This window comes from Ascaphus truei, unplaced genomic scaffold, assembly GCF_040206685.1.
Source record: "Ascaphus truei isolate aAscTru1 unplaced genomic scaffold, aAscTru1.hap1 HAP1_SCAFFOLD_472, whole genome shotgun sequence".
NCBI classification, from domain to species: Eukaryota; Metazoa; Chordata; class Amphibia; order Anura; family Ascaphidae; genus Ascaphus; species Ascaphus truei.
Genome location: NW_027456803.1, coordinates 147742 through 291920, shown reverse-complemented (window position 1 = coordinate 291920; position 144179 = coordinate 147742). Strand labels below are relative to the sequence as shown.

The following is a 144179-nucleotide window of genomic DNA, read 5'->3' as shown; positions in this document are numbered from 1 at the left end:
GAAATGCTGCTTCATTAGCATAGCACATAGCCGCTAAGGTAAGGAATGAGTTTTTATTTATATATGTTTTTTATTCACAGTGTAGATGTGCAGAGGGTCTCCGGAGATGAACAGCGTTGGTTTCAGGTCCGGGGACCCCCTGCTCCCCGAGATACAGGCCCCTTTTGAGGGTGCCGGTATTCCTCTGCTTGCTTTACAGGCCGCGGTCACGTGATCGGGACCTTGAAACGCAGAGGGATACCGGCACCTCATAAAGGGGGCTGTATCTCGGGGAGCAGGGGGACCCCGGACCTGAAACCAACGAGGTTCAGCTCCCGAGACCCCCTGCACATCTACACTGTATTTTAAATGTATTTATTTATATTGATTTATTTATTTATTTATTTAGATTTATTTATTTATTTTTTGGGCGGCTGCTGTGTGTGAGTTTTTTTATTGTGGGTAGTGGGGGTGGGTGAAGGGGGTATTAGCCCCAACGGTGGCTGTTTAGGGCTTGCGGGGGGTAGCGGGAGGGCTTAACCCCTTCATGACCGTAGCGGTATTAACTGCTACGGTCGTGAAGGGGTTAAGTGCCCCCGCAACCCCCCCGCAAGTCCTAAACTCACACCAAGGGCCAAATACCCCCTTCACCCACCCCCGCTACCAACAATAAAGCGGGCACGGTGGGTTAACCCCTTCATTGCTTTAGCGGCTATACGCTAAGGTAATGAAGCAGCATTTCTGTATTTTAATAATATTGTGCAGGAGCAGGGGTTTCCCTGAGCATTAATTTCTGGCTCAGGGAACCCCCTGCTCACTGTACAATATTATTAAAATACAGAAATGCTGCTTCGTTACCATAGCACATAGCCGCTAAGGAAAGGAACGAGTGTTTATTTATATATGTTTTTTATTCATACTGTACATGTGCAGAGGGTCTCCGGAGCTGAACAGCGTTGGTTTCAGGTCCGGGGACCCCCTGCTCCCCGACATACAGGCCCCTTTTGGGGGTGCCGGTATCCCTCTGCTTGCTGTACAGGCCAAATACCCCCCTCACCCACCCCCGCTACCGACAATAAAGCGGGCATGGTGAGTTAACCCCTTCATTGCCTTAGCGGCTATACGCTATGGTAATGAAGCAGCATTTCTGTATTTTTAATAGTATTGTGCAGGAGCAGGGGGTCCCCTGAGCATTCATTTCTGGCTCAGGGAACAGCCTGCTCACTGTACAATATTATTAAAATACAGAAATGCTGCTTCGTTACCATAGCACATAGCTGCTAAGGTAAGGAACGAGTGTTTATTTATATATGTTTTTTATTCATACTGTAGATTTTCAGAGGGTCTCCGGAGCAGAACCGCTGTGGTTTCAGGTCCGGGGACCCCCTGCCCCCCGAGATACAGGCCCCTTTTGCGGGTGCCGGTATCCCTCTGCTTGGTTTAACAGGCCGCGGTCAGGAATCGGGACTCTAACGCAGAGGGATACCGGCACCTCATAAAGGGGTCTTTATCTCGGGGAGCAGGGGGTCCCCGGACCTGAAACCAACGCGGTTCAGCTCCCGAGACCCCCTGCACATCTACACTAGGAATAAAAATGTATTTCAAATGTATTTATTTGTATTTTTTTTTTTATTTATTTTTTTATTTATTAATTGCGGGGATACTGTGTGTGATTATTTTTTATTGTGGGTAGTGGGGGTGGGTGAAGGGGGTATTAGCCCCAACGGTGGTTGTTTTGGTCTTGCGGGGGGGGGTCGCGGGAGTGGTTAACCCCTTCATGACCGTAGCGGTATTAACTGCTACGGTCGGGAAGGGGTTAAGTGCACCCGCAACCCCCCCACAAGTCCTAAACTCACACCAAGGGCCAAATACCCCCTTCACCCACCCCCGCTACCCACAATAAAGCGGGCACGGTGGGTTAACCCCTTCATTGCCTTAGCGGCAATACGCTATGATAATGAAGCAGCATTTCTGTACTTTTAATAAAATTGTGCAGGAGCAGGGGGCCCCTGAGTTTACATTTCTGGCTCAGGGAACCCCCTGCTCACTGTACAATATTATTAAAAATACAGAAATGCTGCTTCGTTACCATAGCACATAGCCGCTAAGGTAAAGAACAAGTGTTTATTTATATATGTGTTTTATTTATACTGTACATGTGCAGAGGGTCTCCGGAGCAGAACCGCTTTGGTTTCAGGTCCGGGGACCCCCTGCCCCCCGAGATACAGGCCCCTTTTTTGGGGTGCAGGTATCCCTCTGCTTGGTTTACAGGTCGCGGTCACGTGATCGGGACCTTTAAACGCAGAGGGATACCGGCACCACATAAAGGGGTCTGTATCTCGGGGAGCAGGGCGTCCCCCGACCTGAAACCAACGCGGTTCAGCTCCCGAGACCCACTACACATCTACACTATAAATAAAAATGTATTGAAAATAAGTTTTAATGTGCCACTGTTTGCGCTGAGAGAGAGCAGCAGATCTCTCTCTGCTGCAAACACATCTCGCCCCCACTGGCCCATAGTATCATTTACTGTATGTACTGTACAGTATGTGCATATACAGTACTGTATACAGAACATGTAGAATAAATGCATAGTTTTATTATTTTTTCGGGTTTATTACACAGTATACTGTAAGGCCGGAAAACATCAGCATACTGTACAGCAAAATATTATCCATCGAAATCACCCCATTAGCCGTTTTCTTTTCTGAGGAAAAACAAAATGAAAAGTTTTAATGTACAGTAATGGTCAGCCCCCTAAAGAAGTACCCAGCCAGCCCCACCAAAATAATACGGCAACAATACAGTACTCACCATACTATTTCCCATTCAGCTGGCACCGGCACCGATCCACTGCCAGTACAGCTTTCTTCATCATCCACGTCGATAGTTTGCAGCGGGACTAGCCCACCTGTAGTCAGCAGGTGAGGCTGGAAATCGCTTAGGTACATGCAAGCTTCATCAAAACTGGCCGTGAAATCCGACTCTGCCTCAGGATCAGGCTCGGGCTCAGGGTTGTCACTGATGGTGGGTCTGTTATCGGAAGCCGGTGCCGCTGCCGGTGCTGGTGCTGGTGCATTGCTTGGCAGGGACTGTCGTTTCTTAGTTGATTTTAACACGACCCTTCGCCTTTTGCCGCCACCATGATCATAGATACGGGAAAAACCCTATGACACACACCAATACCCTCCAACAAATTGGGGCCCAATACGGTGAAAACAGGGGTCGCTACATAACCTTTTCCTTATTGCACGCTTCCACAAATGAGGAGTTGGCAAAAATTTGTAAAAGTCATAGTTTTCGATAAAATATTGAAAAATTTGAACAACTGTTGCCATCTTATCCTCTGTTGCATTAATCACGGCCCATATCAAATAAGCATAACTTCTGTCATATTTTTGGAAAACGGGCTGCACTTGAACACTCATGCCGGGCGGGTCTCTGGGGAATACTGTACTGTAAGCGAAACTGGTCTTTGTATTTCTTTAATATGAAAAGCCTAAATTGATACTTTTTTGCAACTCAGTCTCAAGGCCAAGGCCAAGTTACAATGGCACACTGTGGTACAGTATCTTTTTTAAACGAAACACCTGCAAGCCCACACATTACTGATTCAGCGCTTTACAAGTCAGGAATTTATGCCATCTGGCGGACACGCGAAGCATTGCAGCCTATTAAATCCTGATCATTATCATTTAACACATCAGCCGCCCGTCAGCCAGGCATGACCCGTGGCTGGGAAGGCAAACGCAACGCGGCATGCCAGAGGTGAGCAGCGGTGCATTCCAGGTATCTGCCAGGTACAAACTGGTCATTTGCTCGAATAAAGTGTGTCGCAGCAGTATAATCCATCGTGCACAAATATGAAATAATTTGTGTTAACATTATTACATACAACATTTCCTAGAAAACCAAGATTTGTTTTTTAATACATCATAATATGTACTCATCCACCAGTCAACCAGGTCCAAAATAGCCTTGTTCGAAAGCATGGAAGACTGATGAGTTTCTCAGGATAGAGGAATCGTGACTGGAACCAGGGAATTTGGCTACCACATGCATAATCTTCATCGTGGCATTGCATACCACCTGTACATTCAGGGAATGGTAGTGCTTACGTTTGCGGTAAGCATGCTCACTCTGACTAGGCGGGATCAAAGCAACATGGGTGCAATCTGTTGCACCCATCACACATGGTATCCCGGCTATGGCATAAAAGCCATTCCTCACTTCCAGCCACTCTGTGTGCTCTGTAGGAAAATGAATATAATTCCTAGCGTGTCTATTCAATGCACATAGAAACTGGGTAAAGGCCCGCGAGAATGTAGATTGCGAGACCCCGCCCACTATGCCCACAGTTGTCTGGAATGACGCGGAAGCAAGATAATGGAATGAGCACAGCATTTTAACAAGCCCAGGGACTGCACGACCTCTGGCTGTCACAAAATCTAAATCAACCCGTATCTCTTCATAAAGAGATAAGATTGCAGCTGAACTCAAATGATACCGACTTATGATCTCCTCCTCACTCATCCCATCTAACATGGTTCTCTCCCTTTACAAAAGTGGATGAGGCACAACTTCTCTCCTCTCTCTTCTCCTCTCATCTCCTTGCCCTCTCCCTATCCCTCTCCCTCTCCTCTCTGCGTCCCTGTCCCTTCTTTGGCCTGTGACATCCTGTCCCTCAGCTAGCCTCTCCTCCAATAGAATCTTCCTCCGTCTCATAAACATTTGCATAATTTTCAGGTCTGTAGCTGTCAATGCGCAGGTAATTGCCCTCATTTAAATACCTATGTGATGATGTCACGTGACTTGATGAAGTGCAAGTTGTTACATTAACATATCCAAGTTGTTAACTCCAAACAGGTATCCAGTACGAATTAAACGGATTATTTATGTGTCAATCATGATATTTGACAATGATGTAACGTTAAGCTTTGTACAACAATTTTTTCGCAAGTATTTATGGAATGTGTAATGCATGTACCACTTCTGAACGCAACACTCAGTCATCTCATTAGGATACAACCCTGACATTGACGTTGTAAAACTACCTTCCTACATGTCTAATTTCGCATGTTATTGTCACATGTTCACATGAACTAATTCTAATGTGCATATGCATAATTTAATGCCATCATGATACTTGCTATTGATTATGTTTCAATTGTGTAAAAATGAGTAACTATTATAGATCTGTGTATAACTTAGCATGAAGTGATTATAATGCATCGTGTACAATGTAAACATGCAATGTTATTGAGTGTCCAATTGCGGACGTCATAAAAAGAGGGAGGTCACAAACTACATGTAAACATGAAAACAAACAGCTACATTTACAATTGATCCTGCGTTACACATTAAAAGCATTCTCTAATGTATACCAACATTACTATATGCTAGATCTGTTAGACGTGTGAAATCTGTAACATCATATAATAATTTGAAGCACACTTAAGTAACATGTTTCATATTATGTGACCTCTTCCTTTAAAAGTTTACTATAGGAGTTTCCCTTGACACATCATAACATTAAGACTAATGTGACACGCAAAACATCATAACATAGAAAAGTACAATGTTCTGCCAATAATAAACGTAAGCGGTGACACGATGATGTGAATCACATCGACACTGTAATGCCAAGCACATTTTTATTAGGAGCAATAGAACGTGATTATTATTAAGTATTAATAAGTTTTATTAATAATTAAGTATTAATAATTATTATTACTAATTGGGTATTAATAATTATTAGGTATTAGTAATACTTATTAATTAGTCAAAATTATTAATTGTTAATGATAATTAATAATCATACTTATTAATCATAATATAATTAATAATAATAGTATTATTAATTAATAATTATTAAAAAATAATTATTAATACTTAATACATAATTATTAATTAATTATTAATTAGTTAATTAACGGCTAATAATAATTAATTATCATACTTATTAATAATACATAATTAATCATAAAGAATGATTAATAATGAATTATTATTAATACATCTATATTGATTAATTAATAATTATTACTTAATAAAGAATAATAAAGAATTATATATTTATAAATTATACAACATAATTAAAATAATAATTTATTAAAAAAGTTAATTATACCATTTCATACAGGAATTGAACCCAGGACCCTTGCATATGTTGGTAAGAAGTTCTTCCACTAGACCACAGAACTGTGTGATGTCATAGACAGCTCTAAATAGACTTAAGATTTCACATTGACATGTACCTTGTGTTGTAGAGGATAAATATATTTATAGGTTCTGTCTTGTCACACCAAACCTATGGTGTAGAGGTAAGAAGCAAGGCATTGGTATCAGAAGGTCCCGAGTTCAATCCCTGCATGTGTTTTGTACAAAATGAACAAAATGAACAAAATGAACAAAATGAACAAAATGAACAAAATGAACAAAATGTGTCTGTGTCTGGTAGTCAATAAAGCATTGAATTGAATGTTTGAAAAAAACAATGGCATACGATGGCAAGAGAGCAGAGAGATATGAGCACGTGGACAGCAGGAAGAGGAGAGCACTGGTAAGGTGGCAAAATGGAGGAGATTTAAATCTGTAATGAGGAAGCTCCAGAGCTGATGCCGGTGAAATTTTAACGCGACCCCGGTTGTAACGCGGTCTTTGGGTTGTGGACCCCAAGGACCGCGTTATAACGGGGTTTAGCTATATATATATATATATATATATATATATATATATATATATATCTACTATATATTTGTGAAATCACTATATGTCTGCGTCCCAAGGGTCAATCGCATTGGACCTTGGCCCTGTCACTCCGGCTCAGGCCATGCCCGCCCCCGCACACCTCTCATTGGCCTACGTCCAACACCAATGCCACACTGTCCCACCCCTCACTGACTCTCATTGGCCTGCGTCCAATGGCCGCCCCCGCACACCTCTCATTGGCCTGCGTCCCACCCCTCACTGACTCTCATTGGCCTGCGTCCAATGCCCGCCCCCGCACACCTCTCATTGGCCTGCGTCCAACACCAATGCCCTAATACAGTGTTTCCCAAACTGTGCGCCGCGGCGCCCTGGTGCGCCGCGGCTTGGCTAGAGGGGCGCCGCGATCAGGGCCGCCAGCAGCGGGAAACAAGGGCTGCTAGCTCATTTAAAAAAAAAAAAAAAAAAAAAACCTCTGAGGGGAAGCAGAGGAGCGGTCACGTGACCGCTCCCATCCAATGGGACTGCAGCCTGCCCGGCATTGCAACTTCAGTGCCCGGCATTGCAACTACAAAGCCACCAGACAGCAGTGTGTGTGTGTGTGTGTGTGTGTGTGTGTGTGTGTGTGTGTGTGTGTGTGTGTGTGTGTGTGTGTGTGTGTGTGTGTGTGAAAAACGGGCTGCAGGGTGTGTGTGTGTATATATGTATATATGTGTGGTGTGTGTGTGTATATATGTATATATGTGTGGTGTGTGTGTGTGTGGTGTATATATATATATATATATATATATATATATATGTATGTATGTGGTGAGTGTGTGTGTGTGTGTGTGTGTGTGTGTGTGTGTGTGTGTGTGGTGTATGTGTGGTGTATATATATATATATATATGTATATATGTGTGGTGTGTGTGTATATATGTGTGGTGTGTGTGTATATATATATATATATATATATATATATATATATATATATATATATATATGTGTGATGTGTGTGTGTGTGTGTGAATATATTTATCAAAGTTGCACAATGTTAATAATTTATTCTCACATGTCTTTTTTTTTTTAAATGTTTAAAATATTATATAATATACACACACACACACACACACACACACAGCTACCAAGTGACAAACACACATAGTGATACCCGCCTCCCAAGCGCGCTTGCTGTCTCCTCTGCCAGGACAGCAAAAAGCTCCTGGTAGAGTGAGCGGCAGCAAGCAAGAGCGAGCAGCAGCACCTAAGCGCTTACTATGTCCCAGGCCGGAGGAACTATAGCCGCGTTGATTACAGATGCAGGGGCTTTGTGCATCTGTTCAGCCCGGCTCAGCGACGCTGAGCTGCCTACGCTGAGAGAGGGAGGCCCGGCGCTCACGCTGGAGGAGCAGCACCGGGAGACAGATGTCTCCCAGCAGCACTGCAGCGTCACCCCCCCCTCCCTCCCCGCAGCACACTGGCCCTCCCCCCACGTGGCACAGGCCCCCGCAGCACTGACCTCCCCCGTGCAGGGACCGGGCCGTTCAGCCATACCCTCCCCCACCCCCCCGTATCTGTGTGTATTTATTTGTGTGTGTGTGTGTATCTGCATCAGTGTGTGTGTATCTGTGTGTATTTATTTGTGTGTGTGTGTGTATTTATTTGTGTGTGTGTGTGTATTTGTGTGTGTGTGTGTTTGTGTGTATTTATGTGTGTATTTATTTGTGTGTGTCTGAGAGAGAGAGTGAGGTCAGAGAGAGAGAGAGAGAGAGAGAGAGAGTGAGGTCAGAGAGAGAGAGAGAGAGAGGTCAGAGAGAGAGAGAGAGAGTGAGGTCATAGAGAGAGAGTGAGGTCATAGAGAGTGAGGTCAGAGAGAGAGAGAGAGAGGGGGGTCAGAGAGAGAGTGAGGTCAGAGAGAGAGAGAGAGTGAGGTCAGAGAGAGAGAGAGAGTGAGGTCAGAGAGAGAGAGTGAGGTCAGAGAGAGAGAGAGAGAGTGAGGTCAGAGAGAGAGAGAGTGAGGTCAGAGAGAGAGAGAGTGAGGTCAGAGAGAGAGAGAGTGAGGTCAGGGAGAGAGAGAGTGAGGTCAGAGAGAGAGTGAGGTCAGAGAGAGAGAGAGAGAGAGTGAGGTCAGAGAGAGAGAGAGAGAGAGAGTGAGGTCAGAGAGAGAGAGAGAGTGAGGTCAGAGAGAGAGAGTGAGGTCAGAGAGAGAGAGAGTGAGGTCAGAGAGAGAGAGAGTGAGGTCAGGGAGAGAGAGAGTGAGGTCAGAGAGAGAGTGAGGTCAGAGAGAGAGAGAGAGAGAGTGAGGTCAGAGAGAGAGAGAGAGAGAGAGAGAGAGAGTGAGGTCAGAGAGAGAGAGAGAGTGAGGTCAGAGAGAGAGAGAGTGAGGTCAGAGAGAGAGAGTGAGGTCAGAGAGAGAGAGAGAGAGAGAGTGAGGTCAGAGAGAGAGAGTGAGGTCAGAGAGAGAGAGAGAGAGAGAGAGAGAGAGTGAGGTCAGAGAGAGAGAGTGAGGTCAGAGAGAGAGAGAGTGAGGTCAGAGAGAGAGAGAGTGAGGTCAGAGAGAGAGAGAGTGAGGTCAGAGAGAGAGAGTGTGAGGTCAGAGAGAGAGGTAGGTCAGAGAGAATGTGAGGTCAGAGAGAGAGAGAGTGTGAGGTCAGAGAGAGAGTGAGGTCAGAGAGAGAGAGAGAGAGAGAGTGAGGTCAGAGAGAGAGAGAGAGAGAGAGAGAGAGAGAGAGAGTGAGGTCAGAGAGAGAGAGAGAGTGAGGTCAGAGAGAGAGAGAGTGAGGTCAGAGAGAGAGAGAGAGTGAGGTCAGAGAGAGAGAGAGAGAGAGTGAGGTCAGAGAGAGAGAGTGAGGTCAGAGAGAGAGAGAGAGAGAGAGAGAGAGAGAGAGAGAGTGAGGTCAGAGAGAGAGAGAATGAGGTCAGAGAGAGAGAGAGTGAGGTCAGAGAGAGAGAGAGAGTGAGGTCAGAGAGAGAGAGTGTGAGGTCAGAGAGAGAGGTAGGTCAGAGAGAATGTGAGGTCAGAGAGAGAGAGAGTGTGAGGTCAGAGAGAGTGTGAGGTCAGAGAGAGAGAGAGAGTGTGAGGTCAGAGAGAGTGTGAGGTCAGAGAGAGAGAGAGAGAGAGAGAGGGAGGTCAGAGAGAATGTGAGGTCAGAGGTCAGAGAGAGAGAGAGTGTGAGGTCAGAGAGAGAGAGTGTGAGGTCAGAGATAGAGAGTGTGAGGTCAGAGAAAGAGAGTTCTGAGAGAGAGAGTGAGGAGAGAGAGTGAGGTCAGAGAGAGAGAGTGCGGTCAGAGAGAGGTCAGAGAGAGAGAGAGTGAGGTCAGAGAGAGTTAGAGTGTGTGAGAGAGAGTGAGAGTGTCTGAGAGAGACACCAACTGCGCACTGCAACTGTTAGGTATGTTTGTACACCTATGTATGTATGTACACCTTTGTTTTTACTTTGGGCGCCGCGTAAAAATCCTGATCGCCTTGGGGAGCCTTGAAAAAATTCTGATTGCCTTGGGGAGCCTTGAACCGAAAAAGTTTGGGAACCACTGCCCTAATACTTCCACACTGTCCCACCCCTCACTGAGTTTTGGGAACGCTTTGCTTTTGCAACACCTAATCCTCTAATCCTCAACCTGCTCTGGGGCCACGCTTCACAGCTATCAAAACCTTCACGTCTGCTACCACAGACTGCCGAATCAGGTACAGAATCTACACACAACGCACAAACACAGCACACACACACATTCACACAACACCAAACACTGCAGACTGCCTCTTCAAACCCCCCCTCCACGCCACACATCTCCCTCCCGCAACCAGACCGCGAGGCCGCGGCCTCCACTCACACACCATGGCAACGATGTCCCTCCCCCTATCCCGCCACCTCACACAGTGTAGCTCCCGCGAACCGCACAGCACGCCTCATCTCCTGCACCTCACACAGCTCCCTACCGCAACCAGACCGCGAGGCCCCCTACCCCGCTACACCATGCCACCAATGTCCCTCCCCCTATCCCGCTACCTCACACAGTGTAGCTCCCGCTACACACCACTCCCTCCCGCTACACACCACTCCCTCCCGCTCCATTCCCTCCCCGGCGGGGGAACAGGCAGGCTGCCACGCGGCGCCTAAGATGGCGGACCCCCTTCCTCCCTCGCGCTCCATTCCCTCCCGCTCCACTCCCTCCTGCTCCACTCACCACCCTCCCGCTCCATTCCCTCGCGCTCCACTCACCACTCCCTCCCGCTACACACCACTCCCTCCCGCTACACACCACTCCCTCCCACTACACTCACCTCCCTCCCCGGCGGGGGAACAGGCTGCCACGCGGCGCGTAAGATGGCGGACCCCCTTCCTCCCTCGCGCTACATTCCCTCCCGCTCCACTCACCTCCCTCCCGCTCCATTCCCTCCCGCTCCATTCCCTCCCGCTCCATTCCCTCCCGCTCCACTCAGCTCCCTCCCCGGCGTGGGAACAGGCTGCCACGCGGCGCGTAAGATGGCGGACCCCCTTCCTCCCTCGCGGCGCCAAGTGAGAAGATGGCGGCGGCCGGAAGTACAGGTAGGTGTCGCGCGTGTGTGTGTGTGTGTGTGTGTGTGTGTGTGTGACACTGCCCCCCCTCCTGTCCACTGCCCCCTCTCCTGTCCACTGCCCCCCCTCCTGTCCACTGCCCCCCCTCCTGTCCACTGCCCCCCCTCCTCCTGTCCACTGCCCCCCCCTTCCTGTCCACAGCTCCCCCCCTCCTGTCCACAGCCCCCCCCCTCCTGTCCACAGCCCCACCCCTCCTGTCCACTGCCCCCCCTCTCCTGTCCACTGCCCCCCCTCTCCTGTCCACTGCCCCCCTCTCCTGTCCACAGCCCCCCCCTCCTGTCCACTGCCCCCCCTCTCCTGTCCACTGCCCCCCCTCTCCTGTCCACTGCCCCCCTCTCCTGTCCACTGCCCCCCCTCTCCTGTCCACTGCCCCCCCTCTCCTGTCCACTGCCCCCCCTCCTGTCCACTGTCCACCCCTTCCTGTCCACTGTCCACCCCCTCCTGTCCACTGTCCACTGCCCCCCCCTCCTGTCCACTGTCCACCCCCTCCTGTCCACTGTCCACTGCCCCCCCCTCCTGTCCACTGCCCCCCTCCTGTCCACTGCCCCCTACTGTCCACTGCCCCCCCTACTGTCCACTGCCCCCCCCTCCTGTCCACTGCCCCCCCCTCCTGTCCACTGCCCCCCCCTCCTGTCCACTGACCCCCTCCTGTCCACTGCCCCCCCTCCTGTCAACTGCCCCCCCTCCTGTCCACTGCCCCCCCCCTGTCCACTGCCCCCCCTCCTGTCCACTGCCCCCCCTTCCTGTCCACTGCCCCCCCTTCCTGTCCACTGCCCCCCCTCCCCCCTTCCCACCGCCTCCCCTCCCCCTTCCCAACGCCTCCCCTCCCCCTTCCCACCGCCTCCCCTCCCCCCTTCCCACCGCCTCCCCCCCCCTTCCCACCGCCTCCCCCCCCCCTTCCCACCGCCTCCCCCCCCCTTCCCACCGCCTCCCCCCCCTTCCCACCACCCCCCCCCCACCGCCCCCCCACTTCCCACTGCCCCCCCCCTTCCCACCGCCCCCCCCTTCCCACCGCCCGTTCCCACCACCCCCCCCCTTCCCACCGCCCTCCCCCTTCCCACCACCCCTTCCCACCACCTCCCTTCCCACCGCCTCCCTTCCCACCGCCTCCCCACCCCCTTCCCACCGCCTCCCCACCCCCTTCCCACCGCCTCCCACCCCCTTCCTACCGCCTCCCCCCTCCTTCCCACCGCCCCCCCCCTTCCCACCGCCTCCCCCCCCTTCCCACCGCCTCCCCCCCCCTTCCCCCTCCGCTCCCCTTTCCCCCCCTCCGCTCCCCTTTCCCCCCCCTCCGCTCCCCTTTCCCCCCCCTCCGCTCCCCTTTCCCCCCCCTCCGCTCCCCTTTCCCCCCCTCCTCTCCCCTTTCCCCCCCTCCACTCCCCTATCCCCCCCTCTTCTCCCCTTTCCCCCCCTCCGCTCCCCTTTCCCCTCCTCCGCTCCCTTTCCCCCCCCCCTCCGCTCCCCTTTCCCCCCCCTCCGCTCCCCTCCACCCCCCCTCCGCTCCCCTACACCCCCCCCTCCCCTCCACCCCTGCACCCCCCTCCCCTCCACCCCCCTCCCCTCCCACCCCTTCCCCCCCTCCTCTAACCCTTCCCCCCCCTCCTCTAACCCTTCCCCCCCTCCTCTAACCCTTCCCCCCCCCGCTCCTCTAACCCTTCCCCCCCCCGCTCCTCTAACCCTTCCCCCCCGCTCCTCTAACCCTTCCCCCCTCCTCTAACCCTTCCCCCCTCCTCCACCCCTTGCCCCCCTCCTCCACCCCTTGCCCCCCTCCTCCACCCCTTGCCCCCCTCCACCACCCCCTCCTCCCCTTCCCGCCGCCCTTCGCCTTCCTGCCCGCCTTACCGCCTCCCCACCCCGCCTCTGCCTTTCACCCGCCCTTACTCCGGCCGCCTCTGCCTTTCACCCACCGCCTCACAGCCGCTGCACGCACTCAACAGACACCTGCCACACTCGACACATACCTGCCGCCACACACACCTGCTGCCTCCCGCCCCTACGCACCGTTATCACTGTCCCACCGCCTCACACCCTAGCAGGACCCCCACGCACAGACAGCACTCACAACCCACGCGCCACCCGCCGCCTCACACCCTAGCAGGACCCCCACTCACAGACAGCACTCACAACCCACGCGCCACCCGCTGCCTCACACCCTAGCAGGACCCCCACTCACAGACAGCACTCACAACCCACGCGCCACCCGCCGCCTCACACCCTAGCAGGACCCACACTCACAGACAGCACTCACAACCCACGCACCACCCGCCGCCTCACACCCTAGCAGGACCCCCACTCGCAGACAGCACTCACAACCCACGCGCCACCCGCCGCCTCACAACCTAGCAGGACCCCCACGCACAGACAGCACTCACAACCCACGCGCCACCCGCCGCCTCACACCCTAGCAGGACCCCCACTCACAGACAGCACTCACAACCCACGCGCCACCCGCTGCCTCACACCCTAGCAGGACCCCCACTCACAGACAGCACTCACAACCCACGCGCCACCACCGCCTCACACCCTAGCAGGACCCACACTCACAGACAGCACTCACAACCCACGCACCACCCGCCGCCTCACACCCTAGCAGGACCCCCACTCGCAGACAGCACTCACAACCCACGCGCCACCCGCCGCCTCACACCCTAGCAGGACCCCCACTCACAGACAGCACTCACAACCCACGCACCACCCGCCGCCTCACACCCTAGCAGGACCCCCACTCGCAGACAGCACTCACAACCCACGCGCCACCCGCCGCCTCACACCCTAGCAGGACACACGCCTCACATTTTTACATCACTTATGGCACCAAAATATACATTGTACTGTGGTGTGGTTACAATAAACCATTTTTATACAACATCGTATTACATTTTCTTCCATCTTTCTTTTCAATATTATTATCCAACCTTTACAACAAATACTCACCTATTGTTCCACAATTTATAAATAATACTACCTATTACGCATTTACATCCCGGGCAACGCCGGGTCTCTCAGCTAGTATAAATATAAATGTAAATATACTGTTGTAATATAAATATACAAAATATATATACTGTTCTAATTTAAATATAAATTTACAAAACATATACTGTTGTAATATCAATATAAATATAAATATAAATATAAAAATATATATACTGTTGTAATATAAATCTACAGAAATAACAAAAATATTAGATACAGTACTGTAGATCTACAGTACATTATTTGATATAAAAAAATGTTTAAGTTGTATAAATATACTTACGCGTTAGTTACCCTTGGTGCCCTTTTGCGTTCTCTGTTTTTTCCGTGTGCATGATAGCTCACGGTGGTTGCTGGCACAACGAGGCCAGAAGTAGCTAACCAGCGTTGAATAGCGGCAATTCAGTGTCCGCTCGTGTACATCTCCTTAATTCACATGCTGAGGTCCTTGGAAATCTTTTTAACAGGCATTGCTGCGAGTAGAAAGAAATACAAACACAAGAATGTATATTCGATGTTTAGTCGATGTGTATTCAATGTGCAGTGAATCCACAAATTGGATGGTGTATTTATATGGTAATGAATCACATTAGAGTACGCCCACTTTCAACACCTGTACCTCGCCGCCATGCATAAAAGGTTACACACTTTGCAAAGCCCTCCACTCGATGATCTTTATCTGAACTTTCCCTTGTCCAGATACTGCATTATGCCATCTGCTTCCATGGATCGACCCCGATTCTACGGACGCAGGAACCCACTCGCCTCTGCCGTGCCTGTCATGCAGAAAAAGCGAAAGGCGGTTGCCGTTTCCACGCCAAGGCAAAAGCGACAGGCTAAGGCTAATAAAGAAAACCTTCTGCTGACCCCAAAGGCCAAGGGTTTTCAGAGACGTAAGCCTTATTATGTCAAGAAGAAATACGGTAATGTACTCTCGACGCAAAACGAATGGGAGCCAACCCATCGAACCCGCAGACCACTTCCTCCCATACGCATCGACGACTCTGCCGCCGCTGTCCTGGAAATTTTCCGCCGTCTTCTCCACCCCTCGTCCTCGATGCTGCCGCCGCCCTCCCAGAGACCCACAGGCCATCTTCTCCAGTTCTATCCCACGATGCTGCCGCTGGTGCCTCTGAAATCCACGGGTCACTTTCTCCTTTGCTCTTAGACGACTCTGCTTCTCGCCCGGAAATCCAAAGGTCACTTTCTCCATCCCACTTTGACGACACTGCCGCTTCTCCTCTACCGGATATCCACAGGTCACCTCCTCCTCCCTTCTTCGATGATGCTGCTGCTTCACTCCATGGAATCCCCATCTCATCCTCTGTTGCACCCATCCACCCAGATGTCCACACGTCATGCACAAGAAGCAGCTCGTTAGACCGGATGCTGAATGGGATGTGTGGATATCCCCGGGAACTCCATTGTGCTGGCAAAGATAGATTTGCTTCTGGAGACCATGCTAAATGTTTAGCAACGGATGCTACATATTTATTTATTTATTTATTTATTTATAAAATATTTTACCAGGAAGTAATACATTGAGAGTTGCCTCTCGTATTCAAGTATGTCCTGGGCACAGAGTAAAACAAATAATACATGGTTACAAATACAGTTACATAAATGAACAGGGTTTACATTATATACAAGACATTGCGTGCACAGTTAAAGAAAATATATATTATGGGCGTATGAAACAGTTACAGACCAGATTAAAATGTGAGACAGCCTTAAATATGAAAGAACTTACACTGGTGGTAGGTTGTTCCAGTTTTGGGGTGCACGGTAGGAGAAGGAGGAACGTCCGGATACTTTGTTGAGCCTTGGGACCATGAACAGTCTTTTGGAGTCTGATCTCAGGTGATAAGTGCTGCATATGGTGGGGTGAGGAGCTTGTTCAGATAGCTGGTAGCTTGCCCATGAAGAATATAAAGGCAAGACAGGAAAGGTGAACTTTGCGCCTAGACTCTAGTGATGACCAATCTAGTTCTTTGAGCATATCGCAGGGATGTGTGTTGTAGTTGCATTGGAGAACAAAATGACAAATTGAATTATAGAGGGTGTCAAGTTTGCTAAGGTGGGTTTGAGGTGCCGAGCCATATACTATGTCTCCATAGTCAATAATTGGAATTAGCATCTGCTGTGCGAAACGCTTTCTGCCAAGGAGATTATTGAGATTTGTTCCTGTAAAGTACCCCTAGTTTGGCATAGGTCTTGGTTGTCAGGGTATCAATGTGCATCACTGGAAGCTTTAAAAATGTAGTCTTGGTCCCAAATACCATTGTTACAGTCTTGTCTGTGTTTAAAAACAGTTTGTTTTGGGAAATCCAGTTTTCGAGTTTCAAAAAGTCAGACTGAAGTATGTGTTGAAGGTCAGAGAGGCTATGGTTGTGTGCATATAGGATTGTGTCATCTGCATACATGTGTATTGAGGCTTCCTTACAAGCTGTGGGAAGATCATTAATGAACACTGAGAAGAGTAGGGGCCCCAGAACAGAGCCTTGCGGGACACCACAGGTGATATCCATTGGGTTGGAGTTAGAGCCTGAGATGGACACATGTTGGGATCTTACTTATAGGTAGGACTGAAACCAGTTTAAAGCATGCTTCCCTATTCCAGAGCTCTGGAGTTTGTTAAGCAGGATAGCATGATCAACTGTGTCAAAAGCCTTTGCAAAATATAGGAATACTGCACCAGTGAATTGTCCCCGTTCCATTCCACACTGGATTTCATTGCAAACTTTTAGCAGGGTAGTTACGGTGGAGTGTTTGGGACGAAACGCAGATTGGAATTGGCTAGGGAATTTTGTCTCGGTATATAAATCGCTTAATTGGGAGTGGACACATTTTTCCATAACTTTGGATAGAATTGGGAGAAGTGAGATTGGCCTGTAGTTTGAGACAGTGTTTTTATCCCCACTTTTGAAAATTAGGACAACTCTGGCAGTTTTCCAGGTCTTAGGGATATGGCCTGCAGACAGGATAGAGTTGACTATGGACGCAATTGGTTTGGCAATGGCTGGGGCACCAAGTCGTAGGAACCTAGATTGTAGTAAGTCAGGTCCACATTGGCTGCTTAGTTTTAGTTTGAGGAGCGCTTGTATAATCTCCTCTTCCAATACTGGGCCAAATTGAAAATTGTGGGCAGTGTTGGGAGGGGGTGGGACTATAGGGGTACTCCCAGGATGAGATTCAGGTTTGTGGTTTGGGCTGCGTTTTGCTAATAAGTTAGTGGCACACCCCACAAAGTAATCATTGAATGCATTTGCAATGTCAGTGGGGTTTGTCAGAGTAATATCCCCCTTAGTGATATTACTTGGTTGTTGATGGTTAGGAGGCTGGAATATATTGTTGATAACCTTCCAGAAGTTAGCTGGGTTTTTTGTATTTTCTTGGAGATTGTCAGAGTAATATTGTGCTTTTGCATGCCTTGTTTGCCTTGTGCCCATGTTCCACATGCATCTGTAGTGATTGAGATCCTTGGTAGTGCCAGTTACTTTGTAGCTTTTCCACAAGGTATCCCTGAGCTGGTAGAGTGCAATAAGGTCAGTTGTAACCCATGGAAGGTGGGCCCCCCGTACCCTTATTTTGCGTAGTGGAGCATGGGTATCGCAGAGTTTTAAGAACTCGTATTGGAAATAGTCAAGCACAGAATCAGGGTCGGGAATTAAATCGATTCTGTGCCATGGGCAGTTGGTAAGGTCATCCAGAAACTGTTGTGGGTTAAAGTTTTTAAATGTTCTAATGAGGAGAACTTTAGGGCTTGATTGGGGCAGTTTCATTTTCCTTACACAGTACACTATTGCATGGTCACTGAAAATGTCAGGAAGGATGCCAGAGGATTGGATTCTGCTGGGATTTGAGGAGAGAATCCAGTCTAGCAAGGAATGGTTATGCAATTTCAGGTTTATCCGTGTGGCTTGGGAAATGAGTTGCGATAGGTTAAATGACTTGAGTTGTATCTGGATTTTGTGGTTTTTAGGGTCAAGCCAATTGAAGTTGAAATCTCCAAGAACTAGCAGCTCACTCTTCTCATTCAGAGAGGAAATGGAGCCAAGAAATTGGGTGATATCAGTCAGGGATTGTAGAGGGGCTTTAGGGGGGCGGTAGATGCCAGCAAGCAAGATTGGCTTAGAAAAGGGGAGGCAGATTTTGCCAACTAGAATTTCAAAAGAGGATGGGCTTGGTGGGCAATTTAACAGTGTAAATTGTAAGGTGTCTGCAATATAAAATAACACCCCTCCTACTCTCTTTGACCTATCTCTCCTAAAAATGGAGTATCCCTGAATGACGATATTTGCATCAGGGGTTTTAGGGGATAGCCATGTTTCTGTAAGAATGATGGCTTTGGGTTTATGCATAAGGCACCATGCCCTTAGTTCGTCCAGTTTGGGCAGCAGGCTCCGGATATTTATATGGGTGACAGATAGCCCTTTTTGGAATTTAAAGGTTGAATTCTCAGGGGCATGGGACAGAGCTGAAATGAGAGGACCTGGGTTAGGTTCAATTTCACCTGCTAAAGAGAGTAACAGTACGAGTAGGAATTTGGGTAGTTGTTTGCAGGTTGTAAATTTGTGGTGTTTGCTATTAGAGTGAGCAGTGGTTGGTGTGCTGCTTTTTAGAGTTCTCCACCAACATTCAGTAGATAGTGCAAGGCTTTTGATAAGTCCATGGTGTATGGTGATGTTGGGTGTGTGCCAGGATGGAGGAGTTTGTAGTGGATAGAGGGAGTAACATCTCCATGAGGCCAGGAGAAAGAAAAAAGTTAAGATACATAGCAGGTTCATGATGCCAGAGGTAGGCAGTGCTGCAAGGAGCTGTTGTGAACGAAGTGACTGTGTGCAGAATAAACAGCAGGGGTGTGCCTGTTCCTTGTCAAATGTTTTGGTGCATTGCAATGCTAGAGTCAGTTCAGGGTTTCAGTGTATTGTGCAGTCAGTTTTGGGAGAGGCTGCAGTGAAATAAGTTGTAAAGGGGTGGGGGTTAAAATATGCAGGTTAGAAAGAATGGGATCATAGTGTGATCTGAATAGCTTACCGTTTGTTGTCGTGAGTAAAAGAGTTTGCAGAAAGATGCAGTCCCCAGTCACCTCTAGTCAAACTATAGTCTTACTATAACTTGTCTCTTAAAAGCTCACTTTAAATGGCTCACTATATCATGGCAATGCAGTTCCTGCAAATGCAGGAGGGGTATTAGTTTTATACAGCTAAAGCAGTCACATGACCCTCCCCAATAAATCAGCTTGTTCCAGTTAGTCAATTAACAGCACAGAGTTAAGAGGGAAGGGGGGTGGACACCTTTTGATATTCAAACATACTAACTTATATCAATGCTAGAGGCCAGAGTCAATCTTTTTCACAGGTCTTGCACATCAGGAACATACTTATATCAATGCTAGAGGCCAGAGTCAATCTTTTACACAGGTCTTGCACATCAGGAAAATACTTATATCAATGCTAGAGGCCAGAGTCAATCTTTTACACAGGTCTTGTACATCAGGAACATACTTATATCAATGCTAGAGGCCAGAGTCAATCTTTTACACAGGTCTTGCACATCAGGAACATACCTATGATCATACAATATGGATCAACGGATGCTAGATATGGATCAACGGATGCAACATATGGATCAACGGATGGATCGACGGATGGAGAAGATAGAGGCTGACATAGCGGGTATACATCATTTGCTCGGTGTTAATGCCCCTGTTTCCCCGACGCCAGAGTAGGAGGGTGGCATGGATGTGATGAATGGGAGCATTGACCCCCTTCCATCACCAAGAGCACCCACTCAACAAGAAGATTTAGTGTACATGTATGCCATTGAGGAGGACATTACAACCCCGTCAAGACCACACCAGTAGACAACACAGTGACCAAGACAGGAGGAAAGCTTCCTTCCAAGACAACCTACCCTTGCCTGTCACCTCAAGCACACCCGCTCGCAGAAGACCTACATTCGCTCGCATCGATACGGTGCCCGACATCAGCCTGTGCGATCGTCACTGGCGCTCAGGGAGACGTATAGGGTGATGAGTGCTGGTGCACCCCACAAGTATGCCTTGTTACTTTTAAAGCACCATGTGCCTTCTCGTTGTACTAAGACTGGGCCTTCAGAGTGAACTCCGAAGGAAATCGCGTAAAAAAGGAGCTTCCTGCCAATTTAAGAAAGACCATTCTGGAGGAAATGCAGCGCTTTTATACAATTACAGATCCTGTAATGAAAGGCGTTCGAGACTGCATTAATGGCGTTTTGCGCCATGCAAGGAATCGGTCATGGACGGACAATCTGGTGGACTTTCTGGTTTAATCACGTGTACTGTAAGACCATACTGTTGTGCTGAACTGTGCTGTACATGTTTTGACCTGCTGTACTTAAATAAAGGAGATGTTGTTGTGTGTTTTTACTTGTATTTATACAGAAATGTTTTAACTTGCTGTACACACACACACAGGACCTGCACAATTCCAGTCCCGAAGGTCCGCAAACAGACCCGGTTTTCAAGGTTGTCCTGAAAACTGGGCCTGTTTGCTGCCCTGGAGGACTGTAGTGGTGCAGGCCTGACTGACTGTTTTGCATAACATCCCACTGTACTGTATATGTTTCTTTAATAAAGGAGATGTTGCGTTTTGTAAACTGCATTTTATGAATAAAGATTTTTTTTAATCACAGGAAAGACCATACGGTTGTGCTGTACTGTACATGTTTTGACCTGCTGTATTTAAATAAAGGAGATGTTGTGTGTTTTAACTTTTATTAATAAATTTTTTTTGTATGTTTTAACTTGCATTTATACAGAAATGTTTAACTTGCTGTACACACTCACAGGACCTGCACAATTCCAGTCCCTGAGGGCCGCAAACAGGCACGGTTTTCAAAGGTTACCCTTAAAACTGGGCCTGTTTGCTGCCCTCGCGGACTTTACTGGTGCAGACTGTTTTGCACACCATCCCAATGTATATGTTTTGCCTTGCCGTTCTTTAATAAAAGAGATGTTGCGTTTTGTATATTTTATGAATAAAGAATTTGTTTTTTATAACATGTGACTGTAAAACATACTGACTCACTGTAAAGGTTTTTACTTTCTGTACACTACCGACACACTTTATTGAAGTGTTGTCGGTACCGCAAGCCGGGAAATCTCCCGGCTTGCTAGTGGCCGCCCCTCGGCGTGCCGCGCGTCATAGACGCGCGGTCACGCGTCATCGGGAGCGTGCGCCCCCTGCACGCGTGTCCAGGGGCTCCCCGAGGGAGCCCTGGTGTCCCGCGATCGCGGGACAGCGGCAGGGGGTTCCGGGGGACCCGGCGGACCCGGCAGCGGTAGGGAGAGCGCCCCGATCGGAGGGCGCTCTTCCGCTGCTTCGGCGCGCGCCCGTCACACTCGGGCGCGCGCCAGGCTACTGCTGCGGCACAGAACGGGCAAATGCTCGAATAAACTGTGCCGCAGCAGTACATAAATGTTTTTACTAGCAGTAAACAATACATCTGTGGATGTTTTGAATTGCTGTGCGCTTAAAATGTTTCTACATTGTACAGTATTTGTAAATAAATGTTTTTGTATTTACTCCACCAATAAAAGAACATGTTGATTTGCTTCACATTGTTCCTTTGGCTCCTTTGCTACTATAACAAAATACAGTGTTTCTAGAATGTACACTACTGTCCAGGCATACTGTACTGTATACTGTAGGCATGCTCAGTACAAGAGTATTAAAAAAATAGAAGACACATACTGTACTGTACTGTATGTACTGGCACTGTATAGAAGACACATACTGTATGTACAGTACTGTAATACATGTAGAATAAATGCATAGTTTTTATTTTTTCGGGTTTATTACACAGTATACTGTATATAAAAAAGTATTGTATACTGTACGGCCGGAAAACATCAGCATACTGTTTCAGGTACAGTATTCTATCCTAATCAATAACAATGGCCACTAAACTGTACACTCCGGTACGTGGGTTTTTAAATCCGATTCAGCAATATGCAGGCATTGTTACACAAAGCGATATTATGCATCGAAATCCCTCCAATAGCGTTTTCTTTTCTGAGGAAAAACAAAAAGAAATGTTTTACTGTAATGGTCAGTCTCCTAAAGAAGTTCCCAGCCAGTCCCACCAATAAGTTTCTCGGGGGGCGTCTGCTGTTCACATGCGCATGCGCCTATCGTCGATGTAATGACACGCATATGCGTTTTAAGAAGGTTCCAATGCGCATGCGCCTAGCGTTCCACCAATTGTTCAGTATCTGCAGCACAGTACTGTAGAAGCCGCTCAGCCAATAATATTGCTTACAGGAGAATCGCTCGACTTGTGAATCGCACCGATATTGATACTGTATTGTCAAAATTAAAAAAACACAGAAAATAATACGGCAACAATACTCACCATAGAATTTCCCATTCAGCTGGCGCCGGCGCAGGGCCACTGCCAGTCCAGTGTTCTTGATCATCCACGTCGATAGTTTGCAGCAGGACTAGTCCACCTGTCGTCAGCTGATGAGGCTGGAAATTGCTTAAGTACATGCAAGCTTGATAGAAACTGCACGCGAAATCCGTCTCAGGCTTGCTGGATAGACAGCAAGGGTTGTCACTGACGGTGGGACCGTTATTGGAAGCCAGTGCTGGTGCATCGCTTGGCAGCGACTATCATTTCTTAGTTGGTTTTAACACAACCTTTCGCCTTTTGCCGTCTGCATGATCATAGATACAGCAAAAATCCGGTGATACACACCAATACCCTCCAACAAATTGTGGCTCAATACGATAAAAACAGGGATCGCTACATAACCTTTTCCTTATTGCACGCTTCCACGTACAGTGGCGACAACCTTTATTCTCATGCGGCTGCGACCGCACTGTGCAGGCAGCCGCCGGGCAGACACAGTAGTTTTTTTTTTTACGGAGCATGCCGCTCGTCACTGGAGCGCCGGTCACGTGGTCACGCGTGCTGCGTGCTAGGGTTCCGCCGGCATTCCCGCCCGTTGGATGGGGTAAGGGGGGTTTGCATCAGGGGAGCATCGGGAAGGGGGGGATGTATGAGGAGAGCATCGGGAGATCGGCGTTGTGCCAGGGGGTCACGAGGCGAGGGGAAGGGGGAGGGGGAGATGTGGGCAAGATGCGGGGAAGATGCGGAGAAGATGCTTTTCCCGGCTGGCGTCGAACTTGGCCGTGCGCCAGCCGGGAAAAGCCATGGGTGACACTGGGCATTTGTTAGAATAAATCTGGTCGCAACAGTATGAGGAGCTGGCGAAAATTTGTAAAAGTCATAGTTTTCGATAAAATACTAATAAATTTGAACAACCGTTGCCATCTTATCATCTGTTGCATTAATCGCGGCCCATATCAAATACGCGTAACTTCTGTCTGGTTTTGGAAAACGGGCTGCACTTGAACACTCATGGCGACGGCTCTCTGGAGAATACTGTAACAGAAACTGGTCTTAGTCTTTCTTTAATATGGAAAGCCTAAATTGATACATTTTTGCAACCTCTTCCTTCTGTCTCAAGGCCAATTTACAATAGCACACTGTGGTATCTTTTTTAAACGAAACACCTGCAAGTCGACACATTACTGAAGCGCTTGCGCATTACCATTCATGAATATCTGCCATCTGGCGTACACGCGAAGAATTGCAACCTATTAAATCCGAACAATTCTCAATAAACGCATCAACCGTGCGTCAACCGCGCATGACCCACGCATGACCTGTGGCTGAGAACGCAAAATGAATGCGGCATGCTCCCGGTGAAGTGCGTCGCATTCCAGGAAAAAGCCAGGGAAAAAACCGGCGATGTGTTAGAATAAAATGAGCTGCAACAGTATATACGAAACGCGTTGGACTGAAGAGGGCGCATTCCTAATATTACCCACCGAGTTTTTTTTTGTATATTGCCATTATTCTTTGTTATATGGGACATCCTCCAGTTGCATTTCTGGCTATCTTTGCTGGTGACCTGCTAAAGACGCGACTTGTGTCACTCTGTTGGTGCCGCTTGATGACGTCACTGGCGTGCGTTTGCTGACTCAACGCAGAGGAACTGGCAGGAGAGTCCTTCTCTCCGTGGTGGCGGTGACCACGCTTACACCCTACGGCTAAGGGTCTCGATCCATTTGAGCGGAGGACACTTAAAGATTACCATACGGAAGTGCAGGAGGAGAATTGATCCGGTGACCGATACCATCATATCCACGGTTTCAGAGCACAGAGTGGTAACATGTCCATATACATGTCATGCTAATTTTACAGATAATTGATGTACGTGCAATACTCACCTGTTTCACTAATACAAAAATATTTTATTATACTACACCATGAGGTTTCTTGCGCTGTTTCTCTTTTGTTTTTCTACTGTACACAGAATAAGGAAGAAGATAAAGACGGAAAAAATTATATTACTATATATATATATGTATATATATATATGTATATATTATATATTACTAATTCATATTATTATCAATGTGCATTATTCATGATTATCCACCGGCCCTCAATTTCCATCTGACAGAAGAACTTAATAAACACTGCATTTTGTAATATTCATGATTATTTTTATATTTGTTTTTTTTTGTTCCTGATAAAATAAAATAAATATTTATTAATATTCATGATAATCATAATCATTGACAAAAAGTGGTCATTTACTGCATCAATAACATGAGTCAGATAATGTTTTTTTTAACTCTCAATTTCACAGTGCTGTGCAAATCAGATTTACATATCAAATTCGAGAAGGGATTATCAAAAGTGTTACCGTAAACAAAGCCTGAAAGGGTTGGGGGGGTGGATGGGTGAGTCATGCGCAGTAATCATCAGCTAGCTCCCTTCCCAAAGAGGATTACAGAGAGGTGACTCTAAGACAACAATAGGAAAATTAGGCATGCAGGCGCAGAGAGGTGATGCTCGGCTAGGGACGGATTAAAAACACAATGGCAAGCTTCAGAAACTGAATGACTCTGTAGTGGTGTCTGTCGATAAGAGTTTCAAATCATTGAGTGAGCCTTGTGTGTGTGCGTGGGTGAGGGGAGTACAGGGTACAGCTGCATGAAGGATTAGCTGTACTGCAGTTCAAAGAAATTGCATATTTTCAAAAGGCAAGTCATCATAATAATTTGATCCCTACACCCTCAAATACAGTACATAAAAAGCACACAAATATCAAGATGGTTTAGGCAGGCTTGTGGAGAAAATAAAAAATGAGGAAATTTTTTTTTTTCTTTCTTTGGTCACTCATTCTTGAACTTCGCAAGCAAGCAGTGGTGAATTTACAGACGCATGCGCAGTAATAATCAGCTATGTACTGTAGCTCCCATCCCAAAGAGGATTTCACGCAGGCGCAGAGAGGTGATGCTCAGCTAGGGACGGATTAAAAACAAAATGGCAAGCCTCAGAAACTGAATGACTTTGTAGAGGTGTCTGTCGATAAGAGTTTCAAATCCTTGAGCGAGCCTTGTGTGTGTGCGTGGGGGGGGGGGTACAGGGTACAGCTGCATGAAGGATTAGCTGTACTGCAGAAATGGCATATTTTCAAAAGGCAGGTCATAATAATAATTTGATCCCTACACCCCCAAATACAGTACATAAAAAGCACACAAATCAACATTGTGCAGTCAAATGCACAGTATTGCAGTCAAAAGCTACAGAACAGATTGAATATCGTAAAATCAAGATGGTTTAGGCAGGCTTGTGGAGAAAATAAAAATAAAAAATGAGGAAAAATTATTATTATTTTTTTTTTTGGTCACTCACTTTTGAACTTCGCAAGCAAGCAGTGGTGAATTTACAGACGCATGCGCGTGGAGAAAATAAAAATAAAATATCACTTTTGAACTTCGCAAGCAAGCAGGAATGTTATTGAAACCAGAATGACAGACATTCAACGGAATGGTGTGGGAGAGGTGTACTGCACTGTAGAGAAGATAAGAAGTTGAAATACCCTGCAGTGCAGTAAATTATCCTGTGTGTGTGCGGGGGCGAGCGAGTGGAGAGTAATGTATATGCCGAAATGTGATACTGTTACAGTACTGTACACGCCTAGGTGTTTCAAAAATTTTCAAATGAGACATACTGTACAGCACTGCAAATGCATGTATAAATGTGCAAATTTACAATTACTGCGCACGCACACGCAGACTGTGTACTGACGTAGGTTGAACTGCTAAAGTATTAGACTTCGAAGACAACAGCTCGCAAATGCCCCCTGAGATTTTAGACGGTATTGCAGTATTGCAGACAGCGATAATAAAATGCTAATATTACGAGTGCTAAAATACCGCAATACACTCCGGAAAAAAAAAAAAATGCATCTGTTCACGGTTATCAGAGTTGTGCCGCTACGGCCGCATGAGACTAAAGGCGGCCACCACTGTATTATTAAAATATGCTGCAGATAAAGAAATACACAGAAGGCAGCTTGTTGTTTAAAAAATAAATGAATTCTCTTTTGCTCAGGATTCTGACATCTTTTTTTCCGATATTGTATAAAAACACCACTGAGAGGGACTATACTGCAGAATAATGTAAAGAAGGATCCTAATTCAGCAAAGGGTTAAAATGTAGTCTGATAATAAATGTTTTATAATGCATGGCTATTGACTAGTAATCTTCCTGTTTAAGTAAAAATAGAAACATATTCTTTAACCATCATATTATACAGAATGTCCTCAGTGAGGGTGCCTAATTATACCAAGTAATGTTTGTTATGTGTTATAAATACAGAGGCAGAGACTAAGAATCACCCAGTTGCTGTGTGACAGGAGAGAGAGGAGCGTATGTCTATTATTTTCTATTGATGCTTCCAGTGTACACAGTTATGTCTGTATATGAGTGATATTCATAGAGATTATCTTTATTAGCAGTAATTACTTCTATGGTTTCAGTATTTAAAGAGATCACATTTCCACAGAAACTCACTGACCTTACAGTTAATTACTCATTATCAAAATGCATTCAACACTGTATGAATATTATTCTTTTTTACAATCCTTGCATAGGATCCTTTATTGAAGTAAAATAGTATATCTGTCTCTATGCTTTTATCAGACATATGTATTTTTATTTTATTCTCTGCTTTAAGCATCTGCGCATTTCCCAATATGAAGTTTGCAGCAAGTCTCACATCCTGGGCTCTGCTGCTGATCAGCGGACACAGACTCTTCTCTCTGGCTCTGGTTTTGCTGTTCTGTTCTGCAGCTGGAGGAGATGTGAGTCTCAGTTCTAACTGCAAGTTAGTGGCGAAATTCAGAGAAAGATACACCTACTACAGCAGTGGGGACATTATGTTAGCAGGGCTGCTACAGTTTGGAGATGGAGAAAAAGATAATGTCCCCACTTTTGAAGACGAACCCATGAATTCTTACAGACACAGGTTGGTGTTATTTACCTTTGTGCTATATACGTGTCTTGAGAATGTAATGATACAAGAAAAAGGTATATTTATGGTAAGCAAGTAACATTTGAATATCCCTCCTTGGTACAGTAGCTTTCCATTCTTATTAAGTCAACCAGTACAGTTAAATGAAAGTATTCTCTTTATATAAATGTATGCAGGAGGGAGCAGATACTGTACTGGTTGTTGATATGAGAATTATATACAGATAAATATAATTTATATGAAGAATGTTTTTGTATCCTTTTAATTTCTAGATTGTACAGAGATGTCCCCAGTTATGCTGACACATTAATAGATTAGTGCATGTGAGGGGCTTTAAAGGTAATTTTCCTTCATAGAACCACTGCAGTATATAATATAATATATCCATTATAGAGATGGGGTATTGTGGAGAAATAGGAAAGTGTGTGTAGGTATGAGACAGAGAGAGGGAAGACAGAAAATATTACAAGACAGGTGTAAAGGGAAAAGCGGAAACAGAAATAATTGTAATTGTATTCGTCCCTTATTCATGTAAAAAAAAGGAATAGAAAACATTAGGTAATGTGATAGTTTGTATTAACAAAAGATTACAGTGTTCAAGCTTTCAAACCTCACAGGGTTGTTTTTGCGATGTGGCAGTTGTACAACAGGTCAGATTATTTACAATATTGTAGTATGAGGATTTACTGTGTGAATAGGGAAATAATATATAATATAGGAACCTATATTCTGCATGTGATAGCTGAGCTCTGTATTGTGTGGGCAGTGACTTGCAAGTTGTATAGAATATACCTAGGAGCCCCTGCAAAGGCTGATGGCTGGAAAGTGACAAGTTACAGTAATGATGGGAAAGGATAAGGGAGAAGAAAAGACAAGAAATATAACCTGCACTTCAGCATATACTAATCATTGTATCTGGTGCTCAGTCCCAGTACCTCCATCACCAGGTACATAGAACATACATAAAACAGGTAAATCAGACCCGCACACAGAATACAATACAATACTAACTCACTGAGTGATTATAAAAGAAAATACGTTTAATGAGTAATTACAGAAATAGTAAATATGCACAAACCTGTGAATCTAACATCATACAAAATGGATAATATAATCCACATAGAATATAATAACAAGTACAATGGAAGAGGTGCATACAATAATCCCCACACAGATGTCCAAAGCAATGCCAGAGTTTCAGCTCTTTCCTGCAGGCTTGAGCCTGAGGAGAGGGCAGGGAAGCCCTGAAATGTTAGCTAGTTTTTATTGTGACAAGAGAAGGATAGGGAGTGATCACAGGACCATACTAATTGAATAAAGTGATTATGTACATAAATAAGGTAATCAAATGATGGGTGCAAACTGTGAACTGAAAAGTGAATCAGAAAAGGTGAAGGGGAAACACAAATTGGATGTGCCCCCTAAAAGAATTCACTTAAATGCACACCACCAGGTATAAAAGTTAACTTTAAATAAATTTACTTAAAACATATATTTCCAAAGTAATGTGTAATGTGAATTAAAATTATATTAAATCAACGCTATCAGGCATCCGTGTCGTCAATTATAAAGTCATACTATCCCAGTTGACCACTTAATGTTGGTGGGATATAGAGGACAGAGGATGCTAAGAGTCAGGGTATTAACCCCTCTGGAGCAACGGTGAGACCAAGTAGTAGGAGTATATAAATGTTCACAAGTGGGTGGCCAACGGATTAAATATCCAGCTTCCAGGAAGCTTGAGCCTGAGGAGAGGGCAGGGAAGCCCTGAAATGTTAGCTAGTTTTTACTGTATTCTGTGTGCTGGTCTGGTTTAAGTTTTTTAGTGGAGAAGAAATGCATGTTCCTGGCACTTGTCACTGAATTCCCCTCAGGGTGTCAGGCAGCACAGCACAGTTGAATAGAGAGACAGAAAGGGAGAAATAAGAGATTAAGAGATTATACAGAATAATAAGAGATGATACAAATAAAAAATCGTAGAAGAACATAGAAAAAGCAGCAGTGAGAGCTCAGGCTATAGATAGCTGAAGAACTGCTGACCCTGTAAGGCATGTACTGTTTCCTTGTGCCCTTATCTCCTGTATAGCAGCAGTAACAGAAACAGTACAGTATGTTATCACTGACATCACAAGTCTCAGGCTAAGTCTCAGGAGCTATAACTATGTAAGTTATTCTGTGTCAGGTATGTCCATTCTCTGACTGTAAAAGCTCCAGCCCCGTGCCTGAAGTCTGCTGTATGAGCTGATGCTGCTCACCTATTGTACTGTACCTGCTCCTGGAACTGTAACAGCTCCAGGGCTCTGGTTACAGGGGCTGGCACTGACACTAAGGATGATGGCATTTGGTAAAGCCTCCTCTGTCTGACTCCCTGCCCTTTCTCTAGCACTTTCCAATACCTCACTGCAGAATTATTAATCATTAATGTCTAGCACCAACAGCAGGGGTATAACAATGCTCTTATATGTATTGTACATGCATAATCAGCATTGCACAACATGCAAGGCTTCAAACACTGTGTATTCCATATATGTGTTTTGTCTGCAACTATGTTACTATGTGCTGTACTATCATTATGTGATACAATATACTGTATGTTACTATGTGCTGAACTATCATTATGTGATACAATAGATTTTCCAGTGTTGAAAAAGAAATACAGTAAACTCTGGATATATGGGCACTGTGACTAGCGGCAATGTCTATCTGCACATATTTAAAGTTCTTTTAAGCATTTATTTAGATCTGTCAATGTTCCAAAATATAACCCTCGGTCCGGATCCTCAATCCCTTGGAGTCTCACTCACTCCTTATCCATTCGCAGTTGTTTTTTCCCTCTCTTGGCAAACATTTATTTGTTTTTGGACCACATCAGGAGGGTATTGTTGTACAAAGGAGATTTCTGTTTGTTCTTCATATATATCTTCTTGGAGGGGCATGGAGAGAATAACATTAACGGTTAGATTGGTTATCAATCCTTTAACGCAAAATATTAAAATGATTATGACAACAAACACACATACAATCAGCACCACACACAAATTTCACTTCTAGTAATTTAAACCATGTGCCAAATCCCAAATTCCTGCTATAGAATACTTTTCAACGAGTCTTCCAATTTAACACTATTCTTTTTATACCTACTATATCATATATACTTTTAGCCATATTGTCAGATTCTTAGGTACAACATTCTTCTCCACCACTACACAAACACTTCTGCTCTTATAATTAAATTCGTTTTTAACTGTACCAAACGAAAAATAAAATCTTCTGCACAATACATAGTATAATTACACTTGATATACCTACATATATCATAATCAAATTTGAATACCTAGACTTGGGTAATCTGAACAAACAAAATATTCCCACATTTTTTCTCTCTGATCTTTCATTTGATATAAATATATATATATATATATATATATATATATATATATATATATATATATATATATATATGCATCTTCTGAATTGATATACCGTACTATACTGAAAACTCTATCTAACTAACTACTATATATTTGTGAAATCACTGTATGTCTGCGTCCCAAGGGTCAATCGCATTGGACTTTGGGCCTGTCACTCCTGCTCAGGCCATGCCCGCCCCCGCACACCTCTCATTGGCCTACGTCCAACACCAATGCCACACTGTCCCACCCCTCACTGACTCTCATTGGCCTGCGTCCAATGCCCGCCCCCGCACACCTCTCATTGGCCTGCGTCCCACCCCTCACTGACTCTCATTGCCCTGCGTCCAATGCCCGCCCCCGCACACCTCTCATTGGCCTGCGTCCCACCCCTCACTGGCTCTCATTGGCCTGCGTCCAATGCCCGCCCCCGCACACCTCTCATTGGCCTGCGTCCAACACCAATGCCCTAATACTTCCACACTGTCCCACCCCTCACTGAGTTTTGGGAACGCTTTGCTTTTGCAACACCTAATCCTCTAATCCTCAACCTGCTCTGGGGCCACGCTTCACAGCTATCAAAACCTTCACGTCTGCTACCACAGACTGCCGAATCAGGTACAGCAGTGTTTCCCAAACTGTGCGCCGCGGCGCCCTGGTGCGCCGCGGCTTGGCTAGAGGGGCGCCGCGATCAGGGCCGCCAGCAGCGGGAAACAAGGGCTGCTAGCTCATTTAAAAAAAAAAAAAAACCTCTGAGGGGAAGCAGAGGAGCGGTCACATGACCGCTCCCATCCAATGGGGCTGCAGCCTGCCCGCATTGCAACTGCAGAGCCACCAGACAGCACCAAGGTGTGTGTGTGTGTGTGTGTGTGTGTGTGTGTGTGTGTGTGTGTGTGTGTGTGTGTGTGTGAAAAACGGGCTGCAGGGTGTGTGTGAAAAACGGGCTGCAGGGTGTGTGTGTGTTGTGTGTGTGTGTGTGTGTGTGTGTGTGTGTGTGTGTGTGTGTGTGAAAAACGGGCTGCAGGGTGTGTGTGTGTGTGTGTGTGTGTGTGTGTGTGTGTGTGTGTGTGTGTGTGTGTGTGTGTGTGTGTGTGTGTGTGTGTGAGAAAAACGGGCTGCAGGGTGTGTGTGTGTGTGTGTGTGTATATATGTGTGGTGTGTGTGTATATATGTGTGGTGTGTGTGTGTGTGTGTATATATGTATATATGTGTGTGTATGTGTGGTGTGTGTATATATATATATATATATAATGTGTGGTGTGTATATATGTATGTGTGGTGTATATATATATATATATATATATATATATATATATAATGTGTATGTGTGGTGTATATATATGTGAGGTGTGTGTGTATGTATGTATATATAGATATATATATATATATATATATATATATATATATATGTGTATGTGTGATATATATATATATATATATATGTGTGTGTGTGTGTGTGTATATGTATGTGTGGTGTATATGGATGTGTGTGATGTGTGTGTGGTGTGTGCGTGTGAATATATTTATCAAAGTTGCACAATGTTAATAAATAATTTATTCTCACATGTCTTTTTTTTTTTTCATTTTTAAATATTATATAATGTACACACACACACACACACACACACACACACACACACACACACACACACACACACACACACACACACACACACACACACACACACACACACACACACACACACACTGACAGCTACCAAGTGACAAACACACACAGTGATACCCGCCTACCAAGCGTGCTTGCTGTCTCCTCTGCCAGGACAGCGAAAAGCTCCTGGTAGAGCGAGCGGCAGCAAGCAAGAGCGAGCAGCACCACCTAAGCGCTTACTATGTCCCAGGCCAGAGGAACTATAGCAGCGCTGATTACAGATGCAGGGGCTTTGTGCATCTGTTCAGCCCGGCTCAGCGACGCTGAGAGAGGGAGGCCCGGCGCGCACGCTGGAGGAGCAGCACCGGGAGACTGAGAGAGAGAGTGAGGTCAGAGAGAGAGTGATGTCAGAGAGAGAGAGAGAGTGAGGTCAGAGAGAGAGAGAGTGAGGTCAGAGAGAGAGAGTGAGGTCAGAGAGAGAGAGAGAGAGGTCAGAGAGAGAGAGTGAGGTCAGAGAGAGAGAGAGAGAGAGTGAGGTCAGAGAGAGAGTGAGGTCAGAGAGAGAGAGTGAGGTCAGAGAGAGAGAGTGAGGTCAGAGAGAGAGAGTGAGGTCAGAGAGAGAGAGTGAGGTCAGAGAGAGAGTGAGGTCAGAGAGAGAGAGGGAGGTCAGAGAGAGTGTGAGGTCAGAGAGAGAGAGAGAGGTCTGAGAGAGAGAGAGAGAGAGAGTGAGAGAGAGAGTGAGGTCAGAGAGAGAGAGAGTGAGGTCAGAGAGAGAGAGAGTGAGGTCAGAGAGAGAGAGAGTGAGGTCAGAGAGAGAGTGAGGTCAGAGAGAGTGAGGTCAGAGAGAGAGAGTGAGGTCAGAGAGAGTGAGAGTGTGTGAGAGAGACACCAACTGCGCACTGCAACTGTTAGGTATGTATATACACCTTTGTTTTTACTTTGGGCGCCGCGTAAAAATCCTGATCGCCTTGGGGAGCCTTGAAAAAATTCTGATTGCCTTGGGGAGCCTTGAACCGAAAAAGTTTGGGAACCACTGAGGTACAGAATCTACACACAACGCACAAACACAGCACACACACACATTCACACAACACCAAACACTGCAGACTGCCTCTTCAAACCCCCCCCTCCCCTCCACGCCACACATCTCCCTCCCGCAACCGGACCGCGAGGCCGCGGCCTCCACTCACACACCATGGCAACGATGTCCCTCCCCCTATCCCGCTACCTCACACAGTGTAGCTCCCGCGGACCGCACAGCACGCCTCACATCTCCTGCACCTCACACATCTCCCTCCGCAACCGGACCGCGAGGCCCCCTACCCCGCTACACCATGCCACCAATGTCCCTCCCCCTATCCCGCTACCTCACACAGTGTAGCTCCCGCGAACCGCACAGCACGCCTCACATCTCCTGCACCTCACACATCTCCCTACCGCAACCGGACCGCGAGGCCCCCTACCCCGCTACACCATGCCACCAATGTCCCTCCCCCTATACCGCTACCTCACACAGTGTAGCTCCCGCGGACCGCACAGCACGCCTCACATCTCCTGCACCTCACACATCTCCCTCCCGCAACCGGACCGCGAGGCCCCCTACCCCGCTACACCATGCCACCAATGTCCCTCCCCCTATCCCTCTACCTCACACAGTGTAGCTCCCGCGGACCGCACAGCACGCCTCACATCTCCTGCACCTCACACATCTCCCTACCGCAACCGGACCGCGAGGCCCCCTACCCCGCTACACCATGCCACCAATGTCCCTCCCCTATCCCGCTACCTCACACAGTGTAGCTCCCGCGGACCACACAGCACGCCTCACATCTCCTGCACCTCACACATCTTCCTCCGCAACCGGACCGCGAGGCCCCCTACCCCGCTACACCATGCCACCAATGTCCCTCCCCCTATCCCGCTACCTCACACAGTGTAGCTCCCGCGAACCGCACAGCACGCCTCACATCTCCTGCACCTCACACATCTCCCTACCGCAACCGGACCGCGAGGCCCCCTACCCCGCTACACCATGCCACCAATGTCCCTCCCCCTATCCCGCTACCTCACACAGTGTAGCTCCCGCGGACCGCACAGCACGCCTCACATCTCCTGCACCTCACACATCTCCCTCCGCAACCGGACCGCGAGGCCCCCTACCCCGCTACACCATGCCACCAATGTCCCTCCCCCTATCCCGCTACCTCACACAGTGTAGCTCCCGCGAACCGCACAGCACGCCTCATCTCCTGCACCTCACACAGCTCCCTACCGCAACCAGACCGCGAGGCCCCCTACCCCGCTACACCATGCCACCAATGTCCCTCCCCCTATCCCGCTAGCTCACACAGTGTAGCTCCCGCGAACCGCACAGCACGCCTCACATCTCCTGCACCTCACACATCTCCCTACCGCAACCGGACCGCGAGGCCCCCTACCCCGCTACACCATGCCACCAATGTCCCTCCCCCTATCCCGCTACCTCACACAGTGTAGCTCCCGCGGACCGCACAGCACGCCTCACATCTCCTGCACCTCACACATCTCCCTACCGCAACCGGACCGCGAGGCCGCGGCCTACACTCACACACCATGGCAACGATGTCCCTCCCCCTATCCCGCTACCTCACACAGTGTAGCTCCCGCGGACCGCACAGCACGCCACATCTCCTGCACCTCACACAGCTCCCTACCGCAACCGGACCGCGAGGCCGCGGCCTACACTCACACACCATGGCAACGATGTCCCTCCCCCTATCCCGCTACCTCACACAGTGTAGCTCCCGCGGACCGCACAGCACGCCTCATCTCCTGCACCTCACACAGCTCCCTACCGCAACCGGACCGCGAGGCCGCGGCCTACACTCACACACCATGCCACCAATGTTCCTCCCCCTATCCCGCTACCTCACACAGTGTATGACAACACCTACCACTGGAAATCAGATGTTCGTTGAAATAAAATATGTTTTCCTAACTATTTTACTGTCTGTATAATGTACACAACACTCACCCACACAAAACCCCCTCATACACACACACACACACACGCAAACATCCTGTCATTCTATGCCACACACTACACTCAAAAACATGCCATTTTTAACATGTGTATGACCAACAACACGCACTCACACACGTCACACACACAACATGCCTCATACACACACACACGCCATCACACACCAGCAACACACACACATGCTCTCACACACACCACACACCATGCCACCGATGTCACTCCCGCTATCCCGCTACCTCACACAATCTACCTCCCGCGGAACAACCAGCACGCCTGACATCTCCTGCACCTCACACATCTCCCTCCGCAACCGGACCGCGACGCCGCGGACTACAGTCAAACAGCATGCCACCAATGTCACTCCCGCTACCTCACACACTGTATGACAACACCTACCACTGAAACTCAGCTGTTCCTTACAATAAAATATGTTTTCCTAACAATTTCACTGTCTGTATAATTTATTCTAAAACACTTCTCACACCACCACTCACACACAACACTCACCCACACAAAACCCCCTCATACACACACACACACACACGCAAACATCCTGTCATTCTATGCCACACATAACAACAAATCACACCTCACCTTCACCCTCATAATACACACACTACACTCAAAAACATGCAATTTACAACATGTCTATGACCAACAACACGCACTCACACATGTCACACACACAACATGCGTCATACACACACACATGCCATCACACATGCCACATACACACATGCTCTCACACACACCACACACCATCACACACAACACACACACAAATACACAAACACATGCACACACACACGCACTCAGCAACGCCACACGCCCTCAACCACGCAACACACGTACTCACACACACACACCAACCTCCTCTGCTGATACAACACACAAAACAACACTTCAACATAACCTTAACTACCACACACAACACAACCACCACTAAACAAACACACACACCCAACCCACTGTTCCAATTACCTACCCTTCACCATACACACTACACTGAATACAATGCACATTTACACGTCTCACCACCCACTCCCATTGCACATCAACATCCCACCACACACAAACATATACAACAACACAACACCTCCGCTACTAACACACCTAGCACAATAAATCACCTCTTCCTTTCAATAACATATTTTACACAAAACATTACTATTTACACATCTGTCTAATTTATTGCACACAAACACTCAACTAACCAACACTGACACACACACTCACACACCACACACTCACTATCACATCACACACTCACTCATCCACACACACACCCCACACAATCAACAATCACACACAATAATTACATACACACACTATTCTGCCACACACACAGCCAACATTAACACAAAACAAAAACACACACAACATTTCAACACCTACACAAACGCACACCAAACACAAATAAATACCCCTCAATACTGTCACACTTTATCAATTTACAAACTTTTCACAGACCACAACCGGATGCCTTCAACACCTCGACGCTTCAACGCTGTGCCAAAACACACAATACAATCATTGGATCGAACTGCGCCTTGACACAACAACATCAGGAAGTATTGTAAACACAATCGCACTGAAACACTTCACTAACATCACACACAACACCTACCTCAACACACACATCAACAACTTTTAACAACACATCACAACTTACACACACAACACCTCTACAACACCTACAATAACGCACATCACAACAACAACACCAAACACACATCTTCACAACACAAAACATGCCACCCAAAAAACACCTTCGCAAAACAAAACATACACACCCTGACAATGAACGTGACACGCACACACACACACAAATTATATGTACTGCACCACACAATGCACACACCCATTTCACACACATTGAAATCCACGCACACAATGCTAACAAACAACTCACAACGGAATACACAATAGGTCAACAACAAATCCTCACAACCACAACATCAACACCAACACATTACACACAACAACATCACACACTAATTCCATTTAATACACACACAGCAGGTATATCAAACGCACAAATACACACACAGCATCCTAACACAACTACTCAACAACACACACACACACACACAACATCACCTGCTAATGAAACACTACAGCGCCAAACACGCCTTGCACAACAAAGAGACAGAGCCAGAATCAGAAGAGCAACACAACGAGAACAACAACAACAAAAACACAGAGACACACCCACTACATCAACAGACGCTCACACTACAGAACACCAACAACGTACTACAACATCCAGACCCTCAGAGACTACAGAACAGCATGAGGCACGCCTTGCAAAAGACCAACAACGTGCTACAACATCACGAGACGCAGAGACTACAGAACAACATGAAATACGTCTGCAGAAAATGCGACTACGAGCTACAACAAGAAGAGCCACCGAGACTCCACAACAACATGAAACACGCCTTGCTAAAGACAGAACAATACGGCGCACATCAAAACAACACCAAGACACACCAACACACACAGTACAACAAGCACTACAAGACACACATACTACATGTACGCATTCAACTAATTACACTTTGCTACGTGCCGCTTTCATATATAATCCACACATACTATACCAGCAACATCCAAAGGTCAACATTGGACACATGGACACTATATGTCGCTACTGTCAAGCAAAAAAATTCCAACATGAATCAGCTGGAATGTGCTGCAGCAATGGCAAAGTTCAGCTACCACCTCTACACTCACCCCCAAATCCACTTCTTTCATACATGTCAGGGACAACTTCAGAATCTAAACATTTCCTACAAAACATACGCAAATACAACTCCTGTTTCCAAATGACATCCTTTGGTGCTACATCCATAGTTGAACAAATTGGATTTAAAAGTACTTTTAAAGTACAAGGTCAAGTTTACCACAGGGCCGGCTCTCTTCTCCCATTACCAGACCAAGATCCACAATTCTTGCAAATTTACTTCATGGGCGATGAACAACAAGAAGCTGATCAACGATGCCATTGGATACCCAATACAAGACGTGACATTGTCATCTCCTTACAAAGGATGTTACATCAACACAACCATCTCATTAACACACTCAAAACATCACTTGAACGCATGGCAACTGATGACTATCAAGTCATTATCCGAGCCGACAAAACACCAGTGGGTCAACATGAACGTCGCTTTAATGCACCTCAAATCAACGAAGTCGCTATTGTTATAGCGGGGGAACAATTTAATACACGGGACATAATTCTTCAGCGGCGCGCTCATTCACTCACACGCATTTCTGAAACACATCGCTCATATGATGCTCTTCAATACCCTCTCATACTTTAGAACGGTGACGATGGCTATCACTTCAACATCATGCAAGTACACCCAACTTCAAAGGCAAACACTAACAAAACTGTATCCGCTATGGACTTCTACGCTTACAGATTAATGATACGAGATGCATCGCAAAACCACATTTTACATTGTCGACAACTATTTCATCAGTTTATTGTTGACATGTATGCTAAAATTTAAAGTGAGCGTCTTCTATACATACGCTTACATCAAAAAAAACTACGCGTTGATCAATACATACATCTCAGGGATGCTGTTGGCAACGATGGTAACGTTGAGAACATTGGAAAAATGTTCATTCTACCAGCAACATTCACGGGAAGTCCTCGACACATGCACGAATATGCTCAGGACGCTATGGCATATGTTCGCGCATATGGACGACCAGACTTTTTTATTACATTTACATGTAATCCAGCTTGGCCAGAAATAAAACAAGAACTTCAGGATGGACAGGCTCACAGTGATCGACACGACTTAATCGCAAGAGTATTTCGCCAAAAACTCATCACATTAATTCACATCATCACTAAGACTTATATATTTGGACAAACACGATGCTGGATGTACTCAATAGAATGGCAGAAAAGAGGTCTTCCACATGCTCATATTCTTATATGGCTCAAAGAAAAACTACATTCCATTGACATCGATAACGTTATCTCTGCTGAGTTGCCTAATCCTCAAGAAGACCCAATACTATTTGCAATAGTCACTAAAAATATGATTCATGGACCATGTGGAAACATCAATATTCATGCACCATGTATGAAAGACGGTAAATGCACCAAACAATTCCCTAAAACATTCATTGCAGACACACAAAGTGGAGATGATGGATATCCTCAATATCGAAGACGCGCTCCCACAGACGGCGGATACACAGCAACAATTACTATTCGCAACAACAAACACATCCAAGTCGACAACAAATGGGTTGTTCCATATTGTCCACTTCTATCAAAAATTTATAACGCACACATTAATGTGGAATACTGTAATTCTGTTAAATCAATTAAATACATTTGCAAGTATGTCAACAAAGGAAGCGACATGGCCATTTTTGGAATCACAAATGAACACATCCATGACGAAGTTACACTCTACCAGCTAGGAAGATATATAAGTAGTAATGAAGCCGTTTGGAGGATTTTCGCTTTTCCCATTCACGAACGACACCCAACCGTTGTTCACCTGACTATTCATTTAGAAAATGGACAGAGAGTATATTTCACACCTGCCAACGCAGAGGCACTTGCTGCTCAACCACCAAACACTACTTTAACTGCCTTCTTTCAATTATGTCAACACGACTCTTTTGCACGCACATTGCTTTATCCACAAACTCCACGATATTACACTTTGAATGCATCCACAAAACAGTTCAAGAAAAGAAAGCAGGGCACACCTGTTCCCGGAACTGATGCCCTTGCAAGTGAAGCCTTAGGGCGTGTCTACACAGTTCACCCAAACAACGCTGAATGCTTCTTTCTCAGAATTCTACTTCATACCGTTCCAGGCCCAACATCTTTTGACGCTATAAAAACTGTCAACGGTCAAGTGTGTGAGACTTATCGAGAAGCTTGCCAAAAACTTGGATTACTAGAGGATGATCAACACTGGAATACTACATTAGCCGAAGCTGCATTACAGTCATTGCCAACCAAAATTCGAAATCTTTTTGCCATTATCCTTACCACGTGCAACTCATCAAACCCCAACACTCTATGGAACACATATCGAGAAAGCATGAGTGAAGATATACTTCACAAAGCACAGAGACACAACCCATCACTCAATGTTACCTTTTCACCTGACATTTTCAACGAGGTACTCATATTGTTAGAAGATACATGTCTCTCTATCAATAACAAAACACTACTTCAATTAGGTCTAGAAGCTCCCCAACGTCATCATCACGATGTACTCAATACAGACCTTATGCGAGAGAAACAATACAATATTTCCATACTACAAGAATATGTTGCCACAAGAAAACCAATGTTAATTCCACAACAACTTAACACCTATGACAACATCATGCAGCACATAAACAACGAACAAGGTGCAATCCTGTTTCTTGATGCTCCAGGTGGAACAGGCAAAACATTTCTCATAAATTTACTCCTTGCAGAAATAAGAATGCACAATCATGTTGCACTTGCACTTGCATCATCTGGCATTGCAGCCACTCTTATGGATGGAGGAAGAACTGTGCACTCAGCTCTTAAATTACCACTAAACATTGCTCATGAAGAAAACCCAACATGTAATATTACCAAGACATCTGGCCAAGCCCATGTTCTTCAAATTTGCAAACTTATTGTTTGGGATGAGTGTACCATGGCGCATAAAAAAGCACTTGAAGCCCTTAATAGAACCTTGCAAGACTTGCGTAACAATAAACAAATAATCGGTGGTGCTGTCATTCTTTTAGCTGGTGATTTCAGACAAACACTTCCAGTCATACCACGATCCACACCAGCAGACGAACTTCATGCATGCCTTAAATCCTCTATTTTATGGCGACATGTCAAACATTTTCCATTAACAACCAATATGCGAGTCCAACATCTCGGCCACTCAAATGAACAACTTTTTGCACACACACTTCTTCAAATAGGTGAAGGCACTTTACCTACTGACTTAACATCAGGTGAAATTGCTTTTCCCACACATTTTTGTCACATGATGACATCACTTGAAGATCTCATACATCACGTCTATCCAAATCTCTTACACAATTACACAAACCACCAGTGGCTCTGTGAAAGAGCCACCCTTGCTGCCAAAAATACTTCTGTCAATGACATCAATCATCAAATTCAAGACATTATTCCAAACACAATTACTCAATACAACTCAATCGATACAGTTGTGGATTGCGATGAAGCCGTTAACTATCCACCTGAATTCCTACACTCCCTCGAACCATCAGGGATGCCACCACATCATCTTCGCCTCAAAGTTGGAGCACCCATCATGCTACTTCGCAACCTACACACACCTAACCTTTGTAATGGAACCAGACTGTGCATAAAAACATTGATGCCCAACCTAATTGAAGCTACTATCTTAACTGGCAACGCCAAAGGCCAAGATGTCTTCATCCCCCGCATTCCACTCATTCCTACAGACATGCCTTTTACTTTCAAACGGCTACAGTTCCCCATCAAACTAGCTTTTGCTATCACCATTAACAAAGCACAAGGACAATCTATAAAGTGCACTGGTATCAACTTAGAATCACCATGTTTCTCCCACGGCCAGTTATATGTTGCGTGCTCTAGAGTTGGATCCCCCCAACAATTGTACATCTTTGCTCCAACTGGAACTACCAAAAATGTCGTTTACAAACAAGCATTACAATGAACATTGACTTTCCTCAATTTCCATGAACTCTACATATTGCCATAAGAAATTACAAAAAAATGAAAGACACTCAATACACTACTGTCATCTTTTATTACTACATTATTTTACAACACACACTTTAACATTACATCAAATACACTCCTCTCAACAATGGACATTCACATCTTTCAAGAAGCATTTCCAACAATAACATTTTCAAAAATAACTACCGTAACAACTAACATACACTTCAAACATTTGCCCTCATATACATGTGCTTTCTACTACTGTTGATTTACAAACACAATTCTAACTAATATTACATAACATTGGCATCACATTACAACTTTCACATACAACATTTACACATACTTATTCACACTTCACATCCCGGGCAACGCCGGGTTTCTCAGCTAGTAACATATAAAACCAATACTAGTACAGCTCTTATCTCTTCTATATAAATGGTTATAAACACATTGGATCTTAATATATCCCTTAATATAGATATTAGTATATAGCTCACTCCTCCCCCTACAACACTTAAAAATATATATATATCAATATAACTAACTAAAATATTGATACTAAAGCCATCCTGTATACTAAATCTAATAACACATTTCTCTCCTCTGCTATCTTCCAATATCCTAACACACATAGATATAATAGAATATGGAACCCTTTTCATCTTTGTACCACTTACATTTAGTTACCAGATAAAAAATAAAATAAAAGAAATAACCCTAATAATAACCTAACCAGGATCCACTGATCTATTTAGTAGTTTCAAGTCAGAATCCTAAACTATATGTTAGTATCTAAAATATAAAACATAAAAAAATAATTCAGCTATAAATAATATATAAAAATGTAAAGTTCTTATTCTTTTGATTCTTCAACCATAAAAAAAACTGGTATAAATATATTTTTTAGTTCTTTTAAAAAACGTGTATAAATGTCTTTTGATCTTTAAAAAACTTCTGTAAATATCATTTGGTTCTTTAAAACTTGTTTAAATGTCTTTGATGTCTTTGATAGAGGAAACCACTTTACAATGAGTCACATGGAAGATAAGCTTTGCCTCTGTTGTAACAATACCCGTCACAGACTTTCATTTGGGCTGTAATGCGTGTTTTCTTTTAAAAATTTAACCATCATCCAATCTCCAAGCTCGAATAGATACACTTTCAAATTCTTGTATGGAAACTGTACAACTTTGACCTGCAACTTAAACCTGTATATAGAGAAACTGCAAAAAATGTATTAGTTGCACACAATACTTGTCAATTGTTTAATTACAAATAACATAGTCTTTAATAATTAATTCATTTGCACTACTGATACTTCCCACAAGTGTCTCATAGGGAGATCATTTATATCTGAGTAGATAATATCTTATCTATACCTAGGAATACATTTCTGTAACATTTTTTTACCATTTGTCTTTGCATCCGCATATAGACAGAGACAGAGCTTAACTCATCCTAAAAATACCTATCATAAACAATACAGATCAAAAAATACAAACTCCTGGGTAACACAATACAATTGATCTATAGATTACTGTCATGGAACAGGAATACCCATGTCTGCACTTCTGTCTCACCCCCCTCTGTCCTTGCAGCCCTGCTTGTCAGCCTGCTTAGTGGCAGCTGTATGTGTTTGGTTCTGCACACAAAAAACACAGTGCCATTTCTCCTCTCCCAGCAGCTTGTTGCATTAAAGATGCTACATTTTTGCTACATGTTGTAGCTTCCCCAGGCACTCCTGTGAGTTGCCATGGCAGCCCCAGCCTTTCTCTCAAATGGGTTAGTCTGCTGTCTCCCCCTCTGTTCTGCCCACAGATGGTCTGTCCCCAGACTATCTTACCACCCAGCATACACTGCTTCTTCCTTTCCACCATTTTCCCTGGACTCGTGAGTACCTCTCTGTAACCCCTGTAATGGTGCTGAAGGAGAATCTTTTCACCTCCCTTGAATACTGAGCACACATAGAGACACCTACACCTCTACACAAGAGACTGTACCTTATCCTGTTTTCCCTCAATAAAACTAAGAAAAGAAACAGATCTTGTCGTGCTTAGGAAAGAGGGCGAGTTGGCACTATCTGAGCTAAGTCATAACCACGTGATCCTCTGGCTTCCAGAATAGTGAAACGATAATCGTGTGCCTTACAGACACTTACAAGAGCTGCTACTCCAGACTCCATGACAATATAGAGCAGCCTCTACAGCAGTACATGCAAGTAGCATACACAGCTAACACGGAGCAGCCCCTACAGCAGTACAAGCAAGCAGCTTACACAGCTAACACAGAGCAGCCTCTGCTACTGCACACAGCCTGCAGCTTTCACAGACAACCAGTAGCTCAAACTGCACAGCAGCCTTGCAACAAACAGTGCTTCTCTCACAATACCTAACTGCCTTTTTCTCTGTCTGAGTCCACCGCTGCTCAGCCAAACAGTGAGGAGCCACCTTCCGACCTACCCCTGCGCACGTTCCCACGGCCAGCGCCATCAAGGGCCACGCCACCGGACACCCGCCAGGACACGGATCAGAGCCAATGGACACCTGTAAGTACAGCTACCCCAACGCTGCACGCTGCAGGACACCGCTCGGCATCATCTGAGACAGACGCCCATCGCTGACAAGGTAAAAGACCGCACGCCACACGCACTGGCAAAAGGCCTACACACACCTACAGCATGGCAGAACTCAGAGCCTCACCAGACATCATGCAAGAAAGCGATCTCTCAGACACAGAGACCGCTGCGCATCTGCAACAGGCGCAGGCAGGCGCAAGGCCTAAACGGACAGTCACACTGACACAAAAGGGCTGCGAAAAATATGAGACTGACATTGAAGCGCACCGCGCTAAATTAGAGTTGGCCTGGGAAACAACCGCACTTGGGGCACGCAATGTCGCCGGCGCTGGCAATAATGTGCAACAGCTCGAGCAGGGGATAACTCAATTGAAGGTAGACCGCTCCGGCTACCAAGCGCTGTCACAGGCATACTTCACCTATCTAACAAGAACTAACACGGAAGATAGCATACGAGAGCGCGACCTACAAAAGGCAATTGACCTAGAACATGATGGCATCGTGCAGGCCGCCATCGCGGATGCCCAAAACGAGAAAAAAAGGGCTCCTCATGGAGACCGCGTAACAACGCTCAAGCATATCCAGACACTCATCTAGATCAGCAAGATCAGTGCAGTCTAACGCGTCCAGCGCAAGCACAAACGCTACCAAGGCGCGAGCCGCCGCAGAGGCCGCACGTGCCAGGGCCGAATAAAGTCGCAGAGAGGCAGCCGTCAGGACAGAAAGAGCGCGCATAGAAGAGGAGGAGCACAATGCCGCTGCCAATGCCGCCGCCGCTGCCACCGCCGCCACTGCCAATGCCGCCGCTGCTACCGCCGCCGCTGCAAATGCCGCCGCTGCCGCTGCGCGTAAAAAGGCCGAATTGAATGCGGATCTAGAGGCACTTAATCAAGAGAAGGAAGCCGCCGCCGCCATAGCCCAAGCTGAAGTCCTAGAAGCAGCCGCACAACAGGACGGCGGGGAGCTACCGTACAGACGGATAGCCTCAGAGGACCCAGCCCGACGCACTGAAGATTACGTAAGGAGCCTCTCCAGCGCAAACACCAGCGTGCCATCTCTACACGGAGGCAGCGACTCCACAGACACCGAAGACTTGCTAAGCCCACAAGGAGAAGACGCTGTTCCTGCAATGGTACATGCTGCCTGGGATAGCCACAGCCACAATAGTGATCCACACGCCAGCGCGCACACGGATGCACCACGACAGGCTCGCAATCCAGGTACGCCCACGCGGGAGAAAACAGACCCTCACACTGGCCAGCAGCCATCACGCGTTCACGCCAAGGAAGAGGCGACCGCACAGGCGTCCCAGCAACTACCTCAGAATGGGACAAACACGCCGATGCCTTAGGCCTGACAGATATAGCCAAGTACATGATCCGGCGCGACTTGGTGCACGCAGGACTCATCAGCTTCGACGACCGCCCTGAGAACTACCAGACGTGAAAGTTCACGTTCAAAGACGCGATCAATACCTTGGACTTCTCAGCAAGGGAAGAGCTCAACCTGTTAGTCAAGTTCCTGGGGAACGTATCCAGGGAGCAAGCGCAGAGACTTCGGGCGGCAAACGTGCACCAACCCCAAGTAGGTCTTGACCTAGTGTGGGAAAGGCTGGAAGAGTCCTACGGCAGCCCCGAAGCGGTCGAGGATTCGCTCTTCAAAAGAATCGACAGCTTCCCCAGGATCACAACTAAAGACTACTTGAAGTTACGAGAGCTCGGGGACCTGCTGCAAAAGATGGAGTTCGTGAGGAAAGACCATTCCTTAATGGGTCTCAATGCCCTAGACTCAGCTCGTGGAGTGAGACCCATCCTGGAGAAGCTACCCTACAACATTCAAGAAAAATGGATCTCACAAGGCTCCAAATACAAAAGGGAGAAGCAAGTCGCCTTCCCCCCATTCTCATTCTTCGTGAGCTTCATCCGCGAAGCGGCAAGGACAAGGAACGATCCCAGTTTCATCTTAGATGCGCAAACCACACACAGTGCAAGCAGCCTGAGGAATAAGAGACCAGCGATGAGATATGGTAACCCCAAAACACTCATCTCGGCCCGCAGGACGGACGTGCCCCCCACGACCCAAACTACTCCCGACCAGTCGGTCGCCGGAGACAAGGAACCAAGGGACCCAAACAGGGAATGTCCCATACACAAGAAGCCACACCCACTCAACAAGTGTTTTGGGTTCAGGATGACGTCCCTAGAGGAACGCAAGAGGCTACTTGGAGAATTCGGAGTTTGCTTCAAGTGCTGCGGTTCTACGTCTCACCTAGCCAGGGACTGTAAGGAAGAGATCAAATGCACAGTGTGCGAAAGTGACAAGCACGTGACAGCGTTACACCCAGAGGCGATGACACTCCACCAACTCAAGAACCCATCCTCCATAGCGGAGCATGGCGGGGAGAAAGAAGAAGGAGAGTCAACATCCGTCACATCTCAGCGCACTGAGGTATGCGGAAAAGAAGGTGACAAAATGTCCTGCTCCAAAATATGCCTCGTCGCAGTGCACCCCCAGGGACAACCTGAGAAGGCTATTCGGATGTACGCAATCCTCGACGACCAGAGCAACCGATCGCTGGTCAGGTCAGAGTTCTTCGACATGTTTAACATACAAGACGGTGCTTCTCCTTACACTCTCAGAACGTGCGCAGGGTGAATGGAGACCACAGGGAGAAGAGTGAATGGCTACACCATATGCTCTATAGACGGCAAAGTGAACATGCCCCTTCCCACACTCATCGAGTGCAACCACATGGCCACAAACAGGGTCGAGATTCCCACACCAGACGTGGCACTCCATTACCCCCACCTCAAAGGAATAGCCGACCACATCGGCCGATAGAACAAGGCGCCAATATCCTGCTGCTGCTCGGTAGGGACATCATGAGGGTACATAAAGTCCGTAAACAACATAACGGACCCCACAATGCACCATACGCCCAAAGACTCGACCTAGGATGGGTGATAGTGGGCAACTTGTGCACCAACAAAGAGCACGGGCAAGACTACGTTGATGCCCGCAGAACGGTGGTGACAGAATGTGGACACACATCTCTCTCTGAACCATGTCTTGGCCATCTCCAAGTGACCGAAGGGCCAAGTGAAGAGGAAAGACAAGATCATACTCCTGAGACCAACAAAGACATCCTCACGTCGATGGGATGCGACAATGGCTTAGGATGCTCAGCAGTCCAGACAGCTAAGGATGAGGAGTCGATTCCACCGAAGGAAGAAAGTAACCTCCCAATGGTGACCGACAAAGGGATCATCCAAAGGGCAATGAACAATCAGACAATACTCCCACGAGCAAGGGCACAACTAAGACGTACAGTTGTTCCTCTCCACAGAGTATCAAGCAACAGAGCAACCAACTGCCACGGCTGGCATAGTCGCAAAAGATTGCGTTCCACAGGTGAAGCCACAGTGTCCAAAGGACTGTCCTATCACACATCCAAAAAGAGACAGCCACAGAGACATTTCATAAAGGGTTTAACTAAGGCAAATGAGACTGTTCTTCGTTACGTCCGGGGAGACAATAACCTCCCGATGGCAGTCAACAAAGAAACACAAAAGCGTTTCACCAAGCCGCGTGGAGATGTTCTCATGCAAGAGAAATGTAACGATGAACTACGGTGCACAGCGTTCCAGACAACAAGGGACGATGACAAGCAAACACCATCAAGGGAAGATAGAGGATTCCCGAAGTTAACAGTCAAGGAGCTCTCTAAAGACGGACTAAGCAGTTGGGTGACTCCGCTACCAGTCCGTTCACCAAAAAGACGCCTACTGAACAATAGAGAACCTGTCATCTCTAGGCTCACTTCGCTCCGCCGCAACCCAAAAAGGGAGCCGGAGATCAAAAGCAACTTTGTGGCCTTCATCCAAAAGATATTCCTTACCGGCCACGCAAAGCCAGCACTTCTAATGAAGGAAGGTGAAGAATGTCGGTACCTCCAATCACCTGGGGCCAACCACCCCCAGGAACCCGATCAAATCCGGGTAATGTTCAACCCTAGCGCTCCGCTCCAAGGAGTCTCCCTGAACGACGCCCTCCTCACTGAACCAGACTTAATGATCAGTCCTCCAGGGACATTAATCCGCTTCCGCAAGGAACCAAAAGCCATCTCTTCCCGCCAAATGCCAGGTGAAAGGATGACAAACTACCATGACTGGCACATCCACGAGGTGATGCACTCTGTAGAGAAAACTACAGAATCAAAGGGACTGTTCTCTCACAAAGTTGAAAGGAAACAGTGCCAGAGACTCTTACAAAAGACACTGTGTTGCAACAAGCTAACCAAGAGCTGTGCAACCATCCGGCTTCCTTTATTGGAAGGTTGGCCAAAGAACTTTAACGCCAGTGGTACCGGCCGGTATCACCTTGCTATGGGAATATGGACTCTTGCATTGTTATATTATGTCTGCATTGCACATATGTTCCACATAGCCTGTTATATCGTGGTATCTACTGATACCAGACGGGGAGTGTCATGGAACAGGAATACCCCTGTCTGCACTTCTGTCTCACCCCCCCCCCCTGTCCTTGCAGCCCTGCTTGTCAGCCTGCTTAGTGGCAGCTGTATGTGTTTGGTTCTGCACACAAAACACAGTGCCATTTCTCCTCTCCCAGCAGCTTGTTGCATTAAAGATGCTACATTTTTGCTACATGTTGTAGCTTCCCCTGGCACTCCTGTGAGTTGCCATGGCAGCCCCAGCCTTTCTCTCAAATGGGTTAGTCTGCTGTCTCCCCCTCTGTTCTGCCCACAGATGGTCTGTCCCCAGACTATCTTACCACCCAGCATACACTGCTTCTTCCTTTCCACCATTTTCCCTGGACTCGTGAGTACCTCTCTGTAACCCCTGTAATGGTGCTGAAGGAGAATCTTTTCACCTCCCTTGAATACTGAGCACACACAGAGACACCTACACCTCTACACAAGAGACTGTACCTTATCCTGTTTTCCCTCAATAAAACAAAGAAAAGAAACAGATCTTGTCGTGCTTAGGAAAGAGGGCGAGTTGGCACTATCTGAGCTAAGTCATAACCACGTGATCCTCTGGCTTCCAGAATAATTACCAAAAGGGCCTCATGGGCAAAAAATTATTTCTCTACAAATGCTTGATAGCCTCACCCAAAATTATATTGTCTGTAGATATCTCCCTTCTCTTGTTCACATATAACCCAATTACTATGTGAACAGTATATAACATTCAAAACAATAGCCAGACCGGGAGACTATTGAGTCCTGTCCAAACATATATCATTATAAATAGCCCTCCTTGCTAATTGGCTTTACACTACAAAAAATTCTGGTAAATAGGGTCTTTGAGATTTATATATGCAGTAATTTCAACAAAGCTTATGCCTATGGTAAAAATAAAACCTATAGTAAATCTTTATATAGCATAGACAATAGAAAAACCTTTAGATTTAAAAATCCCAAAACTTTAGATATAAAATTTGCGTTTAAAACCTCATGCTGGAAACATATAATTTGTCATCGATTTATGCTGCTGTATATTACTCCGCCAGTAAACATCAATATACCAGATGAAGTCTGGATTTCTCAAAAATATATTCTTTAAAATCAGGTATTATACTGTAGGTATAGATCTCAAAATGGGACACCTCCGGAGAGAAAACAGTAAAACATTATAAAATACATAACATATTCAATTAAGCTTACAGTAGAAAAATTATGTTGTATAGGACTCCACACTAATTTTCTGTACTGCATTCTTTGCGAAGCACTGAGTATACTTCTGACAGTATACAAATAAAATACTCAGTATTACTCATTTTTATAACATACATTTTATTTATACATGGTGACACACTCTTTGTATCACTGCAACACTCTTAAAACATTACTCTTGTGTATATTACATTATACTACATATTAATCCTAAACATTATATACTAAAAAACATTTTATACGATAAAATAACATATCAAACATTATACTCCATAACATACAAAACCTCTATAAACAGTCTGCTCAGAACAGAAAAAAAAAAAACCTTTAACCTACTGTCTTGAGAAACTTAGAATTTAAAAAATTGAGCTCCTCTCTCAGCCCGTTGCAAGCTAAAATTTTCATAGCAAATACACAACCAACTTTACAAAAAAAACCAAAAAACACATATTTCTCACTTATTCTAATAATAATAGTTTGATCCTATAAACTAAATTAATAAACAATTCCTTCTCTTCTTCTGGAATGCCGCTGCACATTCTTTAAACTGTAGAAGGTGTGGTTATCTAGATATGAGCAGAGGGAAAAAGAAAAAAAATCTCCTGGATTTAAAAAGCCTCACTCGTCTGCAGAACGAATGAACTTTTCAAATTCTACCAGTAACTGGGCTAATTATAAAAATAGTAAAGATCAAATATTTCCTGCTTATGCCCATTTTTTTTCCTCCTGCTCCTTTCCACAGATTCCCAAACTCTCCTTTATCCGTATTGTAATGAATGGATGTTCACCTTTTTTTTCTTTTCTTTTCATTTTTCTTTTCATTTAAACTTCGTCGCGAGCTATTAATAACATTCTTATTTCTATGAGCACTTGCAAGTTTCTGGATAGTCATTTTTATATGCATATAATAAACCGGTATCCCCATTATTTAACTTTCACACAAAACTCACACACAGATAGGATTCACCCAGATACAATTAAATAGCATATTTCAGGTTTGTTTTTTACAGGTCTTACAGTATGAAGGGCAAAAAATAAATTGTCAACTCCTAGACTGCTCCTGTATCAAAAACCCGAATCAGCCACTTATTGCAGTGGGGAAAAGAAAAAAACCATTACCACAGACACACAAGATTCATTCAAACAAACAATCAACCATTCAACCTGTTATCATATTTATACTTGAGAATGTAATAAAACTTTTTAAGGAAAAACTGATTTTCCAAACTTTTGAACCTGTTCCGTAGGCGTGTTCACTGATCAGCATATCTTAACTTTAAATTGGGAAAATTGTAATTCTTACTTTTTTGCTTTATACCTTTTTCTAGCCAATGCCTGCATCTCTTTTAGAGGCTTTGCAATTTCTGATAAAATATACTGACTTTCTAACTTAAAACTTTGCATGACACCAAAAGACAACATTAAACAGTATTGCATTGTTTACCTACATTCTTGCTGAGAAAAAAACAAATACCATTTGATTCTTATCCCTACAAAAATTAATTTAATAAGAATATACTCTTTTTATTCTTATTCTTCTAACTAATCTGACAACTTTTATAATCTACATGTAATGGATTTTCTGGCCAGCCTGACCCACCCAATCTCACATTGGCCCCTGTGGTCTAACAATCCCTCATTACATGGTCGTGTCTGGTGGTGCACCTGTTGGCAACCGGACTCCTGATTCTCCCGCATGATGGTGGTTGGGGATTGTCAACCCAGACAGGCAGCTGAGGTAGTGTGTGTGCGAGTCTTACCTATATCAAGTGCAGCGCCTCCACCTCATCAGGATCCCTGCGTCCGCATGGGGATGGTTCTGATGAGGAACTCCTCTGTGGTGCATTCCTCTGTGTAATCACTCCACACTTACACATGAGGGTTGTTGTGAAACAGGGCATCTTTATTGATGGATAGGCAGACTGCCCCTCTCAGCAGACAGCTCAGCCGCTCATTCCTTTGCTGCACTCCATTAGGAAGGTTCCTTCTCCTCTAATAGAGTAGTTCTCCACCTCTCCCCTCAAGGAGATTCACCAGCTTGTCTGTCTCTTCTTTGAGCTGCCAAACTCACAGCTCTTGCATTAGCCTCTGCAACACTGTTGCAGACCTCCACATGACTCTCCTGAACAGAGTCAGAACACCAACAGGACTGAACTGCTAATTTTAGGCAGTTCTGTGTCTTATATCACCTAGGAACAGGCACATCTCTGATGTCACTAACCATGGACACAAAGCATGTTGTCACTTCCTTTGGGACATATGACACCTCACCAGGGTTTGAGGGCAAACCTCCATTATTGTTGCTGGCAATCCTGCATACTTACCAGGTTTACTGCCAGCATGAGAAAGAGATATGTACACCAATCTTCCACATGGCTACATACATTAATTACTTTAAAACTAATTTAAAACAATTGCACACACACACTGACACACACACAGCACACAGCACACAGCACACTGACAGCACACTGCATACACTCACAGCACACTGCATACACTCACAGCACATTGCATACACTCACAGCACACTGCACACACACAAACTGACACGCTGACACACACACCGTCTCACACAGTCAAATACACAGAAAAACACACACAGAGACACACTGTCTCTTTAAGGGAGCTTGCCTCGCAAGACGGAAGCAGAGACAGGGAGAAGAGCTGCAAGATGCCGGGTAAGTGCTGCGTGCTGTTGCCGCTTCCACACCAGGCCTGGGAACGCTGGGAGAGTTCTCAGCTTTCCCCCTCTGGCAGACGCAATACCACCACAAAAAAAAAAAAAACTTTAAAAAAATTGTTTTCAACATTTCGGCGGCCATTTTTTTTTGCGACCCCGTTTATAACGCGGTGGTCGCAGGTGGCCCCCGAGGACCATGCTATTATGGGGTTAAGCTGTACTTGAAAATCTATTTACAAAAGACATTAAAAAATGGTGGGACTATACCTTTTTGGAACAATATAAAGTTTGTGATAGAATACCAAGAGGTCTTAGATTAAAGAAAAACCCATCAATTGATCTTGAAGATAAAGAATTTTTAGACAAATGGTATCAAGTATTGGAAAAAGGCTCTCAAGATCTTATTGAACAAAAAAAACCACCTATTAAAAATAGATCAAGAGATCAATGAAAGCAAAGAAAGGATAGGTGACTTAGACCAAACAGCCTTGTTTAAAGAAAAAGATAAAGCACTCCAACTAAAATTAGAAAAACTAGAAAAGGAAACTATCTCTCTCAAAGTGAATTTTTTTTATAGAGATGAGCAAGATTATAAAAATGGTCCACCTCAAAAGCTAGTACCGAAAAATAGGAAAGTTTTATCACTAATAAAAAAGAGATTAGTGTCAATACACAAGAGGTAAAAACTCAGAAAACTTCCTCTAATGGGGAAATAAACCATAAGGGGGGGAAAAGGGGGAAAAGACAATTTTTACAAATCAAATAATAATAAAAAAAGTTATTCTGTCCCTGAGAGGGGAAATTGGAGGTCCGAACGTAAAAGGTCTCCCCCAAGACCTACGGAAAGACCTCCAAGATCCAATCCTCCCAGTGAAAAAACAAGGAGGAAAAGTGACAGTGAAGATTCTGATGATGAGAGAACTAATACACATAGTGTCACAACAAGAGAGGAAAAGAGAGAACAAATTTTCTTCAAATATTCAACTAAAAAGAATGATAATTTTTTTAGGGTAAGGGGGTCCTCCAATCGGTTTTATCCACTGCGGGAGAAGGAACCCCCATCAGGCAAAAAATACACCAAAAAGAGAGAAAGAAATGAGGAAAACGAGGAAAGAGAAGAAAAAGAAAAAAAGAAAATCCCTGGAAAATAGGGGAAGCACATAATATTTTTAATTTAAGCTCAAGGATTTTAACATCGTCAGAGAAGGATAGAATATCTAAAGGATTACAATTTGCACCCAATAAAGGTCCAAAGAGTTTTGGCCTGTTTGTAGATGCTCAAAAATTTCTGCGAAAGTTGACACTAAAGCGGATTTTTAAATCTAAAGAGGTGGAAATTAGGACCAATGAAAATGTAAAAAATGATACTAATATGTGTATTCCTATTCCAGAGATGAATAAACAGGTGATTCATTCTGGCTTGAAGATGAAATAATGGGGAGTGAGAGGGGAGGGGATGGTGAGATCTAGCTACTGTCAACGAGATGGTGCCAGGGGTGAAGGAATCATGGAACACAGAATTACACTTGCCTAGACAAGTTGAAGAACCCCTTTGAACAAGCACTCATATGAGTGGGCGCTCCTCTGTGACGTCAGCACGCGTGTTGGTGCAGCGACGTCTGCTGTCTTGTAATAGAGCGGAGAATAGCCGCTGTTCTATTTAGAATTCCACCCGGCAGTTTAATATTTGGCGGTGTTCATCAATACACCATGCCGGGTAGAGCTTTCACAGACGCCGTTACTTGGGAGCTGTGACCGAACGCTCCGAGATAGCAGCCACTCAGGTACCCCTTCATTAGTGTGGGTATACCAACGAGCGGCTGCAGGGCACCATATATTACTACCGCTAATACTCAGCGAACAGGGCTTACCAGCCCTAGATGATATGTGGCAACAGAGATTGATTTCTCCACGCTAATATAGTCAGCTCATTTACAACTACTGTATGGAGTGACACATTTGGGCGGCTATCTATTACCATCAATATACCCACATTATCTATCCAGGTTCGCAGATATAGAGTGACTTTTTCAAAGGCAGCTGTACACTAATGATAAGCACAAATCTCTAACGGCTTTATTAGCATTGACATACCAGCTAGCCTGTTTACAATCACACATGCTATCCTCATAGGGGATATGAGCAGCAATTTATTATTCATCTACTGCTTAGTGCTATGCTGTGCTCATTCTAGGCTAAAGGCATTCTGAAGTGTGCACTCACCACTGTCAGTTCACCTAGTGGGAAATAACTAAACAATATACCCAGAGTTCCCACTGAATAGCCTGATTTCCCCAGCTACACAGTAGCCTCCCTTCCTGATATTTTTTTATTGTATCCAGCGTTGTATTGAAGGACAATTTTAAACCCCTTGCCTTTCCTGACAATAGAGTCCAATTAGGCTGCACTCAGTACGTGGGTCTGGCCTAACGTGTACCAGCAACAAACTTGAGTCACTCCATGTATACTGTCAGAGAATTACATATCTATCAGATGTGGCATGAAAGTGGTGTGATTGTCATAACACATCAGTGACAAACACCAGACTCTTTCAACCAAAATATATATACCACACTGAGGCACCATGTATGTTTTACATCTTATTTTTATTTTTTGACCTTTTTTCCTTGGTGCCAGTCAAACTTAGTTCCTTCAAGCACTACCTCTATTAGTCTATAAGCCAGACTAAGAGGCATTCAGTTTAATACGTGTTTTAAGTGTGTTGAGTGTTACGTATTCCACTAACTATACCAATATACTCTAATAAAGGTACTTTTTAAATATTTGTATTCATCATCATATGAGTGCTTGTTCAAAGGGGTTCTTCAACTTGTCTAGGCAAGTGTACTTCTGTGGCTTGAAGATGCCATCAAAATTTTATCCTGGTTATTGTAAAGGAAGAAATTTGGAAGTTTTTTCTGAGCTTGTTACAAAAGATTTTGAAAAGTTGATATCTAATGATTCCAAATGCACTAATAATCTCACAAAACCAGAATGGGAAGCTTTAAAAGTATTAACCGAAGATAAGGAAATAGTTTTAAAACAAGCTGATAGGGGGAGGATGGGGGGCTTTATATTAAATAGAGAAGACTACATTAAAGAGTCTGAGAGAATCTTGGGAGATACAATTACATATTGCAAACTCCCTAGAGATCCTACAGCTCAATTTCAAAAGAATTACAATAGAGGAAGGAGAGATGGAATACTTGATGATAAGGAATTTGGGGCCTTATGCAGAGAGGAACGTTATTTAATGTGAAAACGGCAAGAAAATAGCCACAGAATTGGAGTAAGTTATGGGCGTATGCAGAAAGCTGCGTTACCTAATTTTCCTGATGAGATTCAAAATTGCCAAGTTTTTCTGGCTAGATTGAACTCACTATAATATAGGGCAGAATGGCGAGTTGCAGTGCATCTATGCTACCTGCATACCACCCTATTTTAACATGGCAAATTTACCAATCTCTCCACGTGTTTGGCAATTTTTAAAGTAAAGAAACCTGCTGTGGAGAATTTTATGAATCTCTCCATGTTCTCTGCAGGAGAAGCTTCTCTGGGAAGTATTTTCTCCAAAATATGGTGCTATTTCCCTTCTCTATCCTCTCTGCATAAGCCCCTTGATTTCTTGAAGGAATACTTGATGATAAGGAATTTGATTTCTTGAATAAGGTAAATCCTAAATTGCCTATCTTCTATTACCTGCCTAAATTACATAAATGACCCATCAACCCCCATGGAAGACCTATCATAACAGGTATAAATTCCCTTACCTCGAATTTATTGACCTATGTAGATATTTATCTCCAAAAATATGTAAAGATTCAATAATCATACATCAAAGACACGACAGATATTTTAAGAACTCTTAAAGGACAAAGATGGGAGGATGATTTTTATTTACTTACAGGTGATGTTACATCCTTGTATACATCCATCAGCCATCAGCAGGAGCAGGGGTTCAAAGCAAAAGATAAAATACTTTCACAAGACCCTAATATGACTCATGAACAAGCCAATTTTATCTTAGATAGCATACATTTTATTCATAAAAAAATAGGACACATACTGTACTGTATACAGGATACTAAAGGGAAAAGAAATACAGTATTACATTAATATAACGTTGGGTCTTCTTCCGAATATAAAATATTTTTCCCGCTCATGCGGATTGGAACCTTGTCGAAACGCATATTGTATGCGTGTCATCACATTTCTGTATGTATTATTTATTAATCAATACTTTTGCTAGGCTTGCTCTTCTTTTCATTCTGTTTTTTTGTTATGTGCATGCGTGTATGTCTCATTGGAACCTTGTTTAAACGCATATGCGTATCATCACATTTAGGCACATGCGTGTATGTATGACTTCTCATTCAATTTGAATTTCAAGTCTGAATTTTTTTTTTCGTTTCTCAACATTGGCCTGCATAACAATTCTTGATATTCTGAGAATCAATCACTACTGAATCTATTTAATTCTACACTAGTTATGTAAGTACTTTATGAGGTGGTTGGCATACTGTGATTTTTATTTGGGGGGTGGGGATCAATACATTATGATGAACTGTTGAAAATATTTCATTGAACTAATAATCCAGCATACATCGCTCTCCCCCTCCTCTACACACCCCCCCTCCCGCACACACAAAGGCTAAAGTATTTCTACTTCTTATCGACACCTCTCCGAAACCATTCATTTGTAATGGGTGGCTTTGTGGCTTTAATCTTCCCGGGCGTGTTCTCACATTTCTGCGCATGCGTATACTGTATGTGGACAAGAGCGTTCCCCAGCCTCAACCCGCCACGCACGTACGCATGCACGCAAACTCTTACTAACAAGACTATGGTCATGCAACCGCTTATCAACACCCCCCTCCCCTTTGTGTGTGACTGATTGGTTTTAAGCAACCATTATGTGAAATGTTATACTTATGTTTAATAAAAGGTGACACAATGAAACAATAAAAAACATTATTTTTTTTTTGTCATCAAGTGGAGAAAGGCAAAAGGAGGGATTTACTGTAGATACACCTACAGTGTACCGTAATATCGCTTTTTGAAACGTTGCTTGCGCATTGATGAATCTGATTTAAAAATCCAAGTACTGAGTCTTCTTGAGGCCGGCGGTCTCACACACATATTCGCACAGGTGTGGTGAGAATGAATCCTCCATCCACCCCCCAACCCCGAAAAAAACTTTGCTGGACATTAAGGGACAAGCAGGGACAAGCAGGTGCAGCGCTGAGTATTGCAGCTTGGTGTGGAGGGACAGAGGAGTGAGGATCGCCGCTTCTTTCGGCTCCGTTGGAAGGCTCTGCCAGGCCTTGACGCCACGTCCGGTGACGTCACTCCCCGTCCTGCCACGCATCGGAGACGTCACTTCCGGTTTTATGAAACAGGATACACGGAGGAGCACACGGCATACTCGGCGCTCTGAGGAATCTCTACACATGGAGCTAATACTTCACCATCTCATGCCAGTAACCATTCGCCGTCCTGTGAGTGTCACTCAGGTTTTACCCAACCGGATTGGCGTTCCTGTTATTGTCCAGCATTTTATTCAATCTAGTTATATTAAACTAATCTCTTATTACTAGCTTTGCTTCTGTGTTTGTCTGTCTTGTTAGTATTGTTAGTAAGTCTGTGAGTTCATGTCTGTGTGATTATTCTTAGCAATGTTGCACGAAATATCTCTTTTTTCATTTCATGTTCCAATCCCATGAACGAAGTCACATCAGGTCACCTCAAGATTAAGAGACAGCTGCTTACTTTGGGACTAGAATTACTTCTACTGGACATCCAGGATTCCACCTAATAGGACTTATTAGGCGCCGGTATCTCTTATTGCCTTATCTTCTTTATACTGTAGTTCTTCTGTCAGTTATAAATTAAGGGCCGGTGGTAACGGTAGCACCTTTCATCACTTCAGCATCACTTGACATTGACATCATGAAAATGGATAATCATGGAAGAATAAAAAATACAAATAATCATGAATAAAACAAATTTATAATAATAAAAACAGTAATAAAATGTTTCAGTCTTTATCTTCTTCGTCATGGCCGATTTGCATTCTGTAGTTCATTGAGAGAGGGGGGTTTGTGTAAATTATGACTACTGTAGATAAACTATACACACATTTCACACAATTTACACATGCCCCCCTCCACCCACCCTTCCTTTTGTAGTTCAGCAGGCTCTGAAAAGAAAAGAAAAAATGAGGGCAGTAAAGTGCATTTATTGGCAGTTACTACAGTCAAACTATAATGTATACTGTACAGTACACAATAACAAGATTTGTAGTGCAGCAGGCACTGAAAAGAAAAGAAAAAAAATCAGTGCAGTAAAGTGCATTAATTGGCATTGCTTACACTATAACTACAGCATATTGAACTATGCAGTTACTACTGTCAAACTATACTGTATACTGTACAGTACACAGTAACTGTCTAACTACAGTATACTGTATACTGGAACTCTATACTACATTATAACTACTGTATAACTACTTTATAACAAGATTTGTAGTGCAGCAGGATCTGAAAAGAAAAGAATAAAATCAGTGCAGTAAAGGGCATATTAAAGACAATCTGTGCCATACTTACCTGTATCATACTTGCTGCACCTGTACTTACCATACTACAGTACTGCACTGTAACTTACTACTTTCCTGATGCCTGCCCATTGCGCTCTATCACAATGGGCAACACGGTCGCAATATGATCTATATATTTATTAGATCTTTCTACGGTGAGTACGTTATTCCAAAAACTCAGTATGCCATCCGCCAATTCATCCTTTTTTGAGTGTTTCACTACTTTTCAGATATGATCCATCAGCTGATGCCATACAATTTCGATAGGATTGAAATCTGGCGATCTGTCATTGGAGGGGGAAAGAAGGAGAAGGAGTTAAAGAGACACACAGTAAACAGTCTAAAAAAATGTGAAACGGTAACCATACTTACTCCGCTGGCGTCTTCACCCAGTTGATACCGCAGGCAAAAATATGCGCACTAGACACAGTGTGTTTGGGATCATTGTCCTGGAATAGCCGGTGACCATCTGGGAATTCACGTGTGATGTATTCCACAATCTCGGGCACTATTTTCTCTTGAAAAAATTCTTTATTCATGATTCCTGTAACAAGAAAAGAAAAGTGCACACTACTAGTACAGTACAGTGCATAAGGCTACAGCATGTGACTTTGTGCATTATTTTACCGTCAAAGATGATGATGCATCCTGGTCCACTCCTAGAGATGGCACCCCACACATGCATCGTCACTGGGTGTTTTGGACGCGGCTTCATAGATATGCGACCTTTTTTGTGGAATGCAAAGGTGGCAAATCTTTCAAGCGATACAGTAGACTCGTCAGTAAAGATGCAATCCTGAAAAGATTCGTCACTTTCGATCCATGCTCGTGCCTGGACCACTCTTTTGATCTTGTTGGCATCCCTTATCATAGGATATGCTCTTTAATGACAAGGAATAATTTTAGAGGTACTGTACAATAAAACAACCCTTTTAACCTACAGTACTGTACTGTCCAATACTAACCTTACACGTCCATATTTCCATCCCAATCGGTTTCTCATCACTTTGATGCTGCTATGAGATGTGATGATATTGTGTTGTTGCTCAAGAGCGTTCTTGACCATTGTGGCACACCTCTCATCATTCTCTTCACTTAATTGGTCAACCAGAAGAGTTGTCGCCCTACCGTGTACAGGAAAAACAACAATTTGTTACAGTAGGGCACCAACATTCCGTGTATATACCCTATTTCCTCGATTCTAAGACGCCATCGATTCTAAGACGCACCCTTGATTTAATAAAAAAAATTGGGGAAAAAAAACCCCACTAAATTAAATGTGCAGAATAAATATTTTTACTAGCAGACAATAATAATTTATCCATACAATTACATATCATTTTCTTCTTCAGTATCACATTCAAAGTTAGAGTTTAAGTCTAAAGATTCTTCTGAATCACTTTGGGAGTTGTTGAGGTCAGCGTTTTCCCACAGAAGGTCGTCCTCTGTACCATCAAGTGAATTTGTGATGCAGCATTTCTTAAATGAGTGCTCTACTATTGTTTCTGGTATTTTCTTCCAAGCAGCGGACACCCATTCTGCAAGTTTTGATGCAGATGCCCTCTTAATTTTACCAGAAGGTGTCAAAGGAAGGTTTTGAGATAGCAACCATCCCTCATACTCTTTCCTTAGATGATCTTTAAACGGTTTGTTCACAGAAACATCGAGGGGTTGAAGTTGGCTAGTCATGCCTCCAGGAACAACCACCAAGTCACAGCGCATTCTGGCGAGCTTATTCTTTATCTGTTCAGATAAATGTCCACGAAATGCATCAAGAACCAACATACTGGGTGTGTTACGTAGGGCGCCTGGACGTCTACTCCAGACGATTTTTACCCAGTCTTCCATCAGCTCAGCTGTCATCCATTCATTTTTTTGTGCGCACACAATTACATCTGTGGGAAAGATCTCATTCTTGGGTATGGTTTTGCGGTTTAAAATGATATAAGGTGGCAACTTTCGGCCATCGGCAGTAATGCATAGCATCACAGTGACACGCTGCTTTTCATAACCCGTGGTCATGATCTTGACCTCTTTAGCCCCTTTAGGATTGACAGTGTAATTTCTGGGCATATCGAAGTATACCGGGGTTTCGTCTGCATTTCCAATTTGGTTAAAATCATAGTTTTTTTTCTTTCTTAAGTCAATGACATATCGCTGGAAGTTAAGCAGCTTCTCTTGAAAGTCAGCTGGAATCTTTTGACAGATAGATGTTCTGCGCCTGAGTGATAGTCCTTCACGACGCATGAATCGGTCACACCAACCTCTCCTTGCTTTGAAAATTGTGTAATCTATTCCGAGAGATTTGGCAATTTCTATTGCCTTTACTTGCATTGCCTGACGTGTGACAGCCAATCCTCTTGCACGTGTCTCAATGACAAAACGAAGCATAGCTTCATCTACTTGTGGGTATCTTCCCTTCTTAGGTCCTGTAAAGCACTTGGTTGTTGTTTTGCAAGCAAATATAGTAGTGCGGTCCTTCCTCCAGCGACGAATATTTGCTTCATTTATAGTAAATTTACGTTCCGCAGCTCTATTTCCGTGCTCTTCTGCGTACGCAATAACTTTGCGTTTCAATGCTGCATCATAGTGAAGTCTTTTTGATGACATTTTACGGTAAGTCACAGTGCACTACACTGCACTTCACTATACAGTACACTGCGCAACTCTGCACACTGCGCAACAGTAAACTGCGCAACACTGCACACTGCGCAACAGTACACACTGCGCAACACTACACTGCGCAACAGTACACTGCGCAACACTGCACACTGCGCAACAGCACACTGCGTCACACTGCCCACTGCGCAACAGCACACTGCGCAACACTGCACAACACTGCACACCAGTAAACTGCGCAACACTGCACACTGCGCAACAGCACACTGCGTCACACTGCACACTGCGCAACAGCACACTGCGTCACACTGCACACTGCGCAACAGCACACTGCGTCACACTGCACACTGCGCAACAGCACACTGCGTCACACTGCACACTGCGCAACAGCACACTGCGTCACACTGCGTAACAGCACACTGCGTCACACTGCCCACTGCGCAACAGCACACTGCGTCACACTGCCCACTGCGCAACAGTACACTGCGTCACACTGCACACTGCGCAACAATAAACTGCGCAACACAGCACACTGCGCAACAGCACACTGCGTCACACTGCCCACTGCGCAACAGTAAACTGCGCAACACTGCACAACACTGCACACCAGTAAACTGCGCAACAATGCACACTGCGCAACAGCACACTGCGTCACACTGCACACTGCGCAACAGCACACTGCGTCACACTGCACACTGCGCAACAGCACACTGCGTCACACTGCACACTGCGCAACAGCACACTGCGTCACACTGCACACTGCGCAACAGCACACTGCGTCACACTGCGCAACAGCACACTGCGTCACACTGCCCACTGCGCAACAGCACACTGCGTCACACTGCCCACTGCGCAACAGTACACTGCGTCACACTGCACACTGCGCAACAGTAAACTGCGCAACACGGCACACTGCGCAACAGCACACTGCGTCACACTGCCCACTGCGCAACAGTAAACTGCGCAACACTGCGCAACAGTAAACTGCGCAACACTGCACACTGCGCAACAGTAAACTGCGCAACACTGCACACTGCGCAACAGCACACTGCGTAACACTGCGCAATAGCACACTGCGTCACACTGCACACTGCGCTACGGTACACTGTGTCACACTGCACACTGCCCAACAGTAAACTGTGTCACTGCACACTGCACAATAGTACACTGCGTAACACTGCACAATAGTACACTACACTATACTACAGTACAACTTTTCTCCTCAGCACTACAAACAGGATACTGCTAAGCATTATGGGAGCTGCGCTGGGGATGCTGTACTTACTGTATGTTGAGTGACAGGTGCTCCTCAGCTCATCTTCCCCTCTGGCTGCATTCACACGTTCCGGCCAGGGGGAGGGGTAGAAGCATTGACAGCAGCCTTATGCGCGGAGGAGGGTGAGAGGAGGAATGGGAGAGGCAGCCTGCACCTCTACAGCAGCACAGCCCAGCTGATCGTGGGACGCGCCGAGGGAGAGATGTCTCCTGCACACAGGGGGGGGGGGGGGGGGGGGGGTATGGGAGAGGTGACCGGCAGCAGCACAGCCCCACGCCGAGGGAGAGATGTCTCCTGCACACAGGGGGGGGGGGGGAGATGGGAGAGGTGACCGGCAGCAGCACAGCCCCACGCCGAGGGAAGATGTCTCCTGCACACAGGGGGGGGGGGGGGAGATGGGAGAGGTGACCGGCAGCAGCACAGCCCCACGCCGAGGGAGAGATGTCTCCTGCACACAGGGGGGGGGGGGGGGGATGGGAGAGGTGACCGGCAGCAGCACAGCCCCACGCCGAGGGAGAGATGTCTCCTGCACACAGGGGGGGGGGGGTGGGGGGGGGGGTATGGGAGAGGTGACCGGCAGCAGCACAGCCCCACGCCGAGGGAGAGATGTCTCCTGCACACAGGGGGGGGGGGGGGGATGGGAGAGGTGACCGGCAGCAGCACAGCCCCACGCCGAGGGAAGATGTCTCCTGCACACAGGGGGGGGGGGGGAGATGGGAGAGGTGACCGGCAGCAGCACAGCCCAGCTGATCGCGGGCCGCGCAGAGGGAGATAGAGAGGGGGGGGGGGAATGGGGGATGCAGCTGGCGGTAGAAAGGCACTTCTACCGCCAGACAGCTGATAGTTGCGAGGGAGGGGGTACAATGGGAGAGGCAGCCGGACAGCTGACAGTCGTGAGGGTGGTAATAGGAGAGGCAGCTAGCATCTCCTTATGTGGGGGGGCTGGCACTTCATAAAGGGTCGCTAGCGCGCACGTGGGGGGGGGGGGGCGCACGTGATGCAAGCACCAGGGGATGGTAGAACGCGGAAAGCTGCTGTGGCTTTTTCTGCAGCGCCCCCTGGCTGTTTTTTTTTTTTTTTTTTTCACAGTACATCGATTGTAACACGCAGGCCTATTTCAGCAACGTGAAAAAGGGAAAAAACCTGCGTCTTACAATCGAGGAAATACGGTATATGTATATATATATATATATACATGTGTGTGTGTGTGTATATATATATATATATATATATATATATATATATATATATATATATATATATATATATATATATATATATATATATATATATATATATATATATATATATATATATATATATATATATATATATATATATATATAAATAAATAAATTAATAAACAAAAATTTTCTGATAGATATATATATATATATATATAAATACTGGCATGGGGAAAAAGAGGGGAGTAACATGTAAGCAGCAAAAAACCTGAAAAGGCTAAAGTTCCATCTTTTTCCCCATGCCAGTATTTATCCTTATTTGATCTTTTCATGTGTTTATTAGGTAGCATTTAGTTAATCATTTCTATTTGCTTCACATGTAGGTTTTGATTTATTTTGTTTTTCCCTGTAACTTTGAGTCCATTTATATCTGTGATCGGCCGATAAGTTTACACTTCTAGGGGAATTATCTTTCCCCTAGATTTGTTTGTGTCTCATTAGGACTTTTTTTTTTTTTGCTTATTAGATCATGTATACAGTAATTATTCATATGTGGTATGTGTTGAGGTGTGTCTCATTTGTTTTTATTTTTCGTTGCTAATTAAATCCATTTTTCTATTATTCATCACATACGTTTTGAGTGCTCCCTTTTTGACCTTCTTTTCTCTTTTTTTTATTATTTAATTCTTAGGTCGGTAGCACCGCCAGAGGTTATTATTTACTCTTATTTCTGGTTTTGTGTATTACATTATCTATCTTGAGTTAATTTGACAGCTGCACCCATTCTGTGTGTTCTTCATATATACTGGGTATATATATATATATTACTTATATCAATAGTTGCAGTTAATGTATGTTTATAATCCTTGTTTATTTATACTTGCAATGAGGGTTAATACAATTTAATAGTAAGTGGTTCCTGTTAGGTTTGTACTTTACCTGCTTAGCAATGTATTAGTATTTCTTTATGTTTGCTGTAACAAATACTTATATTTTGCTGTTATACATCATCCTCTTTTCTTTTAAGTACTTATGGATTTGCATTAGGATCTGACATTGTGACAAATAGCTTTTAATTAAGCGTTATGGGGTATAGTTTGCCTTTATGTACCACTTCCTGGCTCGTGTATGCCCCCTAGTATTTTTTGTGTGTGGTAGCTATGAAAACCGCACGTCATGACGTATTTTACGGGATGACGTCACACGCATTTCCCCTAGATCTGGCCATAGGACAGTACAAGCAGTATACTGTGAACTTCAGTCCTCTCCTTCCATGATTTGCGTCCGCCCTATATTTATGTGTACGGTCGCCATGCCAACCGCGCGCTATGACGCGGTCAACGTGATGACGTCACGAGCGTCATTTCACAATTTACATACGTGATGACGCTGGTGATACCACATGACTGTACCAAACCAATGAGGTTGTTCATTTTTGCACAATAGACCCCATGACGCCGTTTTGCTTGTAGATCCATCTAAATTCTCACAGCTGTTTACAATTTTCAATCTGTTTGGCGCCAATTTTGCTGCTATATTTCCCCTATATATGCTAGCTCATTTCTCCCCTCACCACTCCCCGAAGAAGACAGTTTCTGGTCGAAACGCGTTGGAGTGGGAGTCTGCTGAGGGGGGCCCCTACCCTCATTTACCTGATATGGAGCTTTGACTTACTCTTCTGCCCGTGACACTCCTACACTGAGTGGTGATGTATACCTCACATTGCTACTTGCATTTTTATTGTATCCACTCCACGCAATTACCCAAGATGTTTGTATGGTGATTCTATTAATGTGGATATATTTTTTCAGTGTGGGTTTCAATTTACAGGTGTGCTTTTACAGAGCCCCCTGTGTCCTGTGCATGTCAGTATTGGTTCTATGTTTAGACCCTTGCCTCCAGGTTCACATTGTATGGTACAGTTGAGCCCCCCTCTCCTTTTAAATTTCATCCCCTGTTTTAACTCACTTTAATAAATTCTCTGTTTACACTTTATATCTATGTCCGTGTGCTTTTTATAAGGTTGCTTTTTCTGTTGTCTCTCTCTCTCTATATTATTTATTATTTATTTATAAAAATATATATATATACGCACACACACAGGGTGTGGAAAAGAAAGTACACCCTCTTTGAATTCCATGGTTTTACATATTAGGACATACTGTAATAGCAATCATCTGTTCCTTAGCAGGTCTTATAATTAGGTAAATCCAACCTCAGATGAAAAACAACACATGACATATTACAGTGTGTCATGATTTATTTAACAAAAATAAAGCAAAATGGAGAAGCCATGTGTGAAAAACTAAGAACACCTTAAGATTCAAAAGCTTGTTGAACCACCTTTAGCAGATATAACTTGAAGTAATCGTTTTCTGTATGACTTTATCAGTCTCTTACATCGTTGTGAAGGAATTTTGTCCCTCTCTTCTTTACAACATTGCTTCAGTTCATTGAGGTTTGTGGACATTTGTTTATACACAGCTCTCTTAAGGTCCCTCCCCAGCATTTCAATCCGGTTGAGGTCTGGACTTTGACTGGGCCATTGCAACACCTTGTTTCTTTTCTTTTTCAGCCATTCTGTTGTAGATTTGCTGGTGTGCTTCGGATCATTGTCCTCTTTCATAACCCAATTTCGGCCAAGCTTTAGCTGTCGGACAGATGGCCTCACCTTTGACTTTACAATACCTTGGTATACAGAGGAGTTCATGGTCGACTCAATGACTGCAAGGTTCCAAGGTCCTGTGGCTGAAAAACCATCACAAATCCTCACCCCCTCCACCACCGTGCTTGACAGTTGGTATGAGGTGTTTGTGCTGATATGCTGTGTTTGGTTTTCTCCAAACGTGGCGCTGTGCATTATGGTCAAACATCTCCACTTTGGTCTCATCTGTCCAAAGGACATTGTTGCAGAAGTCTTGTGGTTTGTTCAGATGTAATTTTGCAAACATAAGCCGTGCTGCCATGTTCTTTTTTTGTGTGAAGAGGCTTTCTCCTGGCAACCCTTTCAAACAAGCCAGACTTGTTCAGTCTTTTTCTAATTGTACTGTCATGAATTTTAATATTTAACATGCTAACTGAGGTATGTTGAGTCTGAGATGTAACTCTTGTTTTTTTTGCAATTTTTTCTGAATATTGTACGGTCTGACCTTGGGGTGAATTTGCTGGGACATCCACTCCTGTGAAGATTGGCAACTGTCTTGAATGTTTTCCACTTTTGAATAATCTTTCTCACTGTAGAATGATGGACTTAAATTGTTTGGAAATGGCCTTATAACATTTCCCAGATTGATGGGCAGCAACAATTGCTTCTCTAAGATCATTGCTGATGTCTTTCCTCCTTGGGAATGTGTTAACAAACACCTGAATACTCCAGACCAGCAAACTGCTAAAACTTTGGCATTTATAGAGGTAGTCACACTTGATCAATTAATCAAGGGCATTTGATAAGCAGCACATGTATGCTACTTAGCATCTTAATTCCTATGGAAGCAGTAAAGATGTACTTAGTTTTTCACACATGGCAACTCCATTTTGTCTTTATTTTTGTTAAATAAATCATGACACAGTGTAATATGGCATGTGTTGCTGTTCATCTAAGGTTGTAGTTACCTAATTTTTAGACCTGCTAAGGAACAGATGATTGTTATTATGTCCTGATATGTAAAACCATGGAATTCAAAGAGGGTGTACTTTCTTTTTCACATGACTGTATATATATATATATATATATATATATATACTGTACTCTACCAGCCGCTAAATAAATATACTGTAACATTATAGATTCATTAATTCTCTGTCTTGATTTTTTCATCACAAATAAATGCTAGGAAAAAGTTACTGTTAAAAACAATATATATAAAATAGTTATATAAATATACAGTTATATAAATTATAATATACCGTATATATAATATTGTTATATAAATATACAGCTATATAAATATAATATTAAATTATAATATGTTATGTGTACTTTATGTGTGTGTCATACTTTATACAGTAAACAGTATACTGTACTGTATACTGCATTGGGGGTTGTGAGTGAGTGTCATAATGAGTCATAATGAAGTGAGTGATAATTAAGGAAAGAGGTGCAACTCACTTGGAAATACAATGGGTGTCTATAAATGTATTGATTATAAGAATATAAGAATGTAAAAACATGCATTTAATCTGTACTGTACGGTAAAGATACGGGGATACAGTATACTGCATTGGGGGGAGGTGACATACAATTTTTTTTATCTCAAATAATTGCTAGGAAAAAGGTACTGTTAAAAACAATAAGCCATTTAACAAGTAAGCGTGCTATTACAGAACTGTACAGTAAAGAAAACATATTAAAAATACTTTACTTACGCGGTAGTGACTGTTGGTGTCCGCTTGACATTTCTGGCATTACTGTGGGCATGATAGCTCACGGTGGCTGCTGGTACAACGAGGCCCGAAATACTTAACCAGCGTTGAATCTGTGAAATTCGTTGTCCTCTCGTGTACATATTCTGTATTCTCATTCTGAGATCCCTAGACATCTTTTTAACTGGCATCGCTGCGTTTAAAAAGAAATACAAGCACAAGCTTATCCACCACCAGCTTAAGTTCTTTCAAATCTAAGGCTGTCTCACACTTTAACCTGGTCTGTAACTGTTTCATACGCTCATAATATTTATTTTCTATAACTGTGCACGCAATGTCTTGTATATAATGTATACCTTGTTCATTATGTAACTGTATTTGTAACCATGTATTATTTGTTTTACTCTGTGCCCAGGACATACTTGAAAACGAGAGGTAACTCTCAATGTATTACTTCCTGGTAAAATATTTTATAAATAAAATAAATAAATAAATATTCAATGTTCAGTGAATCAACAAAATGGATGGTGTATTTATACTTTAATTTGTCTCAACCTCACTCAACAGGTTTAATACACAGTACGCCCACTTTTAACACCTTCCCCTCAATTAAAATAAGGACACTGTGTATAAAAGGTCACTCAAATTGAATAGCCTACCACACGCTGGATCATCCCGGATTCTACGGACGCAAGAACCCGCTTGCTTCTGCCGTGCCGACCACCATGAAAAAGAGAAAGGCGGAAGTCTTTTCCAACCCAAAGCCAAAGCAAAAGGCCAAGAGAAATAAAGAAAACCTTCAGACGACCCCAAAGGCTAAGAAGCCTGGGCCTTATTATGGAAAATAGAAGTTCGCTGGTGTACAAAGAATGCAAAACAAATGGGAGCCATCCATCCACGATGCCGCTCTCCTGGGAACCCCCAGGTCACCTGCTCCTGCACCCATCCACGACACCGCTCTCCTGGGAACCCCCAGGTCACCTGCTCCTGCACCCATCCACAACGCTGCTCTCCTGGGAACCCCGAGTTCACCTGCTCCTGCACCCATCCACAACGCTGCTCTCCCAGGAACCCCCAGGTCACCTGCTCCTGCACCCATCCACAACGCTGCTCTCCCGGGAACCCCCAGGTCACCTGCTGCTGCACCCATCCACGACACCGCTCTCCTGGGAACCCCCGGGTCACCTGTTCCTGCACCCATCCACAATGCTGCTCTCCTGGGAACCCCCAGGTCACCTGCTCCTGCACCCATCCACAACGCTGCTCTCCCAGGCACCCCCAGGTCACCTGCTCCTGCACCCATCCACAACGCTGCTCTCCCAGGAACCCCCAGGTCACCTGCTCCTGCACCCATCCACGACACCGCTCTCCCGGGAACCCCCAGGTCACCTGCTCCTGCACCCATCCACAACGCTGCTCTCGCAGGACCCCCTTGGTCACCTGCTCCTGCACCCATCCACAACGCTGCTCTCCCAGGAACCCCTAGGTCACCTGCTCCTGCACCCATCCACAACGCTGCTCTCCCAGGAACCCCTAGGTCACCTGCTCCTGCACCCATCCACAACGCTGCTCTCCCAGGAACCCCTAGGTCATCTGCTCCTGCACCCATCCACGATACTGGTCTCCCAGGAACTCCAAGGCCACCTGCTTCTGCACCCATCCACGATGCTGCTCTCCCAGGAACCCCAAGGCCACCTGCTCCTGCACCCATCCACAACGCTGCTCTCCTGGGAACCCCCAGGCCACCTGCTCTGGCACCCATCAACGACGCTGCTCTCCAGGGACCTCATATCTCATCTGCTCCAGCACCCATCCCCTATGATGCTCTGCTGCTGGTTTCCCCTATCTCATCCGCACCAGCACCCATTCACTCAGATGTCCACAGCACCCCATGCACAAGATCCAGCTTGTTCGCCCGCATGTTGAATGGGTTAAGTTGTATTGAGATCCCTGACAATTCTATGGTGCAAAAGATAGATCTTCCTTTAGAGACCATGTTAAATATGGATAGGCGGATGGAGAAGATGGATGGGCGTATGGAGAAGATGGATGGGTGTATGGAGAAGATGGATATTGACATAGCGGGGATACATTCTTAGCTTGGAGTTCCTGCCCCTGTATGTCGGACGCAGGAGCAGGAGTGTGGCATGATTCCATCACCAAGCACACCCCCTCCGTCTGAAGAATATATGTACATGTATGATGAGGATGACATGACAACCCCGTTAAGACCACGACAGAAGATGTCAACACCGATAAGGCGACTTCGACAGGAGGAAAGCATCCTCCCAGACCACCTACCCTCGCCCGCTACCAGGATCACACCCGCTCCCATAAGCACACCCGCTCCCAGAAGCACACCCGTTCAAATAAGCACATCCGCTCCCAGAGTCACGCCCACACACGTGTGCATTGAAACGGTGCCCGACATCAGCTTGCGCGTCCTGCCCCAGCCAGTCAGGGAGAAGTACAAGGTTGCAAGTGCTGGTATAGCCCATAGATATGCCCTGTCCATCTTCAAACACCACGTCAGTTATGAGGAGTACTGCGGGTGGACCCACAACGTGAACTACAAAGGGAATCGAATAAAAAAGGCTCTGCCAGAAAATTTAAGGAGAATAATTGTGGAGGTATTTCAAAATTACCGATCATTTAATGAGTATCGTGAGAGACTCAATAGATACATATACTGTAGAATAAATACATACTGTATAGAATAAAAGTTTATAATTTTTTATTTTGGGGTTTCTTATACAGTACAGTATGTAAAAAAGTATTGAATATGAAAACAGTATTTAAGGTTTTCTATAAAGCTCACAGTTATACTATCCTAATCAATAAAAATTGCACTGTCACTAAATTGTTGCCTCCAGTACTTGGGTTTTTACATCAAATTCATCAATGCGCAAGCAACGTTTCAAAAAAGCGATATTATCCATCGAAATCCCTCCATTTGCCGTTCTCCGCTTGATGACAAAGTTTATTTTCTGAGGAAAAATAAAATATTACTGGTACTGTATATTACAGTATATGTTTCCGTTATTGCTGTTCTGTTGTTCAAAATTTATAACATAATGTTTTTAACTCCAAAAAAATAAAAAAAGTTGAATATTTTTAAAATTGTTTCATTGTTGCATTATGCAACCTTTTATACAAATTTCAGTGTCTCAAAAACATACAGTAAGTATTGTATAATATTTCACATACTGGTTGGTTAAAATTAATCAGTGCCCTCAAGAAGCCCACAATAATTTTCTCGGGAGGGGGGGGGGGTCGTCTCTTGTTCACATACACGCATGCGACTAAATGTGATGACACGGATATGCGTTTCAACAAGGTTCCAATGAGGCATTCAGTACACGCATGCACCTAGCTGTCCACCAATTGTTCAGTATCTACTGTAGAAGCTGCTCAGCCAATCATAGTGCTGGACTACATTTTCTAGAATTGTGAATAAAATAATAGAACTAAATAACCATAAGCAAAGCGATTGATTACAGGAGAACCAACCCATCTGCAGTAACTAATCGCTTATCTGTGTGCATAATGTATTGATATTTAAAAAAAGGAATAAAATATGGCAGCTTGAACTGCAGGTTTTTACCTTCATTATAGACTTTGCCAACGGTTGGCGCCGAGCCACTGCCAGTGCTTTATTCTTGATTATACACGTAGTTGACAGGTGACAGCGGGCCTGCTACACTTGTAGTTGAGAGCTGATGAAGCTGGAAATTTTTTTGGTTCATGCAAGCTTGCTGGTGTCTGTACGTGAAATCTTGCTCAGGCCGCAGGTATCCTGGCGGGGATAGATAGCAAGGGTTGCCTGCCACCAGGTTTCCACTGACGGTCGGACCGTTATTGTAAGCCAGTGCTGGCGCCGGCACAGGCGATGTTCCATTGCTGGCCTTGGACTGACGAATCTTAGTTGGTTTTATCATGACTTTTGCCTTTTGAAGTCTCCATGATCAAAGATATTGGAAAAATCTGGCACCAGACACCAATACCCTCCTCGTACTTCGTTTGCAGGAGCAATACGAAAAAAACACGGATCGCTGCCTAACTTTTTCCTTATTGCACGCTTCCACACATGAGCATCTGGTGAAAATTTGTAAAAGTCATAATTTTAGACAAAATATTGATACATTTGACCAACTGTGGCAATCTTATAATCTGCAGCATTAATTGCGGACCATATTAAATAAGCGTACGTTATGTCAGGCTTTTTTCCAAACGTACTGCGGTGTACTCATTGTACTCATTGCAGGAGACATACATTACAGAAATGTATAAAAGACACAGCGCCTTGAGTTTTTATTATGAAACGCCTAAATTGATACAGTAACTTCTTCAGTACCAAGGTCAATTCACAATGGACCACTGTGGTTTTTTCTAAACACCTGCAAGTCGATACATTACTGTAGCACATTAGGATTCATTACAATTCATGAATATCTACCACCTGGAGGATGCGCAAATAATTTCCCCCAATTAAATCCGAACCATTATAATTAAACAAATCAACCGCGGATGAGCCGCGGGTGCTGGGCGGCGTGAATGCGTCATGAATGCGGGGATGCCCAATTTATTGTGCGTGGAATTCAGAAGATGCACCCGCTACGCCCCCGAGAAGTTTTAAAACAAAGGCTGGCGCAGCAGTATGTATGGACAGCTTTTTATTCCAGCAGCATACACTACCGACACACTTTATTGAAGTGTGGTCGGTACCGCAAGCCGGGAAATCTCCCGGCTTGCTAGTGGCCGCCCCTCGGCGTGCCGCGCGTCATAGACGCGCGGTCACACGTCATCGGGAGCGTGCGCCCCCTGCACGCGTGTCCAGGGGCTCCCCGAGGGAGCCCTGGTGTCCCGCGATCGCGGGACAGCGGCAGGGGGTTCCGGGGGACCCGGCGGACCCGGCAGCGGTAGGGAGAGCGCCCCGATCGGAGGGCGCTCTTCCGCTGCTTCGGCGCGCGCCCGTCACACTCGGGCGCGCGCCAGGCTACTGCTGCGGCACAGAACGGGCAAATGCTCGAATAAACTGTGCCGCAGCAGTAGTTATCTAGTTACAGTTTTTTTTCTAGCAGCCTATTTTTATAGTGACAAAATATTTTTACAGCAGCATAGTTATATAGGGACAGATTTTTATTCCAACATAATAGTTATATTGGACAGCCTTTTATTCCAGCAGCATAGTTATATAGGGACAGCCTTTTATTCCAGCAGCATAGTTATATAGGGGCAGCCTTTTATTCCAGCAGCATAGTTATATAGGACAGCCTTTTATTCCAGCAGCATAGTTATATAGGGACAGCCTTTTATTCCAGCAGCATAGTTATATAGGGGCAGCCTTTTATTCCAGCAGCATAGTTATATAGGGACAGATTTTTATTCCAACATCATAGTTATATAGGACAGCCTTTTATTCCAGCAGCATAGTTATATAGAACAGCCTTTTATTCCAGCAGCATAGTTATATAGGACAGCCTTATATTCCAGCAGCATAGTTATATAGAACAGCCTTTTATTCCAGCAGCATAGTTATATAGGACAGCCTTATATTCCAGCAGCATAGTTATATAGAACAGCCTTTTATTCCAGCAGCATAGTTATATAGGACAGCCTTATATTCCAGCAGCATAGTTATATAGAACAGCCTTTTATTCCAGCAGCATAGTTATATAGGGGCTGCCTTATATTCCAGCAGCATAGTTATATAGAACAGCCTTTTATTCCAGCAGCATAGTTATATAGGGACAGCCTTTTATTCCAACATAATAGTTATATAGAACAGCCTTTTATTCCAGCAGCATAGTTATATAGGACAGCCTTTTATTCCAGCAGCATAGTTATATAGAACAGCCTTTTATTCCAGCAGCATAGTTATATAGGGACAGTCTTTTATTCCAGCAGCATAGTTATATAGGACAGCCTTTTATTCCAGCAGCATAGTTATATAGGGACAGCCTTTTATTCCAGCAGCATAGTTATTAAGGATAGCTTTTTATTCCAGCAGCATAGTTATATAGGGACAGCCTTTTATTCCAGCTGCATAGTTATATAGGGGCAGCCTTTTATTCCAGCAGCATAGTTATTTAGGTAAAGCTTTTTATTCTAGCAGCATAGTTATATCGGGGAATCTTTTTGATCACACTTTCTCTCCAGTGTTTAATGTCATGTTAAATGTATATTTGTTTGTAATGAGTCTAAAGTAAACTATTTTACTCCAAAAAGTTTAAATGTACAAACTTACATATGTTGTTAATCACAAACACTATTTCAAATGTTATATTAAAGAATACACAGAACTAAAATAATAATACTTTAATAACAATACAGGGGTATAAACAGAAGAGACACCCGTTCTGTCGCCGTAGAAGGTAGTCTGGGTGCACTAGAGTAATATGAGTACTATAAAGAAGAGGCGCCTCTCCCACAGACAAGGAGAGTATAGAAAAATCAAGAACATTTTTTTACACGGCTTTAACATTTTCTTGCTCCAATTATTTTTAGATTTTTGTTAGACTTAAAATGAATTTAATCATTTCACTTACACTACACATCACCCTAGGGGTTATTCATATGATTCTCTACTACACTGTCCATGATAGTGTCTCATGTGTATTTCTGAGTCATAATACTGGCATGTCACTTGTACTAGTTAGATCTGAGAGTTATTAGATATGTTATGCTCTCCTTGTCTTTGGGGAGAGGCACTTCTTCCTTATGTTAATAATAATACAACCTGTCTCTATTCCCCACAGCTATTATCCACGTCTGTATCGTCACTATTTGGGCTTTCTTTTTGCAATAAATGAGATCAACCAAAGGAAGGATCTTTTACCCAACATTACTCTGGGTTATGTCGTGTATGACTCAGAGAACAATGAACGTGAAGCCTTACAGAAAACTATTTTATTATTATCAGGAGGAGGGGACATGATTCCAAATTATGTCTGTCACAGGAGAGGTGTCCTGGCTGCGTATATTGGGGACCTGAATTCTGCCACAACCTATACAATGTCCCTAATTACAAAACTGTATCACTACCCCCAGGTACTGTACTGTAATGTCTGCTGATAGACTTGTAATAAACCACAGCGATTATATTAATAACACAAATACCACCACTAATAATAATAATAATAATAATAATAATAATAATAATATCCTACTTAAAGAAAAGAGATAATAAATTAACTTTCAATCATCTTTGATTTGTCATGTAATTAATGACACTGGTTAGATACAGTAACGAGCTTTGAGATTCATTGCTTAACGCTCAGGCTTCTGCTCCATCAAGACAAGTACAACTTGTCCAATATGCCATTTCTTCAATAGAAATTTTAAATATTCTCTTTCCTTGGAACAAAAACAAAGAGGAGGAAAATTGAAAAATGCATTATTTATTCCATTTATCACATACATACAGTATCCTCACTTACATAGCAGTAAGATAAAATCAGTTCTGCTTTAGTCTATGATCCCCATCACTGGCGAGCCTTCACATCCTGACTGGTCAGTTTAGCTCTCCCCCCTACATCCTCAACGTGTTTCACTTCAGTCAGGAGAGAGATGTTGGACCCATGTTGATCATTTCCATACCATATTACCCAATGCTGATATTATGTGTTAAAGAAGGCAAAGAAGGGTGGGAAGCCGTGTTTGGCCCTCATGTAGTAACATAATAAAGGAGCGGGAGGGTGTAGGGGGTATGATACCTTTTATTGGACCAACAAGTAGTTGATATGATACAAGCTTTGAACCTCTCAGGGTTCTTCATCGGGTACGGCAGAAATACAGAAACAGAAATATTATATACAGAGCTGTAAGAGGGATATCTGTTTGCAATGAATGTTAAGAGGAAGTGGGATAATAAGATAAGGCAGAAGCAGAAGCATAGTGTGAAAAGTAACAGTGGGGACATTAAAGGCTTCTCTCTATTGAAATGCAATATCAGCTTAGACAATAAGGGGGGGAGTGGAATGGGACACTCAGTGTATGTGCAAAATATATCTATATTAAAAATGTTATATATATATACTATGAAAGGAACAGTGGTGAAGTTGTAGATGGGAGGTACATAAAACCTGCATTTGCAAATTATACCTATCCCCACTAAGGGTTAAAGGCAAGGGCAGGTTCTGAAAAGAAAGCAGGTGCAGATCACCTGGCCTTAATTAACAGAGTGTAAGAAAGGGCAAGCTGGATGATTTCTCCCCTCTCTCCTCATTCCAGCTAAGAGAGCAGGATGCTACAGACAGGACTGGCCTGCAACAGGTTTGATTTATGATATTTGTTTTATTATTTGGCAAGTGGGAAAGCCACCCAAAGATAGCTAGGGAATTGCTGTCTAGTTAATGCTCTGATAGAGCTAGTATTTATTTTGATTCTTTTTTGTTTGCCTTTATTTTGTCTGCTGGAGTGACAAGGAAAATAAAGCCTTTAAACCAGAGCTGGATGGTCCTGGGACAGTGCTTTACCCTAAAAGATAGTGAGTTTTAAGGTTCCGAGACAAGAACCCTTGGACAAAAAGGGTACTGTGTCACATTAGGTGGAGAATTATTTATTTTATTTAATATTTATAAAATATTTTACCAGGAAGTAATACATTGAGAGTTACCTCTCGTTTTCAAGTATGTCCTGGGCACAGAGTAAAACAAATAATACATGGTTACAAGTACAGTTACATAAATGAATAGGGTATACATTATATACAAGACATTGCGTGCACAGTTAAAGAAAATATATATTATGGGCGTATGAAACAGTTACAGACCAGATTAAAATGTGAGACAGCCTTAGATTTGAAAGAACTTAAACTGGTGGTGGATGTGAGAGTCTCTGGTAGGTTGTTCCAGTTTTGGGGTGCACGGTAGGAGAAGGAGGAACGTCCGGATACTTTGTTGAGCCTTGGGACCATGAACAGTCTTTTGGAGTCTGATCTCAGGTGATAAGTGCTGCAAGTGGTAGGGGTGAGGAGTTTGTTCAGGTAGCTGGGTAGCTTGCCCATGAAGAATTTAAAGGCAAGACAGGAAAGGTGAACTTTGCGCCTAGACTCTAGTGATGACCAATCTAGTTTGAGCATTTAGCAGTGATGTGTGTTGTAGTTGCATTGGAGAACAAAATGACAAATTGAATTGTAGAGGGTGTTAAGTTTGCTAAGGTGGGTTTGAGGTGCCGGGCCATATACTATGTCTCCATAGTCAATAATTGGCATTAGCATCTGCTGTGTGTTACGCTTTCTGACCAGGAGACTTAGGGAGGATTTGTTCCTCTAAAGTACCCCTAGTTTGGCATAGGTCTTGGTTGTCAGGGTATCAATGTGCATCCCGAATGTTAAGTGGGAGTCAAACCATAAGTGGGAAAGCCACCCAAAGATAGCTAGGGAATTGCTGTCTAGTTAATGCTCTGATAGAGCTAGGATTTATTTTGATTCTTTTTGTTTGCCTTTATTTTGTCTGCTGGAGTGACAAGGAAAATAAAGCCTTTAAACCAGAGCTGGATGGTCCTGTGACTGTGCTTTACCCTAAAAGATAGTGAGTTTTAAGGTTCCGAGACAAGAACCCTTGGACAAAAAGGGTACTTTGTAACATTTGTCACTTCAAACTCACTATGGAGGAAATTGTCAAGGCATTGCTCCAGAATATATCTACACAACTAGAAATTAGTGAAAATAAAGGTGAACAATAGCGCTCATGCAAACAATGAATTACAATGAATTACAAAAAACCTGTGATATAGAGTCCAAGGTAGTCCTGGAGCTTCCCAAAGAAGTGAATCTGGAATCTCCTACCCAGATTTGGTAATGTAGGGGAAAGACCCCTCCTGTGGTGTTGAGGAAAGGTTTAATTGTGATTGTAGACAAAGTTTTTTTCTTGATGGATTCCTCAAGAGAAAAAGAGAAAACAAGCAAACACACTGCAATAGTGCATTACCCAGGGACAACTAGGATGTATAAAGAGAGCAATTTTAATTCAACAATAAAATACAGTATAACATATAAAATAAAAATCAATTGATTACACTAAAAATACAAATATTTATACTAAAAAGAATTATACTAAAAAGAACTATCTGTGCCTTGGCATAGGAACCAGATGTCTTGAAACTTGCTCCGTTTGGTGTAAAATTGGAAACCTACTCACCAAAAGTGACTAGGACATAAGCGTTATTGAAATGGTCATATCAGCATATGGGACCGCTTGCTGCGAGGTGAAATTGCGTCAATCCACGGAAGAGGATCTCCTTCTCTGCTCGGGTGTCTGCTTGCTGCACACTGCTTGCTGCTTTCTCCCAGAGTTCAGACGATCAACTCCTCCTGTGACGTCACCGCTTGTTCTCCACAGCTACGGTGTCTCAGTAATGCCAAAAGACCTCCTACATGTTTCAAATCTCCTATTAGTGGGTTTCTTCCTCAGGGATAGTTACAGCATGTGTCCATACTCATATATATACACCCTTTCCTTAATTCATGTTAATAATTGACTAGATGACTCCTAATTGAGTGGAGAGTCTCACGAATTAAAATTGGAATGGTAGTCCATCAGAGAGATAATTCATTAAAATGCAATATACTGCTGCGGCAGACTTTATTCTAACAAATCACCGGTTTGTCCCTGGCTGGTTCCAGGAATGCGACGCTGTTCACCTAGAGCATGCCGCATTCCTTTTGCGTTCCCAGCCACGGGTCATGCCCGGCTGACGCGCGGTTGATGTGTTAATTGATAATGGTTCAGGATTTAATAGGCTGCAATGCTTCGCGTGTCCGCCAGATGGCATAAATTCATGAATTGTAATGCAGTATAAATATATATATATATACTGTATAACAACAACCCCTATAACACCTAACATACAGTACTGTATACATACAGTACTGTATATGCACATCAATGATACTATGGGCCGGCGGGGGCGAGATGTGTTTACAGCAGAGAGAGATCCACTGCTCTCTCTGCGCAAACATCGGCACATTAAAAATTATTAAAATTTATTTTTATTCATAGTGTACATGTGCCGGGTGTCTCCAGAGCTGAACCGCATTGGTTTCAGGTCGGGCGACCCCCTGCTTCCCGAGATACAGACCCCTTTATGAGGTGCCGGTAACCCTCTGCATTTAAAGGTCCCGATCACATGACCGTGGCCTGTAAACCAAGCAGAGGGATACCGGCACCCCCTAGAGGGGCCTGTATCTCGGGGGGCAGGGGGTCCCCGGACCTAAAACCAACGCGGTTCAGCTCCGCAGACCCTCTGCACATCTACAGTATGAATAAAACACATATATAAATAAACACTCGTTCCTTACCTTTGCGGCTATGTGCTAAGGTAACGAAGCAGCATTTCTGTATTTTTAATAATATTGTACAGTGAGCAGGGGGTTCCCTGAGCCAGAAATCAAAACTCAGGGGACCCCCTGCTCCTTCACAATATCTTTAAAAATACAGAAATGCTGCTTCATTACCATAGCTGATAGCCGCTAAGTCAATGAAGGGGTTAACCCACCGTGCCCGCTTTATTGTGGGTAGCGGGGGTTGGTGAAGGGGGTATTTGGCCCTTGGTGTGAGTTTAGGACTTGCGGGGGGGTTGCGGGTGCACTTAACCCCTTCACGACCGTAGCAGTTAATATTCTATGGTCATGGAGGGGTTAACCCCTCCCGCTACCCCCCCGCAAGCCCTAAACAACCACCATTGGGGCTAATACCCCCTTCAACCACTCCCGCTACCCACAATAAAAAAACTCACACACAGCAGCCGCCCAAAAAATAAATAAATCTAAATAAATACATAAATATAAATAAATACATTTAAAATACATTTTTATTCATAGTGTAGATGTGCAGGGGGTCTCCAGAGCTGAACCGCGTTGGTTTCTGGTCGGGGGATCCCCTGCTTCCCGAGATACAGCCCCCTTTATGAGGTGCCGGTATCCCTCTGCATTAAAAGGTCCCGATCACGTGACCGCGACCTGTAAACCAAGCAGAGGGATACCGGCACCCCCTAAAGGGGCCTGTATCTCGGGGAGCAGGGGGTCCCTGGACCTAAAACCACAGTGGTTCAGCTCCGGAGACCCTCTGCACATCTACAGTATAAATAAAACACACACATCAATAAAGAATCGTTCCTTACCTTTGCGGCTATGTGCTATGGTAACGAAGCAGCATTTCTGTATTTTTAATAATATTGTACAGTGAGCAGGGTGTTCCCTGAGCCAGAAATCAAAACTCAGGGGACCCCCTGCTCCTGCACAATATTATTAAAAATACAGAAATGCTGCTTCATTACCATAGCTGATAGCCGCTAAGGCAATGAAGGGTTAAGGCAGAATAGCATGTTTATTGGGGACATTTGCCCCCAATAAACATTGCAATAAACAACATACAGTACACCCCCTGTGTATTTAAAATACATAAACAATAAATACATTACATACATATTTTTAATGTGTGTGTTAAACCTCCCTGCCTTGACTGTAATCTATGTAAAAAACCCTCCTCCTATTGTGTGTGTTAAACCTCCCTGCCTTGACTGTAATCTATGTAAAAACCACTCCCCCTATATTGTCTGTTAAACTTCCCTGCCTTGACTAATATGTGTAAGACCCCCTCCCCCTATTGTGTCTGTTTAATCTCCCTGGCCTGTGTTTCTGTGAATGCAGTGTATGTAAATGTGGGGAGGGGGAGGGGGATGCAGTGTAAATATAATGCAGCGCCTCACTGCCAATGGCCCACCCCGTGAGGCCTAACCACACCCACACCCACTCACTACCCACAACCCACCTGCCCATTGCTACTCCGCTGCTGCAAAACAGAGACAAAAATGAAAACATCCAAAGTCATGTCCCCTAACCCCTTAATCACCATAGCGGTTATTAAATGCTACAGTCATTAAGGGGTTAACCCACCCTCACCCACCACCCGGGACGCCTACATACCCTCCCACACTAACCCCTCACCCCGTAAGGCCTAACCACCCTCACCCACTACCCACAAGGGAGGCCTACCCACACACCGTTGGGGAACCCCCCCCCAGTACCCACAATAAAAACAATACACAGGCCCACAATAAACATCATTATATTTATTAAATACATTACCCACCCCCTGTGCACATTACCCACCCCCTGTGCCCCCCATAAATACAAGATTTATCCTTTTACAAACAGGGTTCATAACGCAGCCCCACGTGAGTCCCCGGTGGGCTGGCGGGGCACCTGGACAGACCTACAGGGTACCAGCAGCCCTTTTTAAACAGGTTCTGGAGGCCTGCTGGTGGGTTCAGCCAGCACCATGGCCCTCAGGTGGTCTCCTTGGGTCACCGTGGGCCACAATTGTGTCCCCACGGTAGGCCTGCGGATGTCTGGGAGCCCCAGGTCAGACCCACAGGTGTCTGCGGGGCCTTGGGTGGTTCCCACGGGGGTCTGGGGAACTCACGAGGGCTCACTATGGGTCTGCGGTGCCCCAACAGAAGTGGGACCACACATCATCATCCCCGCACCTATGGGTCGGCGGTGCCCCCACAGAAGTGGGACCACACAGCTTCATCCCCACAGACTACGGGTCGGCGGTGCCCCCACAGATGTGAGGCCACCGCTTCATCCCCGCATGTGTCACCCGTGGAACCACCAGCCTGATACCCGTGGGATACCCGAGGCGATCAACAGGTGGTCTCCAGAGGTCCCACGCAGAACCACGGAACAAACCCTGAATGTAAAAAAAATAAACCTGGCCTATACATTCAATACATACACCCCCCCCCAACACCTACAGTACAATAATGTGCAAAATAACTATTATCCAGATATGGATAATAGATTCATTGCCCATTATTAAAAACATTAACTAGCATATTCAAATAAATAAAGTACTACTGACCTCATCAATAAGAAGTCTCCGTCGCCAGCAACATCATTGTCTTGCCCGCAAAATACATAGCAAATACAAAGCCAATACATTGCAATTACATTCAGATATCAATTAACCCCTTAAACACACACATGATGAACCAATATACAAATAAATGTAGAAGGGTTATCAAAACCATACTGTACTACAAATAACACTTCTCCATACAGACACACTACATTACAATGAATTTCCTTTAATAATCCTAACTGATCTTACAATCTAAATCATCAAATGGCAATGAAACACCTCACATTCCAATCAATACATTGCATTTACATTGTATAAATGATGCATAAAATCTATGCACCATATACATTCTGCAAATGAATGTTAACAATATCATTGCAAGCAAAATACAAATACCTCCAAACAAGTAAACTATTTTAACCAATCAAGTAAACAAAAATCAATTAGCAATCATTATTTACATCCCTAAACAATTGGCAGTCCATCCCGAACAATGAAACAATTAACTAATTCACGCCTGGAGCAGAACAATTTAGCATGTGAGAAAATATAAGTACCAACCAGAATACAAACTTTAAAACCAAGGCTAACCCTGAACACCATACTATATCAACAATTACATCTATCTAATTTTAAAATACTTTAAACACACAATAAAGCACAGCAGCATAGACAAATTAATTTAAAACACATCAAATTAAGCTTTTAAAACAACATCATTTCTTACCCTGTATGTATATATCTCTCTAGACATATATACATACATACATACAGTGGCAAGAAATGATATACCACAAAAAAAAAATACACATGTTAAGAAAGCTTTTAAAAAAATTAACAAGTTAAATAAAATACATTTCTTTAGTTCACTTACCATTACTTGGCCCCACCGACTCCCGTTGCGCAGCTTACTCATGAACCAATCAACCAGGCACAGGAACCCATAAAATAATAAACCATAAAAAAATAAACATTAAACTAAAAATCCAAATCAATCCACGGGTCTTCTATTTGTAATCCATCTTCATCTGTATTCTTCTTTCTTCTATCTTCTTCCGGGGGGGGTCTTCTTCCCGCCTGGGTTATGGGCTTCTCACATCAATTGATATGCGGTTAACCGAGTTCCCACGTCAATTGACCAAGTTCCCACGGCAATTTCCGGCCGCCTTTCAAGTTACGCTACTAACCGGGACGGGATACATTGGATCCGAGAACCACTTGAGACTGAAAACCGCAACCCTTTGATTCAATTGACCTTGCGGTTGCAATTTCCAGCTTCAGTAAGGAATAGCTATATTCCTCAACGGAACAGAGAGACCGCGCCACGCTTCTCCAATTAACTTGCGGTTTTGCTCGCGCAGCTGCATCTTGTGTCCCAAAACCAGTAATGCAGGTATACAATGCAATACATTGTGCCTATGCAATCCTGCAAAATGGGGACATTAAGGTACAGAGGGGGAAATAGTACATGTGTAGTGTATATAAAATTAACGCCTTCATCCCCAAAGCATACTGACTTTATTAATGAGCTGATTACCCCATTTCCGTTACCTGGGCGTAGGGCATCTCAAGCGTGAACCAGATAAGGATGAGGCTATAGTGCAGTGGCCAGTCCCCAGGACTAAGAAACAGGTTATGCCTTTTCCATGCACCGCTGGGTACTATAGGAAGTTTGTCCCACCGTACAGCCCCGTGGCTAAACCCTTGACAGATCTGACTCAGAAGTGACTCCCAGTTCTGGCATTTTTGAAGGCGCTTACAATCAAGTCAGTGATTATATCACACCTGTGCTGATTATCCGACACCCTATATCAGTTCTGTGTTGCTCCTGACGGATCACTCTTTGCAAAGAGCTTTGGCGTGAAACGCGTTAGAGGATCCGTCAGGACTCTACCGTGATGCTTTTTTATCAATACATTTTTCAACTGGTCATATTGTCTAGCACTTGATCTTCCACACTCTGGATTTCCACGCAAGTGACATTCACACTATGTTACACAATTAAACTTGAAAATGCACTTACTGGAATGAAGTCAAACAAAATAAAATGTTCCCAAAACGGAAAGTTGTAAAACAAAGTCTGTAGGAAAAATTTCCCAGGAGCTGGAGTTGCTCACAAAAAAAGCCTGAAACAGTCCTCGGTCAGCAGCGAAATTTGCCACTGCTGTTTACTCCACCGGATCTGCTTCTTTTGTTCTGTCTCTATAGTATTGGTTCTTGGAATCTCAGCTCTTACGAAGTTTGTGATGAAACTTTAAAATCTTGAAGATTAGATGAAATCTTAGTTGAATCTTGTTACCTTGGATGAATCTGATCCCGGCCGGCTGCACAGGTTTTTATAGGGTGTGGCTCAGTGAGTAAAAGACACTGACTGGCACTGAGAGTTTGAAGCAGGGGAGCTTGGTTCAATTCCCGGTGTCGGCTCCTTGTGACCTTGGGCAACCCATATCCTGGAATAGTAAGAAACACACATGCAGTTTTTTTCACAAAAACAGTGTTTCTGCCATGATTGGGTTGCAGAGCTGACAATTCAGAATTCCCCAATATGGCTCAGGGGCACCCAGACGGGCATAATACCTTTATTATTGTTCAATATGTATAGAAAGTGGGTGCTCCAAAGATGGTGACATTTTCACGCGATAACCTCCATCATTAAAATGTAGGGCTCCTACAATAGACTATAGTACAGAGTGGGTATATAGTGATGTGTGATCTGTGAGTGACCAGTAAAAATGCACAATAACTTCTCCTGAAGGAAACAATCAATAATGCTGGATATCACCTTGATGTAACCTCATTGGAGGAAATCTATGTGGCGATGGGAGGGTTAATCAGGCCTAAATAAAGGTATTATACCCGGCTGATTAACCCCAACTCGCATTTGGAAGGAAGGGGTTTAAAGTATTTGCACAGATGTATTTGCCCTGTCCAAGCATTCTTAACCCCAGTTTGCAGGCTATTCCCTGCTGCTGTAATAGAAATACATGTAAACTGTGCTATCTGATTTTCAGGCAAAGGATGGCGTGGTGAGCGGCAAAGCCAGCGCTGAGTATGGGAGGTCTTCTGTATAGTACGGGTATCCATTTCAAGCTCTCGACTCCGTAACCGCAAGTCAAGTTGTATAAGTAACTTGCAGTTAGACTTGAGGTGCTTTACTGATACAATGTATCCGTACCTTGTTAGCTCGCAGAACTTGAAAGGCAGTAAGTCAATGCCCGTGAGAAGTAGGTCATTTGATGTGGGAACTGGGTGAACTTGAGTTCCCGCAAGAAAACATTTCAATGAAGCGGGCTAACTCGCGAACGGAGGCACCCAGACACACCTGATTTTTGGTGTGCAAGTGTAAATAAATAAACACTCACATACATACTGTATAAAAATTACAGTTGTGGTACACCCAGAACATGATGTTCTAATAAAGTGTGTAATTCTGTAAATTTACAATGTACAGGCAGGAAAGGTTTTCTGTAAGCCCAGGAAGAGATACTTTAGCATGTAAATATGCTAAGGGTGCATGAGCTGAGGGTAATTTTCTTCCTGCATTTCAAAGAGGTCCCACTAAGTGGGAGCCTCTAAGTCTAGGGAATATGCAGGGATGAAAAGCCTGAGAGATCCAAGGTGTGAAAATGGCCGGGATGGTTCGGAGTGCTAGATGAGCCATTCACACCTTGGAGCCAAACCCCAGAACCAGGGTCACCAGGAAAGGGGTGTATTCCAGGTATGCTAAATCGCATGGGTGTCAAGTGAGCACATGAACTTTGCAGCCCGGAAAGCCTTTTTTGACACTTTTACAAACTACGGGCAAATCAGGGATTGGTGGGTTAAATGTTCCCACGGAGGGGATTGGGTATACATTTTAAGGATAAGCTAATGACCCCTATAACTGTGTCCACCGGACTATCCCCAGTGTTATTCAGATGTGATGCATGATGTGACTACGCTCTACACAGTATTTCGTTCAAGTACAGCGTTAGTGGTTTCAGGACACAAGAGGTTAATAACATCGCAACCAAAGATTTACGCCAAACTCCGGAATTCGTTAGTCCTGGTAACTCTCGAAGAAGTCCTAAGTACTTCTATGAAATTCTTTTATTTGGCAGAGTTATTAGAACGGCAACTTGCGATCTAGCCAACTGGACTTTAAACAGATACTGCATTTCTCGCGCTTTCTTGCAAAGGATAATTTATTTTGTTTCCCCATCCCAGAAAGTGTTGTATTAAGTGTATTCTGAAGCTGTTGTGTGTTTGCCTAGCATTTGTAGAAAAAAAGAAGAAAGCAGTGCACTGCCAGGGAGTCAGGTGGTATAAAAATAAAATTCTATTTACTCAGCACAGATACAAAACATCACTGCTAGTCCTAGTTTGAATGGGACTGCCAGGGACCCCCACTGTGTTAATCCAATGGGCCAGTAGTCTGTCTGCCGAAATGTCACTAAAATGTTGCAGCATGAACCCAGCATGTACCCAGCATGTACCTGCGTCTTGTTGGTAATTGCCCCAGATTTTCCAAGGCAAGTTTTAGAATACTCGTTGGCGCACCTGTACACTGGTAGGGCGCAGGGATATAGGTAGTGGCCGGGGGCTAGGCTACATACTGTAGTGCCGATGAGTATTTTAAAGCAAACCTGGGGCAATCCCCAACAAGACCCAGGTACATGCTGGGTACATGCTGGGTACAAGCTGGGTACATGCTGCAACATTTCAGTTACATTTCTGCAGACAGACTCATCAGATCATCAGACATCATATTAACAGCAGGGTCCCTGGCAGTCCCATTCAACTGAGTCGATCCTGTGGGCCATTACTCTCTGCAGAAATGCCACTGAAATGTTTGCAGCATGTACCCAGCTTGTACCCAGCATGTATCCAGCATGCACCCAGCATGTACCCAGCATGTACCTGGTGATAGCCTCAGATTTTCCAAGGCAAGTTTTAGAATACTCGTCGGCGCACCTGTATAGAATAAACCCTTTAATATGAAGTGACAACATATTTAAACATATTTCCTCCACAGATCAGCTATGGTTCAATGGATTCAAGTTTTAATGACCGTCTGCAGTTTCCAAACCTCTATCGTACAGTCCCCAATGAGCATTATCAGCAGCAAGCTATTGTCCAATTACTGCAACACTTTGGTTGGACTTGGGTTGGGATCTTGACATCAGATGACGACAGCAGCCAAAGGGGAAGCCAAGAACTAAAGGACCTGATAATCAGCAGTGGAATCTGTGTGGAATTTTTACAGATATATAATACAGAGCTAGATCGTTTAAAACAAGAAAGTGTGCAGGCTGTGGGAATGTCTTCTGCAAAAGTCGTGATAATTTATAGTTCCAATAATATTTTTGATAACTTTATATTAGAATATTCTCTTCGGCAACAGCAAAATAAAATTTGGATTGTCACAGCGACCGTGTCATATTTTGAGAAATTTAAAATTGATGCATTTCTCCCTATGCTAAATGGTGCTTTATCCCTTTCAGTTCGTAACGGCGACATTTCTGGACTTAAAGATTTTCTCCACAGTGCAAATATGTATAAATATCCGGGCGACCCTGTAATTAAAGAGTTATGGATGAATTATTTTGGATGTTTGCCGTACATACCTGGCTCTAAAGGAATATTTATACTACGTCCCTGCACTGAGAATAAAACATTACAGTCCCTTCCTCCCTTTATATATGATGTGCACAACTTCAGATATACCTACAGTATTTACACAGCCGTATACATGCTGGCTCATGCTCTGCATGACATGTTTCAGCACAGATTGTCCCTTCCTCTGAATAGATATAAGGACAACAGCAAGCTGGACATACAGCCATGGAAGGTACAACAAATGATTGTCGACTTATTTCTCTATTTTCAAAAATGTTGAATCCCCCCTTCCTCTCTTGGGTTGACTCCCCCCCCCCTCTCTTGGGTTGAATCCCCGGCCCCCCTCTCTTTGGTTGAATACCCCCCCTCCCTCTCTTGGGTTGAATGTTCCTTGTTGGAACTATGTACCAGAATGAGACAGTAGGCCGCGGCTGTGTCTCTGAAGGACGGACCCTGCACCTCAGCCGCTGGACACCCAGCCACCACGCGCTTCTACGCTAGAGTAAAGGATTTAACAATTAGGGTAGGGGTTAACTTTAGGGGTTTCGGAGATTTGTAACCCTGCAGTGAGGCCACTCTGCTAGAGGCACAAGCACGTACCTAACGTTTTCTAATCGATTTCAGCCCTTTTATATATCGTGCCCTTTCTGGGCCCTGGATGGGGGTAACGCCACATTTAGGGAATACAGGCTTTAACGCTATGTTATTTAAAGCTAATGCAAGGTCTTACTCAGCATACTGTAGCGTTAAGCCTATGCTAATGAGAGTTACAATGGCAGGTGTTTTTGCATATAATTAGGTATGTGGATACACATTAATCTATTACTGATTTTTCTAATAATGTGCTATTATAAGTTTTGAGTTAACAGAGCTCTGTGGATTTGTTATTCCTGGTTAGTTTAGGTTATCTGCTCCTTTTGTAGTGGCAATTACATACATAGACAAGAAAGACCTTACACCAGCCTGCGGTAAGTGATACAGATCGAGAAATCTTATAGTGGCCGATTAATATTGTCCGGTATTGCAGTTTAATGTATTGTATTGTATTTTATTGTATGTCTTTATTTATATAGCGCCATTAATGTACATAGCGCTTCACAGTAGTAATACATGTGGTAATCAAATAATTAACAGATCATATAAATAACAGATCATGGGAATAAGTGCTTCAGACAAAAAAGTAACATTGAAGAAGAGGAGTCCCTGCCCCGAGGAGCTTACAGTCTAATTGTTAGGTAGGGAGAACGTACAGAGACTGTAGGAGGGAGTTCTGGTAAGTGCGTCTGCAGGGGGCCAAGCTTTACACTGGCGACACACTTTATTCGAGCTCGGCTAGTCCCACGAATTCGGGTATACCCGGGTGTATTGAGGTTTGTGACTGTTTTCTGCCCGAGTGCATTGGGTTATTTTCCAGGCAGGGATTGAAGCATTTTATTCCCAATGGCTGCAATACTGCACAGTATATATATATATTCTGCATTACAATTCATGAATTTATGCCATCTGGTAGACACGCGAAGCATTGCAGCCTATTAAATCCTAATCATTATCATTTAACAGATCAGCCGCCCGTCAGCCAGGCATGAACCCAGGCTGGGAAGGCAAACGCAACGGGGCTTGTCAGAGGTGAGGAGCGGCGCATTCCAGGTATCTGCCAGGTACATACTGGGTATTTGCTCGAATAAAGTGTGTCGGTGCAGTATGTATCATGTGTTCAGAATATTCACAGTGCTATTCATATGCTTCTTTAAGCAAGTGTGTCTTAAGGTGGGTCTTAAAGGTGGATAGAGAGGGTGCTAGTCAGGTACTGAGGGGAAGGGCATTCCAGAGGTGTGGGTCAGTCAGTGAAAAAGGTTTAAGGCGGGAGAGGGCTTTAGATACAAAGGGGGTAGAAAGAAGACATCCTTGAGAAGAACGCAAGAGTCGGGATGGTGCATAATGAGAAATTAGGGCTGAGATGTAAGGAGGGGCAGAAGCGTGTAACGCTTTAAAAGTGAGTAGAAGAATGGAGTGTGAGATGCGGGATTTGATCGGAAGCCAGGAGAGGGATTTCATGAGGGGAGATGCTGAGACAGATCTAGGAAAGAGTAGAGTGATTCTGGCAGCAGCGTTTAGGATAGAGTGTAGGGGAGAAAGGTGAGAGACAGGAAGGCCGGACAGCAGGAGGTTACAGTAATCAAGACAGGAGAGAATGAGGGCCTGAGTGAGAGTTTTAGCAGTCGAGCAACAGAAGAGAGGACCTATCTTTGTTATATTGCGGAGGAAAAAGCGACAGGTTTTATAAATGTTTTGAATGTGAGGGGCGAATGTGAGAGAGAAGTCGAGTGTGACCCCTAGGCAGCGTGCTTGGGCTACTGGGTGAATGATCGTAGTTCCAACACTAATGTGGTAGGTGGTTGTAAGGGCCAGGTTTGGGAGGAAGTATGAGGAGCTCTGTTTTAGCCATGTTGAGTTTAAGGCGACGGAGGGCCATCTAGGATGATAAAGAAGAGACATTCAGAAACTTTGGTTTGTACAGCAGGTGTAAGGTCATGTGTTGAAAAATATGTTTGTGTGTCATCAGCATAGAGGTGATAATTAAACCCAAAAGATATTATTAGGTCACCTAGAGAGAGTGTGTACAGAGAAAAGAGAAGAGGTCCCAGGACAGAGCCCTGGGGGACCCCTACAGATCAATAGAGGAGGAGGAGGTGTTAGCAGAAGAGACACAAAGTACGATGGGAGAGGTAGGATGAGATCCAGGAAAGAGATTTGTTCCGAATACCAAGAGTATGGAGTATGTGAAGGAGAAGATGATGGTCCACGGTGTCAAATGCTGCAGAGAGGTCGAGTAATATGAGCAGAGTGTAATGACCTCTGTATTTGGCAGCATGGAGGTCGGCAGTTATTTTAGTGAGGGCTGTTTCCATGGAGTGAGCAGAGCGGAAGCCAGATTGTAGAGGGTCTAGGAGAGAATAGGTGTTGAGAAAATGGAGCAAGCGAGAGAATACAAGACGTTCAAGGAGTTAAGAGGCAAAAGGCAGGAGGGAGACAGGTCGATAGTTAGAAAGACAGGTAGGGTCAAGCTCGCTGTTTTTGAGTAATGATATGACTGTTGCATGTTTGAAGGAGGATGGAAAGGTTCCAGAGCAGAGGGAGGAGTTAAAAATGTGTGTGAGCGTAGGGATTATAGTAGGAGCAAGAGGTTTTAGGAGATGGGAGGGAATGGGTTCAAGAGGGCAAGTGGTAGAGGGAGAAGAGGCGATCAACAGCGATACAGCCTCCTCTGAGACAGTGGAAAAAGAGTCAAGGAATGCAGGAGGGGAGTTAGGAAGAGGTGTAGGATGGGAGGAAGAAACAGAGGGGATGTTCTGACGTATGGATTCCACCTTTTCCTTAAAATAGTCAGCAAAGTCCTGAGCGGAGATGGAGGAAGGAGAGGCAGCTCAGGGTGGTTTGAGTAGAGTATCAAAGACAGAGAACAGTTGGCGTGGGTTAGACTTGTGCATGTTGATTAGTGAAGAAAAGTAGGCTTGTTTACCTTGCGATAGGGCAGAGTTGAAACAGGATAGCATAAATTTGTAGTGAAGGAAGTCTGCGAGAGTATGAGATTTCCTCCAGAGGCATTCAGAGGAATGAGTGGAGGAATGCAGCATGCGCGTGTGGGAATTTATCCAGGGTCTAGGGTTAGAAGGGCGAGTGCGGCAGAGAGAAAGCGGGGCATGTAGATCAAGGGAGGAAGACAAGGCAGAGTTGTAGTTCCTAACCAGGTTGTCAGGGTCTGTAGCAGAGCTGAGAGAGGAGAGAGAGGAGCGTAAAGTGGACACAAAGTCAGGTAAGTGAATAGAGCGCAGGTTTCTCCAGAACGGGGGGGTATATGGAGGTGGAGAATGGAGAAGCGAGATAGAGAGAATGAGATGAGGTGATGGTCAGAGAGAGGAAAAGGGGAAATGGAGAAATCAGAGAGAGAAGTTTTTAGTGAAAACCAGGTCTAAGTAGTGGCCATCCTTGTGGGTGCTGGCTGCAGTCCACTGTTGAAGGCCGAAAGAAGAGGTTAAAGAAAGAAAGCGGGAAGCCCAAGGGAGAGAGGGGTCATCAATGTGGCAATTGAAGTCCCCAATGAGAAGAACAGGGGAGTATGAGAAGAGGAAAAAAGAGAGCCAGGATTCAAAGTGAGAGAGGAAGGCAGAAGGGAGATGAATAGAGGTAGGTGGGCGATAGATGACCGCCACATGGACAGGGAGAGGAGAGAAAATCTGGACAGTGTGAGCCTCAAAGGAGGGAAAAGCAAGAGATGGAGGAATAGGAAGGGTTTGGTAATGGCAGAGTGAGGAGAGCAGGAGCCCCATGCCTCCACCCCTGCCATCAGTGCGCAGAGTGTGGGAGAAGGAAAGGCAACATAGGAGAGGGCAGCTTCCAGAGCAGAGTCAGACTGAGTGAGCCAGGTCTCAGTTATCTATATATATGTCTCAAATAATGTTTGTGTGTGTATGTGTGCTGGACAGCTCATTGGCCTGCGGGCCAGTCAGGGAGAAGAGACACACATGCACACTCTCCTTACACCATGACCGCGTGTGCCTCTGACCAACACCGCACACCATGAGCACACACACACACACACACACACAGTGTGTGTGTGTGTGTGTGTGGTGGGAAGGACGACAGTGTGTGTGTGTGGGGGGGACGACGACAGTGTGTGTGTGTGGGGGGGGCAGTGTGTGTGTGTGTGGGGGGGGACAGTGTGTGGGGGGACAGTATGTGTGGGGGACCCTGTGTGTGTGTTTAGAACACTGTAGGGGGGGAATGGAGCTGCACGGGAGGGGGAACACAAACAGAGAAGGGGGAGCGGAGGAACAGACAGGGGGAGTGGAGAGAGAGGGGGGTGTGGGAAATTGTACTCCCTGGCAACGCCGGGTCTCTCAGCTAGTAGCAAATAAGAGCAGAGAGAGAAAAAAGTCATGTACAGAGAGGAACTTGTTAGAAAGGGAGCGAGCATGCCAAAGGGCACAGGAGAAAGGGAGAGAGGAGGGAGGGTGGCAGGGGATGGCTATGAGGTTGGAGGAGTTGACACCAGAGGGAGTAGATTTTGCAATTGGCAGGCGAGGAAGAGCGCATGTAGGAATAGGGCAGGAACCAGGATTGGGAGAGATATCCCCAGAAGCAAGGAGGAGAAGCATAGATAGAAAGAGAATGTATGAGGATGATTTGTAAGGGTGTTTTTTAGTGCAGGGGATATAGCTGTGTGGTGTCAGAGGGCGCAGGTAAGAAAGGAGTTCATGTGAACAGAGAAGTGGTGAAGAAAGGAGAGATGGAGATATATGAATAGAGTTAGAGACATAATGAGGCTGGTAAAAAGAAGTGGATAATTTGAGAAGAAGTGAAGTCACAGCAAATATAAATGGTAAAGGCAGCATCACAGCAGTAATGATGCAGTCTGGTATAGATGATATCCTCCTTTCCAGCGTTGTTCAAATGCAGGAATCAGGGCCAGTTGGGGGTGTCCACTTCTTCACTACTTTTGAACTTCCTATTAAACTTCAGTTGTTCAGTAGTCCTGCCACTTATAATGTGCCACTTGGAGATGTGCTGCATAGTGAATACAGAAGCAGTGAATAATTACTGTTCTGCATGTTCTTTTGCATACATTGCATTATGCATATTTCTGACACATTGTCTCAATAAAAAGTACGTTCTCACTGCCTAAGCGCTGGCGATATAGTATTAGTGATTAGACCGATAAATAAAATCTGATAGTAGCATGTTTTACATTTTTCAACCTTGAGTGAATTTGCCTCTATGTTTTCCTTAAGCTTACAGTATGGTCTTAGCTGATATGAAACTACTATGAACAATCTTTATTATCATTACATTTTGTGAAGCGATTTGCAAGGTTTGTATCTATATATACTACGTTTGTGTGTGTGTGTGTGTGTGTGTGTGTGTGTGTGTGTGTGTGTGTGTGTGTGTGTGTGTGTGTGTGTGTGTGTGTGTTTGTGTACTGTACATTAAAGAGAAAGTATTACTGTCTACTTTATAGTAAATGTAATATAGTTATCTGATTTGAGTTTACAGATACTGAAATGTAATGCAAAATATAATTTAAGGATAAAACTGAAGTTATATGCAGTAACTCTAATGTGCCTTTTCATTAGCTGAACAGTAACCTGAAACATGTTCATTTTACACCTTCTTCTGGAGAGGAGATTGTCTTTACTAAGGACGGGGATGTTCCTGGACTTTATGACATTATAAACTGGATCACTACCTCTGACCCTACTGTGACTGGTATCAAAGTTGGAAGCTTCAACTCCTCAGCACCTGTCGGTCAGCAACTCACTATCACCGATAATGACATTCAATGGAACCCAAATGTTACTCTGGTAAGAAGGGAGGCAAAGGTGACATTCTCAGAGGAAAGAAGATACTCAGCATGTTAAGTTATCACATTGTGTATGCCACTTACACTAAAAAAGGAAGAGACATGAAAGAGAGAATGAAAACCTTTATATGTAGGAATTGAAGTAGAAGGTGTTACATATAGAGAGATATTCTTTGTCTTTATGAGACCAGAAGAATAAGGAACATTATGTTATCTTTTGTTTCCTGTAACCTATTCTGTTCCTTATATTGGAGCCGGATGTCCAGTCTCCGAACTCTCCATTGTAAACACTGTACACTGAAGGTTACCTGTTAAATCAAATAAAATGTCAACCATTGTTGCAAATTCCAAATGAATACAATTTATCCCCATCAATGCTTCATTAACTACTACAGTAAAAAAAAGGATTGAGATTAGAACACACATTTAGGGTAAGAATTCCCAGCAACACCTATTGTTTTTCTTGTTTTAACCATCAATATGTTATTACTGAAGGTCACATACACATCAATCTATAACATTGTAGTGGGAGCTTAAGTAATACTTTACAATTAGAAATATGTATACAAACCAAAATTGGAGATACCATCATCCTAAATATGTTTTTATTTCTCTTGTTGACATGTAGGCAGGAAAATACCAGCCATCTAACTATCACCCTGTCTCTCTCCTGCCTTTTGCCTCTAAAATTCATAAATGTCTTCCTATATACTGTATGTTCTTTCCTTAGCTTCTATACTTTCCTAAAACTTCTACAATCAGATTTGCACACTGCTCACTCAACTGAAACAGCACTCACCAAAGTAGCAAATAGTATCCCCCTTGCTGAATCCTAAGGACATTACTCATTCTTCTTGACCTGGCTCATGACATTGTTACTATTAACTACCACCCATCCTCCCCAGGGCCACAGACAGCTTTCCCAGGGCCAAGGACTAAAATTTCCACCAGGGCCCCCACCCACATGTCGGTGCACTTGCAAGAACCCCCCCCCCCCTGTTTTCTCTAACACTCCCCCCCTTCTCAAACTTACCTCCTCACTTTCTCCACCCATCACCCTTTTCCTCCCCCCCATATTATAATATATATTATATAATATATATTATAATAAAAATGTTTACATATATATATATATATATAGTCGAGTCCCCTACCTTGCTCTGGTGCAGGGAACTTGCCAGTTGCTCTTTGGGACCCCGCACAATCTGAGGGAACACGGTGGTCATTCCGGAGCTCGGCACTTGTGCAGTGGCAATCAGCGCAGCAGCCATCTTAAATTGCCTTGAAGGGCTTTGCAGGACTACAAGTCCCAGAAGGATGCAATGGTAAAGGTGTTAACCAGGCTCACTAATAAATGTTAAGCCCACTTGGTTACCCCTGAACCATGTTAAGGTCGTAGAGTGTCAGCTCTTAGACCCAGATGTCGGAAATGCATTGCAGAGACTGTGTGCAAATTATGCAACATTAAAGATGTTTGTGTGTTTTGCCTTTCTCGTTGTGAGGAATCGCCATCCTGGCGGTCATGGACCGTCTCCTCACCTCACTGGTCCTTCGGCAACAAACACTCAAAATGCACATTCGTCTGGTCCTGTGACGCACACGCGTGCGGACCTTGCGCGGTCTGATCCGGTATTTGCGGACCCTGGCACCACCCCTCGCTCTGATGCATGACGCGGGCGCTCATCCAGCCTTCCCACTGTTGTGCGGTTTAAGCCCCGCCCTCGCTCTGTTGATCAACAGAACCAACTTGGCAGTAATGCGAGCTCCAAGCTCCGCCCCCGCTCTGACATCAAGCGGAACCGGATTGGGAGTATCGCGCATTCTAAGACCTGCCATCTAACCTCTGTGACATGCGCGGGTCGCAATCAATCTCACCCTGATCAGGCTGCATCCTACGGCACACCTGTGTGCACCAGCAGCCTATGGGATTTCACTTCCTGGTTCTGCCATGGATTGCCATTGGTGGGTCCTCCTATATATACCCTTCACTTGCATCTTACCTTTGCTGAGCATAGTCTAGTGTGGCACCGTGCCTTGCTGCATCCTGTTCCTGAGACCCTGCCTTGCCTTGTCTGCCTGTTTAACCTCTTGTTGTCTGAAACCTGCTAGTTCTTGGACTCCGCTTCTCTCCACTCCTGATCCGGCGTGCATGACCATTCTCCAGTCTCCAGTCCTGACCTTTGCTAAGTACTCTGACGATCCGACTATCTCCAATCTTGAACCTGGCTACGCACCCCGACGATCCGCAACTCTCCTCTCCTGAACTTGGCAAGTACCCAACTACTCTCCCATCTCCAATTCTGACCTGGCTTAAACCACTACACTACATCCTAGGCCAGCCCGCGTGGCGGTGGGTTGGCGTTTCTCAATTCCCTACCTCAGCACCGCGGTCGCGCTTCGTTTGTGATGAGCTACGCGTTACACTTGGGGTGCTTGGACCAGGAGATTCCTAGGCTGTAAGCTTCAGGATGGGTTTTCCAGGGAAAGTCTTTACAGAATGTGTCTATTTATCGGGGTTCCCAAGTTACAGGATACCCCAAAAGATGTATCTGGGAATCAAGTAAGAATCTCTGATACATACATGGTGCAGTATTCCTAAATCCAGTGTGGAATGGAACGGGGACAACTCACTGGTGCAGTATTCCTAGATTTTGCAAAGGCTTTTGACACAGTTGATCATGCTATCCTGCTTAACAAACTCCAGAGATCTGGAATAGGGAAGCATGCTTTAAACTGGTTTCAGTCCTACCTATCAGGAAGATCCCAACATGTGTCCATCTCAGGCTCTAACTCGAACCCCCTGGACATCACCTGTGGTGTCCCGCAAGGCACTGTTCTGGGGCCCCAACTCTTCTCAGTGTTCATTAATGATCTTCCCACAGCTTGTAAGGAAGCCTCAATACACATGTATGCAGACGACACAATCCTATATGCACACAGCCATAGCCTCTCTGACCTTCAACACATACTTCAGTCTGACTTTTTGAGACTCGAAAACTGGATTTCCCAAAACAAACTGTTTTTAAACACTGAAAAGACTGTAACAATGGTATTTGGGACCAAGACTAAATTTTTAAAGCTTCCAGCGACTGAGCTCCTGATTAGAATCAACGCTAACACCACCCTTACCCCTGTCACTAGTTTTAAATATCTGGGCTTATGGTTTGACTCCCACTTAACATTCGGAATGCACATTGATACCCTGACAACCAAGATTTATGCCAAACTAGGGGTACTTTACAGGAACAAATCCTCCCTAAGTCTCCTGGTCAGAAAGCGTATCGCACAGCAGATGCTAATGCCAATTATTGACTATGGAGACAAAGTATATGGCTCGGCATCTCAAACGCACCTTAGCAAACTTGACACCCTCTACAATTCAATTTGTCGTTTGGTTCTCCAATGCAACTACAACACACATCACTGCGAAATGCTCAAAGAACTAGATTGGTCATCACTAGAGTCTAGGCGCAAAGTTCACCTTTCCTGTCTTGCCTTTAAATTCTTTATGGGCAAGCTACCCAGCTATCTGAGCAAGCTCCTCACCCCTATCACTTGCAGCACTTATCACCTGAGATCAGACTCCAAAAGACTATTCATGGTCCCAAGGCTCAACAAAGTATCCGGACGTTCCTCCTTCTCCTACCGTGCACCCCAAAACTGGAACAACCTACCAGAGACTCTCACATCCACCACCAGTTTAAGTTCTTTCAAATCTAAGGCTGTCTCACATTTTAATCTGGTCTGTAACTGTTTCATACGCCAATAATATATATTTTCTTTAACTGTGCACACAATGTCTTGTATAAAATGTATACCCTGTTCATTTATGTAACTGTATTTGTAACCATGTATTATTTGTCTTACTCTGTGCCCAGGACATACTTGAAAACGAGAGGTAACTCTCAATGTATTACTTCCTGGTAAAATATGTTATAAATAAATAAATAAATAAACATCAACGCACATTGCTCTGGGCAAACTCCGACCCTGAAAACGTTTTTGCGACTCACCGCCAGGATTTCTGCTGCAGCATAATCCAGACAAAGTAAATGGGGCAGGAAGGGTTTAATGCATATCTGCAATATACAGGGGGGTCTCTAGTGTAAGGGGTTATACCCAGATACATGCCCAGGTACACTGAACCTATTATAGGGGTTCAGGGGATGCTCCAGCTATATGATAAAGGTGTGAGTGTTTTTTGTGTGTAAAAAATGTAAAAGTCATTTTTAGAATGTATGAAAAAAAGGGGTTAACCGGCGCCAAAGAGGGTAAATACCAGTCCTGTTGTGACAGTCCAAATACAGTCCTTGGGATGATGAATAGTGATGATTCTCACCTCAGCAGTGCATATGTGAAAAAAGAGAGAAAAGAGAAAGAAAAATAATAATGCAGTAAATCAACACAGGGGGGGAGGGGGGGGGGAATACACAGATACTAACAAAAAAACAACAAACAAGACATACAAACATAAAACACTAGCACGGCCTAAATATTAATAAAAAGCATATTTATTGGTGTGGAAATGTGCATAAACCGCATCCGGAGGGGAAAAATTGCAACCCTACTCACAAAATGCTGGAAAGGTACAGGCAGATCTGCTGTATGCAGCTGGGCTCTCAAGATGGCGACCGGAGCACTTGTGCTGGCGTCCACACGTGACTAGGAAGCCAGGCAGATGACTCAGATGACGAGGCCTCTGGGCGGACGTGACGTCACCCCCGTTGTGTGTTCTCCACCGGCTCACAGGACTCCAGTCCTCCAGTCCTCATCAACAGCCGCAATATCGCCGTACCTCGGTTCAAAACACTTGTTGGAGACTGCAGAGTTTCTCCTTTGGAACTGCAGACTTCACCACACTGAAACACTCTAAAAACTTGAAACTTCCCGACGCGTTTCGTACGCATGCGCGTACTTCTTCAAGGGAAGTACGCGCATGCGTACGAAACGCGTCGGGAAGTTTCAAGTTTTTAGAGTGTTTCAGTGTGGTGAAGTCTGCAGTTCCAAAGGAGAAACTCTGCAGTCTCCAACAAGTGTTTTGAACCGAGGTACGGCGATATTGCGGCTGTTGATGAGGACTGGAGGACTGGAGTCCTGTGAGCCGGTGGAGAACACACAACGGGGGTGACGTCACGTCCGCCCAGAGGCCTCGTCATCTGAGTCATCTGCCTGGCTTCCTAGTCACGTGTGGACGCCAGCACAAGTGCTCCGGTCGCCATCTTGAGAGCCCAGCTGCATACAGCAGATCTGCCTGTACCTTTCCAGCATTTTGTGAGTAGGGTTGCAATTTTACCCCTCCGGATGCGGTTTATGCACATTTCCACACCAATAAATATGCTTTTTATTAATATTTAGGCCGTGCTAGTGTTTTATGTTTGTATGTCTTGTTTGTTGTTTTTTTGTTAGTATCTGTGTATTCCCCCCCCCCTCCCCCCCTGTGTTGATTTACTGCATTATTATTTTTCTTTCTCTTTTCTCTCTTTTTTCACATATGCACTGCTGAGGTGAGAATCATCACTATTCATCATCCCAAGGACTGTATTTGGACTGTCACAACAGGACTGGTATTTACCCTCTTTGGCACCGGTTAACCCCTTTTTTTCATCTGTTTCCCTGACTGGTTGTACCACCAGTCTTTCACCTGGCTGCCTGAACATTCATTCATTAGTATTCCTAGCGCTGTTTTGCACCTATTCTTTTTTTCTGGCATTTCTAGAATGTGTCAAGGATGAGACTAGTGAGTGTAGGCAGTATTGTCATGGGATACAAGGTCTTATTAACACCTTAATACCGGGATTCTGGATTGCACAAAAGGAGGGTAAAATAAATTGTAATTTATTTCCTTTTAAGACAAACACACAATCCTTCACAATTACAATCAATTTACACTTACTGGGATGTGGAACCAAAATATAATGTCCACAGAATAAATAACAGGCAAACAAAGTCTCTAGACACCACTGCGCAGGAGCGGGGTGGTGCGCGAATAGAGCTGTGCGAAAGTCCTTGGCTAGGGGCGCGGAATCCTTATAGGATTAGTTCAGGAATCATTAGTTCAAGCGAAATCTGGAAGAGGGGTGCAATCCTTGGTTACGATGTTTTAACCCCTCACACTCCGGAAATTCGCTGAAGCTGGAACGGACCTTGGTTGAATCTTAAGATGTTTCTTAGCTGAATCTTAGTTGAATCTCTCTCATAAACAGTCTGCAGGCATTCTTATAGGCTTATGACTCCTATCTTTAACCTGTACAGCCAATCCCCCCGTTGGAATAACTTTTCCCACCTATCCCAGACTTGCCAGTAGCTCATAAACCTGGCAGAGGTGGCTTCCCGGTCTGCTAAGGGCATGTGCTAACTTAGCACCTATGCTGCTTAGCATACGGGACCCAACCCCTTACCTAGCGACAGTAAGTTTGGGCATCGGCTACCATTTGTTGCTAGCCAGGATTTTACACCGGTACAGGGTATTTTACTGTATCCCGCCCTCCTTAACACTTTAGGGTCTCTGAGGCTTTCAACTTCAGACTCCTCTAGACATTGGAGCGGCAGCCCAGCAGGGTTCCCTTTGAAGTACGGAGTTGGAAATCTCTCAGCTCATTTATCCCAAACATATGCGCATGTTAATGGATTCACTGCCAGGCTGACAGGAAAGTGTTCCTATCTTCGTATTTTAAAATACCTAAAACAAGGCTTATTATCATATGTGGCTTCTATCTGAGTTGCTTGTCATTATAACATGATGTATGTGTATGATTATCTCTTAGCCCTCTGCATTTCAAAAATTAAAGTGCTAGCTCACTCCTAAAGTAAGTTAGCCCCTTAATTGAATGTGCTCGTTATGTCTTGTATATAATGTATACCCTGCTCATTATGTAACTGTATTTGTAAACATGTATTATTTGTCTTAACTCTGTGCCCAGGACATACTTGAAAACGAGAGGTAACTCTCAATGTATTACTTCCTGGTAAAATATTTTATAAATAAATAAATGTGGTCTGTGATTTGTTGTGTAAATGGTTTGCGGTGAGAAGCCGGCATACAATGTTGCATTGCTTGTCTGAATCAATAACTGCAGAAGCACGTTACCAATTGACCTTAATTGGCTAACGAGACCGCAGGATACATTGTTGCAATCCACCACTTCAACTGGACAAGCCACTTATCCACTTGAGTTTGTGGTTAAGGATTTCCCTGAGCGTTTTGCGGTTTAGGAAGTGATTCAGGGCTACAATGCAGCCGCTCACCGCAGGCACGCTTATTCAATTAACTCTTTCTAAAGCGATATAAGCACCCTCTGCTTAATGGGCACATTCTACACAATACAGTACATATTAACAGGACCACAGCTAGATTCTGAGCTGCAGAACTGACACTCCATTTCTACGATATGACTCAGGGGACATCACAGGTGATATACAGGGAATACATGGCATTACAGTGAATATACAGTTAACCCCTTCACCCCCAGTAAGGCTTAGGAGCATCCAGCCAGGCATAATATCTTTATTATTGGTCTGGTTACCCCTTCACCATCACATGTATATCCCCTTACTTCATCCCTGACACCAGAATAGGGACTTAAACATTTTTATCACACAAGATACAGGACACAGTATATTTTATTAAAGAGTTATGTTGAATAGTTTTATGCACAGATAACCTGTGAGTGAACTGTGGGACTTCCAGGTCCTGGATTCTGAGGTGCACATTCACTGCCAAACTTGGCGCCTCTGGGTCTGTGCAGAGTCCGGACTTGAAAGCCTCAGGGATGCTAAGGTGTTTGACCAGGAGGGATACTGCAGTCATGCTTGAGTGCCCAAGAAGTCATGGCAGGATTCAGAGATTTTGAGTCCAAAACTTTTCTAAGTTCCGCTTTTTGAGAACGTAGCGGTCGAGTCTGGCATTACATGCCGAAATCAGTTCCCGGAGTTTTGTGAGTACCTCCCGGTCATTGGAAAGGGCTCGTACAGAGGTCATTTTCATTTTCATGAATTTCATTTTTTAGGACAAGTTTAATTGTAGCCCCGTTTCCAGTATGTGTGTTAACCCTGTAAAATGTGTTACATTGTGTGTATGTCTTTTCCTGAAATAAATTACAATATATTTTACCTCCTTGCTTTGCTCAATCAAATGATCCTGGTATAAAAAGGTGTTAATAAACCTGTTCTCCCGTGACAAAGGACATGCGAGATGTGAGCGGCCATATTAGATCAAGGATATCCTCTGCGGGACCCTGAGGGATATCCAGTCTAACAGGAGCCGGCAGAGAGGACGGAAATGTCCAGGGTGTCAGTAAGCCCCTGGACTAGGTCATAACTCTGCCTCTAGGCTCCATTTAGGCCCTAAGACACATACAGAGAATTGTTGCAGGGAAGGCCCCAGAAAGGGATTCTGGCCTGTAGTGTTATTGCTGCGACAATGACCAGACGGCCACTTAGCGCACTGCGGCCAATTGTGATCCATACACACAATGGATCAAAATTTGCAATGAAAAACACACTTACTGGGGTCTGGGCTAACGAGGTAAACTTTCCTAGATCTAAATGTTACAAAATTAAGTCTGTATGAGTCCTTTCCAATGACCGGGAGGTTCTCACAAAAGTCCTGGAACTCAATTCGGCATGTAACTGATAGCCTATCACCGATTTGCTGGAAAAATGAAGCCAGGCGGGTACCTGCAAAGGGGCAGGCGCCAACCTGGCACCTCTGACTCTTAGTATATTGAGCCCCCCGCAGTTCCAGGCTCCGCAAAGTCTGGGTTGGGGCAAATGGTGGTCAGATAGCCCCTTTGTGCTATCACGGTGGGGGTACTCGAGTGTAACTCCTGTACTCCGCCTGCCCTAACACCTTGCCATCCCTGAGGCTTTCAAGTCCGATACCACAGGAGACTCAGTGGCACTAAGTCTGGTGGCCATCTGTTCTCTCGGAACCCAGGGACTTGGAAATTCAACAGTTCATACACAGGTTACAAGCATAAATACCTATGAAAACATAACCCTTTAATAACATACACTTTTCCGCTGTATCTTGTGATAAAATGTCTAAGACCCCCTTTATGGTGTTAGGGATAGAATAAGAATATATACTCTCAACTCTTACTAGCATTATCAGTGCCACACTGTAGAAACCTGACTTTACATTTGACACACAAAATAAAAACCTCACAGTTTTATCACATAGCTGGGGCACCCCCTGAACCCCTATGCCCAGGTCAGGGTGACTTGGGCATGAACTGGGCCTCCCCCTTATAATAGGGACCCCTGTACCGTTCTAGGGTTACCCTGCTCCCCTATACCCTTTTTACCTTTCTGGTCTGTGCTAAAGCAGGGAATCTTGGCTGTGAGTTGCAAGAACGTTTCCAGGGTAGTATTTTGACCAGATCACTGTGCTTAATGTATCCGAGAATCTTATCTGATTCTCGGGTACATCTTTGGGGTATCCCGTAATTCGGTTACCCTGCTACATAGCCATAATCTGACAAGACTTTCTCCACAAATCCCACCCTGAGACTCCCAGCCTCGCAATATCCTGGAAAGGCAAAAACACAAAAATATTGTATTGTTGCATAATTTACAAACAGTCACAGTAATGCATCTATGAAAGCCAGGTCCAAGAGCTGACAATCTAGGACCTCAAAACACAGATCTGGGGTAACCAAGTGGGCTTAACATTTATTATTGAGCTTGGTTACCCCCTCACCGTCACAGAGACCCTCTGGCTGGAGCTCACACTACGAGGAGGATCAGGACCCTTTAGGAGAGAGGGGATTTGTGTTAGATCTCCCCCTTCGTGAGACAAGCTCCAACCCACCAAGCCAAGCAGCACCTGGGTACCAGGCAGGTACCCAACGTGGAGAAGAGTTCTCCCACACAGGAAGAGATGGCTGTGAACTGCATGTAAAGGAGTGTCAAAAAAAGCTGATAACTTCCGGGTCACTAAAACGAACACTGGCTGCTTAACATATGTGTACTCCCCTTTTTACCTGGCGTCTCCCAGGCTAGGGGTTGCTCGCAAGTTTTCAACTAGCCCAGGATATCGCATTCAGCAACCATCCCGGCTATTTCACACTTTGCGGCTCTTGAGGGTTTCAGCTGCAAACCTTCGCTAGACCCATAGGCGCCGCCTCAACGGGGGATCTATGAAGTTTGAGAAGGAAGTGCCCCCAGCCAATGTATGTGAACGCATTTGGTCACTGGTTACATATCAAAGACAAACAGAAAAAAAGTATCCTGCCTGCACACCAAATTTCAGGTTGCTAACCCTTTCCGTTCCCAAGTTAGGCGTCTTCTTGAACTGGCAGTGCTGGGCTATGGGCTTCTCACGTCAATTGACATGCTGTTAACCGAGTTCCCACGCCAATTGCCGGTTGCCTTTCAAGTTACGCTACTAACCGGGACGGAGATACAGTGTATCCGAGAACCACTTGAGATTGAAAACCGCAACCCTTTGTTTCAATTGACTCTGCAGTTACGATTTCCAGCCTCAGTAATGGATACCTATACCTCTCAATTGAACAAAGAGAACGCTCCACGCTTATCCAATTGACTTGCGGTTTGGCGCTTGCAGCGGCATCTTGTGTCCAAAACCAGTAATGCCGGTATACGATGTAATACATTACTGCAAGCATATACAATCCTGCAAAATGGGGACAACAAGGGACAGAGGGAAAAATACTGTCGCGGCCGAGCTGAGTCTAACACTCACCCGGTCTCGGCCGCGGCAGATATCGGGCGCGCGCCGAGTTGTCCCGCGCGCGCTGGAGCCTCGGAGGATCGGTCCTCCGATCGAGGCATCCCCCACCCCTCTCCGGGTCCACCGGGTCCCTCGGGTCCCCCGAAGCCCCCCACCGCCATCCGTCACAATAGAGCAACCCAGGGCTCCCTTGGGGAGCTCTGGGCACGCGCGCCATGCGCGCACGCTCCCGATGAAGCATGACCGCGCATCGATGACGTGCTGCACGCCGAGGGAAAAAAATGAGAAAAACGGCACTCCACCTGGCTTGCGGCTCCAGCCGCTTTAGACTCAGCTGCGCCGCCACTGTAATACATGTATGGTGCATATAAAATTAACCTCTTCATCCCCAATGCAAAATAGGAGTAACCAGCCGAGCATACTGCCTTTATTAATGGGCTGAATACCCTCAATTTCGTTACAGTCATTGTCACGGTAGACTAGTACTTATCAACAATTTTTATTTTTGGGATTCTCTATTGAACACACAAGGCGGGCAAAATAAATGGTCATTTATTTCCTTGATAGACAAACACACGACAACCTCAGAATACACTTAATAATCACTTACTGGGATAGAGGAAACAAAATAAATTGTCCTTTGAACGTAAGCTGAAGAAACAAAGTCTCTGGGTTACAATCCTTTTGGCAGGGCGCAAATTTCCTGCCCGATAATTCGTCCAATTGTAAAAAGTTTGTTCTGGTTCATTTGGGTTCTTTTCAAGTTCCCCAGCACTAATGAATTCCTGAAGTAGTGGTAAATTCTTGGTTACGATGTTTTTAACCCCTTGCGTTCTGGAACCGCTGCCGCTGTACTTGTACGGGAACTTGAACAACGCTTGAAGAAATCATGAATCACACATGGGATAGCTCGGCAGGCAGGTTTATAGGGTTTACAGTCCTATCCCTAACATGTGTGCCCAAACCCCTCCGTGGGAAAATTTAACCCACCAATCCCTGATTTGCCCGGAGTTTGTAAAACGGGTAAAAAGGGCTTTCCGGTTTGCAAAGCGTATGTGTCTGCCTGACACCTTGGTGGTTTACCATACGGGGGGGTTCACCCCGTACCTGGCGAATCTTAGTCTGGGGTTTGTGTGAATGGCTCATGCTGAGTACCGGGATCTTGCACTCAGCAACATCCCGGCCACTTTCACAATTTGAATCTATGAGGATTTTCAACTCCGGACTTCACTAGACTCCAAGTCTCCCAGTACGGAGAGGAAAATACCCTCAGCTCATTCACCCTTAGCATATTTGCATGCTAAAGGATTTTTTCCGGGCTTGCAGAAAAAGCTTTTCCTGCCTGTACATTTAAAACCAACAGAAAAATACATTTTATTAATAAAGTATGTTCTGCTTGTGCCACTGGAATAAACTTTATATGTGGGTGTATGGTTTCTTTATCATGAGCTGCACTCCTAAAACTAGAGTGCTAGTTCACTCTGTTCTCAAGTTAGCCTACTTAATTGAAAGGGCTATGATGTGAGGTCCATAGTTAACCTAGTTCTCACGGCAATATACTTCCCCCTTTCAAGTTAAGACGCTAACAAGGCAAGGGATACATTTTGACAGAAAGCCACTTCAGTCTAACCGCAAACCACTTATTCAATTGACCATGCGGTTACGAGTTCTAGTGCTTAGAAATGGATACCTATACTTCAAAGCAGCCCTCCCATACACAGCCACGCGTCTTCAATCAGCGCTTGGCTCAGCGCAAACAACGCCATCTTGTGAATGAAAAGCTAATGGCACAGTTTGTATTCATTCCTATTACAACAGTCAAGGAACAGGTTGCAAAATGGGGACAAGAAAGCTGGGGCACGGGCAAATATATCAGGGTGATGCACATACATTTAACCCCTTCACTCCCAAAGCGATTTTGGGTTAATCATCCGTGTATAATGCCTTTATTAATGACCTGATTAACCCCTCCATCACCACAGTCATCCAAAGGGAGTCACATGGTCTTCAACAACCAATCAGATTGGTGATTTAGTTCCCACAATCTGATTGGCTCAAGTACCATGTGATGGCAACCTTTTTTGAATTTTGTGACGTGATGTTAAAGGGAAAGGAAGCACAGCCATTCTGATTGGCTTGCTCTTGTCCCTTTACATGAAGTCACAGAAAAAAATGGGCACATGGATTTAACAGACAATCAGATGGCTGTTGAACCATATACACTATTTAACTATGTAAGATAAAATAAAGACAATTTTGGGTACCTGATCCAGATCTTCATGACGGATGGCATCTTATGGAGTTTGAGGCCTTTGCAGAATGTGAGCTTCCTGATTCCCCGGGAGTCAGATGGCCAATGCTTCTAAAGGTAAGTTAAATATTGAATGTATTTTTTACAGATTTTTCGATTGTATTTTTTTTTTTTTATGTTTTTGATAGCCCGTTGCCTGCCATTGTATTAATTTGTTCTCGGTTTGGGTACAGTGTAATACAGTGATAGCCAATGCTTTTTTGGTAAATTGCTTATTTTCTATAGAGTTTTATTTTTCTGATTTGGCATGATTGTTTGGCTTATATTTTGTGTTGTGTGGCTGACTTTTGTTATGGTTTGCATTGATTAGCATTTTAAAATATTTATTTGTTTGCTTGGCTCTTGGTTTGACTTGATTTGTTGGATAATGGTTTTACTAAATAATTGCTTTGTTGGTTACTGGTTATAATTAATAAATTGTTTTTTTGTTAGTGTTTTTATGTAATTGGTTGGCTAGTGCTTGTATTTATTTCATTTGTTGGCTAGGGTTTTGATTTATTGAATGGGATTGATTAGCTGCTTGTGTATATGTTTGATTACTGTTTATTTTTGGCCTTTATGTATTTTTATTAGGTGCCCATTGAGTGCTATAGTGGCTTATCCTGCAGATATTATATGGGTAATGAGGTACCACTATGCCATTCAATTAGTACAGGGTGAGTATAGTGTGTCCAGGGTGGGTGGTTAGGCCTCCTGCATGGGTAGAGGGGCAGGGTGGATTAACCCCTTAATTACTATAGCGGTTATTACCCGCTAAGGTGATTAAGGGTTTAGGGGCCATTAGATTGTATTTTTGGATTCTACTATCTATTCTTTCTGGCAACGGAGGACATGGACCTGCAGTAAGCTGAAGAAGACACACTTCATATGGGCAGGGATAAGTACAGTGGCGGCCACCCTGAGTCTAAAGTGGCCGCAACCACAGGAATTTTTAAACTCCGTGCAGACGCAGCTTTTTTTTTTTTTTAGCGCCGCAGGCGCTTCCATTGTTCAGCGCCATTAACGCTGAATGGAGAAATGGCCGGCGCGCGGCCGCAACATGCGGCTGGCGTGCAGCCAAGTTCGGCGGCTAAAAAAATAAGCCACGAACAATTGCGTTTAAGCTTTAGATTAAACTTTGCCGCAACAGTAGAACAGTTTTTATTTACTTTATTTATGCTGCATAGTTAATGTTGTGTTTAATAATGGGCAACTAATCTATTATCCATATCTGGGGGAGGGAGATGTATGGAATCGGGGAGCATGTCCCCTTTGGCGTGTTCCCTCCGTACCTCCGGCTGCACACCATTCCGCTGCAATTGATCAGAGAGTGCGTCCCCAGTGTTATGCTTCCTCCTTGCCTCCTGCTCTTACAGTCTCCCACCCACATGGGGCTTTCAAGGATTCCTCGGAGCTTGGCTCCACCCCTCCGCTCGCAATGTGTGGCCGCCCTGCGCGGTGCGCACACATGATGTGCATGCACCTCTCCCCAGCTGCGTAGCAACTCTAATTTCTCTCGCCCCTGTCTCCTGCACCTTGCAGCTAATTGCTGCTTCTGTTCCGTGGAGGCCACACCTTGGCTTCTCCCCTCCTTCCTATTTGTCCACTGCTCCTATATATGCTCAGCTAGCACTCTCATTCTATGGCGTAGTACTTTGTTGCCTTGTGTTCCGACGTCCCTGCCTTGCCTTTTTCCTGTGTACTACTAACCTTGTTGCTTGCTTTCCTGTGCACCAACCCAACTTCACTTTAGGACCTCTCTCTGGATTATTGACCCTGGCTTGCCTCAGACCATCCGCACTTCTCCATCCCTGACCACAGCTATCGGACTACTACCTTCCTACTGACAACAACCCCTGACCAAGGCACTCTGGACTCAGACTACTCTCCTGGCACCTTCCTACGACCTCATAAAAGTATCAAGGCTAACCCATTCTCTTCAATCCAGACCCGGCGTTCTTGACTATCCAACCTCCAGGCGTGCCTCATCTGCTGTGGGTGTGCAGTTCTATAATTTCCCACCTCAGTACCAGGGTCCCCCCTTTTTCGTGGCCCAAATTGGGGCTGTGGGGAACCCATGGAGGCCCACAGAGCCTAACGGGGACCACCAGAGGGCCCCTAGACACCCGTGGGTACCTCACAGGGTGCACTGTGGGGCCTGTGGACACCTGTGGGGAACACCCAGGGACCCCGCTGGCATGTGGTATTAATTCTGTGTGTAAAATAATAAATATTGGTTTAATGTGTGGGCACAGGTGGTGGGTGTGTTGTGTCTTGGTTTATTACTAGCTATTGTAATGTTTATTGGGTGCCTAGGAGGTCGGTAGTGGGCCTGTTGTGAGTATTTTGTTTTATTGTGGGTAGCGGTGGTGGGTGAAGGGGGTATTCGTTCTCAGGATGGGTGTTTAGGCCTACCGGGTGGGTAGTGGAAGGGATTAACCCCTTCATTACCTTAGCGGTATTGACCGCAAAGGTAATGAAGGGGTTAAGTCCACTCGCTACCCACCATAAGGCCTAAACACCCACCAAGGATATAATACCACCTTCACCTACCCCCGCTACCCACAATAAGCATGACACTGATGGTTAACGCCTTAATTTCCTTAGAGGTTTGCTGCTAAGGTAACGAAAATGCCTGTAAATGCATTTTTCATGCATCTGATTCATGCCGGGGTCTCCGATAGTGATATTAATGTATATCAGCTTCGGATACCCCGGCATCAATCCAATGCTAGAAAAATTAATTTTTTTTTCTAAGTGATTTCTTGCCGTTTCTCCGCAGCCTCTCCCCACCTTCTTGCCAACTTTGCTGGCGAGGTGGTTTTGGAGAGGAATTCTCAATTCTAGAGCGGCGAACAGCCTCAATAGGCTGATCGGGGCTATTAAAATTGAGCGAGGTTGAAAAAGTGCCAAAAAGTGGCTTATCGTCGGACATTTGCCGTAAAAAATATATTTTGCCTACTAATTTGCCGAAAAAGTCTGTTATCTGCGATTTTTCGCTGCTTACTGAATAGCAAAGGGCAGGGAGATTTTTGCTGCTAAGTGCATAGCTCCATAGTGTCACTTGCTTGGTTGTTTTCACTTATTGACAAATCCGTATTTTTTGCACATTAATCCTGTACTAGGACTCACATTTTTATCACTTATCACATTCACGTTTGAGCGCCACATTTGATCTCTTGTACAGGTCTCTATTGGGCAAGCCCCAGTCTGCGTGTCTGTAATGAATAGACACCACACTAACCACCTCCTCTATCCCCAACCACCCACCCTATCCCCAACACATACAGTACAGTTATGGGCAAAATCCCTATTATCCACATCTGGATCCTAGCTAATTTTTCGGTTGAAAATAAAACATTACTGTCAGGGTAGACCAGGTCTTACCAACACATTAATACCGGGATTCTGGATTGAGCACAACAAGGAGGGCAAAACAAATTGTAATTTATTTCCTCTTAAGACAAACACACAAATCTTCACAATTACACTGGATAAACACTTACTGGTTGGGGGAACTAAATCAAATGTCCACGGAACAAATGACTTGAAAACAAAGTCTCTTGGCACCCCAGCACGCATGCAAGTGGGTGCGTGATTTGAGCCGTTCTACAGTCCTCAGCTAGGGGCACAAGTTGCCAGCCCTGTATCTCCACCGGAGGAAAGATGTTCATTCAGTCCTTACAGGATTCGTTTGGGACTCCCTGGCTCAAACGAGTTCTGGAAAAGGGGTGAAAATCTTCGTTATGCTGTAGTTAACCCCTCACACTCCGGAACCGCTGATGCTGTAGCATGGACGTATCTTGGTAAAGCTGAGATTAATCAGATGAATCTCGTGAATCACACAAGATGGAACTTAGATGAGTCTTAGATGGAACTGATTTTCCGACGGACTGAATGACCTTTTAAAAACTCCCAAAAGTCTATCCTATCAGTCTGCAGCGAATTACTGCGTGGTAATTTTATCCCTGACCACTCACACAGTTTGCAAGTTTCATAACTCCTGGCTACCCGGCTTCAGTATAGTGAGAGAGCATGTGCAACTAAAATGTCATCTTCCCCATACTGGCCACCTGCCACTTAGCATATGCCATCATGCTTTCTTACTGAATGCCGCTCAGTCTAGCTAGGCCAAAGGGACCCTTTTGATCTAAGGATATCGGGGCTTCAATTAGAATGGAAGGGTTAACTAATTATTTGGTCTTTCCTGCTAACCCCACCAATCGCACCTCTGGGGCAAATGTCCCTTTGGAGCTCTGGACTTTTGTATACATCCTTGAGATATCTCCACACGCTATCTCAGAAGCCTGGCCATTCATATATGCATGCCTTCCCCTGGAATGCTAAACACACATTCTACAATTTTTAAAACCATCTCAATCTACATGATTTCCTTCTAACCCTCTGCAAATAAAATTTCAGAAAGCTAGTCCCTTCCTAACTAAAATTATATCCTTAATTTGATAAACTTTTGATATTTGGGCTTTATTTAACCCAAAGTCAAGTATCCACTATCCACTTGAGTCTGGGGTTAAGGCAGTGTTACAATTCTGTATTCTTCACAATCCCAGATGTACTTCTCTAATTAACCCCTTAAACACAGGTTAGCAGCCTTTATTTCCCCCAGGAACATCTGAACAAAGGGTAACATACATTTATAACACTGCTGTCAGGCCTAGTCCGCAGAGCTGACACTTTAAACATGCAAATACATTTATTTAAAGATTGCAATCGGCCCGGGACTGCAGAGCTGACACTTTAAAAGCACATTTGATGACTCAGGGGTTATCTTGCTGGGAAACCTGCCTTTAATTGATGGCAAAGATAATGCGTCATCGTCACAATTACCCACCAGAATAAAGTAAATTAAAGTTGTACTTACGGCTGCCAGGATGATAGCTGCCCTCTTTACCGTCCTCCGTGGAAAGCAACATTAAAATAAAAATACTAACTACTTGCCAGTAACCCCTTAATTAACTTAACGGTTTCTAACCACTATAGTAATTAAGGGAGTTAACCCCCCATCCCCCGATACACACCCGGGAGGCTTACCCACCCCGGGGAAACTAACCCCTCCCACCGTACACCCATTACCACAATTAAAAATGACCAAAGGCACAAGTAACCAAACATGGCTAATAGCCCGTATTTGAAATACACAAAAAAATAACATTGACATGCCCTTAACTGGGCCTGCAACTCAGGAAGCAAGGGGTCCCCGAGGCTGAAATGGATGTGGTTCAGCTCCGGAGACACCCTGCTTCAATACTGGTTAATAAAAACAGTGTGATCACCTGTAAGGGCTGTGACGAGTGATGCAGCTCCCTCTGTTCAAAGAGACCGCCTGTAAGGGCTGTGCAGGGAGATACAGCTCTAATAGACTGCAGGCAGATCACAGGGGCAGAAGTAGAAACATACACAGATAAAGGCACTGCTATCCTGAGCGGTTTAGCATTTTCCTAACTCACGGTTTCTGACTGGCAGCAATTCTTTCTGAATACTGTGATAACGCAAATGTCAGACGTAAGGTAGGTCCATGCTACAACATTCGAGTTGGCAGCAATAACATCGAAGCTACTAGAATAGGCCCCAACATGTCATAGGCTGAGTTGCTCATAAATCCACATACTGTAAATAAAACCTGTTTGTGCCCTTTTTTATCGGTCAGTAAAACTGCAATGTTTGGCTTCTCATGCTGGGGATCCAGGGACAGTAAATCTGTCAACACATGTAAATACATGTGTGACGGGAGACCAATGCTTTTAACACAAAAATACCTGGATCCTTTGGCTAAGAAAAGCATAAAGATAAAATAAATTGTAATTTATTCAAACAATGAACATACACAGCTCAATTTAAAAAAATACTACGAAAATACACTTACTGGAATGGGGTCAAATGAAATAATGGTTCCCAAAACGAAATGTTGCAAAACAAAGTCTGTAGGAGCAATTTCTCAGTTGTGGGAGTTACTCGCAAAAAGAGCCTGAATGGTGCTGCTTCGTTCGTGATGACACTTTTAAAATCTGGAAGCTTAGATGTTTCTTGCAGGAATCCTTAGGTGAATCTATTACATGATGGAACTCAGATGGAAGTGTTACATGAGGGGCTGCACAGATTTTTAAACCCTCCAAGTCCCATTCTGTACAGTCTGCAGCCAACTAATGCATGGGAACGAAATAACCCACCTATCATCAGGTTTTGCCAGTCTCTTACAGAACCTGGCAGAGAGCTTCAGTATAGCAACTGAGCATGTGCGAACCGCCATCTTCCCCCACTTGTCATGTGAGACTCCCTGCCAGCTCAGCTCTGGTGAATCGGGACCGAGAAGCCATTTGCCAGGAAGGCTTATTGAACTTCTCTACATTTTCTCCTCCCTGCTACAAAATGTTTAACACCTGCATCCTGGATGGCCTTTGAAGCTGATTCTTTGATGCACAGAGGCGGAGTAGCTTCCCCTGCTTCCTATGCATATGGATTTTTATCGATACTAAATACCTTCCTCTGAACAGTACTGGAATAAAAATATAAAATTGTTAAATAATATTTTCTTTTCCCCTTATACAGGAAAACCTTGTTACAATGTGCCTCAGATGTGCTAATTAAGCAGACAGAACCACACTGTCAGGTGACTTTTTAGGCCTATATAAACCCAGTCAGAACAGCTAGTCTGCTTGCAGCCCATATCCAAGTGGCCCATTATAAGTGGCATGACTACTGAACAACTGAATTTAAAAGGAAGTTCAAAAGAAGTGATGAAGAAGTGGACACCCCCATTTGAACTACGCTGGAAAGGAGGATATCATCAATACCAGACTGCATCATTACTGCTGTGATGGTGCCTTTACCATTTATATTTGCTGTGACTTCACTTCTTCTCAAATTATGCACTTCTTTTTACCAGCCTCAGTATGTCTCTAACTCTAATCATATATCTCTATCTCTCCTTCCTTCACCACTTCTCAGTTCATATGAACTCCTTTCTTACCTGCGCCCTCTGACACCACACAGCTATATCCCCTGCAATAAAAAACACCCCTACAAATCATCCTAACACATCCTTTTTCTATCCATGCTTCTCCTCCTTGCTTCTGGGGATATCTCTCCCAATCCTGTTCCCTGTCTTATTTCAACTTGCGCTCGTCCTCGCCTTCCACATGCAACTTCTACGCCTGGTGTTAACCCCTCCAACCTCATACCCATCCCCTGCCACCCTCCCTCCTCTCTCCCTTTCTCCTGTGCCCTTTGGAATGCTCGCTCCCTCTCTAACAAGTTCCTCTCTGTGCATGACTTCTTTCTCTCTCACTCCCTGCTTCTCTTTCCTATAACTGAGACCTGGCTCACTCAGTCTGACTCTGCTCTGGAAGCTGACCTCTCCTACGGTGGCCTTTCCTTCTCCCACACTCTGCGCCCTGATGGCAGGGGTGGAGGTGTGGGGCTCCTGCTCTCCTCTCTCTTCCGTTACCGAACTCTTCCAATTCCCCCCTCTCTTGCCTTTCCCTCCTTTGAGGTTCACACTGTCCAGATCTTCTCTCCTCTCCCTGTTCATGTGGCGGTCATCTATCGCCCACCTACCTCTACTCACCCCCCTTCTGCCTTTCTCTCTCACTTTGAATCCTGGCTCTCTTTCTTCCTCTCCTCAGACTCCCCTGTTCTTCTCCTTGGGGACTTCAATTGCCACATTGATGACCCCTCTCTCCCTTGGGCTTCCCGCTTTCTTTCTCTAACCTCTTCTTTTGGCCTTCAACAGTGGACTGCAGCCAGCACCCACAAGGATGGCCACTACTTAGACCTGGTTTTCACTAAGAACTTTTCTCTCTCCGATTTCGCCATTTCTCCTTTTCCTCTCTCTGACCATCATCTCATCTCATTCTCTCTATCTCGCTTCTCCCCTTCTCCACCTCCATCTACACCACGGTTCTGCAGAAACCTGCGCTCTATTCACTTACCTGACTTTGAGTCCACTTTACGCTCCTCCCTCTCCTCTCTCAGCTCTGCTACAGACCCCGACAACCTGGTCAGGAACTACAACTCTGTCTTGTCCTCCTCTCTTGATCTACATGCCCAATTTCTCTCTGCCACACTCGCCCTTCTAACCCTAGACCCTGGATAAATTCCCACACACGCATGCTGCGTTCCTCCACTCATTCCTCTGAACGCCTCTGGAGGAAGTCTCACACTCTCGCAGACTTCCTTCACTACAAATTTATGCTATCCTGTTTCAACTTTCCCCTCTCGCAAGCTAAACAAGCCTACTTTTCTGCACTAATCAACATGCACAAGTCTAACCCACGCCGACTGTTCTCTGTCTTTGATACTCTACTCAAACCACCCTCTGCTGCCTCTCCTTCCTCCATCTCCGCTCAGGACTTTGCTGACTATTTTAAGGAAAAGGTGGAATCCATACGTCAGAACATCCCCTCTGTTTCTTCTTCCCATCCTACACCTCTTCCTAACTCTTCTCCTGCCTTCCTTGACTCTTTTTCCACTGTCTCAGAGGAGGATGTGTCGCTGTTGATCGCCTCTTCTCCCTCTACCACTTGCCCTCTCGACACCATTCCCTCCCATCTCCTAAAACCTCTTGCTCCTACTATAATCCCTACGCTCACACACATTTTTAACTCCTCCCTCTGCTCTGGAACCTTTCCATCCTCCTTCAAACATGCAACAGTCATACCATTACTCAAAAACAGCAAGCTTGACCCTACCTGTCTTTCTAACTATCGACCTGTCTCCCTCCTGCCTTTTGCCTCTAAACTCCTTGAACGTCTTGTATTCTCTCGCTTGCTCCATTTTCTCAACACCTATTCTCTCCTAGACCCTCTACAATCTGGCTTCCGCGCTGCTCACTCCACAGAAACAGCCCTCACTAAAATAACTGCCGACCTCCATGCTGCCAAAGACAGAGGTAACTACACTCTTCTCATATTACTCGACCTCTCTGCAGCATTTGATACTGTGGATCACCCTCTTCTCCTTCACATTCTCCATACTCTTGGTATTCGGAACAAAGCTCTATCCTGGATCTCATCCTACCTCTCCCATCGTACTTTCAGTGTCTCTTCTGCTAACACCTCCTCCTCCTCTATTGAGCTCTCTGTGGGGGTACCCCAGGGCTCTGTCCTGGGACCTCTTCTCTTTTTCTCTGTACACACTCTCTCTAGGTGACCTAATAACATCTTTTGGATTTAAATATCACCTCTATGCTGACGACACACAGATATACTATTCAACACATGACCTTACACCTGCTATACAGACCAAAGTTTCTGAATGTCTCTCTGCTATATCATCCTGGATGGCCCTCCGTCGCCTTAAACTCAACATGGCTAAAACAGAGCTCCTCATACTTCCTCCCAAACCTGGCCCTACTACCTCCTTCCAAATTACTGTTGGAACTACAATCATTCACCCAGTAGCCCAAGCACGCTGCCTAGGGGTCACACTCGACTCCTCTCTCACATTCGCCCCTCACATTCAAAACATTTCTAAAAATTGTCGCTTTTCCTCCGCAATATAACAAAGATACGCCCTTTCCTCTGTTGCTCGACTGCTAAAACTCTGACTCAGGCCCTCATTCTCTCCCGTCTTGATTACTGTAACCTCCTGCTGTCCGGCCTTCCTGCCTCTCACCTGTCTCCCCTACAATCTATCCTAAATGCTGCTGCCAGAATCACTCTACTCTTTCCTAGATCTGTCTCAGCATCTCCCCTCCTGAAATCCCTCTCCTGGCTTCCAATCAAATCCCGCATCTCACACTCCATTCTTCTCCTCACTTTTAAAGCTTTACACTCTTCTGCCCCTCCTTACATCTCAGCCCTAATTTCTCGCTATGCACCATCCCGACTCTTGCGTTCTGCTCAAGGATGTCTTCTTTCTACCCCCTTTTTATCTAAAGCCCTCTCCCGCCTTCAACCTTTTTCACTGACTGCCCCACACCTCTGGAATGCCCTTCCCCTCAGTAGCCGACTAGCACCCTCTCTATCCACCTTTAAGACTCACCTTAAGACACACTTGCTTAAAGAAGCATACGAATAGCACTGTGAACATTCTGAACACATGATACATAAAGCTTGGCCCCCTGCAGATGCACTTACCAGAACTACCTCCTACTGTCTCTGTACGTTCTCCCTACCTACCAATTAGATATTAAGCTCCTTGGGGCAGGGACTCCTCTTCCTTAATGTTATGTTTATGTCTAAAGCACTTTTTCCCATGATCTGTTATTTATATTATCTGTTATTTATTCGATTACCACATGTATTCCTACTGTGAAGCGCTATGTACATTAATAGCGCTATATAAATAAAGACATACATACATACATACATACATACAATAACCCATACCATTGAAGTATGATGTGATTCTCACCCCCTTAGCCCTGGTGGGAGACACACAGACCGTCCCCTACAATTACAGTATTACAGCCATCATTGAGTAGCAGAGCTGACATTCTACACTTTAACTTAAACCCCTATAACTCTCTTCACCTTATACCTGGTGAGAGATGTATGGAACCCCCATTGGGTTCTGGGGTTTGGGCATATGCCGAGAACCTTTAATGTAATTCAGTTCCCTGCCTGGTTTTACTGTCCTGGTTTGTGCTGAAGCAGGGGGATTTGTCGGTGAGTGGAAATCTGCTTTCTAGAGAGGATTTTATCCTGTGGTCTGTTTTGCTCATGTCCTCCGGAATCTGAGGGGATTCCTGAGTACATGTTTCGGGGTAACCCGCAACTCTTGCCCCCTTCTACCCAATCACACCCTGACAAAATTTTACTATACTGTAAAATCCCCCCTGAAACTCATGCCCTGCACATCTCCGCTGGTTAGCACTCCTGGAACAGTAAAAATACACCATATCTTCATTATACATGCAGTTACATGCCATGATTGGGTCAAAGAGCTGGCACTCACAATTCCCCAATATGGCTTAAGGGCACCCAGCCGGGCCAAATACCTTTATTAATGGCCTGGTTACCCCTTCCCCGTCACAACATGCATACAGTACGTTCATTTTATTAAATCCTCCAATATAAAAAGTAAATACAAGTAGACATCACCGCATTAAATATATGTAAGAATTCCTGTATATAAAACTGTTATTTTGTTCCTCTCTTAGGAAAGTTTCGGCCAGACTCCTCGGTCAGCGTGCAGTGAGAGCTGTTCTCCTGGATACAGGAAAGCTTCTCAGCAGGGACAGCCCGCCTGCTGCTATGTCTGTGTGCGATGTTCAGAAGGAGAGATCTCTAACACAACAGGTCAGTGCAAGTGACAGCCTCATACATTGAGAAATATATTACATACAGTATGAGAAGGATTCTTTTCATGCTGCGTCTTTCATTCAATGTTCTAGTATTTGTATTTTTTCTGGAGAAACACAGATTTTATGTAGGCTGTGATTCCTTTCTTTAATTACACTACAATTACAACTCTGTACACTATGATTTCCTCTATTAAAAACTATAATGCTGGTCCACTTAAAGGCATCACAACCTACATCAAATATACTGTATACTATTACATTTTGGGATCATGGAAAACTGCAACAATAATACATTATTCAGAAACGATATCCTGTGTACATTTATAGCTAGTGATTTTACTACAACAGCGACAGTAATTGTACAAAAATGTGTGAGCACTGTACAGTATCTTACTAGAAGATGACACTTTTTTAATTGACATTATAATATATTTTGAATATAAGCTTTTGAGAGCAATGCAGAACTAATCTACATAGTATTAGTAGGAAATGTAAGAAAAATAAACCATACAAAAATGTTCAAGGGCTTTGCTGATAAAGACCCGAACAATGGGTCATGGCAGCCAGTGGGGGTCTGTTCTTTAGACTGACTTCTCCCATGGAGAGATGTCCCACTGCCAGGGGATGCCGCGGTCAGTTCCGCGTCTGTTCAGTGTCAGTGGGAAGATTAGGTCTGGCTACATCTGTAGGTGAGACAGGTGAGAGGTACTAAAAAAAACCTGGATCCTGAGTCACAAACCTCCATTAACTCAATGCAAATAACGGGATGTTATAGTAATCATTAAAGGACATTATATTCTCTGATGTTAATGCATAACCAAAAAGCTAATTATATGCAAAAATAACAACCATTTATATCTCATTAGCATAGGCTTAATGTCATGTGAATTTAGCATGGCCTCACGTCATCTTTAAAGAAACATGACTCTTTTTAAGTACCGTTTATCTCTTACCTAAAGGTGACAATGCGCCCATGCAATATACTGTAGGTTTGCTGGAGAGGAGATAAATATAACATATTTAGCAAAGAAGAGTCTTGCTCTCTCCATCTCTCTCCCCTAAATAGTCAGGTTATATCCCTGTGCCGTTCTATAACAAAGCTCCTTGGATAGAGTACAGTAGGTGTTGTTAAAGGGATCAGGCTATATTGACACTCACGAGTGCTGGAACTGCTCACTTGAGCGCAAGACAGCATCTCTGTTTCTATTGCACTCACCCTGTCAGCAGCTTGGTGGACACAGTTCATTTCATGTGCTTTCTACCGGATGGCAATTGAATTTGAACACAAGACTGTGCTTCTATAAGCACACTGATTTCTCACATTTCAGACTCCATTTTTAGCTGCTGCAACACTTCCACCTGGTTACATACTGTATGGATGAAGCAATTTTTAACAATACCAATGAGATATTATGTGAAGATACAGCAGATCTTAAGATGCATTTTGCTCGGTTGGAGAAATGTTTGTTACACCGTCAGAGAATATGGTGGGACATTATTACTATGGAGAACTACAACAGAGTCAAACGCATACCAAGGGGCTTGCGCCTCACCAAGACACCTTCCTTTGGGTTTGATAAAGGGGACTTTGAGTGACAATGGTGCCTCATTCTTGATGAATGTTCATTTAAATTAATGGACCCTATCATTCATCATACAGTAAATCACAAGAAAACAAATGTGTAGCTAAACAAGTGACAGAATTACAAAAGAAATTACAGGTCTTTGCTCATATGAAAAACTTTAAGGAATTAGATTCCAAAGTAGCGAGCAAGCTCAACAAGCAAGAGAAGATCATAATGATCACTAAACAGATTAAATTTGAGCGATATAAAGCCGATTATGAATCTCAACAGATTTACATCTGGCAAAAATTGACATTCAAGAACAGAGGAAAACCTAGCAAACCTAAGAAATCTAATAAAGATTCCGGGGGTAATAAGTCTATTCTCAAAACAACTAAAGATAGTGATCAAACACCGCATGCAGTTTCTTTCTCTTTTTCCGAGAGTGAATTTTATACATCATCTGGGGAAGAAAACATCATACCTAGTGTGATGACTCACTCCAGTAGAACGGACAGTCACAAGTCCTCAAAAAATGAGGAAAGACAAGAAGAGGCAAGAGAAAGAACCCACAGCGGGATGGCATCAAAGAGATTGAAAACGTAGACATTGGGAGTAGTAATGTGATTAACATTTCCAAACACGAATTCACAAAGGCGGAGTTGTCCGTCTTACATCTTGGACTATCATTTGCACCCAATAGGCATTTTAACCTCTTTTTTACCATGGTTGACGTTTATAGATTTACAGTGGCGACACCCTTTATTCTAACTCGGCTAGCTCCGCGAATTTCAGATTATCCCGGTTATGTGCGGTTTTGTGTCGTTTTCGCCCGGAGGGAATTGCGTTATTTTCGCGCCCGTGATTTAAGCATTTTATTCTCGCTGTCTGCAATACTGCAATGCCGTGTAAAAACTCATGGGGGCATTTGCGAGCTGTTGTCTTTGAAGTCTAATACCTTCAGCTCATTCTGACTTAGCCGCGCTGGTTTGAAACGGCTTTCTCCGCCATTACGGTCAATGATAGGGCCCTCCTCGCCGGCGTGACCCTTTCTCGTTGCCATTACTGGTCGGACCCTGTTGGGGTCAAGTGAGAGGGTTCCTAACATCTATGGGCAAAATGAATTTTATTTCTAGGTGCCCTAGAACAGAAGTTCCCACACCAATTGGCCGTGAACTTGACCGAGGCCCTAGTTCCCACGCCAATTGCGCGATTACCCTGACTCCGTTCTGTTGCCACGAGAGGGTCGCTATTTGCCATGCAATCCTGCCTGAACTAGGACTACATGGTGACCGAATCTGAGCCCTCTAGGTTGAACAGAACCGGAGTTATGGTTCCAGATTTCTGCTCATTCTGACATAGCTGTTTCAAAGCAGCGCGGCTTTCTCCGCCATTACGGTCAATGATAGGACCCTCCTCACCGGCGTGACCCTTTCTCGTTGCCATTACTGGTCGGACCCTTTTGGGGTCAAGTGAGGGGTTTCCTAACATCTATAGGCAAAATGAATTTTGTTTCTAGGTGCCCTAGAACAGAAGTTCCCACGCCAATTGCCCTAGTTCCCACGCCAATTGCGCGATCATTGCTCTTTTTTGACAATGTTGACGATCTTGTGGCTTTGCGGTCCGGCAGTAAAAAAACAGTGCAGGAAGCCTCGACATTTGTTACACTGTCAAAGGAGCAAATGGAAACAATGGAAGACAAATCAACATGTCCTTTTATTGGTGGAGTCAGTACAAAAACATTTATTTACAAATACTGTACAATGTTGAAACATTTTAAGTGCACAGCAATTCAAAACATCAACAGGTGTAGGGTTTACTGCTACAGTACATGTGTGAAAACATTTGTCAGTCAGTATGGTTTACAGTCACATGTTTTAAATACAATACAGTACATTCTTTAATATCTTTAAAATATAAATATATAAATATATAAATATAATTTAAAATAATCCGTTCTGTGGGTCTGAGCGGGTTGAAATTGCACCAGTACAGTCCTAGAGGGCAGCAAACAGGGCAGGTTTTCAGGGCAACCTTGAAAACCGTGCCTGTTTGCGGCCCTCAGGGACTGGAGTCGTGCATGTCCTGTGTAAAAAAACACATAACAACGCTTTGCTCATTTTCTGCAGTTACTGTAGTCATTGTGTTTTTAATCCGTCCCTAGCCAAGTGTCAATCGGCTGACTGCGCCTGCGTGTACTCTAATCCTTTTAGAGAAATCCTTTTAGAGATGGGAGCTTGCTGCTTACAGCGCATGAGTCACCCTACCCTACCAATCCCCTCTCTCCACAGAGTCGTTAATCTTCTGAATATTGCCATTGTGTTCTTAATCCGTCCATAGCCAAGCTACAAAGCCCTCAGTGCGCCTGCGTGTAATCACACCATCCCCCCCCCAACCCTTAGAGGCTTTGTTTACGGTAACGCTTTGGAAAATCCTCTCTCGAATTTGAAATGTAAATCTGATGTGCACAGCATTGTGAGAATTGAGAGTAAAAAAAACATTAACTGATTCATGTTGTTTTGTCATTCATTCTTATACTGTCGGGGGGGGTGTGGTTGTTGTCAATGATTACGATAACCAGGAATGTGAATAAATATTTATTATATTTCATCAGGGAAAAAAAAAAATACAAAGATAAAAATAATCATGAATAATACATACTGCAGCCTTTATTAAATTCTTCTGGCAGATTGAAATCGGAGAATCATTTACAAAACATTTGTAAAACATGGAGATACATGAAAAATGGACATTTATATGAATATTAATTAAATATATATATATATATATATAAAATCTACTGTTTGTTTTTGGTGCCTGAGGCACAGGGAGTTAAAGTGACTTGCTTTTTATGTACTGTATTTGGGGGTTGTATTTGGGGGTTTATTCATCAAATTATTATGATGAACTGCCTTTTGAAATTACAGTACTGTTAACTATTTTAGCCACACACCTCCAGAGTCATTCATTTTCTGCAGTTACTGTAGTCATTGTGTTTTTAATCCGTCCCTAGCCAAGCGTCAATCGGCTGACTGCGCCTGCGTGTACTCTAATCCTTTTAGAGATGGGAGCTTGCTGCTTACAGCGCATGAGTCACCCTACCCTACCAACCCCCTCTCTCGACAGAGTCGTTAATCTTCTGAATATTGCCATTGTGTTCTTAATCCGTCCATAGCCGAGCTTCAAAGCCTCAGTGCGCCTGCATGTAATCACACCATGCCCCCCCCCCCCCCCAACCCTTAGAGGCTTTGTTTACGGTAACGCTTTGGAAAATCCCCTCTCGAATTTGAAATGTAAATCTGATGTGCCCAGCATTGTGAGAATTGAGAGTAAAAAAACCATTAACTGATTCATGTTGTTTTGTCATTCATTCTTATACTGTCGGGGGGGGGGGTGGTTGTTGTCAATGATTATGATTAGCAGGAAAGTGAATAAATATGTATTTTATTTTGTCAGGACCCAAAACATACAAATATAAAAATAATCATGAATAATACATAATGCAGTCTTTATTAAGTTCTTTTGCCAGATGGAAATTGGATAACCATTTAGAAAACATTTGTAAAACATGGGGAAACATGAATAATGCACATTTATAAGAATATTATTTAATAATATATACTGTAATGTACTGTATAATATATATACTGTATACTGTATATACTGTATAGTAATATTATTTTTTCCGTCTTTATCTTTTCCTCATTCTGTCTACAGAACAGTAGTTCATTGAGAGAGGAGAGGTTTTGTGTACATCATTACTGCTGTTTATAAACTGTACATTTTACTGTACAAACAGATTAGACTGGACACAAACCGCTGGTATAGAGATCAGTTCACGTACAGCATCAGCGTATCGTATCGTGGGTGAAGCAACGTAAATTTTTTAATGTTTTTTAATGTTACGTTGCTTCACCCAAAGCTGTCCTAGTCTCCTATCATGTAATACTGTCAAATAGGCACGATACGCTGATGCTGTACGAGCACTGATCTCTATACCAGCGGCGCGGTCTTGCAGACGGCTGCTACCACGTGACCAAGGTCACGCGTCTATACAGTTGGCATACCGCCAGTTTAAGTGACTATCAGACCGGCGAATTACATTAGTACTGTCCGCCCTAGCCCTACTATTCAGGTGTAGTGCGGACTCTACATAAGTACTGGTTTTGGAACCAGCGGCGACTACAATCATGTGATCAATATCGCACGCATCAGCAGAAGATATATCGCCTTAACATACAACCACTCTACTAATCTACCATACTTGCTTGATTAGTCTAAGTATTATATGTACTAATAAAGACACTGCCTTAATGATGTAACAACTATATGTGTATTAATACATGGGCACTTTGGATACATTGGGCCACTATTTGACATCAGCTGCTCACATGGTCATAAATCAGTTAGTACATCTAGCAACTATATCACCATGATAAACACTTGGAATTAGCAGTAGACATAGGGACAATCCTGAATGCACTGGATAAAGCTACATTCAAATGTATATTTAGTCATAACTGATATTAGACAAAAAGCCCTCATATATATGGTATGGGATGCAGTGGTACTCTGAGTTGTTCTTTTGGTTTTGAACATTATGGTCCATACATCTGTATCATCATACTGGCCTTACGTTATTCACTATGCAACGTGTATACATATGCCATTAAGAATAAATTAATTATATCTGGGCGTATATATGTCTACACTTATTCCATCATTAGATATGACCATACCTTAACACAACAGCAATAGCAGCGTATTTAACACTATCTCAGTTCCCACCCCATGCTAGATACCACATATATCCACTCTGAACTTTCATGTTATAGCAGAGGGATATAGCAGGTATATTTATATACAAACTTAGCCATTGATGTATCGCCTCTTATCAACATAAGGTGTCTATAAAGGTATATTAATACCTCACCCAGGAATTTCCTAAGAGGCAATACAACTAGCAAGAGGGGAATATAAGAAGAGTCACAGACACTCTTTCTGCCGTATTTGACTTTATTTGATTGGACTTGATTTCATGTTACACTGGAGAAACTAAGAGCTTCTGGGTTTTTAAACATTTTATTAGGATTAAAAGAAAAATATTTATGTTGTATGTCTAGCGCACCATAGGACCAGGATTTAATTCAACTCAGGCCTGCGGTGCGCCTTAATGGGGATCTTTTGTCGTGTGTTCTTCACACACATATCCCTTTCTGTCTATGGTCTTATCCCTGGCAGCACGCGACCTACGCCACTCACTGGTATAAGAGTTTTGAGCGAGGTCACTCATTCAATTTCATTACTCTGACTATCTGGAAAGAAAAAATCTGTGCCATACTTCCCTGTATCATACTGTACTTACAATACTACAGCACAGTACTACTTTCCTGATGCTTGCCCATTACGCGTGATGACAATGGGCAACACAGTGGCAATATGGTCTATATATTTATTGCAGCGTTCCACGGTGAGTACATCGTTCCAAAAACTCATTATGCCTTTCAACAACTCGTCCTTTTTGGAGGGTTTCGCCACTTTCCGGATATGGTCCTTCAGCTGATGCCAGACAATTTCGATCGGATTGAAGTCTGGCGATCTGTCATTGGAAAAAAGGACAATTGGTTTAAGAGCTAAAAACAGTGGGGAACAAAAATGGGACACGGTTTACTGCACTTACACCGCTGGTGTCTTCACCCAGTTGATGCCGCGCTCAAGGATATGCGCCGTTGACGCGGTGTGCTTCGGATCGTTGTCTTGGTAGAAGCGGTGACCATTGGGGAACTCGCGTGTGATGTATTGCACTATCTTGGGCACAATGTTGTCTTGGAAGAAAGCTTTATTCATGATTCCTATAGCAAGAAAAGAAAAGTGCTCAAAAAACTGCACAATAGTACAGTACAGTGCATACAGTAAGGCAACACTAGTAAAGTACAGTGCATTAGGCGACATTATATTTGATAAATTTTACCTTCAAAGATGACAATGCAACCCAGTCCACGCCTAGAGATGGCACCCCACACATGCAGCTTCACAGGGTGTTTTGGCCGCGGCTTCAAAGATATGCGGCCTTTTTTGTGGAATGCAAAGCTTGCAAATCTCTCCAGCGACACAGTAGACTCATCAGTGAAGATGCAATCCTGGAAAGTCTCCCCACTGTCGATCCATGCCTGGGCCTTGACCACTCTTTTGATTTTGTTTGCGTCCCTTATCATGGGGTATGCTCTGTAATGACAAGGAATAAAAAAATTTAGCGGCACAGTGCAGTACAGTACAGTTTGCTAAACAACACTTTTAGCTCCTGTACTGTCCACTACTAACCTCACACGTCCATATTTCCATCCAATGCTGCGTCTCATCTTCTTTATGCTGCTCTCAGATACAGTCAGATTGTGCTTTTCCTGCAGAGTGTTTTTAACCCTTAATGCACTCCTCTCATCATTCTCCTCACTTATTTTGTCCACCAGAAGAGTTGTCTCCCTACAATGTAAAGAAAATATATTGTTTTATTAATATACAGCAATATAAAATGTATATAAATATAATGTTGTACGATGAATATAAATATACAAAAAATGTATACTGTTGTAATATAAATATAAATATACAAAATATGTATACTGTTGTAATATAAATATAAATATACAAAATATATATACTGTTGTAATATAAATATAAATATACAAAATATATATACTGTTGTAATATAAATATAAATATACATCCTATATATACCGTTGTACGATAAATATAAATATACAAAAAATGTATACTGTTGTACTATAAATATACAAAATATATATACTGTTGTAATATAAATATAAATATACAAAATATATATACTGTTGTAATATAAATATAAATATACATCCTATTTATACCGTTGTACGATAAATCTAAAAATACAAAAAATGTATACTGTTGTACTATAAATATAAATATACAAAATATATATAACTGTACTGTTATAATATAAATCAACAGAAATAAAAACAGTATTAGATACAGAACTGTTCTGTGGATGTACTGTACTGTATGAACAGTACAGTACAGTACGTACAGTTTTCTATATATTTTTTTGTTAAGTTTTATAAATATACTTACGCGTTAGTTACCCTTGGTGCCCTTTTGCGGTCTCTGTTTTTTCCGTATGCATGATAGCACACGGTGGTTGCTGGCACAATGATGCCAGAAGTATCTAACCAGCGTTGGATAGCAGCAATTCGTTGTCCGCTCGTGTACATCTCCTTAATTCGCATGCTGAGATCCTTCGAAATCTTTTTAACAGGCATTGCTGCGAGTAGAAAGAAATACAAACACAAGAATGTATATTCGATGTTTAGTCGATGTGTATTCTATGTGCAGTTAATACACAAAATGGATGGTGTATTTATACGGTAATGACTCACATTAGAGTGCGCCCACTTTCAACACCTGTACCTGGTCGCCATGCATAAAATGTTACACACTTTGCATACTGTAGCCCACCACTCAATGATCTTTGTCTGAACTTGCCCTTGTCCAGATACTGCATTGTGCCACCTGCTTCCATGGAGCAACCCCGACTCTATGGACACAGGAACCCTCTCGCCTCTGCCGTGCCTGTCAAGCTGAAAAAGCGAAAGGCGGTTGCCGTTTCCACGCCAAAGCGACAGGCTAAGGCCAATAAAGAAAACCTTCTGCTGACCCCAAAGGCTAAGGGTTTTCTTAGACGTAAGCCTCATTATGTGAAGAAGATATACGGTTATGTACTCTCGACGCAAAATGAATGGGAGCCAACCCATCGAACCCGCAGACCACTTCCTCACATATGCTTCAACGACTCTGCTGTAGCTGTCCCGGAAATCTTCAGCCCGTCTTCTCCACCCCCATCTTCTCCAGTTCCATCCGACGATGCCGCCGCCTCTGAAATCCACGGGTCACTGTCTCCTTTGCTCTTGGACGACTCTGCTTCTCGCCCAGAAATCCAAAGGTCACTTTCTCCATCCCTCTTCGACGACGCTGCCGCTTCTCCTCTACCGGGTATCCACAGGTAACCTCCTCCACTCTTCCTTGATGTCGATGCCGCTTCTGTCCATGGAACCCCCATCTCATCCTCCGTTGCACCCATCCCCCCAGATGTCCAGACGCCATGCACAAGAAGCAGCTCATTAGACCGGATGCTGAATGGGATAAGTGTGGATCTCCCCGGGAATTCTATTGTGCTGGCAAAGATAGATCTGCTTCTGGAGACCATGTTAAATGTGGAGCAACGGATGCTACAAATGGATCAACAGATGGATCGATGGATGGAGAAGATAGAGGCTGACATAGCGGGCATACATTATTTGCTCGGTGCTAATGCCCCTGTTTCCCCAATGCTGGAGCAGGGGGGTGACATGGATGTGATGAATGGGACCTTCGACCCCCTTCCATCACCAAGCGCACCCTCTCCACCAGAAGATGTAGTGTACATGTATGCCATTGAGGAGGACATGATAACCCCGTCAAGACCACGCCAGGAGACAACACGGCGACCACAACCGGAGGAAAGCTTCCTCCCAGACAACCTACCATCGCCCGTCGCCTCAAGCACACCCGCTCCCAAAAGACCTACACCCGCTCGCATCGATACGGTGCCTGACATCACCCTGTGCGATCTGCCACCGAAGCTCAGGGAGACGTATAGGGTGAAGAGTGCTGGTGCACCCCACAAGTATGCCTTGTTCATTTTTAAGCACCATGTTCCCTACTCGTTGTACTGCGAGTGGGCCTTCAAAGTGAACTACAATGGGAATCGCGTCAAAAAGGCGCTTCCTGTCAATTTAAGGAAACATTTTGTGGATGAAATGCGGCACTTTTATCCAATTACAGATCCTGTAATTAAAGGCGTTCGGGACTGCATTAATGGCGTTTTGCGCCATGCATGGAATCGGCCATGGATGGACAATGTGGAGGACTTTATGTGAGACCATACTGTTGTGGTGAACTGTATTGTACTGTACATGTTTTGCCCTACTGTACCTGCTGTACTTAAACAAAGGAAATGTTGTTGTGTGTTTTTTTACACAGGACATGCACGACTCCAGTCCCTGGGGGCCGAAAACAGGCACGGTTTTCAAGGTTGCCCTGAAAACCTGCCCTGTTTTCTGCCCTCTAGGACTGTACTGTCGATTTTTTGAATTGCTGTGCACTTAAAATGTTTCAACATTGTACAGTATTTGTAAATAAATGTTTTTGTACTGACTCCACCAATAAAAGGACATGTTGATATGTCTTACATTGTTTCCATTTGCTCCTTTGAAAGTGTAACAAATGTCGAGGCTTACTGCACTATTTTTTTACTGCCAGACCGCAAAGCCGCAAGATCGGCAACATTGTCAAAAAAGAGCAATGATCGCGCAATTGGAGTGGGAACTAGGTCAATTGGCGTGGGAACTTCTGTTCTAGGGCACCTAGAAATAAAATTTAACATTGTATTTGTAAATAAATGTTTTTGAACTGACAGCACCAATAAAAGAACATGTTGATTTGTCTTACTGTACTGTACTGTGCATTGTTTTCATTTGCTCCTTTGATAGTACTGTATAACAAAAGACAGTGTTTCTAGAATGTCGAGGCTTGCTGCACTGTTTTTTTACTGCCTGATCGCGCAATTGGCGTGGGAACTAGGGCAATTGGGGTGGGAACTAGGGCAATTGGCATGGGAACTTCTGTTCTAGGGCACCTAGAGATAAAATTCTTTTTGCCCCTACATGTTAGGAACGCCCTCACTTCACCACAACAGGGTCCGACCAGTAATGGTGGCGAGAAAGGGTCACGCCGGCGAGGAGGGTCCTATCATTGACTGTAATGGCGGAGAAAGCCAGGCTGCTTTGAAACGGCTAAGTCAGAATGAGCAGAAACCTGGAACCCATAACTCCGGTTCTGTTCAACCTAGAGGGCTCAGATTCGGTCACCATGTAGTCCTAGTTCATGCAGGATTGCATGGCAAATAGCGACCCTCTCATGACAACAGAACGGAGTCAGGGTAATCGCGCATTTGGCTTGGGAACTAGGGCCTCGGTCAAGTTCACGGCCAAATGGCGTGGGAACTTCTGTTCTAGCGCACCTAGAAATAACATTCATTTTGCCCATAGATGTTAGGAACCTGGCACTGTATACTGTAGATGTAATGTAAATTATTCTGTACATGTAGAATAAATGCATAGTTTTATTTTTTCGGGTCTTTTACACAGTATACTGTACGGCCGGAACCAGGGGAAAAAACTGTAGACGTGGGGTTTTAAATCCGATTCAGCAATGTGCAGGCATTGTCACACAACGCGATATTATCCATCGAAATCCCCCCATTAGCCTTTTCTTTTCTGAGGAAAAACAAAAAGAAAAGTTTTAATGTACAGTAATGGTCAGCCCCCTATAGAAGTACCCAGCCAGCCCCACCAATAATTTTCTCCTGTTCACATGCGCATGCGCCTAGCACTCCACCAATTGTTCAGTATCTGCAGTACAGTACTGTAGAAGCCGCTCAGCCAATGATATTGCTTACAGGAGAATCGCTTGACTTTGGAATCGCACCGATATTTATACAGTATTGTCAAAATAAAAAAAAACACAGAAAATAATACGGCAACAATACTCACCATAGTATTTCCCATTCAGCTGGTGCCGGTCCACTGCCAGTCCAGCTTTCTTGATCATCCACGTCGATAGTTTGCTGCGGGACTAGTCCACCTGTAGTCAGCTGGTGAGGCTGGAAATCGCTTAGGTACATGCAAGCTTCATCAAAACAGCACGCAAAATACGGCTCAGCCTCAGGCTCAGCCTCAGGGTTGTCACTCATGGCGGGACCATCATTGGAAGACGGTGCTGGTGCATTGCTTGGCAGCGACTGTCGCTTCTTAGTTGGTTTTAACATGACCCTTTGCCTTTTGCCGCCTTCATGATCATAGATACCGGAAAAATCCGGTGATACACACCAATACCCTCCAACAAATTGTGGCTCAATAAGATGAAAACAGGGATTGCTACATAACCTTTTCCTTACTGCACGCTTCCACGTATGAGGAGTTGGCGAAAATTTGTAAAAGTCATAGTTTTCGATAAAATACTGATAAATTTGAACAACTGTTGCCATCTTATCTTCTGTTGCCTTAATCGCGACCCATATCAAATACGCGTAACTTCTGTCGGGTTTTTGGAAAGCGGGCTGCACTTGAACACTCATGGCGGGCGGGTCTCTGGAGAATACTGTAACCGAAACTGGTCTTTGTCTTTCTTTAATATGAAAAGCCTAAATTGATACATTTTTGCAAACTCTTCCTTCAGTCTCAAGGCCAAGTTACAGTACAATGGCACACTGTGGTACAGTATCTTTTTTAAACGAAACACCTGCAAGCCGACACATTACTGAAGCGCATGCGCATTACAATTCATGAATATCTGCCATCTTGCGGACACGCGAAGCACTGCAGCCTATTAAATCTAAACCATTATCAATAAACCCATCAACCGCGCGTCAGCCGGGCATGACCTGTGGCTGGGAACGCAAAATGAACGCGGCATGCGCCAGGTGAAGAGTGTCGCATTCCAGGAACAAGCCAGGTAAAAAACGGTGATTTGTTAGAATAAAAGCTGCCGCAGCAGTATACGCAAACTAACTCAAACGTTTTTTTTCCACCAAGGTTGAGAATAGGGATCCTTCTAATTTTGGGGATGCTTTACTACCAGTGTTTGATGTTATCTCTAATACTTCTATTCCCTTAGGGTTTCAAGACCTTTGTTACCGTCAGGATTTGACAGATCTCTACAATGAAAACAACACTGTGACTGATGACCCCATGGAATTCCTGGGGAGCATCAACTCAGGTTTCAAGAGGAAATCAATTTTTTATCCCACTTATATGAAAGGGCAGTTCATAGACACCTTTCAAAAAGCGGTAGAAAGAGATCTGTCACTCCTAGCCAGGGACATAGGAGATAGTCTAGTTTTCATTGATCTCATAAAGACAATTTGACTCTTGACCAGAGGGCAACAATTAAGTCACTATCAGATAATGATCTTATCTTAATCAAAAAAGTCGACAAAGGGGGCGCAACGGTGGTCTTAGATAGAGACTATTATGTCCTGGAGGCACGAAGGCAACTTGGAGACCCAGAGGCCTATGTCACCCTAGACGCTGATCCCACTTCCCGTTTCCGCAAGGAATTTGCAGGGTTGATGGAGGAAGGTGAGATTCTACAAGTTCTCACACCCTCTGAGTGAGATTTCCTCATCACTCCAGATCCTATCACTCCCATTTTTCATCCCCATCCTAAAATTCACAAAACACTCTTTGCACCCCCAGGTAGACCCATTATTTCCAGCATTGGTTCCCTGGGTGAACACCTCTCACAATATATTGATCACTTCCTTCAACCTTTAGTACACAATTTACCTTCACTTATCATTGACACCAAACACGTTTTATCACTGCTTGCACATTTTAGTTGGCACACATCCTACATCTGGGTCACCCTGGATGTAGCTTCCTTCTATGACAACATCAATCATGATCACGGCCTCACTGCAGTTGAGTTTTTTCTCGATGCTCATTCTTCACTTTCTCCAGCACACATTGCATTTTTACTTGATAGCATCCGTTTTTCACTCACACATAATTATTTTCTTTTCGATCAACAGTTTTATCTCCAAACACGTGTTTGGAGATACAAAGCCATTCAGGCACAATATAGCATTTTACAAGCGATATATTGATGACCTGCTTATGGTCTGGAGTGGTGGGGAGAATGAGCTTTTCAAATTCTTTGACTATCTGGCAGATAATAAACTTAACCTCAGATTTACGCATAATTACCATATGCATGGCATACAGTTTCTTGATCTAAACCTTTATGTGGATAATGAGAAAAAAGTACAATCTGACATATTTAGGAAAGATAATGCCAGAAACAAATTGTTACATGCAAAGAGTTGCCATTCCCCCCCTCTGTTCAAGGGTATCCCATAGGGCCAGTTCCTGTGTTTACGCAGGAATTGTTCCTCTCTGGAGGACTTTGTTCAGAAGACAGATGAAATGAGGGGAAGATTTTTGTCTAGGGGCAACGCTAATGAGGATCTAGACAAGGCCTATGAAGCAGCCCTTAACACTGACAGGGATTCCTTGATCAGTATGGATAGGAGGTATTCCAGGCAAACTAAGTCCACTGAAAGTACCGATGCGCCTTACTTTATTACGGGATATAGTTTCAGGTCGAGGACTCCCTACTTCAGGAGATACAGGCCTCATTATGGGGTGCCGGTATCCCCTGCAGAATTTCAATGTCCCGGTCACGTGACGCGGATGCTTGAAAGTGCAGGGGATACCGGCACCCCATTACGGGGCCTGTATCTCCTGAAGTAGGGGGTCCTCGGACCTGAAACCAATGCGGTTCAGCTCCGGAGACCCCCTGCACATCTACACTATGAAAAACATGTATATTAAAAAAAGATTTAACAAACATCAAAACACGACCCCCCCATCCCCCCTCCCTCCGCCCTAACACATTCAGTACAATAATGTGCAAAATAACTATTATCCAGATATGGATAATAGATTATTTGCCCTTTATTAAACACTGCATTAGCATACCTAAATAAAGTAAATAAAAACAGTAGCCAGCTAATCCAATGAATACAAGCAGTAACAACATCAACAATGAATTAATTAAACCATTAACCAATGAAACCAATTAATTCCTAAACCAACTCAAAATGAATAGTAACACTAACCAATCAAACCAATGAATTACTACAAAATTAATGAATGTAAACATTAAAAGACAAAGAAATCAATTCAAACAATATCTGAAATAACCATAAAATGCATTAGCTAACATAATACAACATTAATTACAAACGAACACCAATCGCAAACATTTTATTACCATTAAGCAGGAAAAAACAAACAATCACATCCACATAAGAAATTGAAATAAAAAAAAAACAACAGCAATACCAAGCCACAAATGCCCCCCAAATATTGTCATAATAATGTATTATTCCCTTATGGATTCACGCGAGATCAGCCGGGGACATCCGCCGGCCTGTTGTGTGGGTGTTGCGCACTCAAAAATGTAAACATAGACATTTTTCAAAGTCCAGCTTTTTTATCACCTGCCTTGAGCTGGCGATCTTTTTTGAACGTAACTTTCGCGTACGATAACTTTGCGTAGCTTAGTGAATCCCAGAGAAGGGCAGAATTGAACGCAAAAAGGTTATCGTACAAGCAAAGTTGGATTTCCAGGAAAAGTCAGTTTAAGAGCGCAAAGTGCCTGTTTGCGTGGTTTAGTGCATCGTGTTCGGCGGAACATCACGTTCTAAGAGCACTTTGCGCTCTTAAAACAACTTAACGAAGCTTAGTGCATAGCCCCCTATGTATGTAAACTAATGCACTGAGCCATTTAGATGCATTATCAGAAGGAAATCAATGGCAAAAGCGGCAGTGAAGCTAGTTACTCAAGAGACATTGGAAGCCGTAGAGGAACATGAACCAACTTTGCTGTCTGTAGTAGCGTTCTTTAGAACAATATTATGGGGGAGTTTGTGGGTGAAATTACAGGTAAAGGTGACCTTAGTGTATTGTGTATATTATTTTACTACAAAGCATTGTGTACACAGTTTACTGTATAAAAATGTTAATGTTGATTTTCTGCAGATGCTGAAAATTGTGTGAAGTGCCCTGAAGATCAGTGGTCCAATGAGAAGAGAGGCATGTGTATCCAAAGAACTATAGAGTTTCTTTCACATGAGGATCCCCTAGGAGGTTCTTTAACTTCTCTTTCCATTATATTCTGCATAATCACTTCTTCAGTGCTGGGAATCTTCATAAACAATCATAAGACACCTCTAATTAAAGCCAATAACCGAAACCTCAGCTACATCCTCCTCCTCTCCCTCATGTTGTCCTTCCTCTGTTCCTTGTTATTCATCGGACGTCCTGTGAAGGTGACCTGCCTGCTCAGACAAGCTGCCTTTGGGATTATTTTTACAGTGTCAGTCTCTTCTGTTCTGGCAAAATCCGTCACTGTTGTCATCGCCTTCAATGCCACAAAGCCTGGAAGCAAAATAAAGAAATGGGTGGGGAGCAGAGTAACCATCTGCCTGGTCCTTCTCTGCTCAATGGGGGAGGTTGTGATATGCATGGTGTGGCTGGTTCACTCTCCCCCATTCCCAGACTACGACACACAATCTGACACTGGGAAGATGATATTACAATGCAACGAAGGGTCTGACACTGCATTCTACATTGTGATTGGTTACATGGGATTCTTGTCCGTGTTAAGCTTCATTGTTGCTTTCCTAGTTAGGAAGCTACCTGCCAGTTTCAATGAGGCCCAGCTGATCACTTTCAGCATGCTGGTGTTCTGCAGTGTTTGGGTCTCCTTCCTCCCAGCGTACCTGAGCACCAAGGGCAGAAACACGGTGGCTGTGGAGATATTCGCTATCCTGGCTTCCAGTGCAGGACTTCTGGGCTGTATATTCATTCCCAAGTGTTACATTATCCTGCTCAGGCCTGAGCTGAACACCAGGGAACATGTCATTGGGAAACACTGACATATTTCTTACTCTCAAAATATGCTGTGAGGCTGTTTGTCTGTGTCAGTGCCGCCCTTTCTAAATGAATGGAGCACTAACACAGAGAAGCAGCTTCATCAGCATATCAGATAAGGCACGTTGTGTCCATAATAATATTACATTATGTGCACCCTTTCCTTTCCAGTACTGCAGCTGGGCAAATATGGGCTACAATATACTGTAATAAAGATTTATTATTAACCAATGTGCATGTGATTAAGTTACAGTATGTCTATGGGGAGGGCAGTGATTCTGAATAACACTGGTGGCAGCAAAGAAGAAGGGTTGGGAAAGAAATATGTTGGTGAAAAGAGGTGTAGTGAGATGATCAGGATGGAGTGCAAGAAGAAGTGGCAGCATAAGTAGCACTCAGCAACAGCACATAGTTCTGCAATGCAAGTAACACTTGTATACAACTGCATAAAGATTACAAGGACAACACTCCCAACTGTTTAAGTTATCAAACTCATCAAACTAATACTCATAATAGTCTAGAAGTTACTTTCTCCTGTTCCTTTCTGCACTTCCTACTCTTAGATGAGTCTGATCGTGTGACGTGTTTCAGTTAAGTTTCTATGGGCTTGTAGGAACATGCTATGTGGAATAGCAATAAGTTTCTTACATCTAACATTGTTACAGATGCAGTGGACGTTATTTTAAGGAATATCTGGGTACACCCGTGTTGCGTCGCGAGATGGTCAGTTGCAGACTAATGGCCCGCCGGAGTAACACAGCAGGGGATCTCGGGCATATCTCGGAATTCCATTTCGAAATTCCTTAAAATAACGTCCATTGCATCTGTATGTGGAAGAGATTCATGTAAATACAGATGGACCATGATTTATGTATAATTTGCCCTGAATAGTGTGCACCTCATGTGCAGCCTCACCTTGCTCCTCACTGCAGTGAGCCCATGGACCTTGTTTGTGGTCAGACAGAATTATCATTTGTGTTTCTGCAGTTCAGTATATGTCCAGCAGGTGGCACACTGAATAGCTTTACCTATGATACGCTGAGTGGTACAACGCAGTCTGTGCAGGTGTCTTAGGAGAAGATAAATGTGCAGATGTGTCTATGTTTAATGACCTTGGACAGTGCTGTACATATCTACTGTTTCAGTTTCACACTTAATTAAAAAAAACACTATGCATTTATGGAATCTGTGTCATAACTTTTTTTGTTACTGTGCATGGCATGGGACATGGCTCTTCCTCCATGCTACACAAGACCAGCTTGCAGTTATGCCTATATCATCTATTGAGCAATTCAAGTCAGGACAGATAAGAGAGCAAATATAGATGAGATCTACAGTATGAGTATAGTGTAGTCAGGGCAAATAATAGATCAACTCTAGATGGGATCTATGAGTATATCGTTGATAAGTACAAATTCTACAGAGAATAACCAAACCAAGAATGGTTGAGGAATTCTATTAGACACCACTTAAGCATGAATGATTGCTTTATTATAACACCTCTGCATCCTGGCAACAGGGGCGGTTGCTGGGCACTGCACGCATTGTGGATGGGTATTTTTATCATGACAGCTTTCGAAGGAGAAAGAGAATAGTCTGGACCAAGAAATTGAATGATAGACCTTCCCAAACCGGTTCCCCCAATCTTCCTCCAGCCGAGTACCTGCTCCAATGTAAGTGCCTGCCCAAATACCATTTTCAATACAGACCAATCAACTCTGAAACCAAGATAAACCTATATCCCAACTACTTGCATCTACTAAAGTACCTGCCCCAACCTTAGTACCTGTCTCTGCCTAGGTACCTGCCCCAATACCATTACCAGTATGGACCAATCAAAATAAATAAGGCACCAGGCGCTTATGGTGTACATCCAAGAGTTCTTAAAGAGTTATGTTCAGTAATAGCCAAACAATTACATTTAATATTCAAGGACTCCATTTGCACAGGCTCAGTACCACAAGATTGGCGTAAAACAGACATGATGCCTGGATTTAAAAAAGGGTGAATGGAATGAGGGAGCGGGATCACATATGTAAACAAAGAGAAAAAAGTAAATAGTACAGCACAGTAGTGAAAATTATGTAAAGTGTAGACAAAAAGTCTGTAGATGTTATTCTCACATACGTGTGAGTCAAACAAGTGTGTCACATTCAATGGTGTATAGAAACTGAGACTCCGCGTAGTGAACCCTCTGGGTGCAGGAGATGGATGTGGGTGTACTAGGACAGAAGGCGGAGAAACACCATAGCATAGACAGTATACAGTATAAGGTACTTTAATAAAGAAGCACTTCACAAGTGCGCACTTACAAATTCACAAGTTAAAATCAGCATGTAAGAGTTATCAGATGGAGCGAAGATGTCCTCACCACTCCGTGATTGGTGGAACCCGGAAGCGCCTTGCAGGCGGTATATCCAAATGCGGCCGCAGGAAACACCACTTCAGACTCGGCGTCGGTCCACCTCAATGTCGCTCCGCTGTTGCCTCGATTCTATGCGTTTCGCTATCTTCAATAGCTTTCTCAGGAATTGCTTTTATCTCTTTGTTTACATATGTGATCCCGCTCCCTCATCCTATTGACCCACTGATCACCAAGGAACAAGAAGACTTTTCCTTATTTGAAGGTTGAATGGGATCACTTTGTATTTTTTACTATCTAATTTATATTATTGGTCACCGGTTTACTTTTATAATAATTTTTACAGTGTATTTTTATAGTATGTTTTAATTGCACACTTTGTTCTATCACTGGTTAACTGAGGAAGAAGTTCATAAGCGACTTGATCAAATTAAAGTAAATAAGGCACCTGGCCCCGATGGCATGCATCCAAGAGTTCTCAAGGAGTTAAGCTCAGAAATAGCAAAACCATTATATTTAATATTCAAGGACTCCATTTCCACAGGCTCAATACCACAAGATTGGCGTAAAGCAGATGTGGTGTCTATATTTAAAAAGGGAGCTAGATCGCAACTGGGAAATTACAGACCTGTAAGCCTGACTTCAATAGTAGGGAAACTACTTGAAGGTTTAATACAGGATAATATTCAGGAATACTTAATGGAAAACAAAATTATTAGTAATAGTCAGCATGGATTTATGAAGGATAGATCTTGTCAAACGAAACTTATTTGTTTCTTTGAAGAGGTAAGTAGAAATTTAGACAGGGTAATGCAGTTGATGTGGTCTACTTAGATTTTGCAAAGGCTTTTGATACGGTTTCGCACAAGAGGTTGGTGTACAAAATAAAGAAATTTGGACTCAGTAATAATATATGCACCTGAATTGAAAACTGGTTAAAGGACAGACAACAGAGGGTTGTCATAAATGGAGCTTTTTCAGGTTGGGCTAAAGTCATGAGGGGAGTACCTCAGGGATCGGTACTGGGACCCCTGCTTTTTAACTTGTTTATTAATGACCTTGAGGTTGGGATCGAGAGCAAAGTCTCCATCTTTGCTGATGATACTAAATTGTGTAAGGTAATAAAATCAGAGCAGGATGTAATTTCTCTTCAGAAGGACTTGGAGAGACTGGAAACGTGGGCAGGTAAATGGCAGATGAGGCTTAATACAGATAAATGTAAGGTTATGCATTTGGGATGCAAGAATAAAAAGGCGACTTACAAATGAAATGGAGATACAGTATATTGGGGGAATCCTTGAAGGAGAAGGATTTAGGAGGGCTTGTAGACAGCAGGCTTAGCAATAGTGCCCAATGTCATGCAGTAGCTGCAAAGGCAAACAAGATCTTATCTTGCATCAAATGGGCAATGGATGGAAGGGAAGTAAACATAATTATGCCCCTTTACAAAGCATTAGTAAGACCACACCTTGAATATGGAGTACAATTTTGGGCACCAATCCAAAGAAAATACATTATGGAACTACAGAGAGTGCAGAGAAGAGCCACCAAAATAATAAAGGGGATGGACAATCTAACTTATGAGGAGAGGCTAGCTAAATTAGATGTATTTACATTAGAAAAGAGGCGTCTAAGAGGGGATGTGATAACTATATACAAATATATTCAGGGACAATACAAGGAGCTTTCAAAATAACTTTTCATCCCACGGGCAGTACAAAGGACTCGGGCCATCCCTTAAGGTTGGAGGAAAGGAAATTTCACCAGCAACAAAGGAAAGGGTTCTTTACAGTAAGGGCAGTTAAAATGTGGAATTCATTACCCATGGAGACTGTGATGGCAGATACAATAGATTTGTTCAAAAAAAGGTTGGACATCTTTTTTGATGAGAAAGGTATACAGGGATATACCAAATAAGTATACATGGGAAGGATGTTGATCCAGGGATTAATCCGATTGCAAATTCTTGGAGTCAGGAAGGAATTAATTTTTCCCCTTAATGGGGTTTTTTGTTTGCCTTCCTCTGGATCAATAAGTAAGTATAGATATAGGATAAAGTATCTGTTGTCTAAATTTAGCATAGGTTGAACTTGATGGACCTACGTCTTTTTTCAACCTCATCTACTATGTAACTATGTATCTATGTACTGTAGTGGAGAAAACCTCGCTCTTAAGACCCCTTGTTGGAAAGAGCGTGCTGCCTAGGGATGTGTTTAAGTAGCTAGAAAAGTGTATCAAAGGAAATACACCAAAGAATCCCTTTTGCAGGCGCACCGCAGACCTTTATAGTATATACGGTCAGGGGTGAATGTAGTAGGTGAAGTTAACTTTATTTCATACTAATATGTCAAACGTGTAGTTAAAACAGTATATAGTGTGGATCTATATATTCAAATAAAAAATAGACAACTAACGTCTATTCGGTCTCTACCATGCGTCTCCTTTAGCTCCTATGTACTACTCTATAGGATATAAGTATTGATGTCTCCTTTACTTTTTCAGTTTTCCTTCTTTTGCTTCTAATCCCCGTGCCCTTGTATGAGGTTCTCGTATCCTTGGTATATACAGATGGATAGATGAAGATCCTGTTGTGTATATTTAATCCATTTTCTGATGTAGATAGTTCCACCTGATCCCTCGTTTGGGAGGGTTATATTATTTTCATATACGACCAATGCTCCACTGTAGGAGTCCCTTCCCTGTATCCCTGTTTAGTGTATATAGCTGTAAATTTAGCATAGGACAAGGTGCCGTGGTTGGCTGTTGGTGAAAGATTTTCAGGGGGTTGTTTGTAAAAACACCTCCTGAGTTGAACAGGTTATGGGGATATTGGTCTATATTTAACACGTATGTTCATAGAAGACTGTGTGTTATCACGCTTTTTCCGGATCTGGGTGGTGGTTGCTGAAATAGCAAGTACACTGTACACTTGATACGGTAAGCTTGCTGATAATGTTAAATTCAACACAGTGTCGCTCAGTGGTACTTACTGTCACTCATTTCTAAGTCATGCTGCATTTGTGTTACTGACACAACAGCAGAGGAATTAGGGCATAGAGATGCCTCATGTATAGTATACCCCTCGTATACCAAGAGCCGCGCATGCGTCGTAAGCAGTACAGTTTGTGGCCATAAGATTTTTGTATGAACTCAGACCGCGCATGCGTCAGAACGAGGTTATGCTAATACAGTTCGGTGTACTCTTCGTGTAGTGTAAGGTGAGTAAACAGACAGGTGCTCTGATAATGAAGATCTCAAACACCTTAGATTGAATTATAGTTGCATAATTTGCAAATTTCCAGTGCACACTTTAAAAAGAAATATGTCCCATACCAGTATTGTCTTGTGGGTAGCCGCGTACACACTTGCTGATAATGTTAAGTTCAAACAGTATCGTTAAGTGTCACTATAGTATACCCTTCGTGTAATACGAACCGAGCATGCGTCATGAGTAGGGCAGTTTGTAGCCATCAGATTATTGTATGAGCTCAGACAGCGCATGCGTCAGAACGGGCTTATACTGATACTGTTTGTGTACTCTGCGTGTAGTGTAAGGTAAGTAAATAGACAGGCGCTGTGTTATACTACGATCTCAAACACCTATGAGTGAATTCTAGTTGTCTGATGTGTAGTTTCCCTGTGCACAAATAAAAATATGTCCCACACTGGTATTGTTTTGATGGGAGCTGCGCACGCGATGCGTGGTAAGCTGATGTGTAGTTTAATCACGTAGTAGTACAAGTGTTCTTCCTAAAACGGAGTTTTACACTGTATTGTGCAAGGTTTCAAGTGTGGAGGTAGTGTTGGCACTATTAGAGCGCTTTCCGCGGTGTGCCGGCCAAGCTTAATTCTGGATGACCGCATACATTTCTCTTGGATGCTGATACACTCGTGTATAGTTCAAAGAGAGTACTGCCCTGTGGCAGTACTGACACCTCTTTAAATGGGTGTATCATATAGGTAGTGATGTTTAAGAAGAGCTGTGTTCTATCGGAGCTGCTAGAGGTAGCTGGCAAAGTTTAGTTATAAGTCGGCAAAAGACCCGACATGCCGCATGTTTCGTCACTTCCTGTGACTTCATCCGGGGTCCATTTAAAGAGGTGTCAGTACTGCCACAGGGCAGTACTCTCTTTGAACTATACACGAGTGTATCAGCATCCAAGAGAAATGTATGCGGTCATCCAGAATTAAGCTTGACCGGCACACCGCGGAAAGCGCTCTAATAGTGCCAACACTACCTCCACACTGCCCTTTGAAACCTTGCACAATACAGTGTAAAACTCCGTTTTAGCAAGAACACTTGTACTACTACGTGATTAAACTACACATCAGCTTACCACGCATCGCGTGCGCAGCTCCCATCAAAACAATACCAGTGTGGGACATATTTTTATTTGTGCACAGGGAAACTTCACATCAGACAACTAGAATTCACTCATAGGTGTTTGAGATCGTAGTATAACACAGCGCCTGTCTATTTACTTACCTTACACTACACGCAGAGTACACAAACAGTATCAGTATAAGCCCATTCTGACGCATGCGCTGTCTGAGCTCATACAATAATCTGATGGCTACAAACTGCCCTACTCATGACGCATGCGCGGTTCGTATTACACGAAGGGTATACTATAGTGACACTTAACGATACTGTTTGAACTTAACATTATCAGCAAGCGTGTACGCGGCTACCCTCAAGACAATACTGGTATGGGACATATTTCTTTTTAAAGTGTGCACTGGAAATTTGCAAATTATGCAACTATAATTCAATCTAAGGTGTTTGAGATCTTCATTATAAGAGCGCCTGTCTGTTTACTCACCTTACACTACACGAAGAGTACACCGAACTGTATTAGTATAACCTCGTTCTGACGCATGCGCGGTCTGAGTTCATTCAAAAATCTTATGGCCACAAACTGTACTGCTTACGACGCATGCGCGGCTCTTGGTATACGAGGGGTATACTATACATGAGGCATCTCTATGCCCTAATTCCTCTGCTATTGTGTCAGTAACACAAATGTAGCATAACTTAGAAATGAGTGACAGTAAGTACCACTGAGCGACACTGTGTTGAATTTAACATTATCAGCAAGCTTACCGTATCAAGTGTACAGTGTACTTGCTATTTCAGCAACCACCACCCAGATCCGGAAAAAGTGTGATAACACACAGTCTTCTATGAACGTACGTGTTAAACATAGACCAATATCCCCATAACCTGTTCAACTCAGGAGGTGTTTTTA

The 144179-nt window shown here is 44.1% G+C and overlaps 1 protein-coding gene across 1 annotated transcript; it reads left to right on the top strand.

The window, feature by feature from the left end:
• The first annotated feature begins 26984 nt into the window (after positions 1-26984).
• Positions 26985-136573, top strand: LOC142484934 (vomeronasal type-2 receptor 26-like). The gene is made up of 7 exons (XM_075584183.1): positions 26985-27000; positions 27308-27598; positions 76120-76411; positions 88244-89059; positions 94959-95186; positions 119306-119429; positions 135675-136573. Exons 2-7 carry the CDS (start codon positions 27327-27329, stop codon positions 136571-136573), a joined length of 2631 nt encoding a protein of 876 aa, XP_075440298.1. The 5' UTR covers positions 26985-27000; positions 27308-27326.
• The last annotated feature ends 7606 nt before the right edge of the window (positions 136574-144179 follow it).

What these genes read in the sequence shown, in the direction of transcription:
- LOC142484934 (XM_075584183.1), top strand. Translation starts at nt 27,327, where the DNA reads ATGAAGTTTGCAGCAAGTCTCACATCCTGGGCTCTGCTGCTGATCAGC. An exon ending in AACTGTATCACTACCCCCAG is followed by an intron (nt 76,412 to 88,243) that starts GTACTGTACTGT and finishes TTTCCTCCACAG; the next exon opens with ATCAGCTATGGTTCAATGGA. An exon ending in TGGACATACAGCCATGGAAG is followed by an intron (nt 89,060 to 94,958) that starts GTACAACAAATG and finishes CCTTTTCATTAG; the next exon opens with CTGAACAGTAACCTGAAACA.